Here is a 144,179-nt window from a genome sequence, read left to right as displayed (position 1 = left end):
CTTCACTCTTGCACCTGACAGGGCTGCTCTTGGCTTCCTGCCCCACACCCCGTCTCCATATTCCGTTGGCCTAGGTCCTCTCCCATCTTGGCTTTCCTGTCTCTCTTGGTTTCCCAAGAGGAGATGGATCCACAGATCTTTGGCTGACAGTGCTCACAGGCATGTACTGGGCCCCGAGTGAGAGAAGAACACTCTACACCATCTAACACTCCTACCCCACTTTGTTATCCTTGGACACATGAACTGCTCCTCGAAAATGGATGACCGGGTTTCTTAGCCACAGACAGCCACTTCACATATTTTGGGGTACTCTGAAGTACAGAATGATCAGAGCCTAATTCCTTTCAAGTGTGTGTGTGTGTGTGTGTGTGTGTGTGTGTGTGTGTGTGTGTGTGTGTCTGTCTGTCTGTCTGTCTGTCTGTCTGTCCGGTGTGGTGCTTGTTTAGCATCTCATGCTCTACATCACGTACATTCAGGTATGCTGAGCACATTGGCCATCAAATTATCACTGGCCATACCTCCTCACCACACAAACATACCTCATGTTCTAGTGTGCCCTCAAACAAATCTGCAACTTCACAGGTACTTTTGAGGTACACATTGCAGGCATCTTATGCAGTCTCTGCTACACAAAGACAGGAAGGATCACAGAGCCGTATGATGCCCACCAAGGGATGGTAATGATTTATTTGCACCTTCACCTACTACCCTCCACTTAAGTCATGAGGAAATCACACTACACGGTTAGTCCACATGACACACAGGTGCACAGGGAATCACACAGACTCTTGAGATGTTACCAGTGGATAACAAATGATTGCTCTTTGGATGAAGAGAGAAAATAAAAGATGGGATCCTAAGCCAGGGCTCTTGCCCTTGGCTTTGCCTGGAAAATCCAGCGAAGAGGCACAAGGTCTGCATGGTGTGGTCTGGATCCTACAAGACACAGAGCCGGGGCACTCTGCTGTGGTCATGGTTCAGTATCTGTGTCTGTCTGTCTTCCTGCCCCTGCTCTTCCTTTTACTTATCTCGACTGCCTGCCCCTCCTTGTCTCCGGTCTCCCTCTCTCCTTTCCTCTCACCTCCACCATACTGCTTTTCTGAGAGGGAGCAAATGTGTGAGGGACAGTATCCTTCCTCTTCCTGAGGAGCAGGTACTCTGAGATGGTGGCACATATACCACCTTAGACCACTAGTACACCAAGGACCCCACTTCTTGGTGCCCAAACTGCACAGGTCACGTGGTCAGAAAATGGTCACTGGTTCTCAGATCATTCTCTGTGCTCTCCTGGCTGTTCAACCTCCTTGCATGACCAGCTGGACACTGCAAGCATGACGAAGGTGGACTCTGTTATCGTGGAAAACAGGCTTCAGAATTCCCACCACAGAACAAGGCAGAGTGTACAGTGATTCTCTGGAGTATCCTGTACCTGCCATGGCAGGGAAGAGGAGAGTGACATGCGAGGTAGCAGGCCTTTACCTGGGCTAGAATGTAAGTGGACCGGACACGGTGAACCCCCATCCATTCTTGCCTGCTAGAGATCATGTCCACCGACATGTACTGTGGGTGTGCAAATGTGTGAGCTCTGCTCCAATGGAGGCCTGTGAACAGTGAGAGTAAGCTGCTTTGTTCACACAGTGTGGTACTCAGGAAGAGGCAGACTGGCTGTCCATTGGGCCTGATGTCACTAGGACAGACCTTGCTAGACTTTTTCCACCCCTGAGTATGCATCATCAGAGAAAGCTTTTCTGGACTCCAGACATGCAGATATGTGAATTAGGTACACAAATCAGACATTTACAGATAATAAATCATAATGGTGGCATATAAAGATAGTGGCTGTCATGGGAGGCACATTTAGGGCCAGAGAACCTAACTGGTGCTTCCAGAACTGTCCACAGTTAGTGGCAAAACTTCCCCAGAGCTTTTGCATTCAGTCGGCACCGCAGGCCTTGTACAACTTGTACTCGACAGGCAGGCTCTAGCTTTGGCACATAAACGCCCTCAGGACAGCAGCAGCTCACACCCCACACACATGGACATCCAACTTGGTTGTTTTGGGTTTTTGGTTTTGTGAGACAGGGCTTATCTGTGTAGCTTTGCACCTTTCCAGGAACTTGATTTGGAGACAAAGCTGGCCTCGAACTCACAGAGATCCACCTGGCTCTGCCTCTCGAGTGCTGGGAATAAAGGCGTGTGCCACCACCACCCGGCATTTTTTGTTTGTTTGTTTGTTTTTTTGGTTGTTTTTTGTTTCTAACTTGACCAGTTTGATTCAGACCAATTTTTCTAAGCCTCTCTTCCCGACCTGGTCAGGCCTGATGGCCCCAACACCAACTAAGCAGCATGGGGACCATCTTGTGGAAATGTATACCTCAGGAGTTCTGGTTGGTGGAACCCACTGGGAAAGGGATTACACTGAGGAATTCTGCGACCCACACTGGGAAATAGCCCGAGTAGGAAGTCTTTCCACAGCCTACAAGACAGTGTGCAAGACGAGCTCAGAGTGTATCCAACACTTCTTCAGGTTGGCCTCTATGTCTCACCATTTCCTACAAGATGGATCAATGCTAATGCTGGCAATGCAGGACTGTTAGCAAGTTTCCAAAGCAACAAATTCAAATGACCAACTTGTTAAAGATGTCGGTCCTGTCCTGACAAGCATTAGGAAAGGAATTGTATTTCATGGGATTTTCTTGTCTTCTTTGCTCCCAGGGAATCAAGACAGGACACAGTCCTTGCCTTTGCTCCCATTTGCATATATCCTTGCTTTGGTTCATCTGCTTACCTCAGTAGCTAAGCATATTTATTACTCAAGGGAAGCTGAAGACACAGACGGAAATCTCCGTCTTGCATTTTGGTTCATGGGGAACAGTAGAGACTACACAGATCAGTCCTGGGAGGATAGTCATCCATCTGGCAGATGGCGGGGGTAGGGGCTATATGTACCTTCAGGAGCTCTTGTGTCCTGAGAGACAGTTTAATTCCCAAGTAATAATAGTGACTTCCTGAAGCATCTTATGACAAGCAGAATGGAGACAACGGTCGTACAGATAAGAGCTGAGTAAGACTTCTTCCTTACATACACAAAATTTGGGTTTCTTTCTCTTTCAATAATTACTTAGTCTATGAATTGATAGAAATAGGAGCTAACTTAATGGTTCAGCTTCTGTGAGTATTTCCTAATAAGCACATTTCCTGTCATGTATTAGAGCAGACAAATAGAAGCACCAGGAGACTACAGACATGCCCACACTCATGTATAAAGACAGATTTTAAACAAAAGCACAGGCCTTTTAGCTCTAGCCTGGATGGATTACTTCACTCATTAGTTAGATTGCTTCAAAACAACACAAGGTCTTTCCATTGATCTGGAGTGCTCCCCATAACTAGATGGCAAGCTTCTGTTGCTGAAAACACCGCACATTTTGATTGCAGGATACAGAGATCGCAATCTTGATGAAAAGGAACCTCTCCTTGCTAAATACCCCACAGCAGACCAGGAGGCACAATGCAGGTTGTTTGGGAGGCTGAGGGTGACAATAAGAAGACATCAGTAGTCTATCCTGCACTGTACCTTGCATTCGACCACAGTGACCTGCCAAGGCAGAGGGTGTATGTAACATTGGTACCATTGTTTATGGGGTAACCAATCACACTCTTGGTTGCACTGAAAGCCTGCTCCACAGGAGGAAATTCATGCCTGGGACTGTATGTAAACTAGCTTCAGAACCATGGCCAAGGAAATCATAGGCCTCAAGGAGAACCTATTGATGTTGCTTTTGAAGGCATTCTGTTACCTCCCTGTCCACTAAAAATGCATCTGTCTATCCCGATATTTGTGCTGCTCTCACACTGTGGCAATGGTACTGCTTGATGAACAGACACATCCCTCTTCAAAGTGTTGAGAAGGAGAGACTCTGAGTGCTCAGCCACACAGAGAGAGGACACCTACATAAACCCTGCACCACACCCCACCTGACCAAACCTCCAAGGGCCAGGAAACAGCCCAGAAGACGTGCCAGAAAGGCTATCTGAGCCAGAGAACAGGGAGGGGTGCTTTGAAAGGTTGTCCTCTGAACATGACATGGCCTTTGCCCACCTACATGGAACCAGGACAAGATCAAGCCAGTTAAGAATTCCAGCACATCGGGAGATGGACTCCATCCCTAGACAAGCAGCTATTGGCACCTGAGTGATGGTGTGGATAGGGAGAGTCAGTTTCCTTTGGAATGTGGCCTTTGGAAGGTTATCAGTGCTCTAGTGGATGAGCCCAAGCCTCTAAGAATATGGGCAGCATGATCCGCACTCATGGACAAAATGAATGAATGATTAAATAAGAAAATGAGCATTAAGTCAATAAAGACTCCTGAACTTGTGGTGGAGATGGGATGGCATTGGTATCTTTACCACAATTGTTTCTCTTGGTTCTTTTTGTTTGTTTGTTTGTTTGTTTGTTTGTTCGTTTTTTCCAGACAAGGTTTCTCTGTGCAGTTTTAGTGCCTGTTCTGGATCTCTCTGTGTAGACCAGGCTGGCCTCGAACTCACAGATATCTGTTTGGCTCTGCCTCCCGAGTGCTGGAATTAAAGGCCTGTGCCACCACTTTCCTGCTGCTCTTGGCTCTTAAGCATTGTTACAGCATACAGCCCTGTCTGTTCTCAGATCTTCTCAAATGACAAACTGCTGTCAGCCAGCATTTACATGAACTCTCAAACTACTAGAGTGTTGTGGACATTACAACTTCAACAAAAGTCCGCACATGGCAAGGGATTGAAGCCCATAGCTCACTACTACTGTATTTGCAATTGCACAGATATGAAGACACAAATTCTGCACATTGACTCTTGCATTTCAAGTATATACTCCAGTGGGAATGAGAGGTGATCACTTACGGGGGTAAAGGATCTTCAGTCCCTTCCACTTGAGCCACTAAATTTGAAGTAACTGTGTTAATTCTACAGTCTATTTACATCATTTCCTCCCTATGTAGAAATTGGGAGCCTGGAGGAAGGGAGTCACTTTCAGCAGGGGAATTTCTGGGTCCCGTTCAGGCTGAGTGCTAGATTTCTGGTCCTGAGGATGTGTCTGTGCAAGTTGGGTATTGCTTTCTTATTGGACTGCTACTTTTCTGAACATGTGGCTTCATGAAGAAAGTTCAGCATTAACTTGAGGTGATCTGCAATGTGAGTGTCCAGTGTGAAATTCGCTATTGCAACAGGCCTTAATATTCTTCATCAGAATCTGTCTGTGGGCTGAATGGTACTCCACCCTCAAATGTAGTGTTTCAAAGTTCCAAACGTTCCTAGCTGTCATTAGTCATGATTAGGCCATACTGCATTGGGGCAGACCCCAATACCAACTCAACTGACCTCTTCATGGAAAGCATGAAGGGCATGCAGTGACAGACAGGGAAGCAGAGAAACCCACTGGGAAAGCAAAAACTGATTTCAGGTGGAAGCACCTCCCAGGTCAGGAGCAGCAAGGATGACTGCTGGAACACAGGATGGGGTCTCTCTAGGGGTTTTAGAGGACTCACCTTCCTGCCAACAACTTTCTATCACACCACCCACATCTAGAACAGTGGCAGAACACTATCTAGTGTTTTCCTGAACTAACTCCACTTGTGAGCATTTCTTAGAACCCTGGGGAGAAATGAGCACTCACCACTAAAGGAGTATTTGGAAGCATGACTCAAGATCTTGTGTACTTAGTAGACCACACATTGTAGGTCTCACACACTGGACTCTTACAGAATTGCCATCAAGAAGCGCGCGCGCGCACACACACAAACACACACACACACACACACACACACACACACACACACACACACACACACACGCTCCTTGAATGGATGTTATATCAAATGATAATGTGTAGAATTTCTACAATTTCTGTCCAATCAGTCCATTGCCTTCTTGTGGCCTCCCTGTGTGTCTGTCCAACCCACTTGTAGACTGAGATACTCCAAATTCCCTGTCATTTAATCAGGGTGAATAAGTTGTGCTGACCAAAACTCTGAGATGGCCCATGAACCCTGGCATGAAAAAAGTGGCTAACTAGGACAATGCTTTTTGGTTGAGGTGGTGGTAGTGGTTGTGTGGACCTGGCGTTGTGAGAGATTGTTTCAAGAAGCCTGAGTTGGCCTTGAAGTCACTATGCATCTCAAATTCTGATCTTCCTGCCTCTGCTTCCCCAGAGCTGGGATTATAGGGTGTGTCCCCATGCCAAGTTTACAATGTGCTTGTCAAGGTCCCTAGCAACGGAGCTCCATTCTGATCTCCTCTGATACAGTCTCAACCTCTGCTAACAGAGGACATGGGTGGTTTGGGGTTTGGGGGTGCAGGTATGAGTCCATGTGGCATCTCTCAGCTAGACTGCAGTAAACTATCATCTCCCTGCATTAACTGAGGCCTCCATATTGGGGGGCTACAGCCCCCCACTGCAACTTTCCTACACATCCGCTTACAACATTTTCATGAACACATGGTGAGTCACTCAGATTTAAACAGATTTCTCCCTGTGTGTCTCTGTCTGTGGCCCTGAATTCCTGCCTCTACCTCCCCCAAACACACCTCCATTCTCAGTCTCTGTTCTTTCACCCTCCAGCCCTCCTTCCTTCCCTAACTTACTTTTCCTCAAGCCTTCCCACTTCCTGTGAATCCTGCTACAACTTCCTATGGGAGGAAAGCATTTTCCCTTACTCTTTCACTGTTGGAGACTGAAGTCTGCTTCACAACGGCCTCCCGTCTCTTCCCCAGCATGCTCCATCTCCTAAAGGGAGCACACATACTGTCCACCCCTAGGGCTATTGGAAGACCAAAGATCCATGCAGAAGAATGGTAAACTGTGTTTCTCATATAAATATAGTGTCCCCATCATCCAGTTGCTTGTGGACATTGCCCAACCCTGGCAGACACATCTGTGGGGACCATCATCATCACTGCTCCCTTTCTCACTAAACCAAGGCAGAGACAATGAGCTCCCGAGGCCAGGTGGGCACCTGGTATCCACTGGTCAAGTTTTCAGAAAAGCCTAAGCCCTTAGGTCATGAGGCAATATTTATCAGATCTGTGGAATTTTAAAGTGATATTTGAGCTGTCTGTTTGTCCATAAAATTGAGGTAAAAGTCCTCTTGCATCCCATCATCGCCACACCCCATGGGGAATATTTACCCTTAGGTCAGGGACAAGCAAAGTTTCCTAGTCATCCTGCCGGGATTTGTCACAGTCTGGTCCACTGAAGGGTCAGAAGGAAGCAAGCAAGGGCAGTTAGAACTGGTTTGTGTTTTCCAGAGAAATGTGTTCAGACAGAGATTATGCACTGGGGAAGGTCGAACCCCGCCACATGGCAGTAAAAGGCACGTGGTCCTTCTGAGGCCCTTTGTGTCTATTTGCTCACCTACTGAACAGGCTGACTAAGGCAAAAACGTGTGGAAAGACACACTTCAGATAGGAGAAGCTGTGGTTTCCAGAAGCATCCAGGGTCAACCACCAGGCTCATGAGACAGGGAATCCTTAACTCCTGCCATCCCCCACCTGTCCTTCTAAGCCAAGACCCTGAGCGATATCCTCCCCCCTCAAAACAGCTTGTCTTTCCCCCAACAAAGGAACGAATTTCGTTGTAAATCTGACAGGCACAGCACCCACAGGAACAGGCATAGACCTTCACATCCCCTGAAAACCTTCCCAGGACAACTGGGACTAGAGAGAGGAGTGGACTGGGGTGATGTTGAGGAACCCCTGCTCATTTTCCTGACTATGCTATGGCTCGGAGGGTATGTTTAAAAATGTCCTTATCTGTTTATTCCTGGAGGAAAGGATTTGATGTGTGTACTTGGCTCCTCAGCAGGGCCCAGGAGGCGGGGATGATGATGGAGGAAAGATGAAACAAGAATTGAAAAAAGTTAATGATTGTTGAAGCTGATGACTCTTGAGCCTAATGGGTACATGGAGTGCACTGATTACATTGTAGCACACTTTCTGCTTTCATGGGTTTGAGAATTTCCATAATAGATTATCAGAAAATTTTAAAACACTCAAATGCTCAGACTAGTGAGGGGCCGGCAGTGGCTGGGGGCCAGAAACCAGGACAGGAGAATAGCAAACTTGCCCTGTCGTGGGAACAACAGCAAATGGAACACAAACATATCCTGAGGACAGGTCTCTAGGCCTCCTTCCAAACACAGCTGCCAGCACACAGAGGAAGCCACCCTCCAGACCCAAGAAGCCACACAGGGAAGGAAGGGAATGTCTTCCTAAGCTTTGATTGAGACCTTCTTATTTACATGGGATCCGCTGATTGTCATTGCCTTTGAAGGACAAACAAGCTATATATATATATAAAATGTATGTCTCAGGGTAAGGCAATTGCCTGCGCTGTACTTTAACACACACTCACACGCATGCACATGAATGCACACACTCTCACAGGAACCCGCAGTAAGAAAAAGCCAGGTGACAGAATTTTTTTTTCTGAGTTTAGCAGAGAAGCCATCAAGACACACATAGGCTTTTCAGGGTCACAAGGAAGGTATCCTTTTCCAAAATAGTCAGGACCCTTTTCAGGGCAATAGCAACTTAGTAAAGGATTCTTGCACCAGGAAGGTCCTTCTGGCTAACAGCTGCTCTGTCCCTGAAGACCCACTTCCTTCCCAGAGGTGGGGGTGACAATCTTTCCAGAGTACAGAATCAAATACCATACCCAGGGGTGAGATGAGGTTCTTAGCACCTGAGTCAAATTCCCAGAGTCTGTGTATGTGGGAGGCACACTTAAGTACTTGGGTAGATGGTGCTATGTGTGTGGGTGCATGTGTGTGTGGATGCATGTGTAAAGTCCAATTTTAAGAAGTGGAGATCAAAAACCTCCCTCTGTGGGAAATGAAGAGTTGGACGCATATTCACTCCACATCATCTGCCTTGTGATACAATCTACACACAACAGTAATCAGAGAGTTTGAACTTCTTTGTTGCTCTTTAGTGGATGTCAGTATGCACATTTCTGCATTCAGAAAAATCACATTCTAACCCTAAGTCCACTCCCATGAATATTATACATACCCATATACGTTCCTGTGAAGAATGAAAGCAACAGACATTCCCTTTTCAACAGTGAACCTATGTGATAAGTGTCCAAGACGACCCCAGAAGTGTTGGTTATGTGTGAGCGTTTTCCCCTTTATGTCTCTCAGTTGTAAAAGCAGGCATGGCAGTGACTCCCACCCAGTTGCAGAAACACTGAAAATAGCACAGCTCACTTAAGCACACATGCACAAGGATTTGCAGCAGGCCCTTGAACTCCACAGCATCCTGCCTACACAGGCCTGGTGGATTCTAACAGCAGGTGGGAAGGCCTCAAGTCTCCAGTCACTAGAACACTGTGAGGTGGGTGGTGGACACAGCAGGTCAGGAGCATGTGGTCCAGGGTTGAGACCTGACACCCAGGACACTTGCTCCTTCTAGCATCCAGCTCACGCACAGTGCCTCAGCCCATAATTCGTGGCACACACCACAAACGAGGGTGTGAGTGGCAGAAACATCACGGACAGGCAGTACAATCAATTGTAATGGAGAAGACTGAGAGGTAGAGAGAACCCATCCTGATTTCCACGACCATTTCCTCCTACTCCAATGGACCGCATCACAGATGAAAATAGCAAAACCTTTGTGTCAGGTGTGGTACGGAGGGGATGAGGTCCATTAACCACCATGGGACACCATAGTCCCCCTGAAAACAGAGGCCTCTGGGCAATCATAGACTGGTCACCCTGGACCAAAACCCCACTTTGTTCCTTTCCTACAACTGCTCTGTGGAAACAAGCAAAGTTTGCCTTTCTGAATCAGGAGATCAAAGAGAGACCCTGCGGTCACAGGCCATGATTGGAATCTTTCAGGCACAGGGTTGCCTGGCAGCTCTAGTGGTGATCCCCAGAACAAACTGCACCTGCAGCATACAGCAAGTCAATTGACTCACACCAACCTTGTTCCCCCAGCTTAGGACATTCATCTTGGAAGGCAACAGTCTCCATTCCTCTGAAGACTTCCATGAACCCAGAAACACAGGAAGCAAAGGAATGCTAGGCATGAGCCTGTACACCTACCCAGCCCAACACTTGGAGAGAGAGAGAGAGAGAGAGAGAGAGAGAGAGAGAGAGAGAGAAGGACTATGAGTTCAATACAGCTTAGGACACACAGAATGCCATCTGCCTCAAAGAAAGAACAGAGAGAAAGGATCCTCGATTCTTTGTCTCTAAGCAAGTGTGACTTTTCTCCTCCATATGCACACTAAAAAGACAGGGCCAATGTAAACCTGCCTGTTTCCATTCATTCTGCAGCTCCCCATTACAGAGCATTGAAAGATTTGATCCAGTAAACAGGATGCCCACCTTGTACTCTCTGTACTATTGTAAGGAATTTCGTGCTCCTCACTGTGATTCTGAGACCCACGCAGTGAGAGAACATTGCCATCTCTTGTTTTCTTCACACCATGTCGGCCTCAGGTTAGTACTCGGACATGGGACTAAGTGGTAGCAGCCATTGTTGTCGTCCACAGAAAAGATCTTGAAACGTCAGCCTACCTATGTCGTGAGGTTTTGAATGTGGGACAAGGGGGATGTCTTACCTGTTTGCAAGTGCTGAAGGTCAGAGCACACAGGAAGATGACACTAAATGACACATTTCTCAGCTATTTCTCCTAAAACAGTTTAGGATCTCTGAAGAGGTCCCACAGAGGCCTGAACTACACCTCACTTATCCCACGTTATGTGTCCAATGGCAAGAAACACTTCATGTGGCAAAAAATAACTAATGTCTTCAAATCAGACAGCTTCAGACTTCAAGGAGGGAAAAATCACCTCCCCAAAGCAGCCATGTGGAACAAGATAGTCTCCACTCCTCTAGCAAGAGCATAAATTCTGTGCACCCCAACTTTTAGTTTACAAGTTGAAATTACCCAGAAGCTTTAAAAACTCCTTTCCCTTGAAAAGGCTGACTTCACGTATCAAGATGTACAGTGTTCTGTATGCAGTTTCAAATGGCATGGACATTTTTGTCCATGGGCAGCAGATAATAAGGATTCATTGATACAAATTCTTCATTGACTGACACAGCAAACCTCAGGCACAGAAAGTCGTGGCATTTCTGGAGACCTGGCTGCCAATGTTCACACATCTAAGCAATGTTGCCTTTTGAGGTAAAATTGTCCCCCCACACATCACCTTTAATGGAGAGGACATTTAGTTTGATGAGATCACACTGAAGTGATTCAAGGAATCAGTCTAAAGTGGCCTATATAAGAGAATTGTGCAAGCAATAGTGAATGTTGAGTCTTCGCTGTTTCATCTCTCTCTCTCTCTCTCTCTCTCTCTCTCTCTCTCTCTCTCACACACACACACACACACACACACACACACACACACACACACACACACTGGGGTGAAAGGGGATGTTGGGATACGTCCCAAAGGCAGCCTACTTTTCAGATGAAGACATTTTGTAATTTCTATTATTCCACAACTATGATCCCCTGGAATTTCAGTTTGAGCATTTAAATTGTTGACCACCATCAAGTTTTATTTGTTTGAGCCATATATATAACAGAATGTGACTGTCACTTTTCACAATGTGCAGCTTTTGTATGGGACATTCACATCACTTGAATACAGAGAACAATTCATTTTTGGAAGTGGGCTTCTTGTGTCTCTTTGGGATCCCTCTTCATCCTACTGAACAATGTTTTGTTTGTTTTTCTTAACTCTGGATTTTTAGCCTCTTCTAGGATCCATTTGGGATCTACCCTCTCAGGCCTTAGGTAACTCCCACATCAATAAGGAGGGATGAAAAGTCAAAAAGGACATGGCTGGTGTTCCATCCCTCCCAACCTAGCCAGCAACAGACTTTCAGCGGAAAGTCTTTCTTTGAGTAGACACCTGGGGATGTTTGGTTGGCATAGACACGTAATCTTGGGAAGAGGTTGTGTAAATATTTCCCCAGCAGCCCTGGCTGCAATGTTGAAAGGGGTTTGATATGTTGTCCCCCCCCCCACTCACCCAACCCCGTCTCCCATCTCCTGACTTACGTGTTATGAGAAGGTTCACTAGAGGATAAATCATTGCAGCTAGGTAGAAAGGAGGGGAAATCATAGAGGGATGTCAGAATCCTGGAAAAACCTGAGTCTGTGGTATGAGTCCCCAAAGGTGTGGACTCGGTTGATAGTGCTGTTCCCATAGTCCTTGTTAGGGCAGGCAGAGGCTACAATCTCCCCTCTGGGATGCTGGCCTGAGGGCATTGAGATCACTGTAGGAGAACAGTCCCAGGTAGGCAGACTGAACAGTGTTAGGTTTCAGTAAGGAAGGTATTTTTCAGATTCTGAGACAATGTAGCAAATAGCTAGACAGACATTTTCCTGGTTCCAATATTTCCTTTATCAGCATACATCTAAGATACTTGTTGCACCACTGTATGTGGACATACAATGGAGAGAACTTGATAAAATAATTCTGGGATCAGCTCTGCAGCGAAGCTCTCTGGATCTGAACAGGCAGAGCACCCTGTTCAGGGGGTTCTTTACACATTCACCCATAGTAGTGTTTTTAAGTGTGCTGACGCCAGGCAATGTGCTATCTACTGCTTTGAACCTGAGCACAGAATACTAGGGTTACAAACGGTAAGGATGACAGGGAGAACGTATACGCTGCCACTCAGTGTAAACACGTTATGATTATTCTGTCTTTGACCAATGAACTAAGGCTCAATGTGTTTATGGTTTTTCCCTGTAGAAGCAGCAAGTTGCTGGGCTGAGGTCTATTTCAGCCTGAATCATGTGCTTGTTTTTTTTTTTTTTTTCCTCTCCCCCACTCTCTCGATAATAACCTCTCCACTCTACTCTTCAGATCTGAATCTTACAGGTTCCGGAAGGAATACTGTAGAATATGCCATCTTGGTAAATCCCTAACCTTGGTTAGTTTTTGTTGTTTTTTCTAGTTTCTTTTTTCTTTTTTTTTTCTTTTTTTTCTTTTTTTTTTTTTTTTCCCCTGTAGAGATTGCCATAGCCAGGTGAAGCCTGAGCCTGTTCAAGAGCTTTCTCTAAAATCTGTGGCTGTTGTTACCTCTGGTAGAATCCCTTTCAGGAAAGGTTTTTTCTGCCTAGGGGGACAGCGGTGCCATTCATCACTGCTGGAGGCCTGAATCCGGGGCTGGGGGCCCATACGTGGAGATGGGAGGGGCCAGGGGGCGGCCCCCTTGTGACCAGCCCTGAGGAGAGGTCAGAGAGAAGACTGGCAGAGGAGCGCCTGGACAGCAGCAGCAGCTGACTTTCTAGATCAAGCGCCTTGGGGCCCCAGGTAACAACCCAGACCTTTTTACAAATCCGCGGGTCGGGCCGGGAAGCTGCGGAGGTTGGGGGAGGGAGCAGGCACTTTGGGGGTCGCGCACTGTGGATGGGGGTGGTCATGCGTGAAGGGAGTCTGAATTCTGGGGGAAACCCTAGGAAATGAGAGGACAGGAGCAAGAAATGGGGTGTGAGGGCACAGGCACGAAAGAGCAAGAGAGGGCGCTAGAGCGTGGCATACAGCAAGTGCGCTTAGGAGTAGAGGCTGAAGCATAGGTAAGAAAGGAGCCTGGGGACACTTTCTTCTACTGAGTCAGTTTTTCCAAAGATAACCTCCTTTCAGCCATATTTAACATACATCGTTGACTCAAGGGTTTTAAAGATGCAAGGAAAGAACATAGGGAAAGGTGCACCACAGCGGGGCTGCACAGAGCGCCGAAAAAGACAGGGGGTTGTGCCTTTTATAAAGAGTTGCCATCCTTTTCACCCTAAAGCTCAGGCCAGCCCCCCTTCCCCCTCCCCCGTACCCGCAGTTCTGGCGGCCTTTGGAGCAGGTAGCCGCGGGCTCGGCACGCCACGCGAGCCCCGGTGCAGGGGCGGAGCCCCGGTGCAGGGGGAGGGGCTGAGGCTAACGGCGCCGTGGCCATGACGCCGGGCTGGCCGTCCACACGAGTTCCTGTCTCCCTCCACCCACAGTCACAGCTCATTTCCAGACGCGTTTCTTCCCAGGCTTGGGAGTGAGCCGATGGCCCACGTTCGAGAAGCGTCCCGGTCCTCCCGCTCCTTCGCCAGTTGGAGTTCGGGAGGCGGTCGAGGAGCCTGTTTGGAGCAGGCGGCTGAGAAAGCAGCAGAAATGGAGCAGACGATGCGGGGTACACAGGGAGCCCGGGAGATGAAGCCGGAGCAGTGGCCGGAGCCCAAGCCCACGTCGGAGAACTTAACAAGGAGGGGCAGTGGCAGCGAGGAGAAGGTGCTCCCTTCCAGCCCGGCTGCTTGTCACACCAGCTCCAGCTCGGTTTGCCCGCGCCGCAAGCCCCGCCCTCGGCCCCAGCCCAGGTCCCGCTCCAGGGGAGGGCGTGGGCTCAAGGCCCCACCCCCGCCTCCCGCCAAACCTCCGCCTCCCCCGCCAGCGCCGCCACCTTCACCCCCGCCCCCGCTGCGGTCGGTGGCCCGGCGCAAATCCAGGCGTAGATCCAGGCCTGCACCCAGACCCCAAATACGAAAAAGCTGCTCTAGTGACCAAGTCTACTCTGGGGATCCAGATGTCGCAGAGAACAGGTTACTGGAGGTTGGGTCTGATAAGGGGCCCATGGGCTGTTCCCATGTAGAAAGCTTTAAAGTAGCCAAAAACTGGCGGAAGAACCTGCGGATGATCTATCAGCGTTTCATTTGGAGTGGGACACCGGAAACTAGGAAACGTAAGGCCAAATCATGCATCTGTTATGTGTGTAATACCCATAAGAACAGACTTCACTTGTGTCTGTCCTGTGTATATTTCGGATGCTTTACTGAGAAACATATTCATAGACATGCAGAGATAAAACAACACAATTTAGCAGTTGACCTCTATCATGGGGTTATATATTGCTTTATGTGTAAGGATTATGTATATGACAAAGATATAGAACAGATTGCCAAAGAAACAAAAGAGAAAATTCTGGGACTATTGCCTTCCACTGCAATAGACATTTCTTATCAGCAGTATATGACATTGGAGGTTGAAGAAAATCAATCAACCTATGAGGCAAAAGAACAGGAGACCACACTGGTAAAACCCAAGAAAAAGAGGAGGAAAAAGACAGTGTATTATACTGTAGGCCCCAGAGGGTTAATCAATCTTGGAAACACTTGCTTTATGAATTGTATTGTCCAGGCACTTACCTACATTCCGCTACTGAAAGATTTTTTCCTTTCTGACAAACACAAATGTACTATGACAAGTCCCAGCTTGTGTTTGGTCTGTGAAATGTGTTCACTTTTTCAAGCGATGTACTCTGGGAACCAAAGTCCTCATGTTCCCTATAAATTACTGCACCTGATATGGATTCATGCGGAACATCTAGCTGGGTACAGGCAGCAAGATGCTCATGAGTTCCTTATTGCAATATTAGATATGCTGCATAGACACAGCGGAGACGACAGCACAGAGCAGGAAAGTAACCCCAACCACTGTAACTGCATCATAGACCAAATCTTCACAGGGGGCCTGCAGTCAGATTTGACCTGTAAAGTCTGTCACGGTGTCTCCACCACTATAGACCCCTGCTGGGACATCAGTCTGGATTTGCCTGGCTCTTACTATACCTCAGAGAGAGCTAGTAGCGCAGTGCGTAGGGCTGGCCACAAACCAAGAGTCCCCTCGCTTACAGATTGCCTACAGTGGTTTACAAGGCCAGAGGACCTGGGAAGCAGTGCCAAAATCAAGTGCAGTCGATGCCAAAGCTACCAGGAATCTACCAAGCAGCTCACAATGAAGAAATTACCAATCGTGGCCTGCTTTCATCTCAAAAGGTTTGAACATTTAGGCAAACAGAGACGCAAGATTAATACTTTTATCTCGTTTCCTTTGGAGCTGGACATGACACCCTTTCTGGCTTCTACTAAGGAAAGCATAATGAAAGGCCAGCCCTTAGCAGACTGTGTGCCCAGTGAGAATAAGTATTCTCTGTTTGCGGTGATTAACCACCACGGAACTTTGGAAAGTGGTCACTACACCAGCTTTATACGTCAAGAAAAGGACCAGTGGTTCAGCTGTGATGACGCTGTCGTGACGAAGGCTACAATGGAGGAGTTACTCCGTAGTGAAGGGTACTTACTGTTCTATCACAGGCAGGATATTGAGAATAATCTTACCCAGACGCTTTCCAGAAAAACAGAGTAAGGATCCTGCAATGATACACACACCTACCTGGATGGACAACAACCAGCACCTCTTAAAGAAACACAAAAATCTACCTGGAGTGGACAGTAACCGTAACACCTATATAAGTGACACTTTGGCAAAAAGGAACCCTGTTCCGTGGGTCTATGGGAAGAAGACATTGAATTACCAGTGACCATTTAGCCTTAAGAATTGGGGGGAAGGGAGGAGAGGTTGAAAAGGGTCACATAAAGCAAATTAAGTGAAGTCTCAAGGTGGAGGGAGGTGCGAATAAAATCAAATTCCTATGTGCTCTTTATTTCTTCAAAGATATTGTGTTAAGTGTGGGGGAGATCTTTAGGAAAGGGGTTTTTAATTGATTGTAGTTCCAGTTATGAGTGCACAAATAGTCTGAAAAAAACCAAATATTTTAAGAGAAAAACTTTAAAGCTTTAAAAGAAAAACGTTAAAAAATACTTTTGAAAGTTTTAAGAGAACGTTTTAAATGTCAAAATTTTAAGTTAAGTATTTTAGAAGAAATATTTTTTAAATGTTTTTAATTTAAAATGATTTGAAATTGTTAGTATGTGAAAATAGAGTATTTAGAAATTCTTACAATTTAAGACAAAATATGAAAATTTATAAGGTAGTTATTGAAACAATTTAATTTAAAAATAGTAAAAGAAAATCTTTTAAAGACCCAATGTTTAAAGTGAAAATGCATAGATTCTAAAAATTTACCAAAATTTACAAAAGTATGCCTGTAATAGTAAAAAAAAAAAAGTCAAAATATAGAATGAAATGAAATTTTAAGTTAAAATCAGATAAAATAGTTTAAAGGAAGAAAGTTTAGAACAATTCAAGGAAACAGAAAATTGGCTTTAAAGATTCCAAAAAGCGAAATTTTAAAATGTTGAGAATCTTACATAAATTCAAACAAATTTTAAGTTTAAAAAGAATATTCACAAATTGACAACTGAAAGAACATGTAAATAAGAATGTACTTGAAAGTTGAAATTTTTATTTTGTACTTAAGTATATTGGAATATAGATGGATATAAAAGATATAATGAAAGAGAGAGTAATGATAAGATAAAAATGGTTTGTGAACATATGTATTTTTTTAGTTTAATGTCAATGCAGAATTAACTATATTGGAAAAAGTGGTGACATTAAGATTTTTCCCATTTAGAACTCATTACTCTTATACATCCTTAGCTTCTGAAACGGGGCTTTTAATAATTTTGTGGCTTAGAGAAATTAGATCATAACTGTGAAGTTCTGGCTTTTGGTGTTTCAGCCCCATGGTCTGACTGAGAAAGTAGCAGGGACCCATGCTAAGAAACTCCTACCCTCCCTGCTTTCAGTCTTTTGCCTCATGGGGAAGCAAGCTCTTTAACTTCTACAGTAGAACTATGGCTTTGTGGTTTAACAGTCCTGCTAACTCCTTAACCCTCTTCCTGCCCACCCCGTCCCCATTCCTGATTCCTGAGTCCCTGACTTCCCTAGCCTTACTTAGATCAATATAACCCCCGCCTGCAAGGTTCCTTTCTTAGACACCTGGTGACTTCATTCCTTCAAGAGCATTCATAGATGTCTTCTCTGGAGCCTTCCCTGGATCCCCTGTGCAGGCATAAATTAGATAATTGCCCCCCCCCCAAATCTCTCCTATTGTGCCTCCAAAGTACTTTGTCTATACCTCGATGGATAGTACTTATTCAACTGTGATTCCACTGTACCATTGTGATTGTCTGCCTCTCTGCACCAGGTCCTGAGAGCAGAGGGACAAGCCTTATTCACTGTTGTTTTAATAAATATTTGTTGAATGCAAAAGTAAGTTTTATTATTTTCTCTGTTCACCCTGCTAGGAATATGTTTTCACACATTGACTCATTCACCAAGCTCTTGTTAAATGCCCAGTGCTGTAATACAATATGATGAAGGTTGTATCTTCCCCCAGAGACGGTATGTTAAATGCTCCTTAGCTTTTGGGGAATAGCTTAACTAAGGTTATACTCACTAGGGGAATAGTCAGGAGAACCAGGACTAATAGAGGGAAAGCGCACAGCCGTGGAAGACTGCCTGGACACTGGGGACCCGCAGCTGCAGGAGAAGCTGAGCTCTCTGGTATGTATATGACAAGCACCCCCTCACAGTTTCCCTCGGCTTCCCAGAGTGTCTGTAATTCCTCTGTACTTAAGGCCCCAATGAGGCAGTGTACCTCACCACTCCACGGCAGTGTTGTATATCACACTGGGCAGCAGAAAAGTGATGTCTGCTGGCTGTAGTTCGTCTGGTTAGCACTTTTGTTCTCCAGCTATTCTTTGTGGTCCAGGTGAGGGTATGAATCACTTTGCCCAGTCTCTCCCTGTGCCCATCACGCAACACAGACCGTGTTAGTTTTCGGGTTTCCCACACCCCTCATACAGGAGCGAAGTTGTTTGGTTCCTAGTAGTTAGGAGGCAAAGTAGAAACCAGCAGGGGCCAGGAGCCCAGTATCTCCTTTAAGGGTATCCCAGTGGTATGACACCCTCCTACACCCCACCTCCTAAAGGTTTCACAACCTCCCAATGACTACAGACTAATGGCCTGTTCTTTGGGGGGACATTTAACCTCCAAACCATAGCAACCCGTTAGCAGTTATTCCCTTAAGGTAATATGGCAACTAGCAAGAATCCTAATGTGGTTGCCAGCTTGCTGATACTTGGCCTGTATCTTAGCTGCTTGTGCTGTTGAAATAAAATCCCTAAACCTGAGCAAGTTTAAGAACTTTGCTCTCACAGTTCTAGAGATTGGAAAATCCAAGAACAAGGTGTCATTAGGGTTGGTGTCTGGGTGAGCACTATACTTTTTATTACGATGGCACTTTGGTAGCTTTTTCCCAAGACGAGAACATCCTGTTCTCAATTGGTGGACAGATCAAGGAAGCCAATGAGGACCTGGTAGGGCCCCATTCAGCCTTGTTGTAAGAGTACTAATTCATGCATGATGGCTGAGCATTTTGACTTCTTCTCCAAGGGGCCATGTTCCTTAATACTGTTGAATTGATGATTAATGTTCAATGTATGAATGTTTGAGATTCAGACTATAGCAGTCCTCAAGCTATGTAGTGTCCATCTTAGTGTCTAGAAAGGCCAATGCTGATCACATGGTTCTCACCGCCACAGCCAACAGCAGAAGTAGAAGGCTGACTGGTTTCAAATGAGAATTCTCAATGTCTGTGAACACAGACAAAGCTCTAGTTACAGAAGCATTGGGAAGGAGCCCTAAGCCATGCCATGATCTCTTTTTTGTTGTTGTATTCTGCTTTTTCAAGACAGGGTTTCTCTGGGTAGCTTTGGTGCCTGTCCTGGATCTCACTCTGTAGCCCAGGCTGGCCTCAAACTCACAGAGATCCTCCTGCCTCTACCTCCCGAGTACTGGGATTAAAGGTGTGCGCCACCACCACCCGGCTGCCATGATCTCTTGAATTGTAGTCACGTGTCCATATTAGTTTGTTTTCTCCTAGAGCAGCAGTTCTCAACCTATGGGTCATGACCTCTTTGGAGGTTGAACGACCCTTTCATAGGGGTCCCATATCAGATATCCTGTAGATCAGATATTTACATTACAATTACAAATTACAATACAATTACAAAATACCATAGTAGCAAAACTTCAGTTATGAAGTAGCCATGAAAATAATTTTATAGTTGGGGTCACCACAACATGAGGAACTGTATTAAAAGGTCACAGCATTAGGAAGGTTGAGAACCACTGCCCTGGTCTTCACCAGTTTAGAGGTTTTTTTGTTTGGTTGGTTTTTTTTTTGTTTGTTTGTTTGTTTTTTTTTAAAAGAATGAACGAAAGGACAGAAGGCCCAAACTTTGGGACTTGGACCTTTGAACCTGTGAGGGATTTAGACCTTAGGTCTGGAACTTGCATCAGTAAGTGGAGGCGCACACATCCAAAGCTGCAGAAAGATAAGTAGAGGAAGGAGTGGAGTCGCGGCTCGGTCGGTGCCCAGGAGGATTCTGGAGAAGGAGGGGCAGAGAAGGGAAGAGGCACAGGGAGAGGCGAAGGGAGAGAGAAAGGAAAAAACGGAAGGAAAATGCCTTGCAATTGGTTGTTGAGTGTGTAGATGGGTGGCAAAGGCTTTGGTGTTGGTGGCCGGGGAGGCAGTTCCTCCTGTCTGCCCTTGAAACTACTCTCTGTATCGGGTTTTACTTCGTCAGCAGAAAATCCGAGAGCTATCAGGACATCCCCCACGGGCCTTCAAGTCGCAGTGGGGTCATCTCAGTTGAAAATCACCCAGTTACTATCCATATGTACTAGTGTGAGTCACTCAGTCATTGATGAGTCTCATGTTCACCTAACAGTAGAGCCCAGAAATATTGCAACACAGAGACAGATTCGGCATCCTCTGGAAGCCATCCGTAACAGCCTGGTCTAGACAACCTCCATGGATCCTGCCTGAGATTGGACCCCAGTACTCTCTCCTCATTTCTTACTCGCAGCAGCCTTTGACAGCAGAGGGAAGTTGGCACAGAGCCACCCACAAAGGAGGGGGGTCACAAGAGATCTCAAAATCCCAGTCACACGGGAGTTCCTGAAGGGAGAGTGATTCAAATTATCCAGTAAATTCTGAAGGAAAATGTGCTTTTTTCCCTGTTCAATGGAAGAATATTTATTTCCTTGACCACAGCTAATAAAGCGTCTTTCTGAGTTAGCAAATGTAGAAGGAAATTATGATTCAACTATTGGCTAGTTGTGCAACCTGTAGTTTGGATCCTCATCCTTCAGGGACTAACTTACATCCTTCTGTAAAAAGATTTATTATTTTTTATTATTTTAAGTGTGTGTGTGTGTGTGTGTGTGTGTGTGTGTGTGTGTGTGTGTGTGCACGCATTTGAGTACAGGTGCTGCAGAGGCCAGAAATGTCAGATCCCCCCGGAGCTGGAGTTACATGTGGCGGTGAGCTGCCTGGCATGGGTCCTGTAGAAAAACAGTGTGTCTAGATTGGGCCAACTCTCCAGCCACTGCTTTACATCTTTCATGTAAACTCAAGCAGGCATTACATGGTTTATAAGTATAGTCAGAACAATAGGAATGCCAGGTGTTTGTCAATTTAGAGTTTTCTAGGAGGAGAGAACCTCAGTTGAAAAAAATGCCAAGTTAGTAGGAGGGTTTTCATGATTCATAATTGAAGTAGGAGAGCCCAACTCACTGTGGACAGTGCCATTCCTGGGCAGATGGTCCTGGGGTATATAAGAAAACAAACGGAGCAAGTCAAGGGGTACAAGACGGTAAACATCATTTCTCTATGGTCTCTGCTTCACTGCCTGTTCCTAGTCTGTGATTTGAACTCCTGCCCTGACTTCACTCATGGAAAGAGAGTGAGTCTTGATTGTCAGCAGACACAAAGCTTCCTTCCTAAGTTGTTTGTAGTATGCTAGGTTATCACAGCAGCAGAAACCCTAACTAAGACACGAGGCCCTCGGAGTCATTTGTCCCCCACACAGGAAAAACACACTTTACTATGCCAGGAACTGGAAATACAAACGATTGCCTATCCACAAAGCAGATTGGTCATGGACTTGATGAGAGGGCATCAAGAAACCCACAGGAAAATAACGTTAAGATTAATGTCAGGTAACAAGTGGAGAAAGACTAATTGTAAGCCATAACTCAACATGTAGAAGGTGTGATTGCTACATTGCTTTAAAAATGTTGGGAAGCAACTGGATGGGAAAAAAATCCTTAACTTGGCCTGTAATATATCACCAGAAGACAAATGTCATTTGGATGGATCCAAGTAGGAAAACCACAGGCAGGCACATAGCACAAGATTTCCAAAATTACACCAACAGGTCTGGGGGACTGGATGGTTTAGGATTTGGGGCGATCTCTGATTCCACTGATTGCATGAAACACCTGCATATGAATGGCCTCTTGCAGGTGAAATGAGTCCTCCAGTCTTTATCTAACAATTTCATCAGAAAAATACCTTCCTTATTGAAACCTAACACTGTTCAGTCTGCCAACCTGGGTCTGTTCTCCTACAGTGATCTCAATGCCCTCAGGCCAGCATCCCAGAGGGGAGATTGTAGCCTCTGCCTGCCCTAACTAGGTCTATGGGAACAGCACTATCAACTGAGTCCACACCTTTGGGGACTCATACCACAGACTCAGGTTTTTCCAGGATTCTGAAATCCCCCTATGAATTCCTCTTCTTTCTACCTAGCTGCAATGATTTATTTTATCCTCTAGTGAACCTTCTCATAATACATAAGTCGGAAGAGTGGGGCTAGTGAACCTCCTCATAACATGTAAGTTGGAAGAGAGAGGCTAGTGAACCTTCTCATAACACATAAGTCAGAAAAGAGGGGCTCTATCAGAAGACGGGGGGCCTGGAGGGACAACATATCAAACCCCTTTCGACATTGCAGCCAGGGCTGCTGGGGAAATATTTACACAACCTCTTCCCAAGATTACGTGTCTATGCTAATCAAACATCCCCAGGTGTCTACTCAAAGAAAGACTTTCCGCTGAAAGTCTGTTGCTGGCTAGGTTGGGAGGGATGGAACACCAGCCATGTCCCTCCCTGGCCATTAACTCCTTCTCATTGATGTGGGAGTTACCTAAGGCCTGAGGGGTAGATCCCAGAATAGGTCCTAGAAGAGCCAAGATCACAAGTCAATCTCAAAATCCAGAGTTAAGAAAAACAAACAAACAAACAAAACATGATTCAATAGGATGGAGAGGGAGTCCAAGGAAACACAGTGAAGGGCCTACCACCCCTTTCCACCAGTGCAGAGAACAAGGTGGGCATCCTGTTTACTGGATCAAATCTTTCAATGCTCTGTAATGGGGAGCTGCAGAATGAATGGAAACAGACAGGTTTACATTGGCCCTGTCTTTTCAGTGTGCATATGGAGGAGAAAAGTCACACTTGCTTAGAGACAAAGAATCAAGGATCCTTTCTCTCTGCTCTTTCTTTGAGGCAGAGGGCATTCTGTGTGTCCTAACCTGTATTGAACTCACAGTCCTCTCTCTCTCTCTCTCTCTTTCCTTCTCTCTCTCTCTCTCTTCAAGTGTTGGGCTGGGTAGGTGTACAGGCTCATGCCTAGCATTCCTTTGCTTCCTGTGTTTCTGGGTTCATGGAAGTCTTCAGAGGAATGGACTGTTGCCTTCCAAGATGAATGTCCTAAGCTGGGGGAACAAGGTTGGTGTGAGTCAATTGACTTGCTGTACGCTGTAGGTGCAGTGTGTTCTGGGGATCACCACTAGAGCTGCCAGGCAACCCTGTGCCTGAAAGATTCCAATCATGGCCTGTGACCGCAGGGTCTCTCTTTGATCTCCTGATTCAGGAAGGCAAACTTTGCTTGTTTCCACAGAGCAGTTGTAGGAAAGGAACAAAGTGGGGTTTTGGTCCAGTGTGACCAGTCTATGATAGCCCAGAGGCTTCTGTTTTCAGGGGGACTATGGTGTCCCATGGTGGTTAATGGACCTCATCCCCTCCGTACCACACCTGACACAAAGGTTTTGCTATTTTCATCTGTGATGCGGTCCATTGGAGTAGGAGGAAATGGTCATGGAAATCAGGATGGGTTCTCTCTACCTCTCAGTCTTCTCCATTACAATTGATTGTACTGCCTGTCTGTGATGTTTCTGCCACTCACACCCTCGTTTGTGGTGTGTGCCACGAATTATGGGCTGAGGCACTGTGCGTGAGCTGGATGCTAGAAGGAACAAGTGTCCTGGGTGTCAGGTCTCAACCCTGGACCACATGCTCCTGACCTGCTGTGTCCACCACCCACCTCACAGTGTTCTAGTGACTGGAGACTTGAGGCCTTCCCACCTGCTGTTAGAATCCACCAGGCCTGTGTAGGCAGGATGCTGTGGAGTTCAAGGGCCTGCTGCAAATCCTTGTGCATGTGTGCTTAAGCGAGCTGGGCTATTTTCAGTGTTTCTGCAACTGGGTGGGAGTCACTGACATGCCTGCTTTTACAGCTGAGGGACATAAAGGGGAAAATGCTCACACATAACCAACACTTCTGGGGTCGTCTTGGACACTTATCACATAGGTTCACTGTTGAAAAGGGAATGTCTGTTGCTTTCATTCTTCACAGGAACGTATATGGGTATGTATAATATTCATGGGAGTGGACTTAGGGTTAGAATGTGATTTTTCTGAATGCAGAAATGTGCATACTGACATCCACTAAAGAGCAACAAAGAAGTTCAAACTCTCTGATTACTGTTGTGTGTAGATTGTATCACAAGGCAGATGATGTGGAGTGAATATGCGTCCAACTCTTCATTTCCCACAGAGGGAGGTTTTTGATCTCCACTTCTTAAAATTGGACTTTACACATGTATCCACACACACATGTACCCACACACATAGCACCATCTACCCAAGCACTTCAGTGTGCCTCCCACATGCACAGACTCTGGGAATTTGACTCAGGTGCAAAGAACCTCATCTCACCCCTGGGTATGGTATTTGATTCTGTACTCTGGAAAGATTGTCACCCCCACCTCTGGGAAGGAAGTGGGTCTTCAGGGACAGAGCAGCTGTTAGCCAGAAGGACCTTCCTGGTGCAAGAATCCTTTACTAAGTTGCTATTGCCCTGAAAAGGGTCCTGACTATTTTGGAAAAGGATACCTTCCTTGTGACCCTGAAAAACCTATGTGTGTCTTGATGGCTTCTCTGCTAAACTCAGAAAAAAAAATTCTGCCACCTGGCTTTTTCTTACTGCAGGTTCCTGTGAGAGTGTGTACATTCATGTGCATGCGTGTGAGTGTGTGTTAAAGTACAGCGCAGGCAATTGCCTTACCCTGAGACGTACATTATGATATATATATCGCTTGTTTGTCCTTCAAAGGCAATAACAATCAGCGGATCCCATGTAAATAAGAAGGTCTCAATCAAAGCTTAGGAAGACATTCCCTTCCTTCCCTGTGTGGCTTCTTGGGTCTGGAGGGTGGCTTCCTCTGTGTGCTGGCAGCTGTGTTTGGAAGGAGGCCTAGAGACCTGTCCTCAGGATATGTTTGTGTTCCATTTGCTGTTGTTCCCACGACAGGGCAAGTTTGCTATTCTCCTGTCCTGGTTTCTGGCCCCCAGCCACTGCCGGCCCCTCACTAGTCTGAGCATTTGAGTGTTTTAAAATTTTCTGATAATCTATTATGGAAATTCTCAAACCCATGAAAGCAGAAAGTGTGCTACAATGTAATCAGTGCACTCCATGTACCCATTAGGCTCAAGAGTCATCAGCTTCAACAATCATTAACTTTTTTCAATTCTTGTTTCATCTTTCCTCCATCATCATCCCCGCCTCCTGGGCCCTGCTGAGGAGCCAAGTACACACATCAAATCCTTTCCTCCAGGAATAAACAGATAAGGACATTTTTAAACATACCCTCTGAACCATAGCATAGTTAGGAAAATGAGCAGGGGTTCCTCAACATCACCCCAGTCCACTCCTCTCTCTAGTCCCAGTTGTCCTGGGAAGGTTTTCAGGGGATGTGAAGGTCTATGCCTGTTCCTGTGGGTGCTGTGCCTGTCAGATTCACAACGAAATTCCTTCCTTTGTAGGGGGAAAGACAAGCTGTTTTGAGGGGGGAGGATATCGCTCAGGGTCTTGGCTTAGAAGGACAGGTGGGAGAAGGCAGGAGTTAAGGATTCCCTGTCTCATGAGCCTGGTGGTTGACCCTGGATGCTTCTGGAAGAGCACAGCTTCTCCTATCTGAAGTGTGTCTTTCCACACGTTTTTGCCTTAGTCAGCCTGTTCAGTAGGTGAGCAAATAGACACAAAGGGCCTCAGAAGGACCACGTGCCTTTTACTGCCATGTGGCGGGGTTCGACCTTCCCCAGTGCATAATCTCTGTCTGAGCACATTTCTCTGGAAAACACAAACCAGTTCTAACTGCTCTTGCTTGCTTCCTTCTGACCCTTCAGTGGACCAGACTGTGACAAATCCCGGCAGGATGACTAGGAAACTTTGCTTGTCCCTGACCTAAGGGTAAATATTCCCCATGGGGTGTGGCGATGATGGGATGCAAGAGGACTTTTACCTCAATTCTAGGTACAAACAGCCCAAATATCACTTTAAAATTCCACAGATCTGATAAATATTGCCTCATGACCTACAGGGCTTAGGCTTTTCTGGAAATCTTGACCAGTGGATACCAGGTGCCCACCTGGCCTCGGGAGCTCACTGTCTCTGCCTTGGTTTTGTGAGAAAGGGAGCAGTGATGATGATGGTCCCCACAGATGTGTCTGCCAGGGTTGGGCAATGTCCACAAGCAACTGGATGATGGGGACACTATATTTATATGAGAAACACAGTTTACCATTCTTCTGCATGGATCTTTGGTCTTCCAATAGCCCTAGGGGTGGACAGTATGTGTGCTCCCTTTAGGAGATGGAGCATGCTGGGGAAGAGACGGGAGGCCGTTGTGAAGCAGACTTCAGTCTCCAACAGTGAAAGAGTAAGGGAAAATGCTTTCCTCCCATAGGAAGTTGTAGCAGGATTCACAGGAGGTGGGAAGGCTTGAGGAAAAGTAAGTTAGGGAAGGAAGGAGGGCTGGAGGGTGAAAGAACAGAGACTGAGAATGGAAGTGTGTTTGGGGGAGGTAGAGGCAGGCATACAGGGGCACAGACAGAGACACACAGGTAGAAATCTGTTTAAGTCTGAGTGACTCACCATGTGTTCATGAAAATGTAGTAAGTGGGTGTGTAGGAAGGTTGCAGTGGGGGGCTGTAGCCCCCCAATATGGAGGCCTCAGTTAAGGCAGGGAGGCGATAGTTTACTGCAGTCTAGCTGAGATATGCTACATGGGCTCATACCTGCACCCCCAAACCACAAACCACCTCCATGTCCTCTGTTAGCAGAGGTTAAGACTGCATCAGAGGAGATCAGAATGGAGCTCAGTTGCTAGGGACCTTGACAAGCACATTGTAAACTTGGCATGGGGACACACACCTATAATCCCAGCTCTGGGAGGGCAGAGGCAGGAAGATCAGAATTTGAGATGCATAGTGACTTCAAGGCAAACCCAGGCTTCTTGAAACAATATCTCACAACCCCAGGTCTACACAACCACTACCACCACCTCAACCAAAAAGCATTGTCCTAGTTCGCCAGTATTCTCATGCCAGGGTTCATGGGCCATCTCAGAGTTTTGGTCAGCACAACTCATTCACCCTGATTAAATGACAGGGAATTTGGAGTATCTCAGTCTACAAGTGAGCTGGACAGACAAACAGGGAGGCCACAAAAAGGCCATGGGCTGATTGGACGGAAATTGTAGAAATTCTACACATTATCATTTGATATAACATCCATTCAAGGAGCGTGTGTGTGTGTGTGTGTGTGTGTGTGTGTGTGTGTGTGTGTGTGTGTGTGTGTGTGTGCTTTTTGATGGCAATTCTGTAAGAGCCCAGTGTCTGAGACCTACAAAGTGTGATCTACTAAGTACACAAGTGCTTGAGTCGTGCTTCCAAATACTCTTTTAGTGGTGAGTGCTCATTTCTCCCCAGGGATCTAAGAAATGCTCACAAGTGGAGTTAGTTCAGGAAAACACTAGATAGTGTTCTGCCACTGTTCTAGATGTGGGTGGTGTAATAGAAAGGTGTTGGCAGGAAGGTGAGTCCTCTAAAACCCCTAGAGAGACCCCATCCTGTGTTCCAGCAGTCATCCTTGCTGCTCCTGACCTGGGAGGTGCTTCCACCTGAAATCAGTTTTTGCTTTCCCAGTGCGTTCCTCTGCTTCTCTGTCTGTCACTGCATGCCCTTCATGCTTTCCATGAAGAGGTCAGTTGAGTTGGTATTGGGGTCTGCCCCAATGCAGTATGGCCTAATCATGACTAATGACAGCTAGGAAAGTTTGGAACTTTGAAACACTACATTTGAGGGTGGAGTACCATTCAGCCCACAGACAGCTTCTGATGAAGAATATTAAGGCCTGTTGCAATAGTGAATTTCACACTGGACACTCACATTGCAGATCACCTCAAGTTAATGCTGAACTTTCTTCATGAAGCCACATGTTCAGAAAAGTAGCAGTCCAATAAGAAAGCAATACCCAACTTGCACAGACACATCCTCAGGACCAGAAAGCTAGCACTCAGCCTGAACGGGACCCAGAAATTCCCCTGCTGAAAGTGACTCCCTTCCTCCAGGCTCCTGATTTCTACATAGGGAGGAAATGATGTAAATAGACTGTAGAATTAACACAGTTACTTCAAATTTAGTGGCTCAAGTGGAAGGGACTGAAGATCCTTTACCCCCGTAAGTGATCGCCTCTCATTCCCACTGGAGTATATACTTGAAATGCAAGAGTCAATGTGCAGAATTTGTGTCTTCATATCTGTGCAATTGCAAATACAGTAGTAGTGAGCTATGGGCTTCAATCCCTTGCCATGTGCCGCCTTTTGTTGAAGTTGTAATGTCCATAACACTCTAGTAGTTTGAGAGTTCATGTAAATGCTGGCTGACAGCAGTTTGTCATTTGAGAAGATCTGAGAACAGACAGGGCTGTATGCTGTAACAATGCTTAAGAGCCAAGAGCAGCAGGAAAGTGGTGGCACAGGCCTTTAATTCCAGCACTCGGGAGGCAGAGCCAAACAGATCTCTGTGAGTTCGAGGCCAGCCTGGTCTACACAGAGAGATCCAGAACAGGCACTAAAACTGCACAGAGAAACCTTGTCTGGAAAAAACAAACAAACAAACAAACAAACAAAAAGAACCAAGAGAAACAATTGTGGTAAAGATACCAATGCCATCCCATCTCCACCACAAGTTCAGGAGTCTTTATTGACTTAATGCTCATTTTCTTATTTAATCATTCATTCATTTTGTCCATGAGTGCGGATCATGCTGCCCATATTCTCAGAGGCTTGGGCTCATCCACTGGGACACTGATAACCTTCCAAAGGCCCATTCCAAAGGAAACTGACTCTCCCTATCCACACCACCGCTCAGGTGCCAATAGCTGCTGGTCTAGGGATGGAGTCCATCTCCCGATGTGCTGGAATTCTTAACTGGCTTGATCTTGTCCTGGTTCCATGTAGGTGGGCAAAGGCCATGTCATGTCCAGAGGACAACCTTTCAAAGCACCCCTCCCTGTTCTCTGGCTCAGATAGCCTTTCTGGCATGTCTTCTGGGCTGTTTCCTGGCCCTTGGGTATTTGGTCAGGTGGGGTGGGGTGCAGGGTTTATGTAGGTGTCCTCTCTCTGTGGGGCTGAGCACTCAGAGTCTCTCCTTCTCAACACTTTGAAGAGGGATGTGTCTGTTCATCAAGCAGTACCATTGCCACAGTGTGAGAGCAGCACAAATATCGGGATAGACAGATGCATTTTTAGTGGACAGGGAGGTAACAGAATGCCTTCAAAAGCAACATCAATAGGTTCTCCTTGAGGCCTATGATTTCCTTGGCCATGGTTCTGAAGCTAGTTTACATAAAGTCCCAGGCATGAATTTCCTCCTGTGGAGCAGACTTTCAATGCAACCAAGAGTGTGATTGGTTACCCCATAAATAATGGTACCAATGTTACATAAACCCTCTGCCTTGGCAGGTCACTGTGGTCAAATGCTAGGTACAGTGCAGGATAGACTACTGATGTCTTCTTATTGTCACCCTCAGCCTCCCAAACAACCTGCATTGTGCCTCCTAGTCTGCTGTGGGGTATTTAGCAAGGAGAGGTTCCTTTTCATCAAGATTGAGTTCTCTGTATCCTGCAATCAAAATGTGCGGTGTTTTCAGCAACAGAAGCTTGCCATCTAGTTATGGGGAGCACTCCAGATCAATGGAAAGACCTTGTGTTGTTTTGAAGCAATCTAACTAATGAGTGAAGTAATCCATCCAGGCTAGAGCTAAAAGGCCTGTGCTTTTGTTTAAAATCTGTCTTTATACATGAGTGTGGGCATGTCTGTAGTCTCCTGGTGCTTCTATTTGTCCGCTCTAATACATGACAGGAAATGTGCTTATTAGGAAATACTCACAGAAGCTGAACCATTAAGTTAGCTCCTATTTCTATCAATTCATAGACTAAGTAATTATTGAAAGAGAAAGAAACCCAAATTTTGTGTATGTAAGGAAGAAGTCTTACTCAGCTCTTATCTGCACGACGGTTGTCTCCATTCTGCTTGTCACAAGGTGGTTCAGGAAGTGACTATTATTACTTGGGAAATAAACTGTCTCTCGGGACACAAGAGCTCCTGAAGGTACATATAGCCCCTACCCACACCCTCCTCCAGATGGATGACTATCCTCCCAGGACTGATCTGGGTAGTCTCTACTGTTCCCCATGAACCAAAATGCAAGACGGTGATTTCCGTCTGTGTCTTCAGCTTCCCTTGAGTAATAAATATGCTTAGCTACCAAGGTAAGCAGATGAACCAAAGCAAGGATATATGCAAATGGGAGCAAAGGCAAGGACTGTGTCCTGTCTTGATTCCCTGGGAGCCAAGAAGACAAGAAAATCCCATGAAATACAATTCCTTTCCGATGCTTGTCAGGACAGGACCGACATCTTTAACAAGTTGGTCATTTGAATTTGTTGCTTTGGAAACTTGCTAACAGTCCTGCGTAGCCAGCATTAGCATTGATCCATCTTGCAGGAAATGGTGAGACATAGAAGCCAACCTGAAGAAGTGTTGGATACACTCTGAGCTCGTCCTGCTCACTGTCATGTAGGCTGTGGGGAGACCTCCTACTCGGGCTGTTTCCCAGTGTGGTGCACAGTAATCCCTCAGTGTGATCCCTTTCCCAGTGGGTTCCACCAGCCATAACTCCTGAGGTAAACATTTCCACAAGATGGTCCCCATGCTGCTTAGTTGGTGGTGGTGCCATGAGGCCTGACCCAGGTCAGGAAGAGAGGCTTATAAAAATTGGTCTGGCCGGGCGGTGGTGGCGCACGCCTTTAATCCCAGCACTCGGGAGGCAGAGCCAGGCGGATCTCTGTGAGTTCGAGGCCAGCCTGGGCTACCAAGTGAGCTCCAGGAAAGGCGCAAAGCTACACAGAGAAACCCTGTCTCGAAAAACCAAAAAAAAAAAAAAAATTGGTCTGACTCAAACTGGTCAAGCTGGAAACAAAAAACAACCAAAAAACAAAAAAATGTTGGGCGGTGGTGGCACATGCCTTTAATCCCAGCACTCGAGAGGCAGAGCCAGGTGGATCTCTGTGAGTTCGAGTCCAGCCTGGTCTCCAAATCGAGTTCCTGGAAAGGCACAAAGCTACACAGAGAAGCCCTGCCTCAAAAAACCCAAAACAACCAAGTTGGATGTCCATGTGTGTGGGGTGTGAGCTGCTGCTGTCCTGAGGGCGTTTATGTGCCAAAGCTAGAGCCTGCCTGTCGAGTACAAGTTGTACAAGGCCTGCGGTGCCGACTGAATGCAAAAGCTCTGGGGAAGTTTTGCCACTAACTGTGGACAGTTCTGGAAGCACCAGTTAGGTTCTCTGGCCCTAAATGTGCCTCCCATGACAGCCACTATCTTTATATGCCACCATTATGATTTATTATCTGTAAATGTCTGATTTGTGTACCTAATTCACATATCTGCATGTCTGGAGTCCCGAAAAGCTTTCTCTGATGACACATACTCAGGGGTGGATAAAGTCTAGCAAGGTCTGTCCTAGTAACATTAGGCCCAATGGACAGCCAGTCTGCCTCTTCCTGAGTACCACACTGTGTGAACAAAGCAGCTTACTCTCACTGTTCACAGGTCTCCATTGGAGCAGAGCTCACACATTTGCACACCCACATTACATGATGGTGGACATGATCTCTAGCAGGCAAGAATGGATGGGGGTTCACCGTGTCCGGTCCACTTACATTCTAGCCCAGGTAAAGGCCTGCTACCACGCATGTCACTCTCCTCTTCCCTGCCATGGCAGGTACAGGATACTCCAGAGACGCACTGTACACACTGCCTTGTTCTGTGATGGGAATTCTGAAGCCTGTTTTCCACGATAACAGAGTCCACCTTCGTCATGCTTGCAGTGTCCAGCTGGTCATGCAAGGAGGATGAACAGCCAGGAGAGCACAGAGAATGATCTGAGAACCAGTGACCATTTTCTGACCATGTGACCTGTGCAGTTTGGGCACCAAGAAGTGGGGTCCTTGGTGTACTAGTGGTCTAAGGTGGTATACGTGCCACCATCTCAGAGTACCTGCTCCTCAGGAAGAGGAAGGATACTGTCCCTCACACATTTGCTCCCTCTCAGAGAAGCAGTATGGTGGAGGTGAGAGGAAAGGAGAGAGGGAGACAGGAGACAAGGAGGGGGAGGCAGTCGAGATAAGTAAAAGGAAGAGCAGGGCCAGGAAGACAGACAGACACAGATACTGAACCATGACCACAGCAGAGTGCCACGGCTCTGTGTCTTGTAGGATCCAGACCACACCATGCAGACCTTGTGCCTCTTCGCTGGATTTTCCAGGCAAAGCCAAGGGCAAGAGCCCTGGCTTAGGATCCCATCTTTTATTTTCTCTCTTCATCCAAAGAGCAATCATTTGCTATCCACTGGTAACATCACAAGAGTCTGTGTGATTCCCTGTGCACCTGTGTGTCATGTGGACTAACCGTGTAGTGTGATTTCCTCAGTGACTTATGTGGAGGGTAGGAGGTGGAGGTGCAAATAAATTATTACCATCCCTTGGTGGGCATCATACGGCTCTGTGATCCTTCCTGTCTTTGTGTAGCAGAGACTGCATAAGATGCCTGCAATGTGTACCTCAAAAGTACCTGTGAAGTTGCAGATTTGTTTGAGGGCACACTAGAACATGAGGTATGTTTGTGTGGTGAGGAGGTATGGCCAGTGATAATTTGATGGCCAATGTGCTCAGCATACCTGAATGTATGTGATGTAGAGCATGAGATGCTAAACAACCACTACACCGGACAGACAGACAGACAAACAGACAGACATACACACACACACACACACACACACACACACACACATTTATAAGGAATTAGGCTCTGATGATTCTGTACTTCAGAGTACCCCAAAATATGTGAAGTGGCTGTCTGTGGCTAAGAAACCTGGTCATCCATTTTCGAGGAGCAGTTCATGTGTCCAAGGATAACAAAGTGGGGTGGAGTGTTAGATGGTGTGGAGTGTTCATCTCTCACTCGGGGCCCAGTACATGCCTGTGAGCACTGTCAGCCAAAGATCTGTGGATCCATCTCCTCTTGGGAAACCAAGAGAGACAGGAAAGCCAAGATGGGAGAGGACCTAGGCCAACGGACTATGGAGACGGGGTGTGGGGCAGGAAGCCAAGAGCAGCCATGTCAGGTGCAAGAGTGAAGCAAGCCCTCCACATGCAGCTGGCTCCCTGGTTTCTGTCAGGGCCTCGGGGCCCACAGTGAGAGGCCAGACAAAGGTAATGGATAACAAGGAAATGGGCTGCAGCCCAAATGCAGGGAAGGAGTGTGAGAAAGCAGGTGCTGCCCCAGAGCAGGATGGGAAACAAGTTTGGAGAAAAGGGGCCCCCTGACCGGCTGGACTGTGTGCCACCTGCATCATACCTCAGCCTGGTGATGGGCAAATAAGGAGGACCTAAGTCCCCGTCTGTGGGGCGGGGACAGTAGCCAGCAGATGGCAATGTGCAGACTGGCTCCAGGCGTGAACTCTGTGCAGATGAGTCTTTCTCAGCTGAGGGCTTTATCGTTTGGCTTATCTTTGGCCCGCAGTACAGTCCCTAGAGGCAAATAATACTTTCTCCCTGCAGTATCTGTGGAGGAATGCATTGTTATGAAAGCTCAGGTGCAGAAATCAGTGCCTGAGCGGCCCGAGGTAAGGACAGATGTGTCAGCTCTGATATCTGCTGTCCATCCACCCAAGCAGATATTTCTCCGGAACCCCATTCATATGGGTCCATATGAGAAAACAAGCATGTGGCATCCCTGTGGTGTGTGTGTGTGTGTGTGTGTGTGTGTGTGTGTGTGTGTGTGTGTGTGTGAGTGTGTGTGTGTAGGGGTTGTGTGATGGTTTTTTGTGCCTGTGTGGTATGGGAGGGAGGGGGGAAACTACCCTTCATGTGTATCTATTTCAACTGCAGCAAGTGACATGGCCAGGTTTCTGAACCTCGTAGCCATCCACTGATGTTAGACACTCCTCTAGAGTGTCTCTTTCTAATTTTTATCCTGTAGGTTATCTGAAGTCATGCTAATGTGGCTGTGACATGTCAAGTAACAACTGTGATTTCCCTTCAACCATGGGAAAGCTGTGACAGAGATAGAGAATGTGCAATGAGGCCCTGTGGGATCAGCCTTCCTGACGGGGCCACTATGAGGCTTCAGCAGAGTTGATTCACAAGTTCCCAGTCAGTACACTGTGAGGAATGGTACCATCCCCACTGGGTCCCTGGGATAAAGGCAGGAACAGCCTCTGGGTCCTTACTCTCATAAAGAAGGTGCCAAAACCAGAGTCTCATGGTCTCTGTTAGAGGTGTTTGCAAGGCTCTCTCTGTTGACTTGGTGGGTAGTTAGCACACACAAGAGCCTGCTTAGTGTCATGGGTCACTCTTTGGGACCGTCCCAAACACAAGTGTAGGAATCTCTATCAGACAGGTGAGCAATGCTAAGAGCATGAGCTGCCGCCAGGGAAGGGCCTCCATTTTGGACAGAATATGGGGAGGAGGCTTTAAAAGGATGTGAGCTCCCACAGTGTGACTCTGTGTATGTTTGTGTGGCTGCTGTTTTAATTAGCATTGGTATCACCTTCCTGTCTAAATCCTGAGGCTGTTAGCACAAATGTTAGCCTAGCCAAGCTGTGTCTGTGGAAACAGAGCAGTGTTTTATACCTCCATGGTTTTCAGGGCGTGTAGACCCTTTGTACCGTGGTCAGGAACTTTTCTAACACCCGTGGGCTACAAAGGCACATCCAGCCAGGCCTTCCTTGATCTAGATGAAAGGCTAGAGGAGCCCAGTGCAGAGGCCAGTGCCCCCTGTGGGATCTTGCTGCCTTGCCCAGTGTCTACCCAGGTCTGAGGGACAATGCACATTTAGGAAGGCCTGTGTCACCCAGCCAGAGTCTTTCTGAGGACAAAATCAAACAGGGACCTGGGTTTAGATGTCTTAAGTAGGTCTCTTTGTTCTAATAGTCCACTCTTCCTCTGATTGGTTCAGTGAAGTACTGAGCTGCCGGGGACTGATGTGAGGACAAGAGTAAGTTTTACTTCACCCCAGAGTGAGGAGCCTCAGTGTGAGATGAGGGTCCAGAACCTTCCTAATATTCCCGCCCTTTATGCAGTTTCACATGGTGTGGTGACCCCATCCATAACACTATAATCCTTGCTACTTCATAACTGTAATTCTGCTCCTGTTATGAGTAGTGATGTCAATTTCTGATTTTCAGGATATCTGACATAAGACCCCTAAGTGTTTGTGACCCAAGGGTTGAGGTTCGCTGCTCTAAGAGTTTTTTCAAATCCCACCGGTGTATTATTCCAACATATTCACAACTGAGGAGGCATTGCTCATGATTTGGGACATGTAAACTAAAGATGCATGTGTTAGTTAATTTCAAGAACATCCCCATACTCTCTGTGGAGTAGAAACCCTCATCCAGGGGCTAGCATGCTCTCTCAACATGCATCCTATTTTTTTTTTTTTTTTTTTTTTTTTTTTGGTTTTTCGAGACAGGGTTTCTCTGTGTAGCTTTGTGCCTTTCCTGGAACTCAGTTGGTAGCCCAGGCTGGCTTCGAACTCACAGAGTGTGCCTGCCTCTGCCTCCAGAGTGCTGGGATTAAAGGCGTGCGCCACCACCGCCCGGCAACATGCATCCTTTCTATCAACTGCCGCCATCAGGAATTCTGAAGCACCCATAACTGCAATGGCAGCTTCTCTCCAGTGCCCGGCATCACACAGGTCCATGACAGCTCCGGCTACCCCAGGAATCGCTTGGCCAGGGGCTACAACAGGTCCCATAGAGTCTTAGAAGATCCCTTCTCTGATAATACTGAGAGACATGTTCAATCATGACAGTTCAGGGGAAACCAGACCGAAAAGCCATGAAATGTCCAAGTGCTCTGAAGAGGGGGTCCCACATAGAGCCTCACTCTCATTTCCATACAGGACATTGGCTAGTCACAGGAAAGGTGGTTTGTGCGCTGTGGAAAAGATGGTCTGGAAACACACACACACACACACACACACACACACACACACACACACACACACACACACCTCCTTCCAAACCTGGGAGTCTGATGATGATAGGTCCTTCCCTTCTGTCTCAAGTATGTTCTAGCCTCACCCTCTGCAGCTCAGAGAAGGACACTGGCTGTAGATCTGTCCAGGGATGGGCCTGCCTTCTAGGAACGTATTGCCCAACTTGTGATTAATGCCTGGCTCTCCGCACACCTGGAGCTCTGCTTCTCCTATGGAGATTACTTCCTGGGTCCGGCCAGGGGGGATCACTCTTTGACACAGTTGGGTTTGGAGCGGGCAGGTGACAAAGTGAAAAGCCTTCAGCTCCACAGTAATGACTCTGCACACATCACAATCCCTAAGGAGAAAACTCATGCTGTGTGGGCCAGCTGGAGCAGGTAAAGGGCCTTGGGGTCAAATGTCAGTGAGAGGACATTTCTGTGTGTTGTTCTGGCCTGTCTGTGAGTGGCAGCTGTCAGAGGTGGGGACTGATGCAAGGAAGCAAGGTCCCTGAGAGCCTGGGCTCCTGAGGCTCGGGCGCACAACAGTGCCAGCACACTGAAATGGCAGTGCCCTCTAGGAAAGTGGGGCGGGTGCCAGGCCTAGAGGCTGTGGCTTCTGTGGCATCACTGGACGCGACGGCTCCATCAACTAGGTTTGTCTGTCCTACCGCAAGGGCCTGATGGTCATCAGTGCTGCCTTTTGATTTTGCTGTAGGTCCCAGACTGGGCTTACAAACATCTGGATAGACAGTGTGTCGGACTCAGGCCTTCGGTCTCTTCTCCCCTCTGTTTTCTCTGTCTCTTGCCAGTCCACACCCTCCCCTTGTGAGCAACTCTCTCCCTTGAGTAACTGGCATTTGGATAGCACCCATATTTGGGCCCTTTGAGGCAGTAGACATCACTTGGGTACCTAAAGTGTGCCTGGCAGGTATAGATGCTCAACAGACCCTGGTACAACACACGGGCTGCAGGCTGACCGCAGGCACCCGAGTTAATTGGGTCCAGAGTGCCTGACAGACCTCAAACCTGTCCAGATCCTGCTAATGGGCAACCCTTGATGGATGTTCGAAACGTGCCCTTCTGTCCTTCTGAACTGTCAGTTCAGCTCTGCCACCCCTGTGCCAGCCATTTCCCTCCCTCCACAGCATGTTCTACACAGGCTTCTTTACCCCGATGTCACCATCTGGTGAACGCGTCTCCTACCTTGTGCCCACCTTTCGTCCCCCCCCCCCACTGCAACACTGCACTTAACATGCTCCTATACTCATTGGTCCTCTGCCTCCATCGCCTCTTAACCCTCTCCAGATCAGGCTTGTCATCCAATCCTGCGATGACGTCCATCTTACTAACGTTGCCAGAGACGTCTGTATTGCTGGAGCCAATGGCTGGTTTTCTGCCCCCTTTTCAGCTGCCTTTGTCGTTCTAAGTAGTGTGGTCAGGGTGGTCCTCTTGACAGAGTTTCCTTCTTGTGGCTCAGAGGGGACTCGTGGTTTTCCTCCTTCATCCCTTGTGGCCCCTTCTCCAGCCCCTGAGCAACTCTCATTTCTCCTTGATGCTGTCATGCTCAGGATTCTTACTTGTCTACTGACCTTCTCCATGTACAGTCGACTGCTACCCCCAGCTTAGTTCTGGCAAAGCTTGGCCACCTGCATATCTACAGCACAGACCCTTTGTGCTGGCTACTTGTGTGTCAACTTGACACAAGCTGCTGTCATCTGAGAAGAGGGAACTTCATTTGGAAAAATGCCTCCATAGGACCAGAATGAAGGTAAGACTGTAGGCCGTTTCCTTAATTAGCAATTGATGTGTGAGGGCCCAGTCCGTTGTGGGTGATGCCACCCCTGACCTGGTTCTGTAAGAAAGCAACTGAGCAAGACGTGGAGCTCGAGCCAGTGAGCAGAACCCTTCCATGGCCTCTGCATCAGTTCCTGCCTCCAGTTTGGGTCCCTGGATTTGTCCCTCTCCTGACATTCTGCAGTTCGGGACTCCTACGTGGAAGTGTGAGCCCAGTGAACTGTTTTCTTCCCCAGGTCATGCTATTTCATCATATCCTTAATAAACCTAACAAGGACAGCATTCAACAAATTCCAGAGTTACCTCTGCAAGTACTTACTCAGCTCACAAAGTACCCAGGGACATCTGGGTCCCACATGGGCTGTCTTCAGTTTCTGATGACCTCTGGAACTGTTTTTCCCGTTCTCCCCTGCAGCCCCCCCTATCCCGGCCTTCTGACCACAGGTCAGAAACTTCCCAGAGGAGAGGAAGTGTGTAGTGGAGGGAACAGCCAGCTTCAGGCTCGCTCTCCCTGCCATGTAACATCCAGTTCCTCAGGACATCGGTGGAGGTTCCTTGAAGTGGGGAGGGCCTTTGCTGTTCCCACCACACAGGAGTGTGCCCAGGAAGTCCTCAGTGCCCATCTCTGGCCTGGCTTCCTGCCTGCTCCCTGTGCTCCCCTTCCCCTGCCTGCAATTGCTCCACGCTGAAGACATTGGGTCATGCGTGGTCCTCCTTCCAGGCATGCCAGGTCTCACTGCACAAGCCACACAGTGCAGCCTCCTATCCAGGCTCACATTTCACTTGCAGACATGAGGACCCCAGGGGTCTGTGGCCGTGAGGTTAGCTTCTGCTGTTGTCAACCTGGCCTGGAGTCCCCTACCTCAAAATAGCGGCTGGTCCATGGATTAGAGACAGTGCATGGAAAGAGCCCCAGAAGTGCCTGGCATCATTTAGGTACACAGGTGAGGCCAACTCGGTACACGTGCTAGCCTTGGCAATCCCCCATCGCTGTCCCTTTGAGTCTCCCTCCCGCTCCCTTTCTCTTCCCTTAGCAAAACCTTGTTCCCTAACCCGCTGGAGTGGTCCCAGACCTGGTGTTCACCCCCCCTCCTTCAATCTTGCAAACTGAAACCGCAGCTCTCCCACTGATTTCTTGGAAACCCTGCAGGGGTGGGACCACTTTGGCCTTCAGCTTTCCCGAAGCAAGGCCTCAGAGTTTGCTCTCTCATCTCCACAGAATTCAAGGCTGAAAGAATCTGTGTGGATGGATGCTACAGTGAGCATGCTCTTTGGCTCACCCTCTTCCGTGAGCCCCCTTTCCTGCCTCTCCCTGAATCCTGTCACTCATCTCACAGCCCCTGGGAATCTCGCCCTCCCTCACCTTTCCCTCCACCGAAGGGAGGGTCACTTTGCAGGGCTTCAACAGTGTGGCGGGAGGACTCAGCCTGCAGGGAGATGAGCCTAGCCCCTTGAAGGGTCCACCCCGGGGCTAAGCAGTCCCCGCAAGCCTTGCTTCCCACATTCCAGCTGAGCAGAGCCTCCTGCTCAAGCGTTTGGGATTCCAGCAGCAATCCGTGGTACAGTGCAGCTAGAGGCTTACTCCTGTTCCTTTTCCCCATGTAGGGGCTCTCCTTCGCTGGGGTCTTCACGAAGCTTCCCGGCCTCTACACAGCGGAAACCACATTAGGCCTCTGGATCTTTGTGCCCAAGAGAGCCGTCACAGACTCGGGCAGGCTTTAGATGGTCATAAATCACATCCAGCCCTGAGCTAGCCGACACTTCTGTAAAACTGGTTCATTGGTCATCATGGCCTGGGAGGGACAAAATGTGTCCCTCCTCTGGCATGCAGAAGTGCTGAAGAAACCTCTGCCACAGGCTCTCCTACTTCCTAGCTGATTTTCCTGGGGTGAATGACTGCTAAGAGGAGCCTCTGTGCAAGGAGATCCAGTGAGCCTCCCCTTCCATGGGACTGATGACAGGGGACTGAACCTTCCCGTCTCCTTGGAGGGCAGAGACCCTGTGAGTGTGCCCTGGCAAGCCTTAACAGATGGTAGGGTGGCCTAGAGAAAGGAACTCTGGGAGTGTGGAGAGGGACCCAGGATCTTGTCTCAGGGCCACCCCTTCAGTGGCTCTGGCCCAGAAAGCCTACTGCTGACCTTCCCAGGTTTCCCTGGCTGCCCACCTCTTTAGGGAGACTGACCCACATGTACCTTCAGGGCAAGTGACCAGCCTCCTGAGTGTGTGTGCCGGGCTTCTCGGGCCCCTCCTGCACCATAGAAGGTGCTCACCATGTGTGTTGGGAGCTGCTGAAGCTTACTTCATGGGCTCTGCTTCCGCATGAAGTCTTCTTAGCCTGCACACTCCTGGCTGTGGGTTTGAGCTTTGCAGAAAATGGCCTGCCACCCTGCCCTGCACCCAGTGACTGGGCCTTGTACTCAGCTATGGGCCAGGTGAAACTGTAGTGGAGGCAGGCCTAAAGCATCTTGGTCTCTGGTTTGTGTGGCATGCCTGGGTCAGGCATGTCCTTCTTGTTCCCCAGGAGAGTGCAGTCTGCTTTCTTAGTGCTTTCTTGGTGGTAAATGTGGTCAGCTCTAAAGCTGGACAGTTCTCCTCCATGTTCTCAGCCAGGTAGCAAGGAGAATGGGGAGGAGGCTACTGTATCTCCACACTTACCTTTGAGGTAAGTCACCACCTTACCTCAAAGGGAAATCCCAACATTACCTTGACCCTGAAACCCCCCCCACACACACACACACTGAACATTTTGAGCACTGTACAGTGCAAGAAAGTGTTAACACCTGAGAAACCTGTAAGTGTCCTGCTGTGAACTTACAGGTTGAATCTTCTCTCAGGCTCCTCCCACATGCTGAAGGCCAGATGTTTCAGGGCTTTTCCCCCAAGTGTCCCAGGTCATCATGGCTATTCATGATTTTATTATCACTGCCTTATTGTAAGCTGTAACAACACCTGACCAGTCCACTGAGGAATTTCTTATTCTTTAAATTTCTGTGTTGCCTTCAGTGTCTCCAGATTTACTCTCTCCCAATATTACCTTTAGAACTCAGATTGACCTAGCGTCAAAATTTTTTCTTATCGTCTCCTCCTTTTCACTTTTAGGGTCCCCACGGCTACCTATTTTTTTCCTGCTATCCTTCTCTCAAGACAATAACTGTGTATCTTCTATTTTAAACGTATTCTAGAAGGGGTTCCAATCTTTGCCAATGGCTTTTCTGTCAAGGTGCATTAAGATTCCAATGACACACCCTATACCAAATAATATATCATGATGGCCCTTCCTCATCTCCTCTTCAGTCTCCAAGTGTTCCTTGGTTTCCCAGGCACCCTACGACACCCTCTTTTCTTGGTCTATGTCCCCAGGTGATATCATCAGCTTGTCTACCTTCTCCTTACTTCTTAATTCTCAATCTCTACAACACTTGATGCGTTTCCTCCTTTTCCCCTCCCCCACCATGTAGAAGTTTCTTGGAAAATAGGTGCTTGCTATCTGCTAAGGACTGTTCCTAGAATGTAAACTTGAACCTCACTTAACAGGTGGACAATAAATGAAGAAAACAGACTATTTACTCTGCTTTTATTTATGCTATTTGCACAGATGTGTTTCTTCACAAGACAACAGACACAAAGGTAAGACAGAACGAGCCTGTCATTTTCCCTCACTCACATTGTACTGGTTATTCCAAACTTTCTAAGAACAGCCCCTTTCCTTGGTACAAATCTGTACATCCCACAACATGACAGAAGGCCTTCATTTAATAAGGTTTGCACAGCTGTTGTAGCAAATGTCAATGACAGGAACAAGAACATAAACATCTTTTCATTTATAAATTTAAACATATTGTGGTTCTTAATCGACAGTGTTATAAAATGAATACAAGATTACAATATCTAAAGCAAACACTATTTCGCACTTTAACAATTAGTACTGATCACAAATACCAAATACAGTGCCCTCCCCACCCTCCACATCATTTTGATTTTAGGACCCTGCCTATCTACTCCATGGAGTACTTTGGATTCTCTTTTCCACTCCTAAGGGTCTGCCTGGGATCTCTCTATGGAGTGGAATAACCCCTAGCACCCGAATTGAGTATAGCCTCAACCTCTGCATCATCATCCGAATCCCAGTCATAGTTACATGGCCAGTCTTTGGAGCATCGGTTCCGAACTCTTGCCACAAAATGCATGACTTTCAGCTTGCTGGACTCCACGTGTGCTCGAGGGCCCCAGAAGAACTCATACTCCACCGGACTGCTGCGGGGCACTGGCTTATAAAGCAGATACCCTCTGCGAACAAACTCTTCTGTAACGACCTTCTTCGGATCTCCAAAGATGCTGTGCTGCCTCCCAGGCTGCATCCCTAACTTCCCCAGGACTTTCCACACCAGGGCCTCCTTGGCGCTGTTGCCCATGATGAAGATGAGGGCTAATATGGACATGAGCAGACTTTTCTTGGTGCCCTGGAAATTGCTCCGGGTAATAGGCTTTTGCACTCGGGCAGTGCTTGAAGCTTCTTCAGGGGTAGTAGAGGCCTTCTCCGGAGTGCTTGTGTCTTCCTCAGGGCCGCTCAGGTAGTCTTCGGGTGTGCTCGGGACCACAGAAGCCGCCATCGGGGTCTTAGAGGCCTCTGAGGCCTGGATCTTGCGATTGTTGCGATTCTCTTCTGCTGCCTTTGCGTTCCGGCGGCGCCGACTCTTCCGTCCCCGAGGCATGGCTCCTGCCAAGCGCTCAAAGCCTGCAGCAGTTCTGGAGAAGGCGATCTGCAGCGTCGGAGCAACGTGATTATCTTACGCGGGGAGAGCCGCCGAACCGCAAACGCCAGCGGAGTCTTTGTAGCAAGGAAGCGGTCGTTTCGGCCACAAAGCCCTTTCCCTGGCAAGCAGACTTGCGCAAGCAGTCGCCGCCCGCACTGGCCGCAGCGCCAAGCGCGCGAGAAACCGGAGCAGCGTTGGCCCCGCCTCTCCTGCCACGCACACGCCGAACACCCAAGAGGAAGTGGGACGCTCCCGCACAGGAACTTCCGCTCGCCGAAAGGAAAAGGAGCGGGCTGCATTTTGGGTCCCACAAGGGTAGATAAGACAGCTAAGGGTTGGCGGGGATTTGTCCTGTGCGCAGGAGAGAAGAATCTCGGTATTCTTTAGGCAGGTGCACACGTTATCCTATTGGTTCATAGGTTTTGGCAAACAGCAGGCCCTCCCTTCCATTCTCCCCAAAGGCGGGCTGAGAGGGTGGGGGAGGGGCGCGGCGGAGCACAGTCTTGCAAGGGGTCAGCTGACCCCAGCCCTCCTTGGCTGTCTTGGCTTACGCAGCACATTCATTCTCCCGCCCGGGTTTCAGAAGGCGTTTATGTGTGGCTAATTAATTCGTGGGCCCATGAGGGACCTGAATAATAGACTTAATGACCAAAGCGGTGGGTGAGGGGCGGGGATGGGAGTGCAGAGGCAGCGAGCAGCGCTCGAGAGGCGCAGAGCCTGTACGCCTTGGCCTGGGCAATTAAGCGGGGCAGTGAGAAGATCAGACCTAGATTTGCGCAGCCTCACAGAGGGCCAGAATACTTCCTGGCAGGCCACAGAGGAAGCAATTAGAATAAGAAGCAGCTGGATGAAAGTGAGCTTTAAGGCTGTTGCCATGGGGACTGAGAGACAGAAAGGCATTTGAAGGGAGACCACTGGCAGGCTTCAGACAATGGATGGGAATGGGGAGCAGAGAGATGGTACAGTGCAGTTGGATCTTAGCTTTCCAGGCCAGCGAGCCAGCACACCTGCCTTGGCCTGTTCCCCGGGTGCACACTCTGACCTCTGTCCGCTCCTTCCTCTTGCTCAGATTCCTCTGCCTGAAATGCCTCCCCTCCATTCTGCCCCATCTGAGTCCCACCTGCTTGCTCCCAGGCATCTTCCTCGCTCAAGTTGATTCTGGCCTGCCCCAAAGAGTAATGAGTCAGTCCTTACTCCCCCAGGGGAGGCCCCACAGCTAGGCATTCTGCTTTTCTTGTGTCATCTGAAGCGTGAACTTGCTCAGAGCCTGGCTCCCCACCCCCACCCCACCCCCTTTAAAGTGGATGTAACTCAAGTACTGGCTTCAGAGGGTTGTGGGAATGCAATGAAAGCCTTTACTGCATAGTAAGCACAGGCTTTGCCTCTAAGTGGGTTTCAAGCAGCAGCAGGTGAGAGTGGCATTTAGTAAGTGCATGTTGATGGAATACGCGATGGAAAAGGTTTTTACAGGGGGTTTGCTAAAGACGCGCTTTAATTTGTGTGCATGCGTAGCAGAGGGCGTGGGATCCCCTGGCACCGAGTTGTAGGTGGTCGCGATCTGCCTGATGTGGGTGCTGGCAACCTAACTCGGTTCTTCTGGAAGAGCAGCAAGTGCTCCTGAGTGCTGAGCCATGGCTCCAGCCGCTCACAGGCGCCCTTATTTCTTCAAAGGCAAATGGATACTTTGTACTTGTTCGGCTAGAAGGGATGAAACGCGTGCTGGACAGTCTCAGTTTGTAATCCTACTGGGGACTGACCCCGTGGCGCTCGTAGACTTTGACATGTCCCAGCTTTTTGGTGGAGTTTGGGGAATCGGGCATGGCTTTATCTAGTGAATGAACTCCGTGGCAGGGCAGTGTGTCACTGGCAACAGGATTGCCAGCAGAACGTCACCCAGAGAGGCCCAGACTCCTGCATCTGGGGAGAAAGGAGATGGCTGCTGGGGAGAAAGCCACTGAAATCAGAGCTGGGCACATGAATGTGGGGCCAGTGTGTGTCAGTTCCAAGCCCTTGATGAGTTACTTTATCGACTATCCCAGTCCTCTGACTTGTTCTGTACAGAAAAAGCTGATCTCTCTTGTGTTGTCTGTCCAGCTTGCTGTCAGTCTATGTGGAAGTTACCACTTCATACTAGTCATTTTCCAGTTTTTTCTTTCCTTTTATTTTATTTTTGTGATAACAATGTAATTACAACATTTCTCCCTTGCTTTTCGCCCCTCAAAACTGTCCCATATGTCCTTCCCTACTGTCCTTCCAATTCAGGACTCTTTGTTTCACAAGTTGTTATTGCACGCATATATGTATATTCATAATAGGTATATATTCCTAAATAGAACCTGTTCCTTCTCTATAATGTCACTTGTGTGTATGTTTCAGAGCTGACTGTTCAGCACTGGACAACCAGTTGGTGTCTCTTCCTCGGGGAATACTATGTCTTCTGTTCCCAGCTTTTCGTAGTTGCCAGTAGTTTTTTTGTGTAGGGTTGAGACTTCATGGGTTTTTCCCAGTCCAGTTCGCCTTCTTCATTAGTGTCATCCTTGTTCAGCACTCGTTTAGGCTGTCATGTTGGTGAGACATTATGGGTGTGCCTTCTGACATTAGTAAGAGACACAATCTCACAGCAAGGTCCCTGATCCTCTGGCTCTTACATTCTTTATGCCCCCATCTTTCCCCCTGTTCCCTGAACCATTACAGAAGATCCCCTTGACTTGGGATTTATTTATTATTTATTTATTCATTTATTACCATATTTGTGAGTTTGTATATATACTGAAATTTTGGGTATTTTCTTTCCAATTTTGATAGTACATATGAGAATGTAATTCCACTTCCTGCTTGGCAAAGCAATTTGGGGTATATTTAATGCTGCCACAGCAGTGGATTGAGGAGAGGGTGCCATTTCCCCTTGTCTTTACATAAATGAACCATTGTTTCACTCCACAAGGACAATTCAACTCTGCACAGCAGGACAGAGAGCCAACTAACAATGTATAGCCTAGGGCCTCAACTCCCATCTAGTTTTCCTAGAGAAGTAAGTGGGAACAGGGCTTAGACTCTAGGCTTTTTCTGCTAAGCCACAAAAACTGATTCCTATAGTGCTTTCTGGTCATTTATTTAGAGGAAAGAGTCATATACAGGTTTTAAAGGCATGGACTCCAAAGGGAGATATTTTTTGGCTCAGTTCCAGATTCTACCATATATGAGATTAAAATCCTTGGGATGTTGCTGAATCACTGCTATCTATGAAATCATGGAGACTATACTTGTCAGGTAATTTCCTTTGGGAGGGATTAAATCAGTTATTATAAAGTAGTCCAGAATTAAATATTAGTGACAACAATAGCTCTGGACCAGAAATTTTATCTATGCAAGAACCATAGTTATATAACATCTATTATGTGTTAGGCATTGATCCAAACTCGTTGGAGTTTTCAGAGTGAGTTCCCAGTCTGTTAGCGAAAACAGTTTAAAAGCTTAGCATTTTCAAAAAGCTTAGTGTAAAAGATGCTGGCTCTGATTAGCAGAACCATGCATGAGGCATCCAAGCATGAAGTAAGCGATATCAGATTAATTTAGTGTAATCAGGAAGGGTATATCTAAATAAGTAAGTCAACATTGGGCTGAAACCTTACTGCTTAGTGGGAGTTATATGCAGTAGAAAAGGGAAAAGGTTGCATACAAATAGATGTTTGAGGAGCTGAAAGCCAAAATGAACAGACTCAGAGGTTTCAGTGATTAGAAACTATTCTGTCTATGGGCCAGATTTTAGTTCCATCATCAGTATGACGTGAGGATCTTGAGGCACACATAGAGTTTTTAGTTTATAATATTATATATGCTGTATAGTCACACCGTAATTTATTATACTAGAACCCCACCGCTTAAACATAGTTGCTCGCTTTTAAAAGCAACATTCCATACACATTTGTGTGCTTGTCTACTTGTTTGTATTTCTAGTCACAGAATTAGTGATTTGGATGGCTTGGTACATGTAAATCATGATGCAAATGTCCAGGCTTATTTCCTTGAGTAGTTGTGTCCTTTCTTCGTAAAGCATCACCAGCAGTGAATGGATAGTATGTTTGTACCACATCTTCATTTTCCCTAAACATCAAGTGTATAATACATTAGCAATCTGATGGGTAAACTAGCACATCTTCTCCTTGTTATTTTATGTGTGATTAGCATAAAGTGCACATACTAAAATTGTACAATTTGATAGATTTTAACTCATGTGTGTAACTGGTACTAGGATTAAGATAATCATTGCATTTTTTTTAGAATATTTTTGTTACACGTGTTTCATGGGGGTACACATATGCTGCAGTATGCTAACAGAGGCCAAAGAACAACCCTCAGGAGTGGGGTTTTCCCTCCACTCAGTGGGACCTGAGGATTGAATTTTGGCGTTCAGGCTTGGAGGCAGGCATCTTTAGTCAGCCTGCTGAGCCATCTCACCAGCCCGATTGTTATATTATTCGTCATCAAATTTCTTCCTGCTCTGTTATAACTGTCTCCCTTTGTTGCTTTTCTCTACCTTTCCTCCATCCTAGGCACAGTTACCAGCTCTCTATCACAAGAGATTACATTACATTTCCTGTCATTTATGGGAATAAATTCAAACAGTAAGTGCTTTCCTAGAATTTTTAAATTGTCTTGAATTACCATGCAAAGTAATGGGGTTCACAGCTTCATTGGCACAGCTTCATCAATATATGCCATTGTATTTTGGTCTTTTTTCTTTTAATATTTCAATCATTTTTTAATTTTTGAAATTATAGCATAATTACATTTCTCCCTTCCCTTTCCTTCCTCCACACCCTCTCATATACGTCCCGCCCCACTTTTCTTCAGATCCATGGCCTCTTTTTCACTGTTATTGCATGCCCCTCCCCCCATTGCCCACTCCCCTCCTCCCTCTTGCTTTCTCCTTCCTCCTGAAATACTTCTTTCTCCTTTCACGTCCCCTCTTGTTCTACACTCATCCCTCCCTTCTGGCACCTTCCTTCTCATAATCCCTTCTCCACTTTCATTTACATGTATGTACATAAACATGTAAATTTAGGCTTTGCATATGACAGAAAACTGAAGTATTTGTTTTTCTTTGTCTTATTTTGTTTAACCTAATGATCTCCAGTTTCAACCGTTTTCTTACAAATATCATCATTTCATTATTCTTTATGGCTGAGTAAAATTCCATTGTGTGTGTGTGTGTGTGTGTGTGTGTGTGTGTGTGTGTGTATAGCAAACTTTTTTGTCTCCTCCTCTCCTGGTGCATATCCAATAGCACTAAACAATGAAATAAATAATGAATATGTGCAAACATCTCTGTGTCAGGATGTAGAGTCCTTAAGGTCAGTACCCAAGAGTGGTGTAGCTGGGTCATATGTGATTCAATTTAATTCTTTTGAGGAACCTGCATACTGATTTGCAAAGTATCTATACCACTTTATACTCCCACCAGGGTTCCTTCCTCTTTGCTTACATCCTCATATGTATTTCTTCCTTTGCCCAGTACATAGTGATTTACAAAAAACAAAACAAGATACAATCTTGCTAAGTAGTCCTGGTTTTGAAGGGGTAGTCTTTCTGTCTCAGACTCCAAACTGCTGAGATTAAAGGCATAAACTACTACACCGAGATTGATAATCAGTCTTTTTTCCGTTGTTTGAATGATTTCACTCATCATTTTTCTTTTTCTTTTTCCTGAATGACACATCAATGCACAGATGCGGCACACTTTTTTTAATCAGTCACCCGTGGGTTAACACTTTAACCAATTTGCAGCTTGGGTCTATAATAAAAAAACCAGGTATCAAGGACATGCTTTTACTTTTAAATAAACAGAAAATAATCTTTTTTTAATTTACTAATTTTTATTAGTGCATTTTGTTATTTGATAATTACTAATGTATTTTATCTTATTTATTATTACTAGTGTGTGTTATGTGTATGATTTGTGTGGGCACACTCATACCATGACACACACGTGGAGGTCAGAGGACAATTTTGTGGAGTCAGTTCTCTCCTTCTGCCTTTATGTGGATTCTAGGTATCAAACTAGGGTTGTCAGACTTTCATGGCTAGTGTTTTTAATCACTGAGCCATCTTTCTGGACCTTTTGAAATTAAAAATTTAAGTTAGTATACAGCATGATGGGTTCATTATGGCCTTTTCATACATACTCGTTCTTATCCAACTCCCTCTCCCAACGCTTTTCCTGTCCTGCTGCTTCCTTCTGGCTGGCTCCCTTTCCTCTTAATAGCCAGCCCATGCTTGGAAGCCATGTAAATTCCATTACCCCCTCTTTCTCCTTCCTCATCCCTCCCTTAAGATATCTTCTTCCAGTCAAATGTGATGGTACATGTCTGTAATCCTAACCCTTGAGAGAGGAAGGCAGGAAGTTCAAGAGTTTGAGGCCAGCCTGGGCTTCATGAGAACCTCAAAAACAAAACAGAGGCCCATGAGATGCCTCAGTAGGGAAAGGTCTTGCAGCCAAGCCTGGCAGTCTGGGACTCACATGGTGGAAGGAGAGAACATACTACTGCAGGTTGTCCTCTGATGCTCTCACACTCACATGTGCACCAACACAGATACACACATGCACATAGGCACACACAAAACAAAATAAATGAGAAAATTTAAAAACCCAGAAAAACAACCAAAAGAACCCAAAACAAAGCAAAACAAAAAGATCTTTTTCCCTTCTCATGATCCCTCGTCTTATCCCCCTCCTACTCCTTCACTCTTCCCAACTAGTCTTCCTCACGTGTGTGTGTGTGTGTGTGTGTGTGTGTGTGTGTGTGTGTGTGTGTGTGTGTGGTTAATTGGAGCTGCTCGTATACCATGGGTAGGTTATTTACTGGAGCATGGGCTCCAATTTGCTAGTGGCTCTATCACAGAAGAAAGTTACTCTTCCTCCTCTAGCAACCATTAACTACCAATAGCTCCTCAGCCAGGGGTGGGGGCCTCACAAGCCCTTCACCTATCCATGATAGAATGCTGAAGAGCTCCACCTTGTGTAAGCAACCATAGCTACTGTGTACATGATTGCAAAAGCCATAGCATAGCCAGAAAACAGGCCTTCATAGTGTTCTTCTCCATCTTCCAGCTTTTACCCATTTTCCACCTGGTCTTCCACAATGTTTCCTGGGCCTTGGAAGAGGTTATAGAGATGTCCCTTATAAGGGTAAGCACTCAACAGTTACTTATTCTCACGATTTTGACCAGTTATGAGTTTCTGCATTCACCATCACACACTGCAAAAAGAAGCTTCCTGCCCAAGGCCAAGAGCAGCACTAATCTATGGGGATAGATATAAGGATTTAGAAAGTAGCTTGACTATACACCCATTTAGAAAATTAATAGTAGTAGTTTTTCCCTGGGGGCCTGTGACATCCACAACTGTCCATTTAAGCCAGGGTTACAGCATCAGACATGAGTTTCTTCCAGTGGGCAGACGTCAAATCCAATCAGAAAATTGTCAGTTATCCTTAAAACAGTTATTTTAACTTTTAAGTTTTCAAGGTCTAGTCAACATATTTTAGGATTAAATCTGTGATTTTTAAACACATATATAGATTTATGCTATTACCATCACAATCAAGATATAGAATAGCTACAGCATCCCAAAATACTTCCTTATACAATTCTTTCATGGTTTTACCATCTCTCACAACCTGATAAATGACCCCCACTGAATTTTTTCCTATATTCAGAGTTCCATCCTTTATAGAAATGTCTCATATGTATGTATGTATATATATGTGTGTGCATATGTATATATATGGGAAAATACAAAGTACTAGAATTTTCTCACTTAACAAGAGACCCACAATATTTAGCTTCACGGGTGCATAATTTAAGAGTTTTGTTTTTTTTAAATACATTTGAGCTGGCGAGCTGGCGAGCCGGCTCAGTGGTGAGGCACACACTGTACAAGCCTGACAACCTGAGTGCGATCCTCAGAACCCATATAAAGGAGAACAGATTCCACAGAGTTGTCCTCTAACCCCCACAAGTCCATCTTGCCATGTGGGTCCCCACTCTACATGATGTACATATATACACGATAAAAAGATTATGTATCTTAAGAGGCTGCAGGGATTGATCTAGAGGCCTCCTTCCTGAGGACTAGTTCTCAAGCTGCCAAGGGAGAAAAGAAATCAATAGTTTCACCTAGCTGTAGAGGCTACAAACCACAACAATGACCAGGGTGATATCCCCAGTAGTGAAATGGTGGCACTAAATAACTTGGAGGTAACCAACAGCTGTTGGTTTTTAGGCTAGTTGGATTTAAGGCCCACTCAATAGAAAGGAATTCATTCTTGGTACTACAAACATAGACAACTACCCTTGACTAGGGAGGTCATAGACCCTAGAGTAGAACCTTTGACTGCCATTTACACAGACCAATATAATTTGTAAATATTTTCTAAGTATTTATTCTTATTGCCACAGATAAGCATAGCCATTACCCATCATCAAAGAAGTTTCTTTTTGCAACAGAGACTATTACAAAGATTCACAACTGATCAAAATGCAGAGAACAACAGACTGTGGGATGCCCAACCCCAACTGATATATCTACAACACAGTTTCCACACCTAGGGCTCAAGGAAAATCATGGAAGCAGGGGTAGAAAGAATGTAAAAGACCAGAACATCTGATGTGAGCTACTGTCCTCTAGACATGACAGGGAAGGTGTACCTAGGAAATCTCAACAGTATGTTGCCTAAACAAGACCAGGACAACACCAGTCAACTCATCAGCTTAGACAAGGCAAATCTCACAAGGCATCACACCTAAATGAAGACTTTCAGGCAAGCATGAGCTTCTGAGAGAGGGATATTCAGTTTCCTCCAGGGATGAGCCACTCTGATGGATTAGTCAATCCCAACCTGTCATCTCTAAACCCATACACATATAAGCAACAGTATATAGATTCAGTAGGCTTCTGTGTATATGTGTATGTATATGTATGTGTGTAACAATAATGAAGAAGAGATTATTAATTTGAGAGGAAGCAGAAAAGGAGGAGAGGTAGAAATAATGTGGTACAGTACTAATGTATGAATTTTTTAAAGTAAACAATTGAAATAAATAATATCATGTGTCTATGTGTGAATGTGTTCATGTGTATGGATGTAGGTGCACATGTGCCATGGCGTGTTTGTGCAGGTCAGAGAACAGACAGCCTTAGGTTTTCATCCTTACCCTCGGCCTTGCTTAAGATGTCTTCAGTGTAATCTGGGGTTACAGATGCAAGCTACCACCCTTGCCTTTACCTGGGTTCTGAGGTTTCAAACCCGGGTCCTCACACTTGCCATCTTCCCAGCCTGTGGTTCATCATTGCTGAGAGAGATAGTCCACTATCTGGCTTTTTTATATTCAGGAAATAATACTCAATAAAATAAAACCACACCGTGAAACTTAACAAAAATCAGATAATACTTTTCAGACAACACTCCATTATTTTTACAAACCTGACCTTTCATTTGTTGCTAAATGATATTTATTATAGTCACAACTTTCGAATATGATGTCAAGTCTAGTGGGTATAAAATGATATGTGTCTTGTCTGTGTCATCCAATCTTCTGTAAACAACCATATTTAGCCTATGGATATACAGTTTAAAGATGCACATAACAAATATGGTAATTGTGTTGGTGCTGTGGCTCAGCAGATAGGGGCACTTGCTGCCAAGTCTGCTGGCCTGGGTTTGGTCCGTAGGTCCCACATAGTGGAAGGAGAGGGTTGACCGTCCTCCCCCCCCCAGGTTGTCCACTGACTTCCACACATGGGCACACACGCGCAAGATGGAGAGTGTAAATGTAAAAACACCACGGTAATGGTCACAATCTAGCAAATGGAACTTTCCGCACAAAGGACTTTGATAGAAAAATAAATCGGTTTCTATAGAAACACTGAATATCACCGTGACAACGGACCTCCAAGTCAGATACTTTCAATTTTTAAATGGAAGAGACTGAAGCTTGGTTCCAATTTCCCTGGTTGCCAAGAATTGTGCAGGACTAATGGCTATCATAGGGACAACGCTGAAAAAGTCCTTACTGTTTAGAATTCCACATTGTGGACACAGGTAGACATCTCCATGATGTCCTTTATTTTTATTTTAAATTAACTTTCAAGTTAGCATGCAGCATAATGGGTTTCATTGGGACTTTTTCATGTGTGTATGTCATTATATTTTGTTCTTGTTTGTCCCTGTTTCCTACTTCCCAATCTATCTCCCTGCCTACTTCTTTTAAAAACATTTTTATTAATGCTTTGAGAATTTAAGACAATGTATTTTGTTTTGTTTTGTTTTTGTTGTTGTTGTTATTGTTTTGTGGAGGGTGGGATGGGTATGATTTTTTGAGGCAGGGTTTCTCTGTGTAGTTTTGCGAGTATTCCCGGAACTCACTCTGTAGCCCAGGCTGGTCTTGAACTCACAGAGATCCGCCTGCCTCTGCCTCCCGAGTGCTGGGATTAAAGGCATGTGCCACCACCTGACTTTTATTATTATTATTATTATTATTATTATTATTATTATTATTATTATTATACTACAGTGTATTTTAACCATATTCACTCCCCACTGCTCCTCCTGGCTCTTACCAGGTCCATCTTCACCTCCCTACCCACAGCTTCATGTCCTCTTTTTGAAAAGAATAGCCCACTGAGTCCAACTTGTGTTTCACGTATACTCATGGGTGGGGGCCGTCTGATGAGTGTGGTTAACTTACACCCTTAAAGAAAACTGGCTCTCCCTTCCCCTAAAAGGCATCAGCTGTCAAGAGCTCTTCAGTTAGGGGTTGAACCTCTGGAGCCTGCCGCCCAGCCCATGCTGGAATGTTGACTGGCTTGATTTTGTTCAGACAGTCACAAGTGCTGTGAGTTCATGAGTCCACTGGTCCTGTCATATCCAGAAAAGACCGTGTCGCTCCAGTCCCACCTGGCCTGTGGCTCTTACCATCTTTCTGCCACTTTCTTCCTCAGTGGTCAGCCCCTGAGCTTTTAGCAAGGTGCTAATGTAGATGGCAGATTTGTGGCCTTGCTGTACACAGACATTTATTCTCTGTACTTGGACTCATTGTGCGTTCCTGCGTTAACCAATGTCAACAACACAAGGAAATTTCTCTGCTGAAGTGTGGGAGCCACACTAACGTATGGATTTTCATTTACCATACTCTTCCTGGACCCTTTCCCCTAAATGCCCCCTTTGCTTTCTCATCATATGCATTTCATTATCCTCTCCATTTCTACTCTAACTCCTCCTACAGGATATTTTCCTCCCATGACACAGTCCCCTTTTTAGTGTACACACACACACACACACACACACACACACACACACACACACACACACACACACACACACATCTGGACTCCACATATAAGGAAACGATGTTGTTCCTTACCAATAGTCATCACTGCACTGGGCTTTTTGCTTCTGTGATTTCCCTAAGACATTGAATGTAGTTCTTGAAATCCCTCTCTTTCAGATAAAGAACTGAAGGAAAGAATTTAACAAGCTAAATGGGAGCTGGGTGGTGGTGGCTCATGCCTTTAATTCTGAAAAACAAAACAAAAAGCACAAAGAAAGGAAGGAAAGGAGGAAGGAAGGAAAGAGAGAGAGAGGAAAAAGAAAGGGAGGAAGGAAGGAAGGAAGGAAGGAAGGGAGGGAGGGAGGGAGGGAGGGAGGGAGGGAGAGAGAGAGAGAGAGAGAGAGAGAGAGAGAGAGAGAGAGAGAGAGAAAGAAAGAAAGAAAGAAAGAAAGAAAGAAAGAAAGAAAGAAAGAAAGAAAGAAAGAAAGAAAGAAAGAGGAAGGAAGGAAGGAGAGAGAGAGAGAAAGAAGGAAGGAGGAAGGAAGGAAAGAAAGAAAGAAAGAAAGAAAGAAAGAAAGAAAGAAAGAAAGAAAGAAAGAAAGAAAGAAAGAAAGAAAGAAAGAAAGAAAGAAAGAAAGAAAGAAACTAAGTGGCAAATTAGTAAGGAGCAAGCAAAGCCAGGGCTCGCATCTAGGTTGTGACATCAAAACCAAACCAAACAAAAAGGCCCAGCTGGTCCCAGGCTCTATGCTGGTAATAGTTTACTTATACAATGTGCTCAAAGGTAGGTGTCACCATCGGACAGTTAATAGCTTCCTTACCCTTCAGAGCATTATTAATGTCTCTTTGCTGTGCTTCGGTCCCTGTTCCTGGAGTCGCCTGTCTTTCCGTCCTGCCAGCGCCATCATCAGTTTTTAGTGCAGTTAATGTGTTTGCCTGTTTGCCCACCTGCTTGACAATGAGATAAGAGCTCATATCCAGCCTGACATATTTCAGAGCTATCTATTTACTCAGCAGAACCTCAAACATACCACTCAGTAGAGAGGTGATTTGATTATTCATGATGAGACATGCTCTTTGCTTGAAAAATGATAGTGACCCTTATTTGTTCCTTTATAATAATCTGCAATATATTATTGAAGATAGACTGCTGCATCATTCCTAGTCTTCTTTTGACTCTCAGGAGTATGCGTTAGTAAGAGTACAAAAGACTGGATGCTGTGTGCTTTTTACTCACACAAACACTCCTAAGGATGTTCCCTGTCAGGAGGCTTTTCTGAGCATCTCTCCTTCAAGTAGAAACTGGAGATACTTAGTTTCCCTACAACCCATGTGATGACTACATTCGACCCTACTAAAAACGGTGTACTTGAGAGATGAAGAGAGAAATAGTTGCAATAGGCTATCTTACACTGTGCTACGGATAATACACATCACTTATGCCCATGTGTCATTGGACAGAAGCTAGGTCCAGCATTTCTCCTAGAACCAATTTGGAAGTGTTGCTGGCTGTGTGACCAGGATAGAACTAGCTGTCACTGAGCCCTTGTGGAGGTTTTTGGTGTTTCATCCATGCTCTTGGATTAGAGCCTTCTGGTCTGTGTTCATGTGTGCCTTCCTATCACTCTGCTACTTCACAGTCACGAAGGGGGTCTCACAGATCATTGGATACAGGACTGAAGATCTCAGGCAGGCAGTGAGTGTCACTGATATAAGCAAGGGCGTGATCTCAATAACCAGTGAAATGCCAGGACAGGTGAGCTCTGTCGATACAGAGAAAGCATGAGCTCTCTTAGTTTCTTGTTTGAGAACTTTTTATATTTGTGTTCAACTGGTTTATCTCCAACAGAGTCCCTCACTCACACAGAGATCAGCACTTACAGGCTTATGCTTTACTTTTTAAAAACTTTTTTTTTAGTATTTAAGAGCAAAAAACATGATTTTATGGCCTTACATAACCAGTTATGAAAGTGGTCTGGGATATGACAGGCATTTTAAATGCTATATTGATTGCTCGATTTTTATTATAATATTGATAGGAAAGTTATCCTATACCTCTTAAAGCTCATATAACAAACATCTTAAGAAATAACATAAGTGTGTGCTGCTAGATGGCTATTTAGTTATGATTCATTTCTACTCTAGGTAGCTCATTTCCTACTCTGGTAATTCTTCAGATCATATAAATCTTTCGCCTTTTACTATTTTTCCTTATTTAAGGAAAAACTTCCAAAATTCCACTAATTTTTAAGGCCACTGTCAAGGTATCTGTAATGTCTGATCACCACCCACACATTTTTAAAAATTTATTTTTAATTAAAATATTATATAACCCCCATGTTTTCCAGACTCCCTCTCAAATTCATGGCCTCTTTTTCTTTAATTATTATTGTGTAGGCCAAGTGTGGTGGTGCACACCTTTAATCCCAGCACTCGGATCTTTGTGATTTCGAGGCCAGCCTGATCTACAGAGCTAGTTCCGGGACAGCCAGAGCTACACAGAGAAACCCTGTCTTGAAAAAAAAAAGTATTATTGTGTATAAATGAATAAACATATAAATACAACCTGTGGGTCCATTTAGTATTACTTACTTGTATATGATTTTAGGGCTGACCACTTAGTATTGGGTAATTAACCATTCTGAATTCATATGTGAAACTACCCTGCTGTGTGCAGAAACTGCTAATTCTTTTTTTGTCATCCCCACTTTTGGCTCTTAAAAATAGAGACCAACAACTGGTCAGGGTGCTGAGAATAAGAGACTACAGAATGCTCAGACTTCAATGAGGCATCTGTATTACAGCCCACCTCCCAAAGCTTGGATCATTGTAGAAGACAGGGTGGAAAGATCGTAGGAGCTAGAGAAGGGAAGGACAGAAGGGAGGGAGGGAGGGAGGGAGGGAGGGAGGGAGGGAGGGAGGGAGGGAGGGAGGGAGGGAGGGAGGGAGGGAGGGAGGGAGGGAGGGAGGGAGACAAGCTTTTTAAACTTTTGATTAAAATTGTATATCCTATTTTAAATTTTTTGCTTTAATACTTAAAGTAATTTTTGTTTTTAGTCATCTTCCATGAGTATTTGATATACCTTAAGGTTAATTATATTTAAAATTTATAAGATATCATTTTCAAGGGAAATGTTAGTTCACTTATACTTCAAAATTTTGCATTATCTGAAAGTGCATAAATGTCACTCTGTTAGATTATACCCTCAATACACTCCTAACATTGATTTGCCAGTCACAGTAGGGAGGTCACAATAGCAAAAGCTTAATTAACTTCTTGGATGGAACCAGGAATGTAAGAGAAAGTATACTTTTCAGCAGAGGATTATTGGATACCTTTATAATTCCAAGTTGTTGTTAGAAATCTTGCTTTATTCCCTTTCTTGCTGTGTAAAATTAGCACAATGCTGAAGTGATGTTTGTTCATCACCATCTTATCTCAGTTGGGAGAGTTATCTGCAATGGGATATTGCATCTGCAAATGATAAAAAGTATGGTGTTCTGGTTTACTGTGAGGAATCCAGTCTCAGACTATACCCTTAGATCTGTGTTACATTAGTATAAGTTTATATATTCATTTATTAATTTTGCACAATTACTTATGATTTTCTACTTTTAAGATTTTGTACTTTGTGAGTATACATGGATTTATTTTTCCTTTCAATGTGAATCCCATTTACTATTTTTCTTATCTGATTGATCTGCCTAGTACTTCCATCACAATGTTGATATCATGGATCTTTTCCTTGTTCCCAATGTTAAGGTAAATGATTTTAGTTTTCCACTGCTGAGTATTTCTCCTTACAGATTTTTATCATTAAGAGTTTGAATACTTTAAATATTTAGCAAAATTCAGCCAGAAAAAATTGTGCACACCTGCAATTCCAGCACTTGAGTGGCAGAGCATCATGAGTCTCAGGCCAGCCTGGGATACATAGAGAGGGCCTGTCTCAAAACAAGATTTGAAAATTTCAACAGTGAAACCAAATGAGCCCCAATTTGTCTTTGTTGCACGGTCTCTGACTACTAATTCAGTCTCCTCATTATATGTGTATTTAGATGTTGGGTGTCGTCTTTTAAAGACTTGGTGCATTTCCAGAAATTTACTAATTTAAATATTAGTAAAAGTTATCTGAAATTGAGGGTGGAGCCTATAGTGAATTGTAGTAATGACTCTCCTTTAATTAATGTTATTTCTGTAGTATCAGTAATAATATCCCAAATTTTGATTTTAGTATTTTTTATCAACTGTCAATCTTCTAAGTCTTTAAAGAAATAAATTTGGCATTTATTATTTCTAATGTTTTACTATTATCCATTTTATCTAACTCTAGTGTTTATTATTTTCTTCTTGTCAGCCTTGGTTTTAGTTTGATTTTATCTTTAGAAGTTCTTGAGCTGCATTGTTTGTTAGGACCCTGTCCTCACTCCTGCACATGTGCAGTTTGGGGTCTTGCATCTTACATCATCGAGGGCACTGACAACTATGTATGCGTGGTGTGGTCACCCAATCTGTGCCTTAAAAGCTGATGCAGACCCAATGCTCTCTCTGCTCTCTGCTCTCTGCTCTCTGCTCCCTGCTCTGCTCTGCTCCCCTCTTCCCCCACCCATCTTTCTCTCTCACCAGACCTGGTCCCCTCTCCCCACTTTTTTCCTCCTAATAAAGCTCTGAATACTGAATCTGGGTTCTGTCATGACCATGACCTTTCCACGCAGTAACCAGTGCTGCACACCACAACCAGCACCATTTACCATCCTTTCATTGTTAGGTTATTTTGAAAATCTTTCTGCTTTTAAATATTGGCATATACTGCTATAAATTTTCCACTAATATTGCTCCACTGCATCTCAGAAATTTTAGTATGTTGTGTTTCATTTTCATTTATCTCTAAGTGTCTTAGTTACTTTCCTGTTTCTGTGATAAAACACCATGACCAAGGCAACTTAGAGAAGATAGAGTTTATTTAGGGCTCACAGTTTCAGAGGTTTAGAGTCCATGACTGTCATGGTGGGAAACAAGAAAGCATACAAGCAGACATGGATCTGGAGCAATAGCTGAGAGTTCATCTTAATCCACAAGCAGGATTCGGGGGTTACTAAATGGGAACTGCATGAGCTTTTTGAAACTTCAAAGCCTGTACCCCAGTGACTTACCTCCTCCAACAAGGGAAGGACTTCTAATCCATGCCAGTTTCACCAACTGAGGACCAAGTATAAAAATATATGAGCCTATGGGGACCATTCTCATTCAGACCACCACATAAGTAATTTCTCATTTTTATTGTGATTTCCATTTTGATGTCTTGGCTATTTAAGAGTTTGTTTAAATTCCATGTATTGGCAAAATTTCCAGCTTTCTTTGCATTATTAATATCCAGATTCATTCTGCTATACTTAGAAAAGACACCATGTATACTGCTAATATTTGTAAACTTGCTGAGGCTTATTTAGTGACCTAGAAGTTTATCCCAGAGAATGTTCCATATATCTGAAGTATAATTGATTTATAATTTTGTTCAAGTCCTCTGTGTATATGTTATATCTACTATTGAAAACAGAGTACTTTAATAATAAGCACTTATTGCATTGCTGTCTATTTCTCCCTTGTAGTCTGTCAGTTATGCTTAGTAGTTCAGGGACTTTTTGATTGGTGAATATAGGTTTATAACCGTTACATCTTCTTGATGAATTAATCACTTTATTATCATATGAAATTCTTCTATTTCCTATAAATTACTTGAACTTAAATATTATTTCCTCTGATATTAGTATGGTGATCCAACTCTTTTCCTTTGTGCCTTTTTTTAAGTTTGTTTTTATTTTTTATTATATGTATTTGTGTAGGTCTGTGTGTATGTGCATGTGTATCCAGATATCCATGGAGATCAGTAGAGTCCATTGGCTCCAGGGGAGCTGGAGTCATAGACAGTAGTGACAGTGTGGATGCTGGGAACTGAATTCAGGGCTCTTAATTGCTGAGCCATCTCTCCTGCCCAAAGTGGCTTCTTCAATTTTTTAAAAATTTTATATATATATATATATATATATATATATATATATATATATATATATATATATAGAGAGAGAGAGAGAGAGAGAGAGAGAGAGAGAGAGAGAGAATCTGTGGGCATGTATGTTCCATGGCATATGTGTGGAAGCCAGAGGACAATTTTCATGATTTGGTTCTCTCCTTCTAAGATGTGGTTCCTGTGAATTAAAATCAGGTTGACAGGCTTAATAGCTGGTGCCTTTACATGATAAGCCATCTTGATGGCCCCTGTGTATCATATACACTTTTTGTTCATAATTTCTCTATAAATGCTTTCTCTAGTGTTTATGTTTTATCTGTGTTCCACTTTGAGCCCTTTTTCATTTCCTCTGTGTACATTATTCAGTTACGTGCTTTGTGGTTCTCATAATGACTCCTACTTTGCATAACAGCACATAACCTCCCTTCCTATATAGTGTAGCTTCATTAACTATTACCCATATGTGTGTGATTATGTATCATTTGCCTTTCTGTATGTGGTTTATTAGACATAATATTCTCCAGTTTCATTCCTGTTCTCACAGATTATGGAATGTCAACCTTTTATGCTAGAAGCTATTCCTTGGTGCCTGTATACTATATTTCATTACCCATTCATTATTCCTTATCAGTTGATAGGCACTTAAGTTTTTGGCTGTAGTAAGTAAGGCTGCAATAAACATAGGAGAGCAGATGTGTATTTTACTTTATTTTATTTTTCATCAAATTTCTTTTTCTTGCACATGTACACAATGCATACTGACTGACTGTTGTCATCCTCCACTTCCCCATCATACCTGACAACCTCTCCTCCACAAATCTCTCTCACACACTGAAGAATATCTAGTTTGCTGGGGGGGTTTTTGTTCCACTGGGATTAATCAATGCTGTCTTTGTGACCATCCACTGGAGCCTGATGAACTCAGCAGTGGGTACATTTATTAGTTACTTTTATTTTGATCTGATAAAACACCATGACAAAAAGTGAGCTATAGGAGAAAGAGTTCCTTTTTATTTGTGGTTCCAGAGGGATCAGAATCCATGATGGCATGGTAGCAGAAGCAGGAAGCTGAGAGATCACATCTCAAACAAAAGCATGAAGCAAAGAGAGTGAACTGGAGGTGGGGCAAGGCTTTAAATTCTCAAAGCCCATCCCCCAGACACATACTTCCTCCAGCAAGGCCACACCTCCTAAACCTCTACAAACAGGGCCACCAATGTGCAATGAGATTAGCCAGACTTGAAATCTGTATATCTCACTGAACTTTTATATGGCTAGAATTGTCATTCTGAAGTCACTATCAATTACACTTCCACTATTGGTTACAATTTATGCACTTATCTACCTACCACAAAAAAGCCACAACAGAGTTAAGACTGTGTATACAATTAACTTTATATGCTCTTTCACAACTCTTGTGTCCTTTACCTTCATGCTGTCCTTCCTCATCACCTAATATCTATCCTTTCTTGATCTCTTTCTACATGCATATATACTGTACCCACATGTACATTTGTTTACAAACACACACATATATGTAATATATAAATGTATATCATATATAATATATATATATAGTATAAGCTAGGACTTGCATATAAGGAAGAATATGCAAGTTTTTTCTTTTGAAGACTGTGTGACCTTAATATTATACGTTTAAAATCCATTCACTTCCCTGCAAATTTTACATTTAATTTTTCTTTATAACTGAGTAGTATTCCATTTTATATATGTGCCAGATTTTCATTGTTTATTCATCTGCTGATGGACAACTAAGTTGGTTTCACTTCTTTGTTATGGTAAAAAAAAAATCAGCAATAAACATGATGACGAAAATACCATGCCCAGGAGTGTAATAGTTGGGTCATATGGTAATTCTGTTTTAATTGTTGGGGGGGGGTCCAAACTCATTCTGTAATGGCTTTATCAATTTGAACTGTCACCAGCAGTTAATAATGGATTTATCTTTCCCTGCAGTCTCTCCAATGCTTTTTGTCAGGTTTCTCTTTTAAATTATTATCTCCATTTTATTTAATTTTTTTTCTATTTTTTATTTCTTTTATTTTTCTTTATGATCCTTACATGAATACATACTATAAACTGCCAATCAACAAATGAGGCAATGAGTTGAATACACAGCTCTTTTTTTCTTTTGTTTTGTTTTTTCGAGACAGGGTTTCTCTGTGTAGTTTTGATTCCTGCCCTGGATATTACTCTGTAGACCAGGCTGGCCTCGAACTCACAGAGATCCGCCTGGCTCTGCCTCCCAAGTGCTGGGATTCAAGGCATGTGCCACCGCTGCATGGCTAATACACAGCTTTTTAAAAGCCCACAAATGGCCAATATTTTAAAGTGTTCAGTATCCCTAGCCATCAGGGAAATGTAAATTAAAACTACTTTACGATATCACCCCATCCCAGTCAGAATGGCTATCAATGAGAAATCTAGTTAAGGGCCTAAGGGGTGGGGAAAAGAAGGAGGCCTAGAGAGCGTTAGATAAATACAACCTTGGGCTGGAGAAATAGCTTAGCAGGTAAGAAGAGCACAGGCTGCTCATCTAGAGGACCCAGGTTCAATTCTCAACACCAACATCACAGCTTAGAACCATCAGTTATAACAAGTCTTTCTCTGTCCCGCCAGCCAGCTCCCAAATAACGACACAGAGACATATTATTAATTAGGAAAGATTGGCCTTTAGGTTAGGCTTGTTTTTAACTAGCTCTTATAACTTAAATTAACCCACATTTTTATTAATCTATGTTCTGTTATGTGACATGATCTTTCTTCTGTCTTGCACCTCCTGTTTCCTCTCTGTGTCTCCTGGCATCTCCCTTGTGTCTATATTTCCCTTCTCTTCCTTTCTCTCCCTGAAAATCCCACCTATACCTCTTGCCTGGCTATTGGACATTCAACTTTTTACTATACCAACCACAGCAATACGTCTTCACACATTATACAAATATCCCACAACAATCAGTAACTCCAGATCCATAAGATCCAATATCGTCTTTTGGCCTCCACAGGCATATCCACGGTGCACGGACATACATGCAGGCAAAACACTCACAGCACATAAAATAAAATAAAATTAAGAAATAAAAAATTATAAATATAGCCATTTAGTCCCTTTAGTGCTGCTTGTATTTATGTATTTTTAGAGTTGGCCATTTGGTATTGGATAGCCATTTAGGGGCTCATTCATCTAGGGGTGAGGCCTTGTAAGAGTTCCGCCATCTGTGCTGGCATGCCAACTGATGATGTCACTGTCTGGGACATAAAATAATATAATTACTGTGTTTTTTTAAACATCCCCAGTGTTAATTATCCCTCTTCCCTCCATTCCATTTGTATTGCTCTCTCTTATCCAATCCCCAGTTAAATCCCCCACTCCATTTTCCCCATTTCCCCATTATAATACCAGTGACTTGCTATTTCCCTCTCTAGACCCACTTCCTTCCCCCACTTCTTGGTCCCTTAACCTTACATGCCAATCAACAAGAATCACAATGCATTTTGATATCATAGGAAGAACTGCAGAGTCTCAGGGTCTCTTGGGAAGACAAAATGCTGACTACCTGCTTCTGCTTCATGTGTTGATGTGTGCATTTCCAGAGATTATGGATCAAAGTGAGCCAGGAAATGAGGAGGTCTGAGGGAGCGCCTCATACCACCTCCACCTCTCCCTAGCCCAAGAGGTGGCAATTTCCGTGCAGACCCCATTTAATCAGGCCTCCAGCTGCCAAGTGCAAACTCTTGTCAGTGCTTATAGCAAAGAGGGCATGAGCATCTGGTGCCTTTTAGTTGTCAGGGAGAAAGAAACAGCAATAAGCACTCAGTGAAATGATTGAAAGGACTGTTTGCTCTGGGGCCTTCTTTCCGCTCCTGTGACTTTCCCAGTCCCTGATGAGGCTGCAAAAGTCCCATCTATAGGGAAAAAAACTCCATAATGTAAATAAATGGAAAGTCAAGCTTCCAAACACGCTTTGCTGAAGCTGCCCACAGGATGCATTTGAATCTCCTTTTCACGTGCTTTGTTATTTGACTTAATAGGAACTAAACTCTGTACATAGCTTAGTAAATGTACTGTATACATAAACCCAAACTGTTAAATATGTACTTAGCTTATGCCATGGAAATTAGTTAGTAAAAAGGGGAAAAATAAATATGGAGACTCAAACCCACACACCCTGATAGGGCTATCTTCTCACTGTGGGTTCACTTCCCCTGCATCTACAAAATGCTTTCATGTATATTGTTATTAGTCAATATTGATTCATCTAATGGTTTTAGATGTGCCTATTTATATAGTTTTAGTGACGTTATAATATACACATAGCATAGCTTATCCTAAGATTCTGGTACCATTTTATCAATGCATGTCAACTTTAAACTTCTTACCACCCTTTGCATTGCTGTGTTCTCCTTGACTATAAAGTCACCATCTCAATACTTCCTCTCCACATATCTAGAAAACATCAGCTAGCATTGCATTGTAAGTTTTGTCTCAACCATTAAACACGATAGAGATAATTCTAGAAGAGAAGAAGTCTGTTGGCTTGTTCATGTCTGTTTGCTGTACCCATAGTTGCTTTCCTTTTTGAAAAGATGACTTCCTTTGTATGTGAGAAAATTCTATCATGCCTTTTAAGAACAAATTTTGTGTGTGTGTGTGTGTGTGTGTGTGTGTCTGTGTGTGTGTGTGCGAACTTTTTCCATGGCATACATATACAGATCAGAGAAAATTTGCAGAAGTCAATTCTCTCCTTCCACTATGTGGCTTGAACTCATGTCTTCAGGCTTGGTGGCAAATGCCTCTACTCACTGAGCCATATTGCAGACCTTTGACCATTCTTTTAGGGTAGAGGTGTTAGTGAGTAATTTTCTTAGTTTTCTTTCATCTAATGCTTCTGTTAATAGCTGAAAAATATTGGGGTCAGATATGGGCTTGTGAATTTGAATTTGCAATGTTTTTCTCTTGCCCTTTGAAATGGTACAGCATTTTTTTTAAGATTTATTTATGTATTATGTATACAGTGTTCTGTCTGCATGTATCCCTGCAGGCCAGAAGAGGGCACCAGATCTCATTACGGATGGTTTTGAGCCACCATGTGGTTGGTGGGAATTGAACTCGGGACCTCTGGAAGAGCAGCCAGTGCTCTTAACCACTGAGCCATCTCTCCAGCCTGGTACAGCATTTCTTTATGACATCTGTGTCTTCGGTCGAGAACAGCTGCTGTCACTGAGTCAGCTTTTCCATATAGGTAACATTTTACTTCGTTCTCAGTGATCTCAAGACAGTTTTTGTCTGGTTTTCAGATATTTCACTATGCTGTGTCTTGACTATAATTATTCGGGATTATTTTCATATGGAATTATTATTGAATATAGGGGCTTATGGCCCCTCTCAAACTTGAGGCATTGTCAGGAATTGCTTTTTTCAAGTACATTCAAGCCATTTTCTCTTTCTATTTTTTGGTCCTCCAGTTTCCCAAAGATTTATTTTTCATGTTCAGTCATGTTTACCTCTGTTGTTCAGACTAATTTCTATTCATTTATCCCCAGTTTCAGGAAATCTTTTCTCCTCTCTCTTCTGATGCTTTATTCTACTTCTAATTTCAGTTTACTGTATTTTGCACCTTGCCTTTGCTGGAAAGGAGGGAACCATTGTTTTTCAGTGATGTTTGTCTTAAGAAAAGCAATTATGCCAGGCAGTGGTGGTGCATGCCTTTAATCCCAGCACTCAGGAGGCAGAGGCAGGTGGATCTCTGTGAGTTCAAGGCTAGCCTGGGCTACAGAGTGAGTTCCAGGACAGGCACCAAAGCTACACAGAGAAACCCTGTCTAGAAAGAAAGAAAGAAAGAAAGAAAGAAAGAAAGAAAGAAAGAAAGAAAGAAAGAAAGAAAGAAAGAAAGAAAGAAAGAAAGGAAGGAAGGAAGGAAGGAAGGAAGGAAGGAAGGAAGGAAGGAAGGAAGGAAGGAAGGAAGGAAGGAAAGAAAAAGTAATTACTATCTAAAAGTATTATGTTAGCCCTTCCTTTTCCAGGTTCCTTGGCTAGAGTAAGCAAGAGTTTAGAAGACTATTGTCTGCATAATATGGCTTTTGGGTTGCTGCTTTTTCTAGTACCCAGGCTGGGATATATTAGACAAAAACAAATGTATAGAACTCATCACCTTGTTGTTTCTTATGACTTAAGATCATATCTGTTCTTCTTCCTCTCTGTTCCTTTCAATGTAATGAGTCCCACCAGCCAGCTCCCAAATCATGACATAGAGACTTCTTATTAATTATGAAAGCTTGGCCTATATCTTAGGCTTGTTCCTAACTAGTTCTTATAACTTAAGTTAACCCGTTTCTATTCATCTACCTCCTGCCACATGGCTTGTGGCTGTTACCTCTTCTCCTGCATGTCCTGCTTCCTCTGTGTCTCTCAGCATCTCTGCCTTCTTCCAGCGTTTTCTCTGCCCTGAAAATTCTGCCCAGCTATTGGCCATTTTGTTTTTTATTGAACCAATTAGAAAGATTATCCCACAACATTTCATAGTATTATTATGTTTGTTTTGCACATAATATCTGGGGTTTTAGTTGTAGTTAATATAAAGAATATAAATATGTGTGTTTGTATTACCTTCTCAAAAATCAATGTCAGATAATTTTTATGCCTGGAATTTTTTTTGAAAAAGTAACAAAACTAAAGTAATACAAACACCATGGAATATATAAACTGTTAAGAATTTAAAATTGAAACACTAAAAATGCTTGTGTATTATCTGCTGAGTATAAAATCATTTACATTCACCACCATCAACTTTATGTCTTTACTCGTGTTCTTTTCAACATAAAAACAGGGCTGCCACCTCTTCTATAACGACAAACCAACAGGGACAATTAGTCCCTTATCTCATTAATGAGGCAAGCCTTCCTCATTTGCAGAAACCTCTTTTCTCTTTTCCACAGCACACTCCTTAGTTATTTCTATGTAGATTGGGATCCTTATTTTAAGAGGGTGCACGCACGTGTGCGCACACACACAATCTAACAAGTAAGCCTTCCCTCTTTAATGCTATCTGGCTTTCTTCAATACTATACAATATAGCTACCTAGTTTGTGACTTTTATAGTATATGCTAGGTGGAATATATAAGAATAGAATTATTATATGAGCGAGAATTGTTGAAACCAAGGTTGGATAAAGCACAGGGATAAATAGCCAAATGAACGGAAACACATGAACTATGAACCAAAGGCTGAGGGGCCCCCAACTGGATCAGGCCCTCTGAATAGTTGAGACAGTTGATTGGCTTGATCTGTTTGGGAGGCATCTAGGCAGTGGGACCAGGTCCTGTGCTCATTGCATGAGTTGGCTGTTTGAAACCTGGGGCTTATGCAGGGACGCTTGGCTCAGTCTGGGAGGAGGGGACTGGACCTGCCTGGACTGAGTCTACCAGGTTGATCTCAGTCCTTGGGGGAGGCTTTGCCCTGGAGGAGGTGGGAATGGGGGATGGGGTGAGGGAAAGGGGAGGGGGGCAGGAGGGGGGAGAACAAGGGAATCCGTGGCTGATATGTAGAACTGAATGGTATTGTAAAATAAAATAAAAGGAAAAAAATAAGAAGAGCTTCCACCCACACAGCTCAAAAAAAAAAAAAAAAAGAATAGAATTAGCTACATGAAAACTAAACTTTTCCACACAGGAAAGTGTAAAGCTTTTCCAAGACTTCAGAGAGGCAGATAAAAGAGAAGTTGTATGTCGGGGGAGAGAGGAAAAACCGGAAGACTAGAACCTAAAAAGACTTGGGGAGGAAGCATATCCAAGGTAGTTTCTGTTGTGAAATTCTAATGGAATGGACTCACCAATACCTTGAAGTCGTTAGTAAAATTCAAACAGCCCACACAATTTGTGAGTGATTCTTCAGTCATTTTATTTCAACTCTTGTTCATCGAGTAATTTGCATTTTATATATTTAGCTTCTTTTTTTTTCCCAAGTTTCAAGGACTCTGGCTCTAGCCATACCAGAGAGTACTACAAGGCTAGGCCTCTGGCTTCTTCAGAACTCGAGAGTACTGGAAGACCAGGCCTCTGGCTCCAGTGAGATCAGAGAGCAAAGGGATGACCAAGCCTCTGACTTTCCCAGGAGCAGAGAGCAGCTGGCCTTCAGGTCTCTGCTTCTGTGGAACCAGAAGCAGTGTATGACTAGGCTTCTGGCTTCTACAGGACCACAGAGCACAGTGTGTCCACATATCTGGCTTCTGCAGGACCACAGAACACAGTGTGTCCACATATCTGGCTTCTGCAGGACCACAGGGCACAGTGTGTCCACATATCTGGCTTCTACAGGACCACAGAGCACAGTGTGTCCACATATCTGGCTTCTTTGGCACCAGAAAGAACCCCACAACAAGGTCTGCATCCCAGTGACCTCAGAGATAAATACAGATAAACCTAAGCTTTGGCACCGAGTGTGCCCAGGGTTTCCCGAGAGACTAGGGCTTTGGTTCCAGTAGTCTCTAAGGTCAGTGTGGATGTGGGTTTCTGACTTCTGAGATTCCAGTGCTCATTGCAGGATCCAGAGTCTATATGACTGTGGCCTCAGAGGTTACTTTGAGTTCATGGCTCTATCCACAGCCCACTGATAGTAGTCAGACTACTTTGGTGGGTCCAATGTTTGGTATCTCCCCCTTCCCCCCCTCCCCGCTCCCCGCATGTTCACAAAATCCAGAGGGTCACAAAGGTTTTCACTGTACCATGTTACCTTGCTGCTCAGCCTGCAGCCCCACCCTTGGTCCTGTTGGCACACTGACAAGTTCAGATCACATCAGTGACTGCATTTGACAATCAACACCAAGTTTCACCAGTCCCCGTAGCTAAACTTCAGGCAGATATACCTCTAGGACAGAGTACAGAAAACAAAATATCCAAATGGGATTGGACAAGGGGAAGTTAAAACTGAAAAACAAACCCACTATAATATGTGCAAAACACAGCAAAGAATATGATACAACCACCAAATGTTATCATCAGCCAGCCAACTCCCCTAAAAGGAAATCTAAAATTACAAAGATAGCAGAAATATCTGAGAAAAACTTCAGTCTTACTTTTTGAAAAGAATTAATGATCATATAGAAGATTCAAACAAAAAGATGCAGAACGTATGGAAACTCGCCCTAGGCCTCTACAAGACAGTCTCCAAAGTGAATGTCACAGTTAGTAAATTAGAGGCAAAAGTATGGGGGTGGGGTGAAGCAAGGATATTGAAACATTTCAAAACACTCAAACAGAAATACTTGGAACCAGGTGGACAATCAAATAAAATAGCAATACATGCCATCATCAACAGGCAAGACCATGGAGAAGAATTCATTTCAAGGATGGAGGACGAATTTGAGACAATAATACAAAGAGATGCATACAAGAGGGAAAAATGAAAGCATGTGAGCGACGTTTCCTCAATTCTGGGATATGCTCCAGAGGTTAAACCTGAAAATTAATGGTGTAGAAGAGCAGAGGCAGATCAAATGTCATAGATAGACAGTGGGGAAAAAGCATAGCAGAACATTGCTCAAGCTTAGAGAATGAAGGAGCCATCTAAATACAAGGAGTATGCAGAACTGCAAACAGACATGATCAGAGAAGAAACTCCTCAGGACAGATCACAGACAAAATGTTAAAAAAAAAAAAAAAGTGGGTTCCTTTGAGACTTGGCCACTATTCCTGGTGTGAACCAAGGGTCTCCCTAGTTTTTTCTCACCACCTGCCTCAGACATTCCTCCCAGCCCATTTCCAGTCTTCTGTGATTCCCCACCAAACAAAGAACACTCTCAAGTGTTCCCATAGGCCACAACAAGGATCCCATAGCCTTGGCTGGGACCTAGGTAGGCTGGCTACCTGTGCCCTCCTTCCCCTCCTCCATTCTGGTCTCTCTTGGGTAGCCCTAGGTCAGTTGCTACTGCATATCTCAGCCCCCTTTTCCAACCCACCTCCATTCCCTGGGGACTCCTGCCATCTGTAGTTATATCCAGGGTGCCCCTACTTCTGTGTCAGCCACCCTTCGTGAAGCTGGAGCCTAAGTCCTGTTTAAGAGACCTCCAGAGTCAGCCCCTTTCCCCTGCGTGCTGGCTTATCTATCACCTACCTAACCCACTGTACCGACCTGAAACTGCTTGAGGGTATGAGACCTGCAACCCAGAGTGGCCACAAGATGGAAAACTAGTCATCATTCTGCTGAGCCACAACACACCAAATTGGCATGGCAGCAACCAAAGAACCAAACAGTAATTTAACCAAGGTGAGATCAGTTTTATCCACACCAAGAAAAAATACAAATGTCATAACTCTAGATACCTAGATCCCATTGCAACACCACAAACATCAACAACCAAGACAAATACCTCCTTCAGAAGCCAGCACCCCATTGTAAGATGCTCCAAGAAAGCCACTTTAACTACAAAAGAAATAAGGACTTCAAAATAGCAATTATGAATATGTTCAAGGACCTTAAAGAGGATATGTAATTCATGCTACAATGAAGACCATTAAAACACAAACACATGTATGGAATAATGAAAACAATTCAAGATATGAAAGTAGAATTTAACAAAGAAATAGAATCTCTAAAGAAAACTCAAGCTGATTAAAACTCAAAATGGAAAACTCAGGTAGCCAAACAAAAGGCTGGAAGATAAACCTCACCAACAGATTGAATGAAGTAAAAGAGAGAATTTCACATCTTGAAGACAAGGTAGAAGAAATGGATATCTCAGTCAAAGACAATGTTAAATCTAAAGAGGATCCATGCAAAAACAAAAATAAAAACAAAAAAACACCCAGAAAATATGGGACACTAAGAAAATATCAAACATAGGAAAAAGAAACCCAGGTCAAAGACACAGAAAATGTTCTTAACAAAATCATAGAAGAAAATTTCCCCAATCTAAGGAAAATATTGTCTATCAAGGTGTAAGGGGCACACAGAACAAGAAACAGATAGGATAAGAACAGAAATTCCCCGTGACACATAATGATCAAAACACTAAATGTTTTGAACAAAGAAAATATATTAAAAATGGCAAGGCAAAAAGACCAAGTCACATATAAAGGCAGGCCTATTAAATAATACCTGATTTTTCAATGGAGACTCTAAAAGCAAGAAGGGCTTGAATGGATGTTCTATAAGCTCTAAGACACCGTTACAGATGCAAGTCCAGACTAGACTACTATACCCAGTAAAACTATTAATCACAGTAGGAGAAAAAAAAACATTTCATGACAAAAAGTTAAGTCTTCTGCTGAGTTCTTCCAAACAAGCACCATTTTAATTTGAATATCAAACATTGAACACAGCAGGCTGCTGAGATGCCTATAGAGCCAGTCCTTGAGAGGGAGAGTGGCTACTCTGGGCCTGGGGTCCTCTTCCTCTAGGTTCTTCCTCCCCTGGGAACCTTTCCCTCATCCAGATAGAGAAGAGAGAGGTCACTGCCTTGGGAGATAAGTCACAGCTGTCCACATTCTTCTTTAGGTCTGGTAGCCCATCTAGGTCAAAGGAAAAAGAACAGTTTATAAGAGAGCTGGTATATAGAAAACAACTTCATTCAACAGGAGTGTATACAGAAAATTCAAAGTTGGTTTGAAATTTTGTAAGCTTGGTACATTTTAAGATGTTCTAGCTGCTCAGATTTGTCTCTTGGAACAGAAACCACATAGGCTATAATTCTTTATGGTTTGAAATGGTTTGTATGAGGCACAGAATACATAAAATATTGTTACTTTAAAATGTTTCCTTGCCGGGTGGTGGTGATGCATGCCTTTAACCCAGCACTTGGGAGGCAGAGGCAGGAGGACCTCTGTGAGTTCGTGGCCAGCCTGGACTACAGAGTGAGTTCCAGGAAAGGCGCAAAGCTACACAGAGAAACCCTGTCTCGAAAAAAAAAAAAAATGTTTCCTTAAGGAAGATTGGGTTTGCTATGAACTTTAATTTCACAGACTGAACTAAATCCCTAAGTCTTGCTCAGCCTAAAGTGTGACATGCTGAAACCAAAGTGGCAGCCATTGAACAGAGATTTAATTTCTTTCATAGCTGCGAATGACTAAGCACTCTTTAAAAGCTGTTGTGAACACAAGCCAACAAATAAAACTGACTACAACCAAGTGTTGTTGAAAAATCCAGCTAGTGTACACTCTGGGCAAAGGTTGCCTAGTTATAAAGTATGTAGAATCCAACAAATTGAATGGCATTTAACCATTGTTTGGGGCCTAAGTTCCTCATATGATTGCTGTATATGAATACACAGCTTCTGTAATAGTCTTTCTTTGGAAATTTGAGATATCGAAAGACTATTGTCCTTCCAGTTAGAAAGTTCTTGTGGAGCTGAGTTTGGGAGTTAGTATGCAAGTGTCCCCTCTCCCCCAATGCTGTCATTTTTAATGTTTGGGAGGATCCTTGAGATTAAAGTTCTGGTTACAAATTATTTAATTTGAAAGGTTTTTTTTCATTGCAAACTCATATATGACAGGTTGGTACCAAGACCAGGGATTACACTTCTGTTGGAAGCCATACTTATATTTCTTACAAATTGTTTTTGAATTGATAAAATTTAAGTATATCTGTATAATAGTCAAAAAGATATAAATGAAAGGCAAGGGGGGGAAAGAGAAATAAAGATAGCACAAGTAAAAAAATTCAGATTAAAGCTATAAGGTATCAGTAGTTATAATTAAATTAAATAGAAATGGAAAATATACTACAAATAAGAGACATGATATTTGAGAATAGATAGCAATGCATGATACTCTGATATCTGCAGAATGGATAACAATACACATCACAAAAATGTGCTATCTGAAAAAAAATCATCAAATAAAAGGACATAGGGGCTAATGAGATAGCTCAGTAGATGAGCCACTTGCCACCTAACAACATGAAGGAGATCCCTAGGATCCCTTGTTACAGAAAGAGAAAAGCAAGTCATGCAAGTTGTCCTCTAACCTTCACACACACACACACACACACACACACACACACACACACACACACACACACCTCATCACTGCAAGCTGAGAGCGCTGGCGGCACAGACAGAGAAGGACTGTGCTCTCCATGGTATGCTTCAGAGATGGACCGGGACCTTTCACCATATCTCATGTTCACGACTGAGATGATAAACTTGGGCACATTAGAGCTAAATGGACATTAAATTGATAATGCCATGGAGAAAAATCTCTGAGGACTTTAAATGAGGATGCCTTCTAATTTCCATTTTCTATGGATATGAATTTATGAGGCTAAAGAGAAAGATGCTAAAACTGCCCTACAAAGTTTCCATTCTCTGATTACTCAATAAGACATTAATATGGGTATTCCTTGGCAGACTTTTCCAGATGTAATTTAAGACCTGAGTTAGCTAACCTTAAGATTACCCAGGAATGTGTGACCAAACCAGGACAGCCGTTTCAAAGGAATTTCATTGTCTTAGCAACAGAAGGGTAAGTGGAAGAAATGCAACACAAGAGAATGATTCAAAACATGCTAGTTTTGAAGATAGAGAGGGCCGTAGAAAGAAGTCTCTCAGAATTAAGGACTTCAGGCCAACAGATAGAGGCAAGAAACCCTAGTCCTACTATATGATAAGCAATATTCCAGCTGAGTTTACAGTTTGGTCTGTGGTTAGTGGAATAGTATGGTCATTAGTCCTCTTTGTCAACTATTTTGGATTTGAAAATTGCTAGGACATTAGTGAAGCATGCATTTAGATGTGTCTGTGAGGGAGTCCTTAAGGGAGAATTAACTAAAGCAAAACAGCACACTGTGAATGTGTGATTCACCATCCCATGGGCTCAGGCTTGGGGGGCTGGACTGAATTCCAAGGGGGAAAGGGGGAAGCCAACTGAGGACTAACACCCCCCTTTCTCTGCATCCTTCCTTGTTCCAGAAGTGATGAATCCATGAGGAGATGCAGAATCCCAACCGCATACCTTCCTAGCAGTGAGCCCAATCAACTCCTCCTCCTCCAAAACCCTTTTTGTCAGATACGCTTTTCCCAGCAATGAGAACACTAACATAGCTTTTTGATCTACCAAATGGGGATCCTGTCTGTTATCAGAGTGGGTTAGACTGTCTAGTAATACCTTGAACCTCTTGACTCAAAAACATAACATTCAACTCAAAGGAAAGAAGAGTTTATTCTGGAGCCAAATATGAATCTGGGAACACAGATTCATGTTACCCCAAATACAATAGTCCAATGTGGTAACAGTTTCATGCAGGGTTTTTTTTATGGTAACAGAACAAAGTTGTACCTCAAGACACTTGAAGTTCATTGGCACATCAGATAGACAGGTTCAAGCTTGCTATGGCCCTGGGATGATATCTGGTGACATTCTTAGCTTTTGTGTAGCTGGGAGCTAGTGGTTTGCTCAGAATACATTTTAAAGTTTTGATAGTCACAAAGGTATTAGGTAATACATGGAGTGGGCAATGAACAGCTTTCAAAGAAGCTAAAAGTAGCTCAAAATAATTTGGTTCTGGTCGGCAACATTTAACTCTCCATAGTCATGAAATTCAGTCATTTGACTTTGTAGAATGTCTTCACACAGGTGCAGCTCTTATGGTTTATTTTTTTTTTCTGGGAATATCAGGTCAGTTCCCAGGTCAGCACTCACACAAGGGTCACTAGTCCTCTTATTATATGTACAAATGGGTGTGCTTTCTTCCATGTGCCTGACAGTGTTGCACTGAATCACTGCAGGGACTTGGAGGCATGCAGCCATAACCAATCCCGTGACTGAGAGGGGCTAAAACTGAGTAGCAAGGCTATTTCCATGTCCATAACTGAGACAAAGGTCTTCTAGTTTGTCTCCAGGGTCACAGACAGATGTGTCTTCTGGTAGGCTCCTACATGAGCAGTTCTGTTTTCAGAACACAGCCAAGATATTTGATTCCTTTGTCAAAGTTTATAGAGATACTAAGGTCAGAAGGTCAGCCTGTGGGGGTTACTGATTAATGTGGCTACCTCTGGGTCCTGTGTGGGCAAGTATATCAAGCAACAATGGAGAGAAGTTAGGGAGGAGATTAACAGCCCTTTACCATCTGTTTTGATACTGATGTTAGAACGTCTGCCCCATAGACTAAGACATGTCTCTTAGCTTGGACTTCAAATAAGCAGAATGTTCTGAGACCATGATTGAGAAGGGCTTGAGATGATTTGAAGCAATTTCATATGTATCATGTTATTGAGGTTACCAAGTGTATCAGTTACATGTCTGTTGCTGTGATGAAATATCATGACCAAGGCAACTTATAGGAGAAAGAAGTTATTTGGGGGCTTATGGTTCCAGAGAGTCTATGCTACAGACCTGAGGCAGCAGACTGCAGGCATGGTAGCCAGAGCAGAAGCTGAGACCTTGCAGCTGAAAACATAAGCAGGAAGCAGAGACAGAGCACTGGGAATGGTGTGAGGCTTTAAACAAGTGGTTCTCAACCCTCTGGGGTGGCATATTAGATATTTACATTATGACTCATAATAGTAGTAAAATTACAGTTATGAAGTAGCAATGAAATAATTTTATGGTTGGAGATCACCACAACATGAGGAACTTTACTAAAGGGTCACAGCATTAGGAAGGTTGAGAACCACTGCTTTAAATTCTCAAATCCTGTGTCCAGTGATATACTTCCTCCCACAAGGCCATACTTCCTAAATATTCCAAAGAGCCATCGACTAGGGACCTAGTATTTAAAAGTTCAAGACTATGGAGATCTCACTCAAACCACTGTTTTAGTTACTTTTCTGTTACTGTGACAAAATATTATGATCACGGCTACTTATAAAAGAAGCCTATTTGGCTTACAGTTTCAGAGGCTTTGAGTCTGTGATTGTGGGGCAAAGTCATGGTGACAGAAACTGTTGAGAGCTCACATCTTGATCTGCAAATAGTAGGTGGGGGAGTGCACCTTCGAACACTGGGAATGATATGAGTCTTTTGAAACCTCAAGGCCCATCCCCAGTGACACACCTCTTCCCACAATGATACATCTAATACTTCTGAAACAGCTCCTCCCACTGGGTACAAAGTAATCAAATATATGAGCCCATGGAGGCCATTCTCATTCAAACAACACTATGCAGCAAGCATGTTCCAGTGACAGATCATTGAAATCCCCAGGAAGCCTCCTACAGATGCACGATTACTCTTAGTTTAAAGTCAGTGAAACTGGAGCCCAGATTTGATGCATTTTGGATCTTCTGTGGTACATAGGTTGGCAGACCTTGCCTGGCAATGATATATTCTGCTTTGGTACTTTGTGCATACAAAACTGATCTTAAATTACAGAACAGCAAGCTAGATATGAGTTAAAAGGTATTTCCAAAATTCATGGCCAACGCTGATTTCATTGGTACTGCCTCCTGAAACATTAATGTATGAGACTTCTCCAACCCTCCTTAGTAGTTAGTGTTGGTAGTTGCACCAAAGTCAGACAGAGGTGCAGATCAGTCTTCAGGCAAATGAGATGTTTATGAGCATAGATCTGGGAACACATTCCATAAGTCTTCCACCTAAGTGAAGGTAACACCTCTCAAAGATTCTTTTTGCTCTTGATGGTCATTATTTTAAACTACCCATTCATAAGAACATTCACAGCATACATTTACAAAGAACATATTATAAGTCATAAATCAATCTCAATGCTTTTAAAAAGAATTTCAACCATAAACCATGCTTTCTGGTAATAATGAAATCAAACTAAGAGTGAAAAAATGGGAAAATGACAAAAAAAAAGAGGCTGGGGCTATAACCTGAATTCATAGAAAGCTTACCTTTTATGCATGAGGGTTGAGGTTCAGTGCCTCAGTGCCCCAAAAGAAATGAAGAAAAAAGACAGTAAGGATTTATCCACTTAGACATTAAACATACCCTTCCAAATAATTCACTGATAAACATGAAGTATCAAAATATATATATAACTTTTTTTTCAGAGAATTTGTTTATTTCCTCCCCCAAAACCAACTGCAATTGTAAGAGGAGAGTACAACCTCATGATTTTATTGTCTTCATAACAAGATCAGCTTAGAACTGGATCACCTGGCCCTTTCTCTTCTTATCGCCTCCCAGTTCAAAGTGCTTGCATCTCTTAATGGCCAGCATCCTCTTTGATCTGCAGTTGGGCTCAACACACTCAAGTCTCAGCACAATCTTCTTTGTAGTTTTAGCCTTTTTGCTGAAAATAGGCTTAGTCTGCCCACCATAGCCGCTCTGTTTCCTGTCACAGTGCCGCTTTCCCTGGGCATACAAAGAATCCTTGCCCTTTTTGTACTGGGTCACTTTGTGGGGTTGGTGCTTGCCACATTTCTTGCAGAATGTCCGGCGGGTCTTAGGAACATTCACCATGTTGGTGGGAGCGATATCAGCACAGATATATATATATATATATATATATATATATATATATATATATATATATATATATATATATATATAAAACTTTTAAATTGTAGGCCCTAAGTCAATAACAGTCTTATATTTAAAGAGTCCTTTTTAAGGGAACAAAATGAATAGAAATGAAGAAGGAGAGACATGATAAAGAATGGATCAGAAACTGATAAGATTGAAAATAGAAGACCAAAGAATATCACAAAAGTAAAAGACTGGTTTTTAGAAATATCAATGAAATGGATAAACATTTAACAAAATTTTGAAGGATGAAAGGGGGAGGAAAGGAAGGAAGGAGAGAGAGAGAGAGAGAGAGAGAGAGAGAGAGAGAGAGAGAGAGAGAGAAATATGGCATCAAGAATGAAACAGGACATTCCATTAGAGTCAATTTCTATCGCTATGATAAAACACCCTTACAACAGGCAACTTAGGAAAGAACAGGTTTAGCTCACTCCAGGTTGAGGTCCATTAAGAGGGAAGTCATGGCAGCAGAAACTTGAGAGAACTGGTCATATCACACACAGCCATAGTCAAGAGCAGAGAGAAATGAATGCATGCAGGCTCAAGTGCACTCAGCTCAATCTCTCCACTCTTACACAGTTCAGGACCCCTGCCTAGGGAATGGTGCTACCTAAAGTAGGATGGGTCTTCCTACATTAATTGAATTAACTAAGACAATCCTCCACAATAATTGGAGTGGGGGAGAGGAGAGCAGGTTAGAGGAAGGAGTGTGGGGAGGAATAAATAATGCTAAAGACCTTTCAAAAAATTCATATGAAAACTACTACTGTAGAATCTTCCTTTAAAAAGAGAGAAGAGCACACCAATTGGTTGTCCAGTGCCAAATGGTCAGCCCTAAAAACATACATACAAGTAACATTATACTGACTAAGCAGGCTGTATTTATGAATATAAGAAACTGAAAAACAGCTATAAAACCTTGCCTCCCCTGATGGGCATCCCCGAATTTATTTGGTTTTTGCCCAAAGGAATTTGAGATTCTACAACATGTCCCTAAATGAGGACTGCAAAAGCATGGTAGAGGTGACTTTCTTTAGGCTTTTTTTTTTCAAGACAGGATTTTTCTGTGTAGCCCTGGCTGTTCTAGAACCCACTCTGTAGACCAAGCTGGCCTCAAATTCACAGAGATCCACCTGCTTCTGCCTCCCAAAGGTGTGTGCCACGACACCAAGCTTCTTTAGACTTTTTAAGATATCCTTGTAAGGCATAGACATTCATTCATTCAGAGACTAACAAGGGTGAGGTACAGATGCAGAAATTTTGGTCTTGACAACCATATCAGACCATTTTTCTATTAATTTCTCATTTTCTCTTAACACTTCCTCAAACTGCCATTTCTCATTCCAAATTCTTAGATCTGCTTAACCCAATGAGATTGTTCCCCCCCCCCTCTCTCTCTCGTGTATTTTAGCACAGCAATAATGTTTTCTTGATATCTGTATATGTAATCTCCACAGGCTTACAACTTGGCTGATGTCACTGTTTCTCAAAACCTTTCCTCATGGAAAGCAATATAAGTAACTCCTCAAACACACAAATGATTTCAAATAAGAATTCTTACATGATATGACATTTAACTCTTACTTTTCATATACAGTTACAATACCACTAGACTTTTGGGTAATAAGGAAGGCCAAAAATTGTTTCTGCATGGCCTGGCTAAGTACAAGTCTCATAAGAAAGCAAAGACTTTATTCCACAGAGCGGACAAGCTTCAGAAACCCTCAGAGGTAATAGTAGGGTATCCGAAGAATGCAAAGAAAAGGATGGGCAACCCAGTAAGGCAAACAGAATGCAGCTCCATCTGGGCTACTTGCCAAATAGGAGAAAGGAAGCAGATGCTCTGGACGGTAAAGCAGGTGACCCTGGAGCAATTCCATTGGTAGGACTATTCTGGAAGCAAGTCCACAGAACTCACGAGCCTCGAGTCATGTTGAGACTTTGGGTGACACAGTGTTTCCTCCAGCAGATGAGTTAGCAATGGAGAGAGATCTCATCTCACCAATCTATATGGTTCAAAGGACAGCGCTGAGATACCGGTAACCTTGAAAAAGCATGCCATTTAAGAATGAGCCCTGCCCCCGGTGGGGAGACTGAGAAGAGAGAACAGCCATGAGCCAGGGAACCCCAGGGTATGATACAGCCCTGAGAGGTAGCTGTGGGAAGTAGGGGACAGGCTCAGCATTACCAAACAAAAGTGCAAGCTGCAGATGGTTCAGCTTAGGCAGTGAAGTATGTAACCCAGCCCCCAGCGGCCTGGAGCAGAGCTCATAAACTGAAGAAAACAGTGACATTTGGTAGCCCTGAGTCTGAGGTCAGCAAGTGCATCATCTTCTTGAGCCATCTTTCCACTCTTTGCTGATACAGAGCCTGACAACTCTGAAGAGCATATGCAACTTAGGAGATACTGAGTTATAAAGACAGGTCCCCAGCCCGTATGCATCTCAGTACTGTGGTTGCTTTTCAGGTTCCCATCACACTTGGGAGACAGTCCCCAGCTGGAACATGAGTCACACCAGAAGATGTGATCGAGGGAGCTTTGAGAGGGTCAGAGAACCTGCCTAGCCCACACACTGCAGAGCTAAATATGGCCAGCAGTGGCCCTTGGTATGTAAAACAGGGAAACGATATAAGATGAAGACAGCTCTAGTGGACATCATACACATGTTCAATACAGGCTCAACCCCAGCATAATCCATAGCAAAGACAAAGGCTCACACGCTCAACTGACTCTCATCCCCTGGCCATATATTGGCAGTAGACAAGTTTTGAGGTTTGAGAAAGAAGTTTCTCCAACTCTTTTTGTTTGCTTTTTTTCTTCCTATTTTACCCATGTATTTCTCCATTTGTTTCTTTTTTTAACAGTTGGTGGTGCATTTTCTTAATTAGTGCTTGATGTGGGAGAACTCAGACCATTATGGGCAGTGCCATCCCCGGAAAGGTGGTCCTGGGTTCTATAAGAAAGCAGGCTGAGCAAGCCATGGAGAGCCAGCCAGTAAGCAGCATTCCTCTGTGGCTTCTGTTTAGTTCCTGCCTCCAGGTTCCTGCCTTGAGTTCCTGCCTCAACTTTCCTTCATGATGGACTACAAGCTGTAAGATGAAATAAACCCTTTCCTCCCCAGATTGCTTTTGGTCAGTGTTTTTTCACAGCAATAGAAAATGAAACACAATACTATGATACTGAAGTCATACTAAAAGCTTACATAGGAAAAAATAAAAGCTCATGGCCAGCCAGAGTACCACTTCTTTCAAACCTTTAGGGAGTTAATTATCAACATTCCTCAGACTGCTTCACAAAATAGAAACAGAAGACACACTATGAAACTCATTCTGTAAAGTCAGTGTTACTCTGTAATCAAAACCAGATAAAGACAAGAAAATGAAAACTATGTACCAGTTCCAAATATCAATAAACACAAGGACAAATTCTCAATAAATTCCTAGCAAATTGATTCATGACTACATTAATGTGATCATGATAGGATAACCATGACCAAGTTGGTTTCATTGCAGAGCTGTATGGTGGGCTCAATATATGCAGACAATAAATTTAACTCAGTACATAAATAGACTTAGGGAGAGAAATCACGTGATCATGTCACTAAACAGAGACTGACAAAGTTCAACACTGTTCTACAATAAAAGCCCTCAGAAAGATGAAATAGAAGAAACACATCTCAACATAATAAAGACTATATATGGCAAACTTACAGCAAATACTATGCTAACTAGGGAGAAACTGAAAGTATTTTCTCTAAAAGCCAGAATGAGACGAGGGTGCTCACTCTCTTTACTGTATTGAATATGGGCTTGGTGGTTTAGCTACAACAAAGAAAAAAAAGATAAGAAAAGAAATAGGAAATGAAGATGTCAAATTGTACATATCCAAAGAAGATATGATCTTATACTTAAAAGACCCTAAACACTCAGTCACAAAACTTGGACAAGACACACACATTCAGCAAATTAGCGATTACAAAAAACAATACATGCATATCAGTAACTTTTCTATATATCAATAATTAACTTGCCATGAAAGAAATTAGGGGGGGATTACATCAGACATGGGATTAATACCTAGAATTACAATCCAAATACCCCAGATAGAGGATAAAGAATACATTTCTAAAACCTGGAAAATTAAATACACACAGAAAATCAAATTATGAACTGTTGAATGGATTAATGATCTGAATTGACAGTTGTCAAAACAAGTAAAATAGCAAAAAGTATTTAAAAAACTGTTTTTAAAAGTTAGTCAGCTTTCTCTGTTCTCTCTCCCCCCACACTACCTCTTCTCTGTCTCTGTCTCTGTCTGTCTCTCTCTGTCTCTCTCTCTTTCTATCTCTCTCTGTCTCTCTGTCTCTCTCTCTCTCTCTACTCTCTGCACATGCGTCTCCCCCAGACCTGGTTCTTCTGCCCCACCTCCTCCTAATAAAGCTCTGATACTGGGGAAAAAAGTTAGTCAGTTAGAACCCCCTGTTAAAAACCAGGGTACATTTTAAGCCAAATGTTAGTATGAATGTATTATGTGTATTCTTATGTGCTGATGTTCTTCATCATCATTATGCATGAAACACAGTTAAATAGAATTGGGAGATACATTCTATTTAAGGTATATATCTTGAAAATGACTCTTTTTTTGTGTTGGAGATAGAACCACCTAAACAGCGCTATTCGGTATCCATAATTAATGATTTAAAGTTCTCAATGTATATTATTTCAGGGGTGACTACTTAGGAGCTCATCCCTGAGGAAGACTAATTCTCCCTTTCTCAGTAGTTGTTAGTTGTTTGTAGTTCTTTGTCTAGGGGTGAGCCTGTGAGATTTTCCCTCTTTAGTGTGTCTTCTGGTGTTGTCCTTCAGGTCTGGGTTAGGCATCTATATTGTTGAGGTGTCATAAATGGAAAGGGAAGGGGAAAATGATTAATTTTAGAAATTTAAAAAAATTATCAATCAAAAAAGGTAGCCAATTAGAACTGTTTTGCGACCTTGTTTCATCCTAGTCGGAAGGCCTCAAAAAAAAAACAAAAAAACAAAAAAACAAAAACAAAAACAAAAACAAAGGCAAGAGATGTTACTGTGGCGTGGGAAAAAGAAAAAGCCATAGCAATGCCAGTGGGAGTATGAAGGTTTTTCAATAGCTAGAAATTAGAGGCTGGAGAGATGGCTCAGTAGTTAAGAGCACTTGCTTCTCTTCCAGAGGACCCAGGTTCAATCCCAAGCACCCACATGGCAGCTCACAGCTGTCTGTAACTCCTGTTCCAGGGAATCTGATGTCCTCTTCTGGGCTGTGATATACTTGCAGGCAAGACACCCATATACATAAAATAAAGCTTATTCTTTAGAAACCTGGAAATAAAACTATCATATTACCCAGCTATATTATACCTGGACAAATATCCAAGGATATTTTCATATCCATTCTTTTGCCACTCTATTCACAATAGCTAAGGAAGTCAACCCCTCGTAGGTTCTATGGTTAAAGAAAATTTAGTATGTGCACCTAGTAGAAAATGTTTCAGCTGGAAAGAAAAACAAAATAAACCATGGCATTTTCAAAAATAAGGGCAAAATTAGAAATCATTATATTGAGTGAAATATGCCAACCTCAAAAAGACAGATACTACATGTTTAGCCCATATTACACCACCAAGATTGCAAATTGTGCGCGGGGGCATGGAGGCGAAATGAACCATAAAAGGGTGAGGGAAATGAGATGCATATGGCATGGAAAGAGAAGGGAGAAAGAAGAGGACCACTAACCATGGAGAACAAGAGGAATGGGAGAGGACAGTGAGGAAACAGTGAATAAGAACAAAGTATAATAACCTATGTGTATAAAACTGCCATATGAAACCAGTACCAAGTTCATAACTTAAAAGTTAAGGAAAGTGCTGGGCGGTGGTGGCACACATCTTTAATCCCAGCACTCAGAAGGCAGAGTCAGATGGATCTCTTGTGAGTTCCAGGACAGCCAGGGCTGTTACACGGAGAAACCCTGTCTCAAAAAACAAAACAAAACAAAAATTAAGCAAAGTATACTAATTTATTTTTTTGAAAAACGTTCTCTGTTTTGGATGGGAAAGAGCAGAGCAGTGGATCTGGGGGAGAGGGGAGGTAGGGGGCAACTGGGAGGAGTAGATGGAGAGGAGGCTGTGGTCAAGATGTATTATATGAGAGAAGAATAAATAAAAAGAAAAATATATAAAATAATAAAACGACAATAAGTTGAATGATCTCCTTATCATATATCACAGGTCGTTCAGTTACACATAAATATTATTCTACTTTTTTAATACAACATTCTACATTGCATGTTTACTTGCAACTCAATAGATATTCAGATCTTTTGTCTATATTTGGCTCTCATATTACTAGCTGACTTTGAAACTAATTATGCATGAACTATATTTTTTGCTTTTTTTTTTTTTTTTTTTTTTTTTTTGGTTTTTCGAGACAGGGTTTCTCTGTGTAGCTTTGCGCCTTTCCTGGATCTCACTCTGTAGACCAGGCTGGCCTCGAACTCACAGAGATCCGCCTGGCTCTGCCTCCCGAGTGCTGGGATTAAAGGCGTGCGCCACCACCGCCCGGCTATTTTTTGCTTTTTTAAAAATAGAAGTTGATTGAAAAGAATTCATTGTAGTCCCTGCCTTCATGAAACACATATATGTAATTTATAGCACATACTCACATATGAATTTCATTATTTGTATATCTGTTATCAATAACTAAAAATTATCAAATGATATTTTGCAATTCTTTTTATATGAAACAAAGAAGAGTAACCTTCAAGGCCCTGGGTTCGATCCTCAGCTCAAGAAAAAAAAAGAGTAACCAACAAATGCAAAATAAGAGATGTATATTTTTGTAGGTTTTGTGGCATTTTATGGTGGTTTTTTAACCAGCAATTTGTATCTATATATTTGTACCTATATATGTAACAATAATAATCAAGGAAAAGAGTTCATTAATTTGAGGGGGAGCGAGGAATAGGACATGGAAGTAACTGGAGGGAGGGGACATGGGAAGGGTTAAAGGGAGGAAAGGGAAGGGTAAATGATGTAATTATATTTTAATCAATATTTTTTGAGACAGAATCTCACTATGTAGTTCTGGCTGTCTTGGAACTCACTTTGTAGACCAGGCTGGCCTCGAACTCACAGAGATCTGCCTGTCTCTGCCTCCCAAGTGCTGGGATTAAAGGTGTGCCCCACCACATCTGGCTCAATTTTTTTTAATGAAAAAAATGTAATGCATTATAATGAGCTTCATTGTGAATAAAAATTAACTGATGTATCTAAGTTTGTATTTACAATTTCATACTTCTTTCTTAAAGCAGTATCTCCAAGTTGTATAAGCTTCAGGCTTATTTTCCCAGTGTGCTGAGTGTGGTGTTTGAATGGTATGTATAGAGGTAGTGTACAACTTTCTCTTTTATGCTTTAAATTTGCAAAAACTTTGTGAGAATCTGTTTTACATATGTATTCATGTGTACATGTGTGTATGTGCATGTGAATATGTGTGTTTTATGTGTATATGAATGCAGGATGCAACATAAAGTATTGAGAGAAATGCAGTCTCCAGGTATAAGATGAAATCTATAGATTTCTGTATTTCAGTCAATAATCAGTCAATACTAAGGAAATAAAGAAATGTAGTTTAGAATGAACTTATTTGATCAACACATGCAATGTACAGATGCAATGTACAATTGTAGGTAGTTTGCTAGTCATTGGCAGCACATCTTTATCAGAGAACAACATTCCAAATTTTAATAAGACTTACAGGGTTTCCATCATTTCAGATTCTTGGACTGATTCATGTATTTTTTTTCATTTGGTTTGGACTAATTTTAGTTCATTATATATAATCTGCTCATCTTCTAACTTTTCTTTTCATGTATCCCAGGCTGACTTTGAACCTGCTATATAGCTGAAGATGACCTTGAACTTCTGATCCTCCTGCCTCTACTCCTAGTGATGGCATATACAGGCATGGCCACCACAGCCATTTTTGAGGGAGTCATTTTTGTCATTTTTGTTGTTGTGTAATGTGTTGCTGGGGATCAAACCCAGAGCCTCGTGCATGTTAGGGAAGTATTCTACAACTTAGCTATATCCCCAGGCTCATTTTTAGTATTTTAGTAAATTTAATGTTTCTTGGTATATATTCATTGTACACAGTATTGACTTTCATGAAGTCATTTTCTTTTTGTGTGACTGAATGCATTTCTGTGGCGCATCCACATGAGGGTAGGGGTGAGCACCCAAGCATGCAAGAGGGGAAGCCAGAGGAAGACCTTGATATCTTCCTGATTTTTTAGACAGGGTCTCTCACTGAACTGGCCACATGCGGTTTCATCTAAGGTGACTTGCTAGCAAGCTCTTGGGACACCCCCCCTCCCCCGCCCCCCCCCCGTTTCTTCTCCTCAATGCTGGGCTTACATGTGTGATGGCCATGCCTGGCTTTTTACGTGCTATTAGACCTCAAGTACTCATGCTGCCAGAGAAAGTGTTCTTACACGCCCCACATCCACTCAGCTCCATAAGGACATTTCATACAAATAGATAATGTACTTGTTTAAACCATGTTTTTATTAATTCTTTGAGAATTTCATGCAATGTATTTTGGACGTATTCACCCTCCCTCCCCCAACTCTTCCCATAACCACTCTTCACTACCCCATCCCTTCCCACTCGATTTTGAGTCCCTCTTCTATTTCTTTCTCCTCCTCTTCCTCTTCTTCCTCTTCCTCTTCCTCTTCTTCCTCTTCTTTCTCCATCAAATTCAGTTTGTGTTGCTCAGCTAGTCTCAGTAGTGGGGTCTGAACTGGTGTGTGGTCAACCTACCAGGTGTCACATCGTTAAAGAAAACTGACTCTCTCCTCAGCTAGTGGTGGGATGTTGTGCCCCTCTTCCCATCTTTGTCCTGGGATTTTGTCTGGCTGGAGCTTGTGCAGGCTGTCACAATCACTGTGAGTCCCTATGTCCAACTGCTCTATTGTGTCTAGAAAAGTTTCCTTGATGTTATCAACCACCTCTAGCTCTTACACTGATTCCGTTCACTGCTTCCACAAAGATCCCTGAGCTGTGTGTGTGTGTGTGTGTGTGTGTGAGAGAGAGAGAGAGAGAGAGAGAGAGAGAGAGAGAGAGAGAGAGAGAGAGAGAGATCCCATTTAGTGCTTAGCACCACACAGTCTCTTATTCTCTGCACATTGGCCAGCCAGAAATCTCTGTGTGTTAACTGATATCTACTGTAAAGAGAAGCTTCTCTGATGAGAGTTGAGAGACGCTTTGATCTGTTGGGTATAGCTAAAAAGTGTCACTAGGAATTGTTTTAATAGTGTGTTCATTCAGCAGAATAATAGTATGGTTTCTCCCCTGGGGCCTAAGACCTATCTAGCCACAGGATTTGGGCCCTTTAATAGTGTCAGGTATGGGTTCCCTCTCATGGAGCAGGCCTTAGATCCGATCAGAAAGTGGTTAGTTACCTCATAACACTTGTGCCACCATCACACCAGAGGGCATATCTGATTAGACTAGTCCTTATAGCTTTCAGTATTCACAGATGGGTGGTACTGTGGGTTATTTTTCTCTCCTAGCAGTATGCATAGCACCTTCCAGTGCCATACAAGCCAGCCAATAGGGATGAAGGTTCCAGGTGAGTACCACCTTGATTTCTCCATGCTTTGTAACTCAAATATGCAATGTCTGTAACAGTCTTAATCATCAAGTTCTGGAGGGTAGTCAAGAGTACTGGGAATAGTCTATTATTCTGGGGAAGGTCTATGTGGCCCCCCATTGGCCAGCAACTCAAAAAGAGGTAACCTATTCCTGGTACTGGGGATTTTGTTTGTTAACAAAATGAGATGTCTATTTGGGGTATTGTACCTCCATTTAGGATAACTCCAATAAAACTTTATATTAATGTGTATGTATATATCTTATGATGCTTCTATTGTGATAAGTTTCCATATGGCTTTTTCATACGGCATTTAATGTTAGTTATCCTTCCCATATTCTATCCTCTACCCTCCGCTCCCATGTTCCACTCCAATTTAATGCTTCTTGTTCCATTATACACCTTTAACATTTAATACCACTGTGTTCTATCTCCCTTCTCTTGAAAGGCCCTCCTAATGGCTCCTTACTAAATTCCTGACCTCTGTGGGTATTCCAAATGGACTATACCTATCTAAAGGTTCAAAGCTAGCCATGGTGCATGCCTTTAATCCCAGCACCCAGGAGGCAGAGACAGTGAGTTCAAGTGAACTCATCTCTGAGTTCAAGGCCAACCTGGTCTACAGAGTGAGATGCAGGACAGGCACCAAAACTACACAGAGAAACCCTGTTTCAAAAAAAAAAAGGTTCAAAGCTAATATCCAGAAATGATAAGAAACATCCAATGTTTATCTTTCTGTGCCTGGGTTGCCTCATTCAGAATGATTATTTTCAACTCCATCCATTTACCTGTCAATCTCATTTTTTTAACAGCTGAATAATATTCCATTGTGTACCACATTTTCATTATCAAATCATCAATTGATGGATGTCGTGGCTGTTTCCATTTCCTGGCTATTGTGAGTAAAGCAGCAATGAATATAGATGGATGAGTATCTCTGTAATAGGTTATAGAATCCTTTGGGTATATGTCCAAGAGTGGTATAGCTGGGTCATGTGGTAGATCTATTTTCAGTTTTTTGAGGACCTCGACACTGATTTCCATAGTGGTTGTACTGGTTTGCACTCCCACAAGCATTGTATAAGCTGTTTACTTTCCCCCACATCCACACCAAGATATGTTGTCATTTGCTTATTCGACAATGTACTTTTTATGCATGTATGCACATTTGTGTACATGTGTGTTTGTATGTATACTTTTGCATATGTATGTAAGTCTGTGTGCAAATGTATGTCCATGTGCACGTGAAGGCCATAGTACAGTCTCAGGTGTCATTCTCAAGAATGCCATCCACCACATTTGGAACAGGCTCTCTCATTGGCCTGAAGCTCGAAAATTGGCTAGAATGGCTGGCTGGAAAGGCCCCGACTTCTCCTGTCTCTGCCTTTTCAGCACTGGGATTCCAAGCCCATGCTTCCATACTTCGTTTTAGTGGTGAATTCTGGGGGTCAAGCCAGGTCACCACGTTTGCAAAGCAAGTGCTTGATAGACGGGCCATCCTCCAGCTGAGAAAATGTACATTAACCATGCTCTCCCTGTCTCCAAAGCCAGCCCCCTTTCTGCCCCTTCCTTCTCCCATTAGTCCCTCTCATTCATCTACAGTTTTGTTTCTAATGTAATATCACATACACATACATTATTTCATGTTTCTAGATAAAAATCTAGGTCCACAAATAATTTTAAAATGGAACGTTTGTCCTTCTGAATCTGAGTAAATTCACTTGATAGGATAATTTCACTTGCATCCACTTTCCTGCAAGTGATATAATTTTACCTTAACAAAGAATGTAATTTTGTTTTAAAATGTCATCAGTGTAAATATTTTAAATTTTACCACAAAATACATTAATTGTGATTATCAACTTATTTATTTTAGAGTTTTTGGCTTTCTAAGATTCTATATGCTTTTGAGATGACAATGTCATGGTGAAGCTCATTCTTTTGTACAATTAATATATGGTTTTTAAAAGTCCCAAAAAAGCTATTCCAGCCTCAAGTTAATTTATCTATTTATTCCTAATTTTCAATTTAAATTTGTTTTATATTTAATTAGCTATAACTCCAGGTGATTTTTATATATCCATAATAAAATATTATTGTCTGACACACAGCAACCTGGTCTGTGGGACAGTTGCTAAGATTTCATTTGAATAAAGATACTACACAGATTTCAGAAGACACTGCTTAATGATGGAATATGAGAAGGAAGGTTCCTTCCTGTCATAGTATCATTTGGTATGGGGATATAAGTAGTCTCTGAGTTGAGTGATGTATCACTTATGTAATTAGAGTATCCAAGGTAGAGTCTACTTCATAACATGGAACAGGAGAGGATGCTCTGTTTCTGTGTTAGAGTTAATCCACTCCCAGAAGCGAATTGATCAGAGTTGATATATTAAGAGACTTCTATCCTTTTGCAAATGTTTTCTTCATGGGAAGATACAGTCCTATTTTCAGGTAACGCCTTCTTTCATTGACAGCATACTCGTATCCTTTTGTACCAGAAGTTCTGACATTAAGTACTGATGTAGAATTTTCTCAATCAATACACATCCAGTACAGATCTTACCTTTCATTTCACTGTGAAGCTCTGGAAAGTAGGCCAATCGATGGTGTTATTTCTTTGATCATTACCAATGACTCTACCTCATGTTAGTCATATTCTATAAATGTCTCTCCTTTTGAATACATGCTTGACCTAGTGATTTGCTTCTAATATCAAAAAGAATGAGATGCCAGTTCCAAGATTAGCATATGACTGTGGCTTCTGCCACAATCAGATTTGTGCTCTCCTATTTGCTCATTCCAATAAAGTACTTTGTCATGCTGTGTCCTATAGAGAGGTCTACGTCTTCATGAGGAAATGGAGGTATATTCTAGACAAAGATTAGCAACTAACTGAGGCTCTAGCAGGTTGCAACAGATTGAATCTTTCTAAAAAAATTTATGCTTTATTATCTGGTCATTAATTTACTAGTATCTGATAAAGCTTTGATGGAGAGGAACCCATTAAGGCTTGCCTGAATGCCTGATTCAAAATAAGTGAAATAATAAATATACATTGCTTTAAGCTGCTGAGCTTATTATGCAGCTACAAATAATTAGTATAAGGGTATACTCCTTCACAGGAGTTAGGTATCCTCATGCCACTTTAATCACATTTATTTTTCAAATCCACAATTAAAGATTACATTTATGTGGACAGCATGATGTTTTGAAACATACATTATGTTTCACACATATATAATAAAATGACTAGTCCTAAGTAAATTAAGTATTTATTACCTCCTATATTTAGCACTTCTGTAGTAGGAACACTTAACATCCACTGGCAGTATTTTCAAGAACATAATGTGTTGTTATAGTCACTGTATAGCACAATTGATCTCATGAACTTATTCACCCTACTTAAATGCTGAAATTTTGTATACCTTGACCAACCTCACCCAACCATTCAATAACATAATCTCCTCATAACCACTCTCCTACTCCCAACTTCTATATAATCAACTATTTTAGGTTCTACATATGTGTGATATTATGTGACATTTATGTTTCCATGCCTGCCTTATTTTCTTTATCCATTCATTCACTGGATATTGAAATTGCTTTCACATCTTGTTGATTATTAAGAAGTCATCTACTTTCCTTACTGTGTCCTCCCCAATCATGTAAATTATGGATCAATTCATACAGAATTTATACATTACAGAAAATGCTCTTCAGTTCATCCATATTTACTTTTCTTTGAAGCTATCCCCCTTCAAACAGATAATGAATTGATCCTAAGCTACTTGCCTTATTACTTAACTGTTCATCAATATCTAAGGCTATGGAGATAGCTTTTATGAAAGATTAGAAAACACTCTTTATGTCCTCGCACTTCTGACAACACTGTGGTACAATCCCCTTGCAGATTCTAACACAGCTTGGGCATGGTACATTTACAAGCGTTAAGTTTTGCTGCTTCAGCTGAACCTTCACACCAACTTTTTATAGAAGAAAAATATTTTATTGTTACGCAGACAAATAAGCATGCTTCAACCACAGTCAGTTTTCAAATTATGCTATTTTTATGCTAAACAAAAAATATGACCCCAGGTAATTTTAAATACTTTCTTTTAAAAAATAAAAATACAGCCTGGGCTACCAAGTGAGCTCCAGGAAAGGCGCAAAGCTACATAGAGAAACCCTGTCTCGGAAAAAAAAAAATAAAAAATAAAAATAAAAATTTATACCTTTTATAGCTTACTAATTCCTGAGACACTTTCGAGGAATATTTCCTATTGTGATTACAAAACACTTGCTTTCTTTTATTATGAAGAACTAACCTCAAACTGTGTCTCACAGAATCTAATTTGTGTTTCCTCGAATGATTTTCCTCACATGTGACCTATTATTTAAATGTACAGAAATCTGTATTCTAAATTTCCAAGGTGATGTATTTTTACTTTTAAGTTTTAATGGTACTAATATCTGCAACTGCATCCTCTATGATGTTAGTGTTGATTATCAATTTGACAGTATCTGGAATCAACTAAGAGACAAACCTTTGAGCAGGCCTGTGAGGGAGCACTGTGATTAAGTTAATGGAGGTGAGAAGAACCACTCATCGTGATGGCGCCATTCCCTGACCCTGTGTCCTGAACCCTGCAAGAAGGACAGAGGCAGCTGCACACCAAAGCTCATCCTTCTCTGCTTCCTGACTGCCGACGTAATGTGCAGACAAGCCCTTGCTGCCAGCGTTCCTGCCACAGGGGGCTGTCCCCTCACACTGTCTGCCAAAATAAATGCTTTCTCCCTGGAGTTGCTTTTGTCAGGGTGTTTTATCAGAGCAACAAGAAAGGGAACTAAGGCACCCTTAGACTGATCCTTTTTTTGTGCTTATTTTCTCAACAAACTGCCCATCTTCATACATCTTTGCCCCTCCTCTGTCCATTCTATTAGAAGCAGACAGTAACGCCCACACTGAGGCCAGTCTGTGGTGCAGTTTCCTCCAGCAGATTAACTACTCTGTCAACTTGAAGTTCAGCTCCCCACAGAATCTCTGAAATGGATGAGATACCTCCAGATTAGTGGTCACAGTGGAGCAGGAGTGGCCCGCAGAACAATCTCTGTCAGATTGCTCATCTTTATCTGAAATCTCATCAGCCTGGCCGTTATCAGTCAGCATTCTGATCTATGGAGCCGTCACCCCTGAAGCCACCTGCAGCATTCTAGGCTTTCTGGAGTCCTCTTGGTCACAGTTTCCCAAACCTTTCCTGCAAACCAATTACCAATGCTCTTCCACAACGTGTCAGGTCCAGCAACAGCTGTATTCTTTCTTTCTTTCTTTCTTTCTTTCTTTCTTTCTTTCTTTCTTTCTTTCTTTCTTTCTTTCTTTCTTTTTTTCATAAATAAACTATACTTTTTATTTCCAAATATTTTATCAAGATTGTTTTTAATAACTGTACAACTGTACATAATGCATACTGGCCTTTGCAATCCACCCTCTCCCATCTTCCTCCAATTCCATCATGCACATTTTTAATTCACTCATTTCGTTAAAGTCTCCCATCATCCTGTAAGCCAAAGAATGATGCTCTCTTTTTTCTTTTGTGTCAGTTTTTTTATTTTTGAGATTATACTTTGATTACATTTCTCCCTTCCCTTTACTCCCTCCAAACCCTCCCTCCCATAAGGCCCTCCCCAATGTCCTTCAAATTCCCAAAGGTACATTCCATTTACAAACACAAGTCTTGTTGCTTCGGCTGAACCTTTTCACCAAATTTTTGTGCTCTCAGAATCATCTTTTTTTTTTTTTTAGTTTGATCTGTCCTTTTAGAAGCTTTTAACCACCTCCTCAAACATTCTTCATTTCCTACTTAGAAGAGGGGAAAACCCCTCCGAGTGTGTATAAGATGCACAGATAAATATGGAACAATATTTTGGAATATACAATGAAATATATCAGTTCACATCAGAGTCAAATTGAATATAAATATAAATGAATATGACAAACTGAATATGAAAATAACTACTATAATTCTGTTTTGTGGTGATATTGTGTCCCCCAATATATTTTGCACCCTAATAAACTTATCTGGGGTCAGAGAACAGAACAGCCACTAGATAGACATAGAAGCCAGAAAATGGAGGCACATACACCTTTAATCCTAGCCTTCTAGAGGCAGAGATCCATCCAGATCTCTGTGAGTTCAATGCCACACTGGAAACAGCCAGGCATGGTAACACACACCTTTAATCCCAGGACTTGAGATCTCATGTCTTGCTTGGGAAAGACATACGCCTTTAATCCCAGGAAGTGATGGCAGGAAGCAGAAAGATACATAAGGTGTGAGGACCAGTTAACTAGAAACCTTTTCAGCTTTTAGGCTTTTTAGCAGCAGTACAGCTGAGATACATTCAGATGAGGACACAGAGGCTTCCAGTTTGAGGAAACAAGGTCAGCTGAGGAATTGGCAAGGTGAGGTTGGCTGTGACTTGTTCTGCTTCTCTGATCGTTCAGAATTTACACAAATAGCTGGCACTGAGTTTTTTATTAAGAACATTTAAGATTCATGTTACAGCGTTTAAACTTTTTTTTTCTTGAATGGTTTCTACAGTCTGATTATAGCAATTTACTAGATTTATTAGAGAACTGCATAAGACCAATAACTTGGCCAAATAACAATCTAGTAAACAAAATTGAGATCTCATCTATCTCAGGCTGGCCTTAAACTTGCTATGTAGCTGAGTCTTACCTTGAACTTGTGATCCCCCTGCCTCTACCTTCTGAGTGCTGAGATAACACCATGTGCGGTTTATGTGGTATTAAAGGTTGGGAGCCAGTGGGTACTCGGCAGGCTAGACACTGGAGGAGGATATAGAAAGACTGGGGACGGAGTGGGGTGGAGACAGCACAGAGTGTCCTGTGTGGGAACCTAGGTGTTGGCTATGGCACAGGAGGGAAGTGGTGGGACGAAGCCAGGCCCCTGGGTTGGGACCCTGCGGAAGCCTAGAAGTCCCGACTGCAAAGCACAGGTGGCTAGACTAGGTTAAACAACCAACAGACCAGAGAAGAAAGGAGGAGGAAGAGGAGGAAATACTGATGAATGGAAATACACTATGCTAACCCCAAAAGATGCTACAGCAAGAGTGGTAAGGGGAAATTTATACTTACAACTGCTTGCCTGAAAGAAAGAGAAAACAATCAAGACAATACACCTTATTAAAACTAAAAATAAACTCAGGAAGAGAATTAATTTGCTGGGAAAATAACTACTATGTGAAAGAAAACAAAGATTAGAGATAGTTGAAAAAATAGAAAAACAACAAAGTAAAAACTGTAAACAAAGGTTAGTTGAAAAGATCAACAAAATGATGAAAGAAGGTTTTCTAAGAATTCCGGAGAGTTTCGGTTTTAGTATAAGCAGAGAGTAGACACTGGAGAAGCAGTTCACGCAGTCATTCCGCGGGTGAGGGAACCAAGCAAGTACTTGGCAGAAGAAGGTGCGAATGGCCAGTCAGTGGGTGGAAAAGTCCTTGCAGATTCAGTCAACAGGGAGACTCAGATGGAAGCTACAGCAAGATTGGATCTGACCCCAGCCCGAAGTCCGAAGCGTGGGTGGGGATGGTTCAGTGCTTAAGAACAGTCCTGGCTGCTCTTGAGGAGGGCCTGGGTTTGCCTCCCAGCATCCACATCACGCAGATGGTGGAACAGCTCCGAATTCCCCTGGACAAATCACAGTTCTGAGTCCAGAAGAGCTTGGTTGTAGCATCCCACCTTGTCCGTACCTCCCGACTCACCCTTCTTTTCTCTCTAGAAAGCCAACAAAAATAGGAAACTGGCCCACAAAAAAAAATCATAAATAAAAATATACGAACAAAAGATTAGTAAAACAAGAAATGTTCAAAGCATTATGAGATAAAAAGTCTACAAAAGTAATATTAAGTTCATTTTGTTTTGGCCAGCTACTACTGGGCCTACCCTAAAGTGTGGTTAGTATACCCAATGAGACTCGTCTGAAGAAGACGCACGCGCGCGCGTGTGTGTGTGTGTGTGTGTGTGTGTGTGTGTGCACTTCATTAAAGCCACACAAAAAAAAATAGTGAAGAATGCATGTTCAGTAGACTAGTATTGACAAACTTCTTCTATAGTCTGATGAAAGAATACAAAACATGGTCAATGAACTAATGAAGGACTATTTTGGCACAAGGCCAATCTAAAAAAAGACTGAGAGGAGCAGTTGGATTTTTAAATGCACAATTTTCATTGATATAGAACCCCATAAAGTGTGTAAAACAACAGTTTGAAAAAAATATCATATTTAGAGAAAGAAAGAAAATAAAGTTATCATAAACTATCCACAGGGAAACATAGGCAGAGGAGTAAGGAGTTAAATAACTTCTTGGGGGTCAAATACTTCTTGGGTTTTGTTTCTTTGTTGGGTTTGTTTTTGTTTTTTGTTGTTTTGGGTTTTTTTGTTTTTTGGGGGGGTTGTTTGTTTGTTTGTTTTTTGTTTTTCGAGATAGGGTTTCTCTGTTTCACAGTTCTGGCTGTCCTGCTGGCCTCTGTAGACCAGGCTGGCCTCGAACTATCTGCCTGCCTCTACATCCCAAGTGCTGGGATTAAAGCCGTGCACCACCACTCTTGGCTGTTGGATTTTTTTTTTCATACAAGATCCTTTGCTGTATTATATAGCCCAGGATGGATGGCTTCAAGCTTCCAGTTCTCATGCTCCAGACTCTTGAGTGCAGGTATTCAAGCTCACTCTACAATGCCTGCCTTAGTCTAAGACCTTCAAACAACAGTCTTTGTTGTCAGGGTTTATTTAGCTCTCTCTCTCTCTCTCTCTCTCTCTCTCTCTCTCTCTCTCTCTCTCTCTCTGTGTGTGTGTGTGTGTGTGTGTGTGTGTGTGTGTGTACGTGTGTGTACTTGTGCACATGAGTGTAAGTACCCAAGAAGTCCATAAGATCTCCTGGAGATGGAGTTAGAGACAAGGAACCAAACTTCAGTTCTCTAAAAGAGAATCAAGTGCTCTTAACCAGCCCCACAATGGCTTAAATATGTTCGAAAGGATAAAGAGAAGCACAGAGTAGTAAGGTTTTCATTAAAATAACATAAAATGAACACATGAACCAAGAGAAATAAAAATTATAAAAATGAACAAAAATGATAAAAGCACTAGCAGTTCCAGGACCTGAACATACAGTAACTGTATTGAAGCGCTGAGTCTGCAGTTCAATAGCAGATAGAAGGAAAGAAGTGAAACCTTGAAAACAAGGCATCTGAAATTGAGTCAAAGAAAAAACTTAAAAAGAGAAAGTGAACAAATTTGACATAAAATATGGAATATGATCAAGTAGACCAGTGCATACATTGTGGTAGTTCCAGAGGAGAGGAGAGAGACAGAGGTGGAAATGACTGTCTGAAGAAATGATGACAAAAGATTCCCCGCAGCTGTACAGAAACCTGAATCCGAACACCCAAGAATCTCAATGAAATCAAGTCAGAAAAGCAGAGACTCACATTGAGACAGCGTATATTTAAACAGTTGATAGGAAAAGTAAAAGAGAAAAATTAAAAGCAAAAAGAAAATATTCATTACAATAAAATGATCCTCAGGCTGGAGAGGTGGCTCAGAGGTTAAGAGCACTGGTTGTTCTTTCAGAGGTCCTGAGTTCAATTCCCAGCACCCACATAGTGGCTCACAACCATCTGTAGTTGGATCTAATGCCCTCTTCTGACATGCAGACACGCATGCAGATGGAGCACTCAAATACATAAAATAAAAAATAATTTTTTTAAAAAATGATCCTCAATGATATTATTAGTTTATTTTTTAGCAAGAGACTTCAGACCAGAAAGCAAAGAATGATAAAACACACACACACACACACACACACACACACACACACACACACACACACACACAACATTGAAAGAAATAAAAAAAAATAAGAACTCTAAAATCACTGAAAATGGCCCTTTTATAATGAGAGAGAAATCGATATTTTCAGATAAACAAAAGCTACAGAAGTTAATTGCTGCAAAGGTCTCCCCTAAAAAAAATGTTGAAGGGAGACCTTAAAACTAAAATCAAAGGCTGTTTCATTGTAATCCAAATCGACTTGAAGGTGAAGAATGCCTTTGTAATATAAATATAGAGACAAACATATAAATTGATATTATTGTAATGTTGGTTTTAAACTTCACTTTTTATTTTCCATTGCACTGAAAACACATATAAAAATAATTATAAATCTTTGTTACTGGATGATATGCAATTTGCAGAGCAATGGGGCACAGATTATGGGTGGAAACATACAGTCTATATTAATAATGTGAAATACATGGTATATCTCGAGAGAAGTTGAGGTGTGATATGACTGAAGTTGAGATGGAAATAATTAAAATGTGACTACAATAATGTCAGGATATTATACATAATCCCTATATTAACAACAAAGAAAATATCGATGAGGTTGAAGAGATAGCTCAGTTGTTAGTGCTTGTCATGCAAACCTGAGGACCTAAGACTTTGGATCCCCAGAACCCATGTAAAAAAATGTGCCCCTAACCCTAGCCCTGAGGTAGGAGCGAAAGAAGGGGTGGAGACCAGCAGATTTCTGAAGTTCGTTGGCCATCCATTCTTACCAAATCCGTGAGCTTTGGCTTCCGTGAGACCCTGTCTCAAAAGATGACGGTGCAAAGGGATCACGTAAAGACACCTTGCGGCAGTCACTGACTCCATGCACACACGTACACACACACACACACACACACACACACACACACACACACACACACAAATAAAAATATTTAGGGTATGCACAAAAAAGAAGTGAAAAGGAATCAAAGCATCTAATGAAAAAATAACCAAACACAAATTAAAGCAAGCATTGAATATATGAGGAATAATATATCTATGTGACTTATAAAAAACAAATATAGAGAAAACTCATCACAATTATACACGATAAGTATTTCTGTAGTTTTTCTTTGAAGAGTTTTCTTTTTCTATTCTATTACAGATGCAACATGCACGTAATGTAGAATGAAAGCTAAAGCTACATTTAATCACAAAGTTCATCGGTAGGGAGCACACTCACTTTGTTGTATAGCATCACCTGTCACTAATCTTCAGAAACTATTTTCATAACAATTTGAATATTATTTTTATTGTTTTGAAAGTGCAAACTTTAGTGTTTTAACCTTTAAATTCACTTTATTGTAATTAACTCACCTATGAAAACATCATACATCTAGATTAAGGAAACTATTCAAACAAACACTTGTCCAATCTCACACTACGCATCTCAGGGAACCTTTATATATTTAGAATGGCTGTTCTGAAGCCATGGAGTTTCACTCAGGGTTTTGTACTTTTACTACCAGCTATATTTTTATGGTCTGATCTAATACAGAGAGAGAGAGAGAGAGAGAGAGAGAGAGAGAGAGAGAGAGAGAGAGAGAGAGAGAGAGAGAGAGAGAATCTATGGCAGAGTTGAAACTAAAAATAAATAGATAAGCCTACTGGCTCTATAGTCCCTTTCATGACTGATGAAAGTCAAACAATGTAATGTAAAACATCTAGCTGAGCCAGGGTTCCTAAGATGATAAGAATCAGTAGGAAATATCTATCTATAAGAGAGAAAAGGGAGGAGGGAAAAGACAGGAGGGAAGGAAAGAGAGATTTGTTATAAGGAATTAAATCACATAATTATAGAGAAAGAAGATCGATAATGAGTAAGCCGAGGAGTCAAGAAAATTGGTGATGGCATAACTTCATTCCAACCTTGAAGGCCTGGAAAGACCAGTGCTCCAGCTTGAAGACAGTAAGCCCAGAAGACAGGCTCTCACTTGTCCTCCAGTTAGTTTTAGTCAGAGGAGTGGGTGAGGCCCACCCATACTGAGCAGTGCACTATGCTTTGTTTATTCATTAATTCAACTGTTAATCTCGCCCAGAAAGATGCTCAAAACCACATCCAGGATGAGGTTAACCAAATATATGGTCACCCTTTGGTCAGCAAAAATAATACATAAAATTAATAATTCTACCATCCTATCAATAGAATGAAGAATCAAAGTCTTAATGCAGAAAACATTTTATAAAACTCAGCGTGCTTTCACAATAAAAAGTCAGCGAGGAACTATTATTACACTTCCATAGTAAAAGTCATCTATGAAAAAACCACAGATCACTGAATGCTCAGTGGCTGAAGGTGACGAGCGGTCTCTGAAACATCAGACGCAAAGCAGGGATACCCACTCTCACCACTTGTATTTAACATAAGGCTGGAAGTGTGAACTAATTAGGAAACAGATCATGGAAGAACGTTCAAATTGAAAACTTAAGTAAATGATATGTTTATAGAGGACATGACTTTTTATGTATAAAATCCTGAAGATTCCACAAAATACACGTTAGGGCTAATTCTGGAATCCAGCAAAGTAATTGGCCAAAGATCTGCCTGCAAAAACTACTTGCAGCTCTCTACCCATTGCTAACATACATCCAGGAAGGACAGATCTCCACTTGCAAGCTGAGTATGGTAGTGCATGCAAGCTGAGTATGGTAGTGCATGCCTGTAACCACTGTACCAGGAGGCTGAGGCATAAAAACTAAATCATGAAATGGGATCAGCCAGAGTTACACAGTGACTTCTAGGCCAGCGTGAGTTGTGCAGTGAGACTCTGCCCCTAAAACAAACAAACAAAAACAATTTACAGTATCATCAAAAACAATAAAATAATCTAGGAAGAATTCTTCCAAAAGAGATCAAAGAAATGTACACAGAAGCAAGCAAACAAACTGTGGCTAAAAATAATTAAAAACAGTCATAAATGGGAAAACATCATCATATTTTCATGGATTGGGAGACTGTATTACCCAAAGCAAATAATGTATTCATGGAATTACCACCAGGCTCCTAATAACACTTTAAAATATTCATCCTAAAATTTATATGGAGTCACAAGTGATCTTCAAATATTATAGGAGACAAGATGGGAAGAGACCCATTTCCTGATTTAAATATATAGTATAAAACTGTAATGATCACAAGAGTAGAGGAAGAATACTATCAGCAAACTTGTTCGATTCCAGCCCTGACCCCCTCATCAAAACATCAACATAATGGATATCCTTGGACAAAGATACCTATATGAGGGATATAGAGCCTAGATAAGAGCTTACAGAGCCACGTAGGGCCAGAAAACTGAGTAGGCATATTGAAAACGTATAAAGTGCAGGGCTGCTCTTCCAGAGGACCTGGGTTCAATTCTCAACAACCACATGGCAGTTCACAATTGTCTGCGACTCCAATCCCAGAGACTCTGACATCCTTTCCTGGTTTCTGCAACAGTATGCAGGCATATGGTATGCAGAAATACATGTAGGTAAAACTGCCATTCACACAAAATAAAATTACAAAAAAAAATTGAAAAGAAAAAAAGGGTATCTCTCATGCCTAATCCTGGGAGTTTTATTAGATAGTCTATGGCTCTTGTGAGAGCATTGTCAGTCCAAGTGAAATAACTTCAATAAAAACATGTATGAATATATATATATATATATATATATATATATACAGTTATGCATAATACACATATATGTGTATACTATGTGTAATTCTAGGTAAATAAATAATGTGATTCCTTAGTGTTATTTTTCCCTCCTCCCTCCTTCTGTATTGATCTCCCCTCCACTCCCCAGTTCCCCCTCCTATCTGTTTCATTGCCCACTTCACATCATTTGTATCATGCTCTGGAACCACTCACCACCTCCCATAGTCCCTTTATACTTTTCTGATTTCTGCGGTTCTCCCGGGTTATATGCTCACATCTGAAGATACAAAGCTAGGAGCCACAAACAAGTGAGAATATGTGAGATGTGGTTTTCTGGATGCTAGCAAAACTGATTATCTACCCGTAGAAGAATGAAATTAGATCTATGTCGTCACCTTACATAAAAAGAAACTCAAAAATGGATCCCAGGCTTTAATTTAAACGTGAAAACCTTGAACTGCTAGAGGAAAACATAGGAAAGCACTTGAAGGTTTAAGTATAGGCAACAATTTTCTGAACAGGACTCCAACGGCAGTGGAATTAGCTCTGAGAATTCACAAATGAGATGATATGCAAAGAATAATTTTCTTCACAGCAAAGGAAACTGTTAACAAAATGAAGAAACAGCCTACAAAATAGAAGAAAATATTTGCTGGCTATCCTTCATGAGTGGGATAAATATCTAGAATATGTAAATAATTGCAACGATTAAACACCAAAACCCCCAAACCGCTGGTTGAAAAATAGGCTCATGATATGAAGAAGCAATTCTCAAAAGAAGAAACACAAATGACCAAAGTGAAAAGGTAGCCAACATCTTTAGCCATCAGGAAAATGTACAGCAAAACTATTTTGAGATGTCTCTCACCCAACTCCAAATGGCTGCTATCAAGAAAAGAAAAAACAACAAATGCTGTGAAGGATGTGAGGGAAGAGGAATCCTTCTTCACTACTGATCTAAAGTGTAAGCTAGTAGAGCTATCATGGAAATCAGCTGGAGGTTTCTCAAAAGATTCAAAAGAGAGCTTTCATTTAACCCAGCTATACCACTCGTGATATATGGTATATACCATATACCAGAAGGACTCTGTATCATACTACAAGAGATACCTACACAGTAGTGCTCATTGTTGCTCTATTCAAAACAATGAAATGGTACCAGCCTAGATGTCCAAAACAGATGAATATATACACACGCATACATCATTTAGATGTATATTTATTTATGTAACTGGAAGAGAAAATGAAATAAATGTTTGCATAAAAATGAATAGATCTCAAAAGTATTATGTTAAGCTAGGCAACCAAGACTTAGAAAGATGAAGATTATATGTAGAGCTGGAGAGGTGGCTCAGCAGTTAAGAGCACTGGCTATTCTTTCCACGGTCTTGAGTTCAATTCCCAGCAACCACATGGTGGCTCACACCCATCTGTAATGAGATCTGGTGCCCTCTACTAGCCTGCAGGCATACATGCAGACAGAACACTGTATACATAATAAATAAATAAATATTTTTAAAAAAGAAAATTTTATGTTGTCTGTCATACATAGATCCCGGAATATAATATCTCTATGGTGAGTAGAAGTGTGAGTATAGGCTATGAAACTAGAAAGGAGACTACAAGAGTGGGAAATGACGTACTGAGAATGATAGGGAGGTTGATACGATGCATGTGCCTTGAAAGCAGAAAGGAAGCCATCTCTTGGATGGGGTAGAAGTGTACAATGAGGAAAACAGAAGGATGTGGAAGAAAATAGAAGGGAGACTCAACAAATACTAATTTTGCTTGAAAATGTCACAATGAAACCTAATATTGTGTATACTGATTCATTTTTAAATAAAATAAATACTGAATCTGAAGCAAAAAGAAAGAAAGAAAGAAAAGAAAAGAGAAGAAAAGAAGAGAAGAGAAGAGAAGAGAAAAGAAAAGAAAAGAAAAGAAAAGAAAAGAAAAGAAAAGAAAAGAAAAGAAAAGAAAAGAAAAGGAAGGAAAGGAAGTACCAAAAATGACTTAAGAAATAAACCAAGCCGGGCAGTGGTGGCACATGCCTTTAGTCCAGCACTCGGGAGGCAGAGGCAAGTGGATCTTTGTGAGTTTGAAGCCAGCCTGGTCTACAGAGCGAAATCCAGGACAGCCAGGAGTGTTATACAGAGAAACCCTATCTCGAAAAGAAAAAGAAAAAAAGAAAGGAAGGAAGGAAGGAAGGAAGGAAGGAAGGAAGGAAGAAGCCAGAAAGCCGGGCCTAATTGTGTAAGGTTGCAATCCCAGCTATTCTGGAGGCTACAGCAGGAGCACTGTACATTTAAGGCCTGTATACAGGGTGAGTTTAAGGCCCCTTAAAAATATTTTAAATATATTTTTATGAGGTCTTTGAGAATTTCACACAATATGTTTGACCATAGTCACCCCCTCTCCCCCAGCTCTTCCCAGATCCATCCACCCTTCCCTTCTCACCCAACTTTGTGTCTTTTTGTTTCCCATCAAGGCCAAATTGTGCTGCCCAGATATTCTCGGATATGTGGTATTCCACTGGCATGTAGTCAACTTATCAGGGGCTCTAGTCTTAGCTTTTGCTGCAGCTAACAATTCCTAATAGCTCTTTGGCTAAGGATGGAACTTCATGCCCAACTCTCCTCTCCATGCTGTAATTGGGTAATTTTATATGCAAATGTATGTGTATATCTAAATTATACACATATGCATTTTAAATGAAGTTATACCAGTTGGAGTCATAATGCTCCCTTAACAGCTGCCATACACTATCTAAAATTACACCCGTGCCAGGCATGGGAAACCTCTCTTTTAGTTGTTGGTTTTGCTATTGCTGAAGACACCAAACACTTCACACACAGGATTTGGAAAAATAAAGCTGTAACTGATGGAGAACCTTCTCCCTGAGGACTGGCTCTCAGTGTATTTGAAGGTTCTATGCAAACTCCTAAGCAGCTGTGATGCCAAGAACAACAAAGGCAAGATATTCCCAATTGTACAATAGTGGTACTTACATTCTGGTGATAGGCAATATCTATCTAATTGGATTAAGGCCTACTAGAAACCTGCCAACTACATGGCTGGTGAGGTCATGGACTCTAGAGGAGAACCTACCATTGTCATTTTCCTAAAACTAGTACAATTTATAGTGCATTCTAAGTATTTATCCTTATACCCACAGATAAGTGGAGTTCTCATCCCTCACCAAAGAAGCTTATTTTTTAAAGCAAATATAGACTACTACAGAGCTCCATGACAGGTCAAAACACAGAGAACAGCTAAGCATGAGGTACCCACCACCAACTGATGCATCTATAACACAACACCTACAACTAAGAATGTTACAGAAGAGGGGTTAGATAGGCTGTGAGAGCCAGATGACCAGGGCATCTGCAGCGAGACAGTGTCTTCTAGACATGACACGGAAGCTACACACATGGCATCTCAACAACGTGGTTGCATAAAGACCCGAGCAATGACACCATTGGCTGAAATGACAGTGATGGAAGAAATCTCGCAAAGCACCGAGGCTAGAGGAAGAACTACAGGCTAGGAAGACGGGGAGCATCAGTTTTCTCCAGGGACAAGCCCCCGGAGAAGTTATCAAATTCTAAGTGGTCAGCCAAAAACACATAAGCAATATGAGCACCACTAAATGGACTCAGAAAGTTGTATTTACACACACACACACACGCACGCACGCACGCACACACACGTAACAATCATAATTAAAGAAGAGGTTATGAATTTAATAGTGAGTTAGAGACCAGGGTGGGGTAGAAATGGTGTAATATGTAAATATAGTGTTCATGTATAAAATTCTCAAACAAAATAAAAATTTAAATTAAAAAATTAGGAATAAAGGGAATACATTCTAATCAATACTACAGAAATAAAGAAGCTCACAATGCACTATTACACACCAAAACATCAACATAAAAGACACAGATAACTAAAACAATTTCACACTACCAAACTTGAGCAAACAAGAAACAGAAAACCTGAATCCATTAAAAACAAATGATGAGGTTGAATCAGTAATCAAAAAAATCCTCTGATCCCAGGATCAGATGACTTCACAGATAGATAATACAGTTGCCTAAACAACCCTGAACAATGACAATACCAGTAGACATGTCAACACAGATGGGGGAAAAATCCTAAGACCCCAACCCTAGATGAACGGCTACAGACAGCTAATGGATGCTAAGAGAAGGAGAATCAGTCTTCTCTAGAGATAAGGCCCCTGTTACATTATTGAATCCCAAGTGGTCAGTCTGAAACTCACGTACATAGAAGCAATCCTATAGTGTGTGTGTGTGTGTGTGTGTGTGTGTGTGTGTGTGTGTGTGTGTGTGTGTAAAACAATCATAATTAAAGAGGAAGAGATCATAAATTTGCAAGTGAATGTGAGGACGCAGGAAGAGTTTTAAGTGGGAGAGATGAGAGAAAGAGGTAGAAATGGTGTAAATACAGTACTTGTGTATGAAATTGTCAAACAAAATTAAAATTTTAAAAATTAGGAATAACAGTAAAAAGGGACCGTGGTATGGGGAAGCAACAGAGACAGAAGAAGTAGCATAAAAGAAATTTGAAGGGAGAAATGGAGGCTGGAGGTAACTTGGGGAAGGGAGGGAGATCGACACAGAACGAAAGTGAGAGTGAAGGGTAAAATAATGGCAAGGGTGTCTGAAGAAGTCATGAAGAATCATATTATCCATTTACCAAAATTATATATAATACATATAAGTCTATGTGTACATATCCTTATATCTCCATAGTTTAAATGAAATTTCCCCCCCTGGGCTGGCAATGCTCCCATGAAGAACCATAGACCATCTTAAAAAAAAAATACCAGGCATGAGAAGCCTCCTTATGAGTTGTTGGTCCAAGAGACTTCCCAAACATTATAGGATATTATTACAGCCCTTGGTTACCCACCCCCAGAAGTGGAAGGTAAGCCCCTCTTGCTGAAGATACCATGCATTTTGATACAGAGCCCAGAGACTCCTGAGCTGAAACTGACCTGAAAGCCTTTTCCCTGAGGACTGTCTTTCATGGAACCCCATGATCCCATGCAAGATTCCAAGAGAGAGAAGTGACCAATAAATAGTCCTACCCCAATATAACACTGTCTGAGTTAGGGTTACTACTGTTGTGATGGAACACCATGACCAAAAACAATTTGGGAAGGAATGAGTTTGTTTGGCTTCCATCTCCCGAGTCACAGTTCACCAAGAGAAGCTAAGATGAGAATTCAAAGCAGGAAGGAACCTGGAGGCAGGAGCGGGTGCAGAGGCCATGGAGGGGTGCTGCTTACTGGCTTGTTTTCAAGGCTTGCTTAGCCTGCTTTCTCACAGAACCACCAGCCCAGGGGTGGTACCATCCACAATGGGCTGCACCCTCCATATCAATCACTAGTTAAGAAAATGTCCTAAAGGACTGCGTACAGTCTGATCTTATGGAGGCTTTTTATCAATTGAGGTTCCTTCTTCTCAGATGATTCTAGCTTGTGAGAAGTTTACATAAAACTAACCAGTACCTATGAACTGCCACAATGACCAGCATGCCATGATCACCCTAAGGGTGCAATAACAGCACTTCATAAATTGGCTGTAACCAACACTTCTCTAATTGGTCTTAAGTCCCACTCAACATGAGGGAAATCGTGCTTGGTGCTGGAAACCTAGCCAGCTACAAGGGTCCAGTGAGGTGATGGATCATGGAGGAGAACCTACAAGCGGCCCTTTTCTAAATCAGCACAATAACTGCATTATAAATAATTATTCTTATATTTACAGATAAGTGTAGCTCACTCCTTTCAACAAAGAAACTTCTTTTTGTAACAGACAGAGACCATTACACAATACTGCAACTGATCAAAATGCAAGTGTACAAGTGATCTTGTGATGTCCATCCCCAACTAATCCATTTGCAACACAACTCCGATGCCTAAGGCTCAGAGAACATCGCAGAAGAAGGGACTTCAGAAAGATTGTACGAGCCAGAAGAACAGAATGTCTTCTGCTTTGAGATTATGTCTCCTAGAAATGTCAGGGAATCTATACCCATGAAGTCTTAAAAATATGGCTGCCTAAAGAAAGCAGGAATAAAGATGGCACCAACAGACATGCTAACATGGAAGGGAGAAGTTTGATGGGACCCCAGCCCTAGATAAAGAACTACAAGCAACTAAGGAATGCTGAGAGTGGGAGAAACAGACTGATTATGCAATACCAAATGGTCACCCCTGAAATCATAAACATACTAGTAACATATGTATTGCACATATAAATGTGTATATATACGTATATATATGGATATATGTGTGTGTGTGTGTGTGTGTGTCTGTGTCTGTGTCTGTGTATAACAACAACTAAAAACAAGAGGCCAGAAGCCGTGAATGTGAGAGAGAGCAATTGGATATACTGGATGAGTTGGAGACAGGAAAATAAAAGGGGGAAATAATGTAATTATATTTTAATTTCAAGAATTAAAAATTAGGTGGGAAAGGGGACATACAACCAATACCACATAAATAATACCACATAAAGAATGAGACACAAGACAGAAACTAATAATTAAAACAACACACACTACCAAACATAAATAAAGAGAAAATATATTTATATTATATAATTAAATTATATTATATAATTAATTATATAATTATATAAAATATAATCCAAATATATTAAAAACAAATGATAAGATTGCTTCTGTAATTAAAAAAAACCTCCTCAAAACCCAGAATCAGGTGGCTTCGTGGATAACGTGGTTGCCTAAAAAGACCTGAAAAATGATAAACCCCAGTGGACATGCCAACATGAATAGGGGAAATTTCACAACCCATCCCTAGAAGAGCAGCTATAGGCGATTAATAGCTGCTAAGAGAAGAAAAAAATCACTCTTCTCTAAGGAAGGGGCCACTGAAGTGGTCAGCCCAAATACATATACTTAGGAGCAACACTAAAGTGTAGAGAGAGGGAGAGGGGGGGAGGGGAGAGGAGGGGAGGAGGAAGGGGGAAAGACTGACTCACTCTCAGGCCAGCCTGGGCTACATAACAAGACAGTCTCAAAATAATGAGAATCAATAAAGTTACAAGATTAAAAAAAATCAATATGCAAATTTTAGTCATATATTTGTATTCGTTAATGATGAACTAACTAAAAAGAAAATCGAGAAATCAAATCCATTATGATATCAAAAAATAAAACTACTTATAAATAAACCTAAGAAAGAACATAAAGAACTTATCTTATGTACAGTATATGTTTGTCTGTAGCAGGATCCTTTGTAAGGAGCAGTTTCTGTATTCACCCCAGTATGCGCCTATGCTTCGGATATACCACAGGCTGACTCAACTGAAGAGTCTTCTATTAGGAGGCCTCTTCTTTTCCCTCCCTCCCTCCCTCCCTCCCTCTCTTTCTTTTTGTCTTTCGATAAAGAGTTTCTGTCCTGGATCTCACTCTGTAGACCAAGCTGATCTCGAAGTCAGAGATCTGCAAAAATATGTAGACCAGTGAAACAGATGAATGAAAAGAGAGCCAGGAAATTAGTCTACACGTTTGTTTGTTTGTTTGTTTGTTTGTTTATGTATTTATTTATTTGTTGGTTTTTCGAGACAGGGTTTCTCTGTGTAGTTTTGGTGCCTGTCCTGGAACTCACTCTGTAGCCCAGGCTGGCCTCGAACTCACAGAGATCCACCTGCCTCTGCCTCCCGAGTGCTGGGATTAAAGGCGTGCGCCACCACCTGGCTGGGAGGTCTTTCTTTAGGCCACAGCGGCAAAGCTGCTTCCAGGGTGGCAGCAAAGCCGCTCGCCACAGCTCCTCCTTATAAAAGGCTCTGGACAGTGGCATATGGGTCCGCCAGGCCACAGACGGATTTACAGTTGACGAAACCACACAAAGGTCCATTTCCTTTCTATTGACCAGTTAAAAAGTAGCCCCACCTCCTTGACATTTTTACCCATAGGCCAATTCTAGCGCTTACGTCAGCAACGTCGTCCTATAGGAAAGCCAGTTGAGACCGGCTTCTGGAACGTTCAGTTGGATTTTGCGAGGGCTGGCAATGAAAGGTTTTCCCGTTAGTTCCAGTGGCCTGTGAAGCTCTGCAACGTTAGAGTCTTTGTCTTCAATCTAGGTAGGCTTTTGGTGATCATTTCACGTACCCGTGGCCTCCTGTGGGTATTAGTACCCCTCTAGGAGTTTTCCCGAACTTTCCAAAATTCCTTTTTTAGTCAACTTTCCTGGACGGTATTCAGTATAACTACAAATATATTTCTAAAAGCTGCATAATATTTTTTAATGTGATTTTGCTGTTTTTTCACCGGTTTCTATACAGACAGATATTGAGCCATTTTTTTCCCCCTGTATTCCAATGGGTTAGTAAAAATGGCAGTGTTCTTATGCTAGTAACTCGTCTGTCATCTGATATGTTAGTGGGGTTTTTTTTTTTTTTGGCTTTAACTAATGTCTCGTGTGAGTGTGTGTGTGTGTGTGTGTGTGTGTGTGTGTGTGTGTGTGTGTGTGTATTTAATACTGTTAGTTTTCTAGGATGCCCACCTAGAGGCAAAAAATTGGTGAATTATTTATTTATTTATTTATTTATTTATTTAGGTTTTTCGAGATAAGGTTTCTCCGTGTAGTTTTGGTTCCTCTCCTGAATCTCACTCTGTAGACCAGGCTGGCCTCGAACTCACAGAGATCCGCCTGCCTCTGCCTCCCAAGTGCTGGGATTAAAGGTGTGCGTCACTGCTGCACGGCAAATTGGTGAATCTTAAGGTATGTGGATTATAATTTTTTGTTTTTGTATATTTATTATGTGTAGGGGAGCATGCGGTGATACATGTGGTGGTCAGAGGACAACTTCCAGGAGTCAGTTCTTTCCTTCACATTAGGTGCCAGGGATGGAACACACACACACACACACACACACACACACACACACACACACACACACACACACACACACACACGGTACCAGGCTTAGTGGCAAGCACCTTTAGAGCTTGCTGCCCCCATATTATTATTATTTTTAATAAGTCATCTGGTTGAATCAGGTAGATGAGAATTTCCCTTCTTGTCAAAACTTGATGTTATTTCCTTATTTTTTTATTTTTATTTTTACCGAGACACAGTTTCTTTTGTGTAACAGCCCTGGCTGTCTGGGAACTCGCTCTGTAAACCAGACTGGCCTTAAACTCACAGAAATCCACGCACCTCTGCCTGCGGAGCGCTGGGATTAAAGGCATATGCCACCACCACCCAGCATATTTCCTTATTTTTGATTTGCCAAAATAAGTGTGTGAAATGGTATCATGATAATTTCTCTGAGGTTACAACCTCAGTTGGAACTCCATGTGTATTCCTCTTTAATTCTACTTTCCCTGTTTGCAGGATTAAAATTCTTACTGCATGTTTTTAATTTTGAATATTTAAGATACTGTTGTTTTGCAGCGTTTCTAATTTCATTTAGATGAATGCATAACGTCTATATTGATCTGCAAATTTTATTGTTTAAAATAATATCTTTTGCCGGGTGGTGGTGGCACACACCTTTATTCCCAGGGCTTGGGAGGCAACGGCAGGCAGATCTCTGTAAGTTGGAGGACAACCTGGTCTACAGAGTGAGATCCAGGACAGCCAGGGCTACACAGAGAAACCCTGTCTCGAAAAAACAAAACAACAACCGCCCCCCGCAAAAAATCCCATCTTTTGATGTTAACCCATACCAAAATGTATAGCTTTTGCTCAAACTCTAGCAGAGTAGTCCATTATAGTATTTATATTTAAATATACATAGCCTTTTGTTCACAGTGACTATCAGGTTGCTTACTTGCTTTTTTGTTTATTTTTCTTTTCTTTATTTTTTATTTGTATTTGTTTGTTTGTTTTTGGTTTTTCAAGACAGGGTTTCTCTGTGTAGCTTTGCGCCTTTCCTGGAACTCACCCAGGCCCAGGTTGTCCTCAAACTCACAGAGATCTGCCTGCCTTTGCCTCCCAAGCCCTGGGAATAAAGGTGTGTGCCACCTCTGCCCGGCTGTTTGTTTGTTTGTTTTTTGTTTATTTTTTTTATGTGTGCATTGCTTCTTTTTTTTATTTTATTTTTTTTTTGTGATATATATTTTTTATTTTACAATACCATTCAGTTCTACATATCAGCCATGGGTTCCCCTATTCTCCCCCTCCCACGCCCTCCCCTTACCCCCAGCCCACCCTCCATTCCCACCTCCTCCAGGACAAGTCCTCCCCCGAGGACTATGATCAACTTGGTAGACTCAGTCCAGGGAGGTCCAGTCCCTTCCTCCCAGACTAAGCCAAGTGTCCCTGCATAGGTTCCTGGTTTCAAACAGCCAACTCATGCAATGAGCACAGGACTTGGTCCCACTGCCTAGATGCCTCCCAAACTGATCAAGCCAATCAACTGTCTCACCTATTCAGAGGGCCTGATCCAGCTGGGAGCCCCTCAGCCTTTGGTTCATAGTTCATGTGTTTCCATTCATTTGGCTATTTTTTTTCAATAATTGAGTAAAACTGAAATTTATTATATGCCATAGTCATCCTAGGGACCTCCATGCTATATATATAGCCTCTATGGTTCTATGGGTTGTGGTCTGATTGTTCATTTTATATCTAGAATCCACCAATGAGTGAGTACATACCATAACTGTGTTTCTGGGTTTGGGTTACCTCACTCAGGATGATTTTTTCTAGATACATGCTCAGCTATGTTCATAGCAGCACTATTTGTAATAGCCAGAACCTGGAAACAACCTAGATGCCCATCAACGGAAGAATGGATGAAAAAAATGTGGTACATATACACAATGGAGTACTACTCAGCAGAGAAAAACAATGAAAGCATGAAATTTGCAGGCAAATGGATGTTTGTTTATTTTTAAAGACAACATTTCTCTTTGTAGCCCTGTCTGTCCTGGAACTTGCTTTGCAGCCCAGGCTGACCTCAAACTCACAGAGATCTGCCTTCGGAGTGCTGGGACTAAAGGAAAGTGCCACCACTGCCTGGCTGCTTTTTTTAGTCTTATTTATCCTCTGACTGAACGTCTACCCAAATGGGTTCCAGACAAGTTTCTTTCAAAATTTGGTTCACATCAATGTTCTGCTTTTGCAACTTTTCCAGGAGTCTGTCTCATCTAATCCAAACTAAGTCTCTTTCATTTGTTTCTCCTTAATACAGGTTATGTTTGGGATATATGTATGTATACACACACACACACACACACACACACACACACACACACACACACACACACACTAATGTAGTAACAATTAAAAGAAAGAGAAGCCATGAATTTGAAAGAGAGCAAGAAGGGATGTATGGAAAATTTTGGAGGGAGGAAAGCGAAAGGGGAAATGATGTGATTATATTATACTCTCAAAAATAAAAGAAAGAATGGGAGTGGACAGGTTAATTGGTGCAGAAATAAATTGACAATAATCTATGTAAAACATAATACCTGAAGGTGAATGTGTATGAAAAGTATGGAGTAATTTCTCTTGTATATATACTTAAAACTACAATTTCTAGGTTCTACCCTTAGATACTTTCAAAATGACTGCCTGTATGATGCATGATGTCACCTTTTTGTGGTTGTTTAGCTTGAGCGTCTTTGAATAATAGTGAGATCTCTAGTGATTTTGTTACTTGGGCCTTTGTTGTATTTTTTCCCTGCAAATAGAGCTCTGTATGTGGTTTGCCAGCTCTACTAAAGTTGCTTGATCTTTTCTTATTGATAAGTCTGAGTCCCTTATTCAGTCTTAAGTTCCTTATGTGTTCCTAAGTCCCCAACGCATTCCTGAACCCCTTAGGTCGTCCTGCCTGTGAGTCCCATAAATCTTCAAGTATTTAGTAGCTTATTTCTACCCTTCATTTACATTGTTGTGGTGTCTGCAAGGACACATGATTTTTAAAATTTTATGCAATCAAATTTTTGTCTGTTTATAAGAAGTCCTTCTCCAAGGACATAATGCATCTGTTTCTCTGTATTTTAAGAAGAATTCTAGCTTTGATTTTTTTACACCTGTGTCTTTATTAATTAACCAGTATTTATTGAGGCTCCACATTTTTTTTGGCAGTAGGAATATCTAATTGAAACAGATAAATATCAGTCCTCATTGACCTTGTTGTCTAATGGACTTAGATAACAAATAATAGTTTTATAGCACGCTAGGGAATGAGTGCTAAGGAGACAGAGTGCTGATAACAGGGCTTATTTGTGGACTCACATTCTTTGTCTTTCCTCATTAATAACACGGCTTAGTTGTCTAGATATATAACAAGTCTGGATCACTGGCACGACAAATCCCTTTACTGTGCTTTCTTTCTGTAACTTTAAGTATTTCCTTTTCCCTAAACTATTGGGATTAACTTTAAAAGGATTTCTTTCTATAATCTTGAAGTTTTTATTGAAATATTGAATTTGGGGAGTGTAATGCAAAAACCTAGAAGTTTTTTCAATACTGAGCTTTGCAACATATATATGTATATTCATAGTACATAGCTCATCATTATTATAGGCAACTTTTATGTTTTTTGATACTTTTTTTTCTGTTACCTGTCTTTTTGGTAGGAGGTATCATTGATATTAAATGTGCTTTGGTTTTCAAAGCAATTGCTCATTTATAACTATAAATTCCTTCTGAATACCACTTTATTGTATCTCAAAAGTTTTGGAATACCATGTTTTACTTTTGGACCTAGAATATGTTGTGATTTTCATTCTGAATTTTTTCACTAATGAGAAATTTATTCTTAAATTGGTTTTAATCATATATTTTTATCATGCATAAAATATATGTATTAATGACTTTTTTAAAATTTTGTTTGGTTTTTCGAGACAGGGTTTCTCTGTGTAGCTTTGTGCCTTTCCTGGAACTCACTTTGTAGACCAGGCTGGCCTCGAACTCTGTGGTTCTGCCTCCCGAGTGCTGGGATTAAAGGCATGCACCACCACCGCCCGGCTGTATTAATGACTTTTAAGGTGGTATTTCAACACATATATATATACAGCATGAGCTAATCGAATACAGTCTTGTTTTAGCTACTCACTGTCCCCAAAACTTCCCAATCTTTGGCTGTCCCTACTTTACATTTAGGTAAACAATTTTGGCTTCCACATTTGAAAGGAGCCACGTGACATTTACATTTCTTCATCTGGACTTAACGTGAGAGCCTCCGGTTCCCAGTCATTTTAATGAGAAGACTTTGAAGATTCCAAGCATGGTTTTTGCTTTGTTACGATGGCATTTTATGGCTTTTTCCAGTGTCAACAGTGAAGCATCCGTATGTTGCAGATTGTGCAACATTTTTAAACTTACCCTGCGTTTATGGCAAATTTTTGTAAATTCTTAAAAATTTATGAAATTCTTATTTTCTGTTTCTTGTCACTCTTTTCGATTGTATTCTTCAAAGCTTCCCATTGTTATTTTTCTTCAACTGTACAGTAGAGGGGGTTTTAATTTTGTCTCATTTGTGCAAATGTCTTCTTGCAATTCTGTCAGTTTTGCTTCATACATTTTAACCTAGTTTTTACATGCATTCAAGTACATAGCTTATTGTTTTCTTTATTATGTAGTACTCTTTTTTAATGCAAACATACGTTTATTTTTATTTATGTGTACTTGTGTGTGCCTGCATGAGTTTCTGTGTACCCTGTTCATGCCAGGTGCCTGTGGAGGCCAGAAAATGTATTCTCTAGAACTACAGTTGTGAGCCACCTGATGTAGGTGCTAGGAACTGAACCCAAGTCCTCTGAAAGAGCAGTAAGCAAGTACTTTTAGTTGCTGATCCATCTCTTCAGCCCTAGAACATCCTTTTTATTATTGATATGGTTTACTTCTTATTGTATTTCCCTGTTAATATTGCTACACACCCTATTTCTTTTTTGGTAAAGATTTTTTCTTTTTTGGTTTTTCAAGACAGAGTCTTTCTATGTAGTCCTGGCTGTCCTAGAACTTGCTCTGTAGACCAGCCTGGCCTCAAACTGACAGAGATCTTGCCTGCCTCTGCCTGGCATTAAAGATGTGTGTTACCACCGCCTGGCTGGTATAGCTTTTTATTTTTTATTTTTTCATTAATTGCTGTTACCTACATATTTTTTAAAGATAGGACATGATAAAGATACCTAATTATGGCCTCTAGCCTCTGAGCACATACACAAACACATGCCTATAAAAACTAAACATCTTATCTTTTTAATAGGTTAATGTTTTTCTGTTCTTTAAGCTTTAATAGTGTATAACTCGATTTCAAAAATCTTTGTAGGTGTAGTTGTGGTCTCTGCTGTGACCTAGGGTTAGATGCGCAGACTCTGTGGCAGCTTCAGAGCCCTTGCTTTTGGCCATCTTGTGGGGCAGTGACCAGCCTGACCCTGGACCCAGCTTGCAGCCTGCATCAGCCTGGCCGGGGACTCCGGACCTGGTGTGAGGCCTGCACCATCAGCCTCGGCAGGAGGAACAGACTGATGGTGCCGCCGGCCTGCAGTGTGGTACCACAGATCCCACTGGTTCCAAGTTTGCCATAGATGTGCTGGTCTCACTTCTGAGGCAAGGAAATGTTAGACAGGCTTGTGTGATCAGGGCTCCTCCAGATGCAGACTACTTTGGAATTGGTAGGGAGACTTCCATCTAATTCTTACCAGCCATGACATTGTGAAGATGTCCAAACTCCTGAAATATAGAAATGATCAAGCCGGGCGGTGGTGGCGCACGCCTTTAATCCCAGCACTCGGGAGGCAGAGGCAGGCGGATCTCTGTGAGTTCGAGGCCAGCCTGGGCTACCAAGTGAGTCCCAGGAAAGGCGCAAAGCTACACAGAGAAACCCTGTCTCGAAAAAACCAAAAAAAAAAAAAAAGAAATGATCCACATGTCAAGATAGGAGGGAGACACACCAATGACTGGCTGGCTGTGGGTGGACTTTGGCAGTATGGCATGATCCATTTGATGCTTCTAGAAATCTCCAAATTAGAAAAATTACAGACTGGGTAGCGATGGTGGTGCATGCCTTTAGCCTTTAATCCCAGCACACAGGAAGCAGAGGAGGGCAGATCTCTGAGTTTGAGGTCAGCCTGATCTACAGCGAGAGTTCCAGGACAGCCAAGGCTACACAGAGACACTGTGTCTCAAGAATCAAACAATGGGGTCGGGGATTTAGCTCAGTGGTAGAGCACTTGCCTAGCAAGCACAAGGCCCTGGGTTCCATCCTCAACTCCAAAAAAAAAAAAAAAAGAAAGAAAGAAACAAAAAAGAAAGAAAGAAAAGAAAAAGGAAAGATGAAAAAGAAAAATTACAGACTCTATGTTCTTTTGGTGACAGTTCAGATAGCAGCTGAGCTGGGACATTACCTGAAGGCTTCATTCTTGCAGCAGAAGCTGACTCCAGTGGAGTTCAAATGAGAATAAAACAAAGTTAATGTCTTTCATCCCTTAGATGTGACCTAGCCAGCTGGAAATGTAGGTCCCAGTCCCCACAGCTCGGTTGCTACAAGTCTTGTGGACTCCATGGACACTCGTGGTGGCTGCTGTGCAGAGACTGTGGGTAAATCAGCTGACAGACTAAGAGCTAGTAATTCAATCCCAATTTTTTGTTTGTTTTTTTTTGTTTGTTTGTTTTTGTTTTTGTTTTTCAAGACAGGGTTTCTCTGTGTAGCTTTGCGCCTTTCCTGGAACTCACTCTGTAGACCAGGCTGGCCTCGAACTCACAGAGATCCACCTGCCTCTGCCTCCCGAGTGCTGGGATTAAAGGCGTGCGCCACCACCGCCCGGCTCAATCCCAATTTTTCAGCATATTGTCTTTATTCTTGAGATCCTAGCAGGATTACCTCAGGTAGCCTTGACTTCATGATTAACTCAAACACTCTGCTCAGATTATTTAGTTTGAATGTAAATCTTATTTGCCATGGGATAGCTGAAGCTTGAAAAACAGCAGAAAAGCTCCCACCCACATCAGGCCCCTGCAGCCCCCGCCCCATCCTGTTTTTCCAAGGTGACTGAGAGAGGTAGTAGTAAGTGACAGGACATTTGCTAGGTTAGGATCTCTATAACCCTTCCAGAATACTCCAAGTGCTAAAAGAAAGTAGAATTTTAGGGAAAAACTGTAGTCTTAGTTCTTACTAAATAGCATAATCAAGGTTCACATTAACGTACTAGGAACTGAGAAGAAAACTTAGCAGAAAAAAAAAAAAGAAGAGAGAAAACAAACAAACAAACAAAAAACCCTCAAGAACACTCATCAGAAAACATAGACGCCGTGGCGAATGATAAAAAAACAACCTTTATTCTGTGTCAAGGAATCTGGAAGATGGAGTTGCATTTGAGGCACATTATAGACTAGGAATGATGCCTATGTTGTCAATGCCAAATTCAGTCCGAGAGTTAATCTTAGTACTGGCCACTCCAAACTGTCAGTGCTCAAGTGAAGGTAAAACATGATTTGCCACACTAACAAAGCCAAATGTGAAACAGAAGAATTGAACCCAGCAGACAGAAATGCAGCAGCTGCCTCTCACTTAAGCACACACAGCCCTGAATTCCAAGCAGCTCATAGTTTGGTTTTTGTTTTTAAGGAATTTAAATTCATTGTATGAAAAACTACGAGTGCTAGATGAATTGAGTTGTTAAAAAGGGCACTTTTTGGCTATAACTACAAAACAAACTGATTTTATGGCAATGTTTAGGAAAAGATCTTTTGATAATCTTGTCTTTACTCAGTGGGGTTAACTTGTTTGGATTATTTTATTGATACATTTTTCATTGATATTATACTATTGGTTTTCTGGGGGTTATGGGTTTTTTTTTTTTCAGAGTTAGAATGGGCTTTGTTAGAGAGAAGAGGGGATAGGACAGAAGAAGCCAGGCCTGGCAGGGAGGAAACAGAAAGAGAGGGGTGCAGAGAGGCGCAGAGAGAGACAGAGACAGAGACAGAGAGAGTCTATTCGTTTTCTGTCTTCTTTCTTGGCTTCTTAGTTACCCTCTCCTGCTTTGGTTGTTATAAATGTTATAAATGACATTTATATTCTTATTATTTTGAACTTACATAGAGATAGATAAATAGATACAAAACGGTAAAAAGTTCTATCGAAGCCTTCAGTAATTCTGTCCTATTAACTATGGCAGAGTCCTCAGTATGCTTAATAGGTTATTTAATGGAGGATTTTCAATAGTTTTATAATTTTCTATTTCGAACAGAAAATATTAGACATAACTTTTTAGTTGTTTCTTTGTCTTCATCTGTTTTCTTTGTCTACATTTCCTTATAGTTAAAAATTATTGTATATCTTTGCATGTAGTGGTAATCTCTGAGAAACTTCTGACAATCTCTTTATTTTGTCTTCACACTTGACTAATTCAAAAGTACAAAGATCTAAGTTATTTTATTTTAATATTTAAAATATTTCTAGCATCCACTGTTACCTACACCAGTCTAATAGATGGTCCCTTAAAAGAAAGGTGTTTTAACCCTCAACTGGTTCTTAAGATTATTTTTATTGTTTGTTGTTATTACTGTATAATTCTTTTTACACAAGACACAAGTAATCTATAGCAATAAAAGCTAGAAATGAACTGCAAGAATCAGTGAACACAAAATACAAAGAGGATAAGAAAATCCTCTATGGTTAGATGTTCTAAAAGCTATTCTGGATGGCATTTACATATATGTATCCATTTGTCAAAATCATTCAAACTCAATATGTACATTCCATGCATTATAGATATTATTTCTAATTTTAAATGTGTAAAGTGGTGATACTGCTTTGTAGTAGGTCTGAGCACCTTCTGTGTAGAGTCAAGTATGCAAGCAGCTTACTGCAGAAAGGTCTCGGTGGAGTCCCTATGAACTATTGGGAAAATTCTTCAAAGGAAAGAAGAATTGGTATCTGCATGTTCTTCAAGTTACACAGCAAGTCTGCATCAAACATCATTACATTGTAAAATAAACCGGTGGCTTTATGCCTGTGCTCTGGCTTTATCAATTAAAGTCTTAACATAATTAATTAGTCTGCTTCTGCCACAGCCTCAGCATCAGTACCCACTGTTGTCTCACTGCTTCAGAAGAATAGGTTTAATTGCTGTCTCTTTAATTAGGTACATTCCACTGAAGTCTGGATTCCAGTGGCAGTGTAAAACAACATTTGTTCATCACTGTGATGGAGTTCATTCTAAACAATCCTGTAAACACTGAGGAAGATTATTTTAGATAAAGAACATGTCAGGAGTGGAATGTGTCTCACCTCTCAGAAATTCTGGGGACCAACATACCCCCATCAGCCCTTCCTGCTATTCCTTTCTTTTCTGCTCAGAAGTCTTTTTTCACTGTATCTAGGAGTAAGTTGATGTTTTATGCTGCTCATTTAAATATGAAATTGTGTGTTGTTATTTAAATCTAGAGAATTATCAGTAACATCTTTTCAGTTATTCATTCTTCAGTCTTCACCTTATACTCCTCTAAAGATCCTCTAAAGGAGATGAATGTTACATAATCTCGGCCTAGCCTCCATTTCTCTTGACTGTGCTTTGATATTGTTATGATTCCTGCTGTATGCTGACGGGAGGCCATGAGTACTGGTATTTCCAGTTCAGTGATCTCTTCTTTGACCGTGACATTTTCATTTACCAATTGAAAAAAATGTTACATTTATTGTATGTGCATGTGTGCACATGCATGTACTATATTGTACATATGGAGGTCAGAATATATAACTCCTTCGGGCATTCCTTGGGAACTGAAGGCCACTCATTCGAGGGAGGCAGGTAGGCTAAATTCAGATCTTCATCTCTCCCTGTGCTCCTCCAAATCCAACCCTCCTGTCCCCGGCCATTCAGCAGAACATTTGCTGCAGCCTCCCTTCCCCCTCTACCCCCATCTCCAGTCTATCATACAAATCTTCCCCCACCCCGCTAACCTCCCTCCCCCCAACCAATGCTTACCCCAGCCCCCAACTCCAACAGACACTCCCTGGACACTCGCAGGCCACTCCTGCCAGGGAAGCGGGTAGGCTGACTGCAGATCTTCACCTCGCCCCACTCTCCTCCAAATCCAATCCCCCAGTCTCATCCCTAGCTCTGCAGCAGACCACCTGCTGAGGCCTCCCTTCCCTCCCCTGCCCCCCTCTCCATTGGATGACACAATGGCCACCTCCTAATCTCCCTCCCCCGCTCATTGCTTTATCGCAGACCCCAACTGGAGCAAGCGTTCCCTGGGAACCCGAAGGCCACCCCAGCCAGGGAAGCAGGTAGGCTGACTGCAGATCTCCACCTCTCCCTCAGCTCTTCCAAATCCTATCTCCCAGTCTCATCCCCAGCTCTGGAGTAGACCACCTGCTGCAGCCTCCTTTTCTCCCCCGCCCCCCTCTCCAGTGGGTCCCACAGATCTTCCCTTCCTGTTCTCTCTCTCTCTCCCTACTCATTGCTTGATCCCTGCATCCAGTTCCAGCAGGCACTCGCTGGGACCCCACAGCCACTGCTGCCAGAGAAACAGGTAGGCTGACTGCAGATCTCCACCTCTCTCTGCTCCTCCAAGTCCAATCCCCCAGCCTCATTCCCAGCTCTGCAGGAGAACACCTGCTGCAGCCTCCCTTCCCCCTCTACCCCCACCTCCAGTGGTCCCACAGATCGTCCCCTGCTACTCTCTCTCCCTCCCCTCATTGCTTTGTCCCAGTCCGCAACACCTGCAGGTACTCCCTGGGAGCCTACAGGTCACTCTGAGCAGGGGAGCCAGTGTGCTGAGTGCAGATCTTCTCCATTCCTCTAAGTCCGTCCCCCAAGCACATCCCCAGCTCTATAGCAGGCCCTTTGTTGTGAACTCTCCTCACTCTCTACCCTCCTTCCCAGGGAACTAAGCAGATACTAGAGGAGAACCCGGCTTTTCTCCCTCCTGTGGACCCCCTCACCTTCCCTAGCCCATCTCCATTCCTACACATCACCTCCCAATTTCCAGAAACACATTTTAATTGGAAACCTCAGTGGCCAAACCTATCAGGACCCCAGAGGAATTTCCTCCAAGGCAACAGACAGCCACCACACTCTTCTAAGAAACAGAGAGGAAACAGAAACCAAGGAACAAAACACACACCCGACAAAGACAAAACCAGATATCAGCACCTAGAATTGCAATCTTCCCAAACACAGATGCCAAGACACCAGCATAAAAACACAACCAGTAACAGCCAGGACAATATGTCTCCGCGAGAGCCCAGCAACCCTACCAGAGCAGGCCTGAATATTCCAACATAGCTGAAGTGCAAGAAAAAGTCCTTAAAGCATAATATCCTTATTAATGGATATTATAGTGGTCCTCAAAGAGGAAATGAATAAATTCCTTAAAGAAATCTATAAAAACACAAACAATGGAAGGAAATGACTTAAAACAACAGTTCAAGACCTGAAAGTGGAAAAAGAATCAATAAAGCAAATTCAAACTGAGGAAAATATGGAAATTAAAATTTTAGGAACTCAAACAGGGACCTCAGAGACAAGCCTCACCAACAGAATACAAGAGAGAATCTCAGGCATTGAAGATATAATAGAATAAATGGATACCTCAATCAAAGAAAATTTAAATCTAAGAAACTCCTGGCACAAAACATCCAGGAAATCTGGGACACTATGAAGAGACCAAATCTAAGAATAATAGGAATAGAGAAAGGGGAAGAATCCCAGCTCAAAGGCCCAGAAAAATATTTTCAACAAAATCATAGAATAAAATTTGTCTAACCTAAAGGGAGAGATGCCTATCATACTACAAGAAGCATACAGAACACCAAATAGACTGGACCAGAAAAGAAAGTCCCCCTGATATATAATACTCAAAACATTAAATGTAAAAAGAAAGGAAGGAAGGAAGGAAGGAAGAAGAAAAGAAGGAGGAAAGAAAGAAAGAAAGAAAGAAAGAAAGAAAGAAAGAAAGAAAGAAAGAAAGAAAGAAAGAAAGAAAGAAAGAAAGAAAGAAAGAAAGAAGGAAGGAGGGGGGAAGGAGGGAGGGAGGGAGGGAGGGAGGGAGGGAGGGAGGGAGGGAGGAAGGAAAGAAAGAAAGAAAGAAAGAAAGAAAGAAAGAAAGAAAGAAAGAAAGAAAGAAAGAAAGAAAGAAAGAAAGAAAGAAAGAAAGAAAGAAAGAAAGAATACTAAAATCTGCAAGGGGGAAAGACCAAGTAACATCTAAAGGCAGAGCTATGAGAATTACACCTGACTTCCCAATGGAGACTCTGAAAGTCAGATGTCTTAGCTAGAGCAATAAGATAACTGAAGGAGATGAAGGGGACACAAATGGAAAAGAAGAAGTCAAAGTATCTTTATTTGTGGATGATATGATAGTATACATAAGTGGCCCTATAAATTTCATCAGGAAATGACTATGGCTAAAAAACACTATTCAGCAAAGTAGCTGAATACAAAATTAGCTGACAAAAATCAGTAGCCCTCCTATATACAAATGACAAATGGACTGAGAAAGAAATCAGGACAACACTGCCTTTCACAATGGCCTCAAATAATGTAAAATATCTTGGGGTATCCAAGCGAATGAAAGACTTGTACAATAAAAACTTCAAATCATTGAAGAAGGAAATTGAAAAGATATCAGAAAATGGAGAGATGTCTCATGCTTATGGATCAGTAGGATTAATACAGTAAAACTGGCCCATCTTGCCAAAAGTAATCTGCAAATTCAGTGCAATCTCCATCAAAATACCAACACCATCCTTCACAAACCTGAAAGAACGATCTTCAGCTTCATATGGAAACAACAACAACAGAACAGGGTATTTAAAACAATCCTATACAATAAAAGAACTTCTGGAGGTTTACCACCCCCAACTTCAAGTTGTACTACAGAGCTGTAGGAATAAAAACAACATGATATTGGCATCAAAAAAAGACATGTTGACCAGTGGAATCGAATTGAAGACCCAGACATACATCCACATATCTATGGACACCTAATTTTTTTTACAAAGAAGCCAGAAACACACTCTGGAAAAAAAGCATCTTTAACATGCTTTGTCTTTGGTGCTGGTCAAACTGGATAGTTGAATGTAGAATAATGCAAAAACATCGAAACTTATCACCCTGCACAAAACTCAACTCCAAAGGGATCAAAGACCTCAACAAAGACCTCAAGTTACACTGAACCTGATAGAACAGAAAGTGGGGAATAGCCTTGAACTCATTGGCACAGGAGACAACATCCTGAACAGACCACCATTAGCACAAACAAATACTAAGATCAACAACTAATAAAAGGGACCTCATGGAGCTGAAAAGCTTCTGCACAGCCAAAGACACCATCAGTCAGACAAAGTGGCAGCCTACAGAATGGGAAAGGATTTTTACCAACTACACATTTGATAGAGGGCCAGTATCTAAATTTATAAAGAACCCAAAAAACTAGATATCCAGAAAACGAATGACCCAGTTTAAAAATGTGGTATAGATCTAAACACAATTCTCAAAAGAAGAAACTCAAGTGGCTGAGAAACAAATAAATGTTCAACATGCTTAGTTATCAGGGAAATACAAATCAAAACTACTTTGAGATTTCATCATATACCCTTTAGAATGGCTAATATCAACAAAACAAGTCAAAGCTCTTAAGACCTGACAAGTATGTGGAATAAGAACACTCCTCCATTGTTGGTGGGTGTGCAAACTTGTACAGGAAATCAGGGTGGTGGTTCCTCAGGAAGGTGTGAATTGATCTACCTCAAAATCCAGCTATATTACTCTTGGGCATATACCCAGAAGAGACGTCATCCTACCACAAAGACACTTGTTCAACCATGTTCATTACTGCTCTATTCATAATAGGGAGAAATTGGAAACAACCTAGATGTCCCTCAACAGAAGAATGGATAAAGAAAATGTGGTTTATTTACACAACGAGTTTTACTCAGCCTTTAAGAAAATTACATCATAAAATTAACAGGTAAATGGGTGGAACTACAGAAAAATCATCCTGAGTGAGGATCCCAGACCCAGAAAAAGAAATATGGTATGTATTCACTTACATGCAAATATTAACTGTTAAGTCAATGAAAATCATGCTGCAATCTGTAGAACCACAGAGGTATGTATCAAGTAAGAGACTAGAGGGATTAGATGGATCTCATTAAGAAAGGCAAATGGGATAGTTATGAATGGATGGGGGTGGACTGGAATGGGATCAAGTGGGAAGAGGAAGCAGAGAGGAAGATGAGGGAGAGAATATGAGAAGAGACAACTAAAATTAAGGGCCCTTGTGTGGAAACCTAATGCAGTAGATGCTTCCTAAAATATATACGTATATTAAAGTGATCTAAATGAAATAGACAAATAATGGGGGAGATAGAGTCGCAACTGACCATCTCTTGTCACCAAATGAAGCTTGCCAAGACAATAAGTTGCTCTCCACAAACTGATAGCAAGCCCACATTGCTGAAGACGACACCCACACAATTCATTGAACACGGAGAAGTCAAGCTGGTGTGTCTACATGGAGCCTTCATCCCTGTGTTCCATCATCTTTGGTGCAAGAGGGTACTCTGAGGGCTACCAAACGAGAAATGTAAACACCAAACCAGCCACAAACCCTTTGATCTACAATGGTATCCTGCCCACAAGATATGCTAGGTCAATGGTGGCACAAAGCTTGTGTAGGTCAGGGGAGATAACTCCAATGGGTCTTGGGAATTAAACTTGGGTCATCAGACTCAGCATCAGGTACCTTGCCCATTGAACCATCTCACTGAGGCATTTCTCACATTTTTAATGACTTCCTTCTCATTTATACATATATATGTGTTCCTTTCTTTATGCATATTTTAATATATCCAGTTTTCAAATATCCTAAGTAGATGGCTTTATAGTATCATGGTTTGGGGAATGTATACATTATATAGTTGTTAGGTTTTCTTATTAACAAATTTTGTGTATTTTGTGATGTGTTTTCAGTCTAATTTTAATTGAAACTTGATTTTTCTATTCTTATATACCTTTACTCATTAATTTATGCACCTTGTGATTATTAATCTTGGTTGTTAACTTTATTGGACTCAGAAGCATCTAAGAGACTAGTAATGTATGCTTGGTATTCCATGAAAGCATTTCCAGAAAATACTAAGTATGGGGGCTTCATCTTTTAGGTGGTACCATCCCATCACATAGGCTTGCAAAAAAAAAAAAAAAAAAAAAAAAAAAAAAAAAAAACCAGAATACGGTGGGAGAAGGAAGAAAGGCAGTGGAGTCCAGGCTCAGGTTCTCACACTCTGTTCCTGTCAGACAGTCAGTGGTGTTCCCCTCAATCACCCTCTTCTCTCCTTCCTGACTTTTGGAATCAGTTTTTGAGAGGAACTTTTATAAGTTGGTGATATGAGCTAGTGAAAATGTAAAACACTAACAGAAGTAGTTTCTGAGATCAGGGTGCTTATATAAATAGTCAGTGAAGACTGTTTATGAGGCTTTCGGTAGCAGTAAGCACTGTATTGGGAACTAGACTAGAGGGCATTCAGTCTGGCAAAGAAGTTATGTGCATTTTATCTTACACCCTAAGACTTTGTGGAAGACTGGGTTAAAAGGCAATGGACTAATGTGGTAGAGGAAATTTTATGGCATCCCAGCATTGAGCTTTGAAAAAGTTGGACAAACTTGCTATTTGCCTAGAAAAGAGAAGCCTATTAACACTAAGGAAATTGTGGCTGCTTTAAGGATTAGGGCCATTAAAATGAATTTAAGGGCCAGGCAGTGATGACACATGCCTTTAATCCCGGCAATAGGGAGGCAGAGGCAGGTGGATCTCTGTGAGTTTAAGGCCAGCCTGGTCTACAGAGACAGTTCCAGGACAGCCACCAAAGCTACACAGAGAAACCTTGTCTCAAAAAAAAAAAATTAAAAAAAAAATAAACTTAAGTACTTTGCATCATGGCAATAGGAAAGATGTCTTGAGAGAATCTGAGAAATTGGCCAGACCCCACCCATTTCCATGTCAAAAATGCAAAGGATGTTTTTTTAGTTCACTGGAAATACTGTTTTGAGGAGAGAATTGGTAGCATAGGGCACACCTGTGCAAGTATCCCCAGAGTTCAGCTGCTCAGGTACAAAGATTTGTTTTGAAGGTTGTTGGGGCCAAAATAAGTCTTTCTCCAAGTTGTTCTGCACATGTGTTCTGTCCCAGTGACCAATGTCTAACACATACCCCATTTCTTTCTAAAATAGTTTTGGTTGCTCCCTACTGGCACTCCAGCTTTCAAGTCCACTACTAGATGTGAAGCTGAAGGTTCTGAATTGCTGCCATACTCTGGATTTCTTCCTGCTTGGTGTTCAAAAGATCAGTAAGCCAATGACTTCAGTTCTACTCATCCGTTTTGTAAAGTTTCTGATGTAATGAGGGTTTTTTTTTCCTTATACTTGTGATTTATTGTCTTGTGTGATGTACGTCTTTGTCTGTGTAATTTTATTATTTATATGTTTGAAGCAAACAGGAAGGGCTTACCAAAATATGTGAAATCACTCTGCTAAATTGAACTGGCTACTATATATGTAACATTTAACATATGCGTGCTGTTGTGAATTGTCCTGTTGAGAACGACAAAAAGCAGATGATGTGCTGTGAAATATGTACTAGACCTAAGAGCCTGACACTGCTCTATATACTCTCTATATTTTTACAAGTCATTTAGTGCCTATTCTAAAACAAACTCTTGCACTGGATTGTGTGAACTTTGCCCTGGTGATAGCCATCTAGACAAGCTTTTCACTTGATTCAATTTCGTTCTGTTTCATAGAATCTCCTTTGCTTATCCAGGAAGGTGAGGTAATGCCTTTGGAAAAGAATCAGCAAAAGATGAAGGAGGTATTAGCCTTCAGCTTGTCTTATAACCAAAAGGTATTACAAATAAACTAGGACATTATTTCAGGACTTTCAAAGTGTTGGAAGAAAATAAATCAAAATTTGTGTCTGAGACTTTTGAACTCATAATGCCGAGTTCAAAGAACCTTCAAAGTTAAACATTAAGATCAGTTCTCAAAGGATATCAAGATTTCCTCATATAGTCGTTACAATCAGTCCTCCTTATCTTCCAGTATGATTTGTGTATGAAACATTCATGATTAGGAGCCTCTATTTCTGGCTGGAGAGATGGCTCTGTGGTTGAAAACACACGCTGCTCTTTCAGAGGACCCAGATTCAGTCCCCAGCATGCACAGAGAGAGGTCACAGCCACCTGCTACTACAGTTCCAGAGGTTCCAACAGCCTCTTCCAGCCTCACAGGCACCTACACATGTGCACTTACATGCACACACACACAGAGAGAGAAAGAGAGAGAGAGAGAGAGAGAGAGAGAGAGAGAGAGAGAGAGAGAGAGAGAAATAATAAAATAAATTTTAAAATATTTTTAAAGAATCCATATATCAAAATAATAACATAAATAAGATCTTATATTTATGGAATGGCATGTGTCAAACATTAAAATTAGGCTTTGATATACACTATAAATTAATTAATTCACATTATTTCATTTGATATCAGTGGCTAATTAGGTTAAGTTTCTTCCTTTTTTTTGTTTTGTTTCTGTTTTTGTTTTTTTCAAGACTGAGTCTCTCTTTGCAGCCCTGGCTGTGCTGAACTTGTTCTGTAGACCAGGCTGGCCTCGAACTCACAGCGATCTGCCTGCTTTTGCTTCCCCAATGCTGGGATAAAGGTGTGCGCCACCACCACCCGGCAGGCCAAGTTTCTTATTATGCTTGTTTCATAGATGAGGAAACTTAGTATGGCATGCCAGAGATAAGTTGATGAGTAAAATGACAATAATTTCTTCTCAATGCCTACTATAGTTCGTATATGGTTTCAAACATACCTAGAGTGTGCTCAAAATGGAATTCTGCTGTGCTTTTTCTTGCATTTATTTATTTATTTATTTATTTATTTATTTATTATTTATTTATTTATTTGTGTGGGAGGGGGGTATTCAGAGCACATGTATATGTGGAGGTCATAGGACAGCTTTGTGGAGTCAATCCTCTCCTTCCATGATGTGAATGTCAGGGGCCAGACCCCCGTCATTGAACACAATGGCTAGTGTCTTCACCAACTGAGCGATCTCACGGCAGCCCCTGACACTGTCAATTTTGGCACATGGGTATGAACTTCCATCTGATTGCTAGAAAGAGAAACTATTGAAAAGAATAAATTTTTGTACGTGCTCTTTAGTGTCCAGTGGCTTGTGTACACTGAGGGCAACTCGTTACTCTTTGTGTTTTGCTTACTGCTCAACTTTATTAAATTCAAGTAGCTCATAAACCAGATGTTTAAACCTAACCACTTTTTCTTGGCCACCTAAACATTGGTTACCAATTTGATGAACTGAATATCCTAAAATCTATAAAATATAATTACAAATTTAATGTGGCTTTTTTGGAAACAAGTTAAACCGCTTGAGTAGCATATTAAGTCTACACAAATACAACAATTAAAAAATACATCATGTATTTCCCTTTAAGCCTATTACAAGGTACAAGGACAGAGGCGTTAAAGCTTACTGTTCTTTATTCCTGCCCTTGTACTTTTCCTCCTTCGTTTAATGTTATACTTGTTTTATTTTTATGTCTTTTCAGGATTTTACTACATCTGAATTTCATTAACTTTACCCAACTACCTAGAAAACACATCTCAGACTTGCCAAGGTAAAAGAATAAAACTGATTTTCCAGGCTCATAGATATTGAACTGTGTGTGGTGGGTTGGGAACCTTTTCATAACAGCATTTCATTTGTTATGTCTTAGAACTGCCTCTTTTTTTGTTTTGTTTTGTTTTGTTTTGTTTTTTTGAGACAGGGTTTCTCTGTGTAGTTTTGTGCCTTTCCTGGAACTCACTTGGTAGCCCAGGCTGGCCTCGAACTCACAGAGATCCGCCTGGCTCTGCCTCCCGAGTGCTGGGATTAAAGGCGTGCGCCACCACCGCCCGACTAGAACTGCCTCTTTATAACTCATTTTTATCAAAAGCTGAAGCATTCTTTAATTTATGCATGTTTTGTCATCCCCATTACCCTGACCTCTTACTATGTACCCAGTCTTTTAGCATTATTCAGATTAATATATTCATTATTTGCATTTTATTATAATTTGCATAAATTTGTGGTTAAGGGATTTAATCTTTTTTGATTATTCCCTTCTTTAAAATATGTTTTCATCTATTGGATTTCTTCTACCTGGTTATTATGTGTAGCCATGAGTGTTTATCATTCTTACAAGTTCTTAGTTATGTGTGAATTAGAAACAAGAGACCCTCTCTGCAAGTGTGTGATTTCTGTGCAGATCAGAGAGAGGCGCCTCCTGCCGAATGACACAGCCCCAGAACTTGGGCACCTGGTTCTGAAAACAAAGACTGGACAGACTTTCATGTTCTGTTCTTGGGCACTCTTGAACTTGAACTTTACCCAATCTGTATATTCATACATAGCAGCCACTGATGTGTGCTTGTTTATTCTGAAAGAATTTATGATTAACTTATTGCTTTTCCTAGGTTCTTTCCTGCTTGGCCACTGATAGAAACAAGTATATATCTATATTTGCATATGCTTAAAATAAATATTCATGCATTTTGCTATATAAAAGTAACAAATCTTAAATGCCCTGAAGTATTTGTTCTTTTCACAAGTTTTGAATATATCATAATAAACTCAGTCTTTTACTAACTAAAATAGTTTCAATTAATGACAATATGTGTAGTCAAAAGATAAAATTTAGTTTTGGAAGCCCCTTGAAGGTGGTTTTCCATTCTTTTAATGCTACCTCTGACATTATGGAAACCATTCGGGAGAATCATAGCAGCAAAAGGATTTACTTGGATTTTTGTTTCATGACCTAAAACATCAGCTATCTTCTTTACCGGTCTTTTGGGTGAGCGGCACTATCAGGGCAGAGGGATGCTTTAGAATAGTAAAGGAGCTGTGTGTGGTGGCAGAAACAGGTTAATGAGATGTCCCACTTGCTGCCAAGCCTGGTGACCTGAGTTCGAGTGAAGGAGAGAACCAACTCCTGCAAATTGTCCTCGGACCTCCATTCCCATGCTCTAGCATGTGCACATGTGCGCTCTTGTCTCTCTGGCCCTCTCCAGCTCTCTCTCTCTCTCTCTCTCTCTCTCTCTCTCTCTCTCTCTCTCTCTCTCTCTCTCTCTCTCTCTAACACACACACACACACACACACACACACACACACACACACACACACACACACCTGTGCATGCATGCACGAGAATACACAGTAATGAACTGGTTTTATTAAACACTCTAAGAATTGGGCTCTGTTCTTAAAGATGAAAGAGACATTCTATAATAGTAGAGCTGCCTTTAAAGAATAATGGACCCCTGAAAACTCAAATGTTGCCAGGATGTCTGGAATTGGCACAATCTAAGTATTTCAGTTTCTGTCCCATGCTTTCTCCAGGCCAGTGCCTCACCGTGAAAGGGATCCATTTACATGGAGGTGAAAACAACATTTCTTCCATCTTAAAAGATGAGTAGAGGTCCAGCAAAACAATTCAGTGGATAAGGTGCTTTCTGTGCAAACTCCATGACTTGAGATAGATCCTCTGACCTCTCCAGGCACAGTGGCATGAATGTCCTCCTCCTCCTCCCCCCCCCCTCTCTCTCACACACACACAATAAAATTTAAAAGATGAGAAGGTATTAGGTAAACCAAGGTACTTGGGCATAGGGCATCATTCTATGCAGAAGTTCTTGATCAAAAGGACATAGGAAAAAGATATGATGAAAATCCTAGCAGGTTAGTATTTCTGATACATGAATTTATGAGGCAATGATGCTAAAAAGATAACTATGTTGTAAGATTCTATGTGGTGATACAAAAACAATAGAGATTAGTATAGTGAGTAAATCACACAGCTAGATAATGGTGAAGCTGGCTTCCAGAGCATGTGATTTACTCTTACAAGTTTTTACTCCACAGAGAAACCCTGTCTCAAAAAAACAAACAAAAAAGAAAAGTCATTCTAGATGCTTGTATGAACAATATTTTTGAGCAAATTAGTAGCAAAAAATAGGAAAGCATAGGGAATTAGTGCCCTTTAGCAGTTGCCGTGGTCATTTGTTGGAACCTTTGTGATATAATCCTATATAACGGTTTTAGTGAAATCATATACTTTATAGATTTTTTGAGACCGGCTAAATGGCATCTTCCTGTTTTTTTCTTCTTGAAAATTTCCTTAACACGAACCTACATGAAAGGTAAGTTTTCACATGATATAGCAAACCTTTGATGGTACAGTATTTAAAGTATAGCTTAGAAGCCATAGCCTGGAAGACAAGCTGGAGAAGTAGAAGCCAGCTGATTCTCAGAAGAGGACTGAAAATAGCATGAGTGTGAGTCTTCTCATAGGTACAATTATATTCTACAACTCAGTTTTGTGCCTACTTTATATAGTACATTGAATGAGATCAGCAGGCCATGGGTATTGTGAAAGACTAGGAAAGGGCTATAGATCCAGCTGTCCTATATTTACTTAGGTATACAGTTCCAAATATTCTGTAAATGTCAGTTCCCATATCTGTGACATAGGGCTAATGATATGCACCATGTTACCTTACAGAGCTATCAAGACACCTTTTGTGATCAACAGCGAGAAAATGCTTGGAAAACTCAGCAAGCAGTTTTTCCTGCTCAAATGATCTTCTTCTCAGTTACTGTTTTCAGCTGTGTTCCAGAAAGCTGAGGCTTCTCTGAGCCAGACTTCTGGTCAGTGAAGCATCAGTGTCCTCGTGCGAGCACTTCCAGCAGGCCCCTACTGATAGATTGCACTATAGCGGAGACATCTTGCGTGAAATAGTGCCCTACCAAAAAAAGCTTTACAAAGTGCCAGAGAGACTTTTTATCAGTTTGAAAGTTTTTCTTCATCTAGCTCTCTAGTAAATATGGATGTAAAGCTAAAAGATCGGGACTTCTGGTACAGCCTCCATGGCCAAGTCCCCGGGATGCTGGAGTGGGACATGGGAAATGAATTTTTCCTGCCTTGTACCACAGATCAGTGCTCTTTGGCTGAGCAGAGTCTTGCCAAATACAAAATTCAACTGCTAAAACCACCAGCACAGCCTCAGGAGAGGAAGCCCAGTACTGATGATGATGGTCCTCCCACTGAACCCAGCTTGTGGATGTGGGTGAACCCCAACCTTGTGTGCCCCGCCAACAGCAAAGAGGCTCCAAATCCCAGTCATAAAGTCCTGCCAAGTGCACCAGGCCCCAAGACTGATGAGTCTGGCTGCTTAGCGACTCAGAGAGTGATGCAGCCCTTGCCTTTTCTCCACACCGAGCAATGTCAGCAACCAAAGCTGTCCACGGTCTCCAACGACCCTGACATCATAGAGGAGGAGACTGAGGAACAGGAATGCACATCCTCGAACAAATACAACAAGAAGCCCCACACGCTGTACCCTGAGAGGCAATCCTGGCCACGCCCTCCTCTCAACTACAGCCATCTAGTTGCTCTAGCATTAAAAAGCAGCCCTTCCTGCGGCCTCAATGTGCAGCAGATCTACAATTTTACTCGACAACATTTCCCCTACTTCCGGACAGCACCAGAGGGCTGGAAAAACACCATTCGCCACAATCTCTGCTCCCTGACCTGCTTTGAAAAGGTGCCAGTCCCCCTTGAGGATGACGGGGATGGAAAACCTCGCTCTTTTCTCTGGAAGCTCACTGACGAGGGACACCGCTTCTTTCAGGAGGACACCCGTGTCCTGGCCTATGCTCGAAAGGAGAGCATCAAGCAGTGTATGCGCCAACCAGAGCTGATAGACCTTCTCTTTCATTTGTAATGTTTTCTTGTGTGTGTGTGTGTGTGCGTGCGCGTGCGCGCGTGTATGGTATGTGCAAGTGTGCGCATGCATGCTTATATGTGTGTGGGCACGTGTGTGTGGAAACCCAAGGTTAACATCAAGAATTGTCCTCCATTCTCTTCTACCTGATTCTTTGAGGCAGGGTCTTTCAGTCAAAGCTAGAGCTTATAGATGCTGTTAGTCTTCTTACAAGCCAGCTTGCTAGGATCCCCGATCTCTGCTTCTGAGGCTGAGATTGTAGGCAGATCCTCATGCCCACCCAGTTTGGCTCTGGGGACCTGAACGCAGGGCCTCTCGCTTGCATGGCAAGCACTTTAACTGCTGAGCCATCTCCCCAGCCTTCTCTTTCGTTTTTGAAGTACAATTGCTCACTTTCTGGAACACTGCCCTGCTTACTGTACCGGACTAACCTTGACTCATCCATAATCCTGCCTTGTTTGATTAGTGCCAAGTCTGTCTCTAGCCACTGTTAAGTAGTCAGAGGTGACTACAGAGAAGGCAGAGATTAAATCCAGATGTAGAATGATGGAAAGTTCCACAACAGCTACAATTGCTCTATGCTTTGAGCAGAGACAGAAAGTCTTAGGAACCATGGCAGGCAAGCTAGGGATAGAAGAGCATGTTATGCTTATTGGAGTAAACTGTGAAATATAAAGGACAAATACAAAATAAACTCAGGCTATGGGAACCTTGGGTGCCATGTGACGGTATATGTGCATAAAGAGAACTAGCCTTTGTGTTTGAAGTGTGGAGAGTTAAATATCCCCTTCTACCATTCATCGACTGCATCTTTTGGAGTGACCTGTTTTATCCCTCAGAGCCTCACTTTTCTCTTTCTAGTCCTAGACTTAACAGCTTTGTTCTCTTGCTATTCAGCTCCCGTAGTGACAAATGCAGGCAGCTGTTGTTTGTTTGAATACTGAAAGTCCTTACATTGCTTCTGTATTAACCCTAAGCTTTTTGATGACAATGTATTGGTGCTCATTTGTGTTTTTCACCAAACTTCATTTGAGGAAATGTAAGGTCCGTCTTAGGTGTTAAAGATAAAAAGCAAACACTTATTTGTGAGGCCTAGATAATTTATGTGTAATTAAACGGAGGTGCGAAGTTGCCATGGAAACAGGGAGACAGCCTTCCTGGAAACAGAAAAGCATTAAAAATGAAGTGCCTTTTGAGTTAGCTTTGAAGAATAAATGGGAGTTTGCTGAGCACATAAACTGGAGAAGAAACATCATCGGGGCAACAGTGTGAATAGTGTTAACCAGGTGCTTGGCAAATTCAGGAACGCAGCTATCCTAGGGTCCGGAGCCACTGTATTAAAGGTAACCAAACAGCTTGTAAGTTGTACTTTGGTGTTTAAGGCTCTACAGAACTAAGGACATAATTTGTACATTGCTAAAAAGCACAAACAAAATACCAATATAGCGAATATTTCAGCCTTTGGCTTTCTAATTTCAAAATTCGTTTTTGTAGGTACTAAGTTCATGAAATTTGAGTAGTTTTTTTGCCTTTTGAGTTAACGCATTTTTAAATATATGCCAACGTCTAGAAAATAGCTCTTAACTACGTATTTGGTTGCCAAGTATTAGATGAGAGTATAAAATGTCTGTTGAGTACAAAAGCAGCTCATTTGACATGGTTACAGTAAGGGAGAGTCCCTACAGTAGACACAAACCTGTTTCAGTTTAATTGCAAAGGCTGCGTAACCAAACAAAATGATTCCTGGACGTCATTGTAAAGGCTACTTCTGTATCATAGTTACTTTGCAAATGTTGACACAAGATTCTGAAAGTAAAAAAGTTTTCTAGCTAAAGGAATTGATGTTGGTTTCTTGGTTTTCACAAAATTAACACTTCCAGGTGAAAGATGCTGCGCTGAACCTCAGAAGACTCTTTTCCTTCAAAGCGTGATTCCTAATGTATCCCTTCTGTACTTTCTGCAAATGACCTTCTTCAGAGACCCTCTTTGGACATTTCCTAATGAGGGAAATGGCCATGTTCAGAACTCAACCAGTGTGTGTGTGTGTGTGTGTGTGTGTGTGTGTGTGTGTACCCTGACACTTGTGGGTTTTTCATCTCTGCAGCTGCTCTGGTCCTTCTTTCTGCCCTGGTTCCATGAACAAAGCAGTAACTAGTCACAGTACTTGTTCACTCACCTCAGATGGTCCGGGTGTCACTGAGTTTTTATTTATTTGAGCCCTTTGAAGTTAAACAGATACACACTTGGCATGGGATTATGTTCTTCTAAACAGGTGTTATCTGTAGTTTTCCTGTGTCTCATTTTAAGAACAAATCCCCTCCGTGTGTGTGTGTGTGTGTGTGTGTGTGTGTGTGTGTGTGTGCCGGGATGTTCAAGGTTGTTATCTGGAATCATCCTCACTCATTCATCTTATGCATTGAACTATAGTCTCACCCAAAACCAGAGATCACAAACTTGACTAGCCTTGCCTGCCAGCTTACTCTGGGAATCCCCTTCCTTCATCTTCTGAGGCTGGAATTATAGGCAGGTCGCTACACCCATCTGGTATTTATGTAAGATTTGGGGGATTCAAACTCTGGGCCTTGCAGTGGATCACCAAGTGCTTTACCCACGTAGCCATCTCCCCAGCCCCGAGAATTGCCTTTACTAAGAATCAGTTAACTAGTGCATTTATACTTCTCGTTTTATGCTTTAAAAATTTACTTGTATTATTTTTAATTATGCGTGGGTGTGTGTGCACATGAATGCAGTACCCTGGGAGGCCAGAGGCCTAGGATCTCTTGGAACTGGAATTAGAGGCAGTTGTGTGCTGCCATATGGGTGCTGGGAATCGAACTTAGGTCCTCTGCAAGTGCGGAAAATGTTCTTAACCTCTGAGCCATTCCCCCAGCCCCTGCTTTGTTTTTTTTTAACCTGAAGAGCTTTTGTTATCTTCCTCATCTATAAAAACAGTATAAGGGTTTCTGTTAAAGCTACCAAATCTCCACCTTTCATTTTTCTAGATCTCACAAGTCCTTTATAGCCCCAGGCAAACTGCCTGTGGACATTCTGGGCATTATCCCTGCCATCACGTAAGTTTCAAGCTCTTGTATTTGGGAACATTTGCTAAACCTTTCTGGTTTTAGTCAAGCAGCTAGCCATTCCAGGTTTAAGGCAGGCGAGGGACTCCCAAGAGCTGAACTGAGTAAAGGAACTAGTAGTTATTTCCATTCTGTTGCTCTTCAGCCGCCCCCCCCCCGCTGGGATTTAGTATAGACAAAAAGATCCACTTTTTATTTCATGATGAATTGCCTGGTGCCTTGGGAAAAGATAAAAGAGAGAACTGGGACAGGGTTTGCTCCCACAAGAGTAGTCTGATAGGGGCTAGAGCTCCGTGTGGAGTGGAGAGAAGCGCACAGAGCCGGGGATTTGGTCAATTGCCGATGGCTAATTTACTTCTAGAAGCAAATTATTTGAAAACCCCTTTCTCGTCACCTGTGAAATGGAAATAAAATGAATTTCTGGAGATTACAGTACAGGGGAGAAGTTATCAGAAGTGGCCTGCTACACGATCCGTATGTATTCTTCCCCAGAATTTACTACCACACAAGTAATTACGTATTCTTGCCCAGTAGCTGCCTTCTCTCTTTGCCCTAGGAATGAAAATATCTAGGCTCCTTGTTGAGCCTGTTCTGGACAAAATAGAGAAAGATAAGATTGGCCCAATTATCCTTCTAAAACAGCTGGAAAGCCTCACAGTAGCTCCTTTGGGTCCTGTGAATGCTTTAATGAGGAAGAAAGTTTCAATTCTATAATTCTATATATTCATCTGGACAGTAAATAGGCATATAGCAATCATGCAAAATGGAAATGGCCCAAAAGAGTATAATATCGCAAAGTAAATTCTGAACTATTCTACAACAATTCTAAAACTTATTTATTCCATCTATCAAAATGTGAGCTTCAGAATAGGTAAAATGGGAATCTGACACAAATGTAAAATGGACAAGGATGGCTTAGGATATTCCTCAGTTGGTAAAGTAGTTGCCTGGCGTGCACAAAGTCCTGGATTCAGTCCCTAGCACTTTGTAAAACTGGTGTGGTTGCACATGTCTATACGGCTGACACTCAGGAGTTGGAGGCAGAGAAATGAGAAAAATTAGTTCAGTGTCGTCTTTAGCTATCCGGTGAGTTCAGGGCCAGCCGGGAACACACAGCATCCTACCTCAAAAAGAAAAGAAAAGTTTAAAAAATAAATACAATTTGGGCTGGGCAGATAGCTCAAGTGTCTGTCATGTAAGCATGAGGGCATGAGTTCAAGGCCACATACACACCTAAAAAAACTAGGTACAGTCAGTAGTGCATGCTTATCCTCCCAGCTCTGCGGAGGTAGAAACAGAGATTCCAGAGGCTCTAGCTAGTGAACCTCAGTTTCCAGGAGAAATTCAGCCCCATAAAGCAACGTGGGAGGCTTCTGAGGGATGACACCTGAGGTTGACTTCTGGCCACACACCTGCACACACATATCATTTTTCCCTCGTTCATTATGAAAACTCCACATCTTAACAACCGTTTCAAAGGAAAAGTCAAGCCTCGGCTTTGTATTATTAAAGGAACACTGAGATGAACTGCAGAAGTGAGTTTTCAACTGGGAACGGGAGATCTCAATATAGCTAAGGCTAAAGGATACATGTGCATTCCAGTTACCTATAATCCAAGAGTTTTGAGGTAATTCAAAGACAATAAACAATGCGCAATTTTTGACAACTGAAACAACATAATGAGTAATTTCCCATTGAAATACATATATCTCTTTAGTCTTCCTTCCATTTTTTAATCACAAATAATCTCAAGGAAACATCATTCTTGCTCACAAAATAACAGCAGCGATCTCGTTAGATTCAACCTAATAATTTTTTCTCTTCTAGCAGTTTTTATGTGGATTCTCAGATGGAACTTTAAATATTTCTTGATGCTAGATAACACAATCAATCACTCACTATCGGATTTCAGATTTCACCTATAATACTTACAAATTTGAGAAAAATTCTCTTTTCAAAGTCCCCCAACACACTGGGTTGGTTGGGCCCACCTGGGAGTGACTTTATTTGCATACTTGAAAGTGTGGGGACGCTCTGAGCTCAGTGCCACTCTGGCTTTCTCAAAAGAGCTTTAGAAGCATTGATCCCAGAAAGGCAATCTTAGGTCTCTAAAACTCTGCTCTTATCAAATTAAGTGAGTTCCGTCCTCAAATATGATGCAGCAGTTGAAACCCTGACAATATAACAACTGTCCAATTATATCCAGATAGCAATGAGGAGAGATTCCTGTTGCCTCTTCTTATGCCAATAGTTACCTTTCCATTAGCATAATTATATTCAGTAAGAGTTTACAAATTCTGGAGGAGTCAGACAAAGAGACCAAAAAAAAAAAGTAACTGTTTTAACTTTGAAAATCAGGATGGATGAATTAAAAAGCACTCAGCACTGACTTCTTCCGTAGCTGCATTTTGAGATGAATGACTATGGGGAAAATCAGCAGGGGGTGGAATAACTTTCTAATATTCATAGACCCAAGATATCATAGAGAGAGAAACAAAACTCCCTCGTATATGCTACTCAAGCTTCACAGCTGCAGGAGGTGGAGTCTTCCTGCAGGGAAGAGGCGGACTCCCAGGAAACTCTCCCAGTGTGGATGCCGGCGACTGGAGCTACTAAAAAAGTGTCACAGTCCTCACATAATTGTAGCCCACTTCTACAAATAATGTGAAAAACACACAGTAACCCTGCTTTGGGAAAGGACCTTACATCATCTCCCAGTGAGCCACCAGGGTGCTGGAGCCCGAAGTTATCTCAACAATGAGCTATTGTGTGAACTGGCTATTTAATGGGTCAGAAATTCCTGCATTCTCCCCCTCTGTGGGAACCCTATTGCACTGAGTAAGGGATTAACTGCCTAATCCTAATCTGTCAATAAGAGTGACTGTGAACCACGCCCACTCAGAGCCTTGCACTGTAGGGTATGTGCGCTGTAACACAGCAGGGATCGCAAATACCACCTTCCTAAACCAAGAGATCAGGTTTGCCCTGTAACCCCAGGGGCATGGCCAGCTGCATGTGGACCCACGCCATGGCCAGGACTAACTGCAGGTGCCCGTGAGATTTCCACCATCCCTCTCCACTATGCTATGCTCAGGTGCCCCTTACCGGCGGGGTGATAAGGGATATTAGGGTTCCCACTGCTGCCCTGCCCATAGGCACACGCTGAGGGGGCCTTGAGCAACCTCATGGCTCTAGCCATCACAGTAACAGCCAGGGGCCCAAGGCCAAAGAGACTGAGAGGAGCTATGCCTGATTTCAGCACTCTTTCTGCTCTTGGGAATACACTGAGTCAAGGGAGCAATGCCAGACTTCAGTAGCTTCCCAGAGGAGAAAGTCACACACAACACTCAGGCTGGAATCTGCAGCTGAGATAACAGGCCCATCTGTCTCATCAGCAAGAACACCTCTTTCAGGTGAGTACATGACTTACATTATCTATGTCAGGGATTCCAGAAAATGAAGTTCTAAATCCTTTGTGGGTGTTTTCTCCCATGGAAAGCATGGCTACAGGTTGGGTTCTTTCTACTAGTATGGGGCATCAGCTGCACCTCTGTTTTCCCCCATCACTTCCTCAGAACGCTTTCACATAGAGGAGATCTCATACTACATATCGATAGAATGTGTCTTCTTAGGGGTCCTTTCAGGTCTTTACAATTTTATGTCTCGGGCTCTTAGACATTCAGAAATGGGAGTACATTGGGTCTTTGGTGCCAAAAGCCACTCTGTTTTAGGTAATCTTTTTTTCTTTGTAACATTAAAATGATGTTCATAGTAAGAAAGTTTAACAGAGCTTGTTTGGAATTTGTTCTTCCTGCAACTAGTGGTTGGAATATAAACAACTGCTTTCACTTTTCTCAACCTTGCACTACTATGTGTAAAGCACAGATTTAGTCTGGTGCTCTTTAGAGGCTCTGAAGGTTTTTTTTTGGGGGGGGGTTGGGTTTTCTGTTGTTGTTTTTGTTTGGTTTTGTTGTTGTTTTCGAGATAGGGTTTGGTTTTATCATGTAGCTTTGGTGCCTGTCCTGGATCTCGCTCTGTAGACCAGGCTGGCCTCGAACTCACAGAGATCCACTTGCTTTTCTCCCAAGTGCTGAATTAAAGGCATGTGCCACCACCACATGGCTATGAATAGGTATTTTTGTTCTCTAAATTACACACACAGAGAAAAAAAGTGTAAGTAGATTTCAATAAATAGAAAATTTATCAAGTTCTCCCATTATTCCCAGAGGGAGTTTAGAAATATTCCTCCCTTATTAATTTTTCAGGAATAGCTTGGGAAAGACGAGAAATATTTTTTCTTTAAGTATTTGATAGAATTTAACCATGAAGCTACCAGGTCCTGGATGTTTCCTTTGTAGGACATATTTGAGTATTCACTCTCCTTACTTTTTAGAGATTAGTTTATATGGTCTATTTCCTCATGCTTCCATTTTTGGTAGTTTGTGTGTTTCCAAGAATTTACCCATTTAGTCAAGGTGATTCAGTTTATTATCCTAAAACTGTTCACAGTAATCTCTTATAATCCTTGGAAAATCCTCACTGTCGGGTCTAATAATTCCTGTTTCTTTGACAATTTGAGGGCTTTGGAGGGAGGGGTCGTTTTTAATTAGCCTAGCTAAAGGATTTCCATAGAAGTTTTGTCTTCTCTCTATAAAGAATTCTCCTAGCTGTGCTCTGGCTTCCTCGCCTTTCCCTCTCCAGAAGTTTTGTGACAATCATTTCTTCTCTTCTCATTGGCTTTACTCCCCACCAATGTTTGGGCATTCTCATTCTCAAAACACACGGATGACTAACTGTCATATATTTTCCTTCTTTCTGTTACTAATCAGAAATTCCCTTTTTATTTTAATGTATTTGTCCCTATCTTTAGAAAAAGTACTCAGTGAATACCAAGTATACACCCACATTCTGGTCTGTGAACCTAGTGTACAACAGAACATTTTTAAGTGCTTGTCCTCACAGAATTTAAATAGAAATTCTGTACTCAGAGAGCAAATAAATAAATAAACAAGATTATTAATATGTCAAAGAACCATAGGCGACAAAGGAATGCTCAGAGCAGGAGAAACAGTCTTCCCTAGGGAAGAGTACACTGGTTTGTTATCCTGTACCACATGGTCAGCCCTGAAAATAGGCATATAAGTGAGATTATACAAGATGAGCAGGTGATGAAAAAAGAAGGACATGAGTTTGAAAGAGAGCATGGAGGGTTATATGAGAGGGCGTGGAGGGAGGGAAAGGAAATGAGCCATGATGGGATTAGAGTAGAATCTTAACAGTAAAAGAAAAAAGAAATATTATGAAGTAAAAAGCATATGTTAGAAAATAGCTACTGTCGGTACAAAGGATTATCCTGCTCTGCTAGAATGTGGATTGGGAAGACCTCGGAGGACATTAATTGTAAGCTGAGAAAGTTGAGGCCATTGCAAAAGCAGAGAGAATAGTATTCCAAACTGTGACTGACAAATTCAGTCTTTTAAAGGGGCATCCGCTGCCGCCAATGTAGCTCCCTTTCCCAGCCTGTTTCCTGGAGGTAACATTAAAGAGAGTTCAAAGAACAAGAAACTCTTAGCTTCCGAGGCTGGAACCTGCTGACCTAGGAAGGCAGACCTAGGGAGAAGAGATGGGAGAGCTAATTGACAATTCACTTAAGATAGGTCACAAGTGAGAAGCCACTGAACAGTGTTAAGGCAAGGAGTGGCAGGAGCTGTTTAACCTTTCAAAAGATCATTTTTGGCAGGGTGTGGGAGGGAAGGATGGGGTGTGAGTGACATCTCAGCAGGTATAGGTGTTGTGGCCAAGCCTGAAGAACGGAGTTCAGGCCATGTGAGAGTACCAAAAGTTCTTCTCTGACCTCCACAGGCACACCTTGGCATGGCCCCACTTCCCGCCCCCGCCCCCCAAAAAAAGAAAAAAATTAAAAATTAATTTTCTGCGTGGTACCCTTTGTGATGAGTGCAACAATGTTAGAAATATAGACAAGTGTGTTTGTGTCTCTCCGCAATGTCATAATTTATTGAATAGCAATACAATTATAAGGTTTCAGTGGCATCAGTGTGTCAGATAATCCCACCTATCCTGGTAATCTGGCTCAGGCAAATGTAAGTTCCTTTTTGTTTTTCCAAACTTAATTAGTAAGATGAATTCTCACAGCACACAGTAAATATATCTATATGTGTATATGGTTTATATGTGCATATGGTTTATATGTGTATGTGGTTTATATGTGTATATGGTTTATATGTGTATATGGTTTATATGTGTATATGGTTTATATATGTATATGGTTTATATGTGTATATGGTTTATATGTGTATATGGTTTACGGAATGAATACAAGGAATAGAGGCTGTGGTGGAGCTCAAGAGGTTTCATAATAGACCAGGAGAGTGGCTCCCTTCATAAAACAATAATCTAGACCAGTGCCAGCAGGGACCTGCTGCTGGAGCTGCTGGAATCAGACTCCACCTGTGAAGCAAAAGATCAAGCCAGGGTCTGAGGGCGGGAAATAGTGAGTTCCAGTTCTGAGGGGCAGGCGAACAGCTGGAGAGACAGTGGAGTAGACCGTGTCAATACCAGGATTCCAAACCCAGATGAAGCTCCAGATATAGTTGTGGAGACCTCCGCTTGCTGATCCTAGATGTACTCACAGGTATCAGATAATTGGTTGGTGTGTGGCTGCGCCATCACAGTGTTAGGTGTTCATCACTCTATGTGGTCCATGAGAGGAAATCACACCCATATGGTCTGATATGTCTGATAAGTTCCTCAGAATGGTTTCTCTGACAGGATTTTATTAAGCCCATGTGCCCTTACAGTCTCAGTTTACTCCCAATAAACTTATTGGGTACCTCCTTTCCTAATCCCAGGAATAAGATATTTATTAGTCGGAGTCCTAACAGATGGTGTACATTGTGGATCTACATAGGGACAGCTGCTTAGAAAACCACTATTTTAAGCAAGACGGGAGTAACTTCGAGTGGGACATAGAACCTGGTCTCAATACTCTGCAAAAGGGTAGGACAGAAACTAAACTAAATCAAGTACCAACACTATTTAAAAGTGTGTGCTTAGCTGGGCATGGAGACACATTCCTCTAGTTCCAGCTACTGAGGTAGGGAGACCAGCGTGGGCAACACAATGTGACCCTGTCTCAAAAACAAAAACAGCCCAGTTAATTGAAACTTGTAAATCTGAACACTAGAAAGACCAAGGACAATATAATAACAGCTACAAGAACAGCTAATAAGAAATATATTTCACCACATTTCAAGTGGAAGTTAAAAGTTATTTTCTAATAAGTAATAATTTATTAGACACAGGCTTACATGTAAAAAGCTATCCAGATAACACTAGAGGTAAAACTGAAATAAAGCATCAAGATTATCAAAGGGAAAGCATGAATTCACATACAGACCCAACACAAAGAAAACAAAAGAAAAAGGCATGCCACGGGTATTTTTATTTTTATTTTTATTTTTTTGGAATGGACACTAACAAAGGCAAAAACTAAGGTAAGAGACTGAAGCAAAACATACCCACCGGATGGATTAACCCTGCTGTCTGGAACAATGTGGGGCATACAATAGACATTCAGAAAACACCTACAACGCTTAACTATGAATGCAGCAAAGCTGAAAGCTAAACATCAGAAGAATCCACCAGGGAAGTGCAAAGGAGCACAAAACAAGACCGCTCCTGGCGGCCCAGCATCCCTTCAAGAGAGTGCTGGTTACTTGCCATAAGTTTGAATATATTCCAGGGTTTCCTCTGATATTGACTTCTAGTATTATTCCATTGTAGTCAGAAAAGCTTTTTGTGATTTTAATGCTAGTTTTTAAAAAGAATCTTTTGTGGGACATAGTTAAACATACGGTCTACCTTTGCTCACATGTTCTAGTTAAGTTAAAAAAAAATATGAACATCTCTGACTTTGTTGGGTAGAATATTCTACATATTTTTGTCAGGCCCAAATGGTCTACCGTTTCTCTCAAGTTCATTTTCTAATATGTCTTCTCCATGGCTGTTTAATCTCCTTTTAAAACAAAGTATTTAAGTCTACAATTGCTATTTGAACTTGTCTGTTTCTTCAATTCTGTAGATATTTATCTCATATATTTAGGAGATGTTTGGTGCAACTACATTTATATTTGTTATATATTCTTGATAGATACACTTGTTTATCATTGTAAAATGTCTCCTTCATAACTTGTATTCAAAGTTGGAGTTTTAGGTTTGATTTCATGTCATTTTTATCAACCATTTGTGTGGTCATCCCAGCTTAGTTTTGGCTGTTTGCATGGAATATGTTTTCCTATTTATTCTCCTTTGATCTAACACTCACAGTAGAGTATTTATTTTCATGGGGCATGG

The 144,179-nt window shown here is 42.2% G+C and overlaps 4 protein-coding genes across 5 annotated transcripts; 2 read left to right on the top strand and 2 right to left on the bottom strand.

Annotated features, from left to right (window-relative positions):
• Nucleotides 1-13,238: 13,238 nt before the first annotated feature.
• Usp51 (ubiquitin specific peptidase 51) lies at nt 13,239-18,020 on the top strand. The gene is made up of 2 exons (XM_006994905.4): nt 13,239-13,340; nt 14,057-18,020. Exon 2 carries the CDS (start codon nt 14,073-14,075, stop codon nt 16,206-16,208), a length of 2,136 nt encoding a protein of 711 aa, XP_006994967.1. The 5' UTR covers nt 13,239-13,340; nt 14,057-14,072; the 3' UTR covers nt 16,209-18,020.
• A 23,664-nt stretch (nt 18,021-41,684) lies between these two features.
• Mageh1 (MAGE family member H1) lies at nt 41,685-43,096 on the bottom strand. Its single transcript, XM_006994899.4, has one exon. It carries the CDS (start codon nt 42,837-42,839, stop codon nt 42,183-42,185), a length of 657 nt encoding a protein of 218 aa, XP_006994961.1. The 5' UTR covers nt 42,840-43,096; the 3' UTR covers nt 41,685-42,182.
• An 8-nt stretch (nt 43,097-43,104) lies between these two features.
• Nucleotides 43,105-134,557, top strand: Foxr2 (forkhead box R2). 2 transcript variants are annotated; one of them, XM_015988419.3, is made up of 7 exons: nt 43,105-46,151; nt 47,435-47,506; nt 49,993-50,070; nt 65,302-65,502; nt 126,115-126,230; nt 128,513-128,581; nt 131,505-134,557. In XM_015988419.3, the coding sequence occupies exon 7, from the start codon at nt 131,827-131,829 to the stop codon at nt 132,724-132,726; it is 900 nt and encodes a 299-aa protein (XP_015843905.1). In that variant the 5' UTR covers nt 43,105-46,151; nt 47,435-47,506; nt 49,993-50,070; nt 65,302-65,502; nt 126,115-126,230; nt 128,513-128,581; nt 131,505-131,826; the 3' UTR covers nt 132,727-134,557. The 2 variants fall into 2 exon arrangements, 1 of the variants encoding a protein (XP_015843905.1); XR_013048291.1 differs by lacking the exons at nt 126,115-126,230; nt 128,513-128,581; nt 131,505-134,557 and adding an exon at nt 80,547-82,093 and having other exon boundaries at nt 43,110-46,151.
• On the bottom strand, nt 77,196-77,630 carry LOC102920598 (large ribosomal subunit protein eL42-like). Its single transcript, XM_015988415.3, has one exon. It carries the CDS (start codon nt 77,616-77,618, stop codon nt 77,298-77,300), a length of 321 nt encoding a protein of 106 aa, XP_015843901.1. The 5' UTR covers nt 77,619-77,630; the 3' UTR covers nt 77,196-77,297.
• Nucleotides 134,558-144,179: the final 9,622 nt, after the last annotated feature.

This window comes from Peromyscus maniculatus, chromosome X, assembly GCF_049852395.1.
Source record: "Peromyscus maniculatus bairdii isolate BWxNUB_F1_BW_parent chromosome X, HU_Pman_BW_mat_3.1, whole genome shotgun sequence".
In the NCBI taxonomy this organism is placed as follows: Eukaryota; Metazoa; Chordata; class Mammalia; order Rodentia; family Cricetidae; genus Peromyscus; species Peromyscus maniculatus.
Note: the sequence above shows the minus strand (reverse complement) of the source record. Positions and strands in the feature narration are given on the sequence as shown.

Bases quoted from the DNA above. Each gene is read 5' to 3' on its own strand.
- Usp51 (XM_006994905.4), top strand. From the start codon at position 14,073: ATGGCCCACGTTCGAGAAGCGTCCCGGTCCTCCCGCTCCTTCGCCAGT.
- Mageh1 (XM_006994899.4), bottom strand. From the start codon at position 42,839: ATGCCTCGGGGACGGAAGAGTCGGCGCCGCCGGAACGCAAAGGCAGCA.
- LOC102920598 (XM_015988415.3), bottom strand. From the start codon at position 77,618: ATGGTGAATGTTCCTAAGACCCGCCGGACATTCTGCAAGAAATGTGGC.
- Foxr2 (XM_015988419.3), top strand. From the start codon at position 131,827: ATGGATGTAAAGCTAAAAGATCGGGACTTCTGGTACAGCCTCCATGGC.